The sequence below is a fragment of the Paralichthys olivaceus genome, chromosome 15, assembly GCF_024713975.1.
Source record: "Paralichthys olivaceus isolate ysfri-2021 chromosome 15, ASM2471397v2, whole genome shotgun sequence".
NCBI lineage: Eukaryota > Metazoa > Chordata > Actinopteri > Pleuronectiformes > Paralichthyidae > Paralichthys > Paralichthys olivaceus.
Genome location: NC_091107.1, coordinates 19,746,531 through 19,890,709, shown reverse-complemented (window position 1 = coordinate 19,890,709; position 144,179 = coordinate 19,746,531). Strand labels below are relative to the sequence as shown.

At 41.0% G+C, this 144,179-nt stretch overlaps 2 protein-coding genes across 3 annotated transcripts; both read right to left on the bottom strand.

Moving 5' to 3' along the window:
- Positions 1-41,805: 41,805 nt before the first annotated feature.
- uvrag (UV radiation resistance associated gene) lies at positions 41,806-127,370 on the bottom strand. 2 transcript variants are annotated; one of them, XM_020086091.2, is made up of 15 exons: positions 127,021-127,370; positions 123,111-123,228; positions 121,058-121,092; positions 119,930-120,091; positions 118,963-119,037; positions 118,752-118,837; positions 109,669-109,774; positions 104,233-104,359; positions 97,537-97,621; positions 93,665-93,752; positions 93,357-93,417; positions 90,247-90,412; positions 76,861-76,936; positions 52,226-52,317; positions 41,806-44,296 (listed from the first exon to the last, which is right to left on the bottom strand). In XM_020086091.2, exons 1-15 carry the CDS (start codon positions 127,123-127,125, stop codon positions 43,480-43,482), a joined length of 2,199 nt encoding a protein of 732 aa, XP_019941650.1. In that variant the 5' UTR covers positions 127,126-127,370; the 3' UTR covers positions 41,806-43,479. The 2 variants fall into 2 exon arrangements, with proteins under 2 accessions (XP_019941650.1, XP_069395651.1); XM_069539550.1 differs by lacking the exon at positions 41,806-44,296 and adding an exon at positions 50,588-52,029 and having other exon boundaries at positions 127,021-127,312.
- Positions 127,371-130,321: 2,951 nt separating this feature from the next.
- On the bottom strand, positions 130,322-141,717 carry dgat2 (diacylglycerol O-acyltransferase 2). Its single transcript, XM_020086047.2, has 8 exons — positions 141,535-141,717; positions 139,807-139,935; positions 139,466-139,573; positions 138,594-138,664; positions 135,370-135,574; positions 134,356-134,530; positions 132,000-132,202; positions 130,322-131,804 (listed from the first exon to the last, which is right to left on the bottom strand). The coding sequence occupies exons 1-8, from the start codon at positions 141,572-141,574 to the stop codon at positions 131,650-131,652; spliced, it is 1,086 nt and encodes a 361-aa protein (XP_019941606.1). The 5' UTR covers positions 141,575-141,717; the 3' UTR covers positions 130,322-131,649.
- Between the last annotated feature and the right edge of the window lie 2,462 nt (positions 141,718-144,179).

Here is a 144,179-nt window from a genome sequence, read left to right as displayed (position 1 = left end):
TATATATAACTTAAAACAGTGAAAGACAATTGTATCTGATTTACCTTTAGTGATTTAATTGTTTCAGGAAGTCACCTTAAAACACTTTATTTATTTGCTTCCAGAAATGAGTGTAATAAATTCATGTAAAGAATCCTGAATGCTATGACACTAAATTGCATATTATGGCTGTGTGTATACATTTTTACTTTTCCACATCACATTTCTATTTTTCATTTCCATGACAAACTTCCAAACTACCTGTGATGTAGAAAAATCGAGCTTGTGTGTAAAACTGAGGTAAACACAGAAATGTGTTTAGTTGAGGGCGACTTTAAATGATATTGATAGATTCAAAAGCAAATCCAGAAAAATGAGACCACCTCAGCACATTAGCAATGAGCTTTATATATCAGGTGATTAGTGAACATTAATAAATCACAAGGTTTAAAGATTTGGATTTCGTCATATCCACTATATAACCGGAACAATGAGCCTCTCTGCTTTGACCTGTGGATTAAATTCAAGTTTTTTTTCGGGGCCTGAAACTGAAGCTTTGAATTGATTCTCTGTACTTGTGCGTTGAAGTCGACTGCCATCTTAGATTCGGTGCTTCTCCTGAATGGAAACTGGCCTGAATAATGAGAAGTGGATGTTGAGACACTGCTCACTGACAGACAGACATTCAGAAAGATGTGTTTGTGTGCTCGACAAAACCCAAGAATGAAAACTCGGTCATCATCTCGGACAAGCATTATTAGCAGCCTCTGATAGCAGCCACGGTTATATACAGAGCTTCAGTTGTGGCTTTGATATTTTGTACTCTGTCATAAACATTTACACTTCAATTAGAACCATATTTCACTTCTCACACAAGCTGTTTATGAGTCATTACAAACTCCAGCCATGCAATCTTTTGCATCTCACCCTCTATTCGTAATGACAGCGAGAAACACACAAGGGGAAAGATGGATCAAATATTTATTCCGTCCATTGTTCTCATGGTGGCCTCTCCTGTCTCACATGCTGAGATGTCCAATAGATGTAAACAGATTCAACTGAAGAATCATTAACAAATGGGACTTGGCAGAGTTGAGGGCTATTTCCCTGCATTTTGACCGCTCTGATAACAGTCTAGCGTGGCATCGCCGGGCCAGTTCATGAGCGTGCTGATTGGTCTGTTTTCCAGGATAATAACAGTAATCATAAAAGTGATTTAGATATTCATTCAAACGTCCTTTCACAGCTGATTTAGTGGTCTGACATCCAGAGGATCATTACAGGATAGCACACGTTCCTCAGCATGAGAACAAATATCATAACTCATGCCGTCAAATCAAATTCCTCTCAAAGTTTTCAAATTGCTTCCAAAAGAGCAAAGTGCTAATTAGAAGGTTGTAGCATGTCGTCTCTCAAAGTATGCAGCTGATAAGGTCAGGCCTCTGGTATTCACCTATCGTCATGGCAGCAGAAACAAACAAACCACCACTTTGAAATTACCTTTCAGACAGAGAAGTCTCTGTAATCACAATCTCATACAGTGTGATGAAAGTGTATGATTACAAACTCTGCAAAAACCAGAGAACGGTGAAATGACAGTGTTGTTGATGTCGGGAATTTATAGTGAGTCAGCAGAGACTTGTTTTACAGCTCATCGAGAATGTTGATTGCACGAGAAGTGTAACATCCAGCAAATGTTCTTCCTCTCTGGATCTAGGTGAATATAAAATAAATCAGGTTTAACAATATTCATAACATAAGCCTGTACGGATTTCTTCAATTAGTCGCTTGAATGTTGAATGTTATTCCAAAATTGTATTTGTATTACATTTATATGTATATTATATATTTGATAAAATAACAAATAACTGAGATTGTTTAATGTTGTTTTGTCTTAAATCATTTCCATCTTTTTTAAGCCATATTATTTATGGATGTGATGTAATGCTAGTTTAGACTTCACTTTATGTGGAAGTCTAAATATTATAGTACCAGGACAATAACCACTGAGGGGTTATGAATTTTGAGTTTTAAAGTTTTTCTTTCGCCTTCTACAAAAGTGAGCTGATTATGGAACTTGTGAAAATTCATCAGGAAAATGTTCTTTTCTTAAATGTTATAAATCAAGTTATTGCAAGAATAAGATAAATTAATAATAAAAATGATAATCACAAGTCGTAAATATAAAGGATCTTTATGTAGTGAACGCCCAACAACAAAAACAAAAGATAGAATAATAAACGGTTTAAATTGAAAAGTAACTAAGTGTTTATTTTTTCTGTGCTTGAGATCATTAAAGTATCTCATTCAGCTCCGCTTTATTATTCTCGGTCAGAGTTCTGCAAACAATCCATGAAAACTACTCGCTCACTCTCCAGCCTCTTCGCTCCACTAACAAAGAGAGGAGGAAGGAGAAAGCAGCCACAGGGTATATTGTTTCTCTTGAAACTCCAAACTGGAGCGTTGATGAAGACCTGAGATGTAGTGCTCACTGGGGAACACAGAGATTTTACTGGAGTCCGACCCTGCAGGGAGTTTCTGGCGGCTGAGCTGCCCGTGCTGTCCCTGTTGCTCTGTGCTGTGGTGGGATTACGAGGTGAGGGTCCATCTTCCCTGATGGAGTGAGCTGTGGAGCTGCAGCAGAGCCAGGCTTCAGCCTGTCGGGCCCTGCTGAAAAACAATAATTCAACCAATATCCAGTGCATGAAAAGTTTAGCATTTGCTCTGGTGAACATGCCTGAGCAGTCTTCACCGGGAACAGTCCCGAGCTTCACAGGAAGTGATGTGTTTTACTTTTCCAGTCGCAGCTGCAACAGTGGTGCCTTTGTCGTAAATATTAGAGGAAATGTGTAGTAAGCATGAGCAGTAACACCCGAGGACAATGAAAAGAGCAGCACCTGCAGAAAACTTCCCTAAGATTTTTCTTTTTGACACTGGATGGAGGTGTGCACGTCCAAAGCTGACGTCACATGATCAAGACAATGTGCAGCCTCTGGCCTGATAATACACTTCCTCATAATAATTTAGTCTGGACTGTTCACGTTTGTTTTTACAGTGAAATCTTTTGCCTGTGCAGCTTTAACAACTCACTTTCAGTTCTGTATTAAACCCCTCCCGTGACTTTTCATTTGCTTTTTGAGTTATTAGCAGAAGAGTGTTGGTCCTTGTGAGCCAGAACACCCAGAACTGACATTTAGGGATGATTTGTTTAGCTTGTGCTAATCAGAGGGAAGGGTCACACGTCGGCAATCCTTCACTCAGCACACAGCGATGCAGCCAGACTGTAAGCATCTGCCACAGGCCTGAATCCAGCAGCAGGTGTTTAACTACGTGAGACAGAAAGTTCAAACATTTCAAGGATTTCTAATCTTATATTGTTCTTCATCTATGTGTTTGTGTTTTTTTCCCTCTGAAGCTGTGAGGTTGCCAAAGTGGTAGATCAAAAACCAGCCAATCCCACCTGGACCCAGTGTGTTTCTGAACACACACATGAACAAGGCCGCAGGAGATTCTCCAGACACATTTACAACAACACAAAATTCTTCGAAGCGTTCAGGTGAGGGGTGGTGCATCACGCAGAAACATGACGAAAAAGTACAATTTACCGTGTAAATCACGTGTTTTTTTATACAGCACATCGGCACTAGCGTCATATTTGATCACCAAACAAGTGTATGGCTTTGATTTTTCATCCTGAGAAAGTTGTATTCTTTATGTTCTTTTCATTTTCGCGTCTGTTGTGTGTTAGAAACCTCATCGACATGCCCACTCACTTGCATGAATCCTGCAGAGGATATCTATTCTCACACGGGCAGTTTCACGCTTTATCTGGAGGTTTTACTCTGGAGCTGGCAGAAGAAACTACGGAGAAAGTCTGGAGGTTCTCATTTGACATATGTGTTCTCACACGCAGTGCATGTATGAAAGTGGCTTCTGCTACAAGCTCAGCTCCGCTATCTGTACTGGATAAAATCCGTGTTTTGCTTGCTTCTTCCTCCTTGCTGTTTTCTTTCTCTCGGCCCATCTCTCTAATGTCTATAAGGTGCACTGAGAGTCTGGGAAAAACAGAGAAGGAGGCCTTGCTGGTCAGGAGAGACCACTAGAATTCAGCTTACATAAACTGTGGGAGTTTTTATGCGGAGCTTTACTGGTCCCTTGTGAACGAATATCACAGATGCTTGCAGACCAGTATGAACTGAAATCATAAAATCTAACACAGTAACATATGAGTAAGTGGTTTACCCATTATGGCAAAATCAAAACTTCACTAGTTCCGCTCGGCTGACGCTGCACCCCGTTGCGGACATTCCCTCAGTCTCCAAGTGTGACTCTTCCCTAGAGCTGTTGTGACTTGATCCTCCTAATGGTTGAAGCAGGAGGCCAACTTGCTGTTGTGGTATGATGTATTGTGTTCTTTTCAGTGGCTCTGTGGGGGATCTGCTGCTGTCAGCCTGAGGCTCGGTGTGTCACCAATCTGTGCAGAGATACAAGCACTCAGTGTATTCGGGGCAAATTTACGGGACTTAATTGTACCCTGCAAATGATGTGTCGTAAATCACATCGCAGGGAGAATGTCGGTCCGTGCATGATTCAGCAGTCTGTCAGAGCAGCGGAGGCTTTGAGAGGACTCCACTATGATTGTCATCAATTGCCTGCAAACATTTGTATTCTGGAGGGTTTTTTTTCTCTGTTTATTTTTCTAAGCAATGCTGCATTATAATCTCATCATGTTATTGCCACAGTGCCACAGTGTTGATTGACAAATGGGGTTTTCTGTGAAATAACAGCTGGTTGGGTTGAAGTTTGACATACCTCCATCAAGGCTGAATTTCCTCTACATTATTTATAGCTGATGTTTTGTTTTTTTAAACCTGCATCCAAATCAGCATTATAGTAATCTTAAATCTTATGGGAAGAATCTTAGACTATATATTTCCTCTCTGTCTCTACAGCCATGATGTGGTTAACATCTGTCAATAATACCTCTTTTAAATTATCGCATATATGCACGTTTTTTAAATTCAGGAAAACCAATTTACTATTTTCCCCTCACTGTTGCTTTTCCTTGTGCGTCATGTTCATTTGCCAATTTATATTTATATTCATCCCCCAGAACGGGGCATTGTAACATAAGATAGAAATGTGGACACCTTTGTATGCCCTGAAAATTTCAATAAACAAAACTGTGAAAAATCACTCCGGAGTCAAATGACTCCGGAGTGATTACTGATCAAATCCATTCTCATTGCAGACTCAAGGCAGATTAGTGGGTGTTCGTGGTTTTCACCAGTGGAAAAAGGACTAAAGAGTCTGAAACCATACTAGCAGCTCAGACTTTACTATTGGCACATATGACCTTTGATCTGGATGCTAATATCAACATGCTAACATGCTCATATTGATCAAGCTGATATTTAGGTGGGGAAATGTTCACCATCTTAGTTTAGTGGCTTAGCATGTTAATTAAAGTACAGCTGATGATGACAGCCGTGTTGTTAGTTTTTTAGGTGTTGGTTAAAAAACAGAGCATTGTATAAATTCAATGATGTGATAGTGGAGCGAGACAAGACGTTTAAGTATTATCAAACACTTCATCCTGAGGGGAAATGTCACAGTGATCAGTTAAATAATTGCGAGATATCTTATTTAACACCCATAATATCAATCTGCTGGTGGCACCAGATAAAAAGTCAGGGGATCACAAACGTCAGTAGAAATTATTCACAGGCGAACTATGTCTGCAGAAAATTTCATGGAGATCCAACCAAAATTGTAAATTTTAAATTGGTGCTTGGTACTCACAAAGGTTTTTCTGTATCCAGCACCAATGCCTCTCAGGTTTGGTGGATGTGTGCACTTCTAATTGATTCCATATTTCACTTTGAACCACAATGTCAACCTCATGGTGACGTCAAGGAAAAAGTCAAGAGATCACCAAAGACCCAAGTATTCAACTTCTGGACACTGAATGTCTGCATGAAATGTCACGGAAATCCATTCAATAGTTTAGAGATTTCAAAAGGGATGGAAATGGTGGACCCACTGACAGAAAGGTCATACGGCTAGTGTGGCTAAAACTTGCTAACCTGTGTATGAATTCATTCAAAGCTTGCTCACCTGTAGCGCAGCCTACGACCTAACTTTTGGTTAAATTAAATCTAGTATTTGAGAAATGTGGGACAAACAAGACACAGAACCAAAATAAAACCTCTTTAAATCCCCATACCTTATATTGCTTCTTCTAAAGGAATAACTTGGATGGAGGTTTTGTCTTTTTCATGATAGAATTTTCTTTAAAAATCTACACCCAACTTTCTTGGAAACATTTCTTTTAAATCATAATTTGTATGCTGTCAGCTTTCAGATTTTTTGCACGAAGGGACAGTAAATAATGTGTCTATTTTTAGTTTTCATTTATGTCAGTCTGGTATGTTGACTTTAAAGAGAGCAATAAATTATTCACTTTTATAAGGACAAAAAAATAAGGCAAGGCTTTCCTTCCCTGACTGTCATGGCAACTACCTAATGAGGTTAGTTACCACTTCATCACATTGTGCTATTTTCTCTGGTTTGTCAAAGTCAAGCCTTTTGTTTTTCTGTTTTTCTCTGTTCCAATCACATCATGTTTACTTTGTTGCAGAGGAGAAAGGTGCTAAACGAGAGCTGTACGTCATGCCCTGTGGGAGCCTGAATAAGAGAATGGATGCACTGTGAAAGGTGCCTAATGAAGACCTTTGGCCATCCAGGGACTTTGGTTTCAGGTCAGACTGTGGACGCATGCTGCCAGGAGGTGAATGGCACCCCACCCTCCTCTAGAGACACGGGTCAGGGGGCAGCTACATCAATATAGCCTCCTGACCTCCTCCTTGACCCCTGGAGCACCTCATGTCTCCTCTGTACGCTGGCCATCAGGGCCTCGTGACTCCAAAGAGATGTACCTGTATATGTTACAGGTGTCATTTGCAGAGAGATGGATGACCAGACACACTGGAAGTCAGACATCTTCTACGTTCAGCGGCTGTGACCCTCAGAAGGCCTGTCCTGGTTTAGGCTGACTTTTTCTTTGAAGCTTCGGGGAACCAGGCTGTAAGTTAGGCTTTATTGCAGGGAAATGGATGGGTCAGGTACCTGCTGTGGCCCGTCGTTAGCCCCAAGGCACTCTTATCAGCTTAGATTCAATCTGGGCTCTCAGCTACTGGATTACATTTGCAGCCACTCCTGTCTGCCTCTGTGCCCCCATGCTGCTGCAAAACATCCCCTGCTGTTCAGAGGCAGAGTCCAAAGAAGCATCCTAACAATAGCTCCCAATGGAGCAAAGTGAGAGAGCTGCATGGGATTATCGAGGCCAATTCAGGAGTTGTTTGTAAACTCTCAATGAGACATACCTTGTGTAAGAGTTATTCATCGCTATTCTTTACAGGAAACAGATTAACTGCAGATTAACTGCAGTAATTGATGCTTTGATTTGATGTTCTGTGAAAGTGGGACAAAGCAAAGCACTCCAACTGCTTTCATTGTGTCTTTGAAGATCACTTATATAGAGACACATTGAAATGTGTGACACATATTGTTGGCAAACGAATGCACTGACTCACACACTGGGTAGTCACAATAGAGCTTAAAAATCTGCGAACATGCCCACATTAGCCCATCTGGATTCTCATTTCATAACGTCTCTGATGGGCTTCATCTCTGTTTTTAAACAAAAAAGTTAAGCACAACAAGAGTTGCAATGTGCTAAATCAGAGCAAAACAATAAAAGTGTGGTAAAAATTAAAAGAAACAAATAAAACAATAAAAACAACATAAGTATTCTCAAGGATGTCAGAATGCATCCTGAATTCACATATTTCTCCAGTGGTGATAATGGGCTGAGTTGTCCCACAATGCAATGCAAAAGTGAGATGGAGAGGCTACTCACAGCTGGAAAACATTTAAACTAGCTGTGGACAATGGTGAGACAGCTCCAGGAACATCTCTGAAAAAATATTGTGCTCTCTCTTTACAAAGTTTCCACATTTGAATCTGTTCACACTCCAATAGTATCTCTCACAAGGATTAGAGCATACTTTGCACTTTATAGAATTAGTACAAATTATGCATTTAAGCAACATATTTTGAGTTAAACCCAAAATGGCCGTTAGCACATGGTGAACATTCTTTTCTGTTCCCTTCATTCTGACATTTCTGTGCACGACACAGCACAAATGCTTTGGTTCTGACATCTTCTCTTGGCCCCCCAAAAATGTAAGAGTCTGCTAATAATTTACAGAATGAAAAAAGTTGACATACCCAATATCCTAAAAGCTCAAAATCAGTGATGCATGTAACTGGGGTGCCTTCCTCTTTGAAGGAAGACAAAGAATCACATTTCAAACACTTTGGAAGTTTTTTTTTTGCCTTTCCAGACATTTAACAACTCCAAAGATTCCAATTTGGTGTCAATGCACAGTCAATTCACAAGGAACAAAGACAAATTGAGCCGACGTCTTGGGCTTTATACGTTCTGGTTCATTATCTTTGGCTAGACATCTCACACACTCATGACAACAAAGCTCCAGTGTGACCGTCATCTGGACAATCAACCCACAGTTCCAAAAAGAGAAGAGAACAGATTCATCTCAACAACAGATGTTCCTGTTGTCTGTTTATGTACATCTTCCATGTGCTGTCCTACAAGCTTTAATTTTCAGTTAATGCTGAGATTACCTGACTTATGTAAAAACTTAATAAAAAATGCCTGTGAGAGTGGCTGGTGTTGAGCAGCCGGATAATGGCCACCAAAGCTGCAGCTTCTGTTTTTCTTGTCTTGTCTGCACCTTTTCTTCTTCACTTATTGTCTGCACAGACAGGCTGCTGAAAACAACATCCAAGACAGATGGCAACAAACATTATATATCCAAAAGAAAGTCTGAATATATCAGGGAACAATGCGTGAAGAAAACAGGGGCTGTGATTAATAAAAAATAAGACTTAGTTATTGAGTCATTAAGACAAAAATGTCTTTGTTTTCATAGTTATTTTTCTCATAAGTTTGTGAGCTTTCTCTGAGCAGCTTATTACAGTTATTAAAACAGGCATCTTCTTAGAATCTTTTATTAGATTTAGAGGAACGATGATGCATGAATAAAACTTGCAGCTCATCCACAGAATGAAAACAACCTTGTCCTCATTTACTAGCAATTAAGCTGCCAGCTCTACTCTCATTAGCCCTGAATGCAGAAACGAGCTGTCAGCATACTGATGGATTGCTATTTAAACGACATCTTCCATAATTAGCGCGATCGAACCCACAAAACAATTGCGCCTCTTTGCTGAGAGCCAGTCATCTCATAGTACAGTTTGCATGTTATAAACAGCTGCCAATCAATTTTGCAACTAAAAGCACTTGAGGTAGACTTTTCTAAACATCTACAGCTCATCTCACGCTGAAAATAAACAGAAAAAAAAACACAGAGTCTTTGTCCACACAGGAATGTGGACACCATGTTAGCAAAACTGTGGCTCAGCTGCCTCCAACTATATATCATGTCCCTGATTATTCTCACCTCCGGTTGAGGGAACAGGTCATAGAGGACAGAGGTATCAATCAGCAGATCATGGAAAAACTGAATAAAGTAAGTTAGACATGCTTTCACTCCTCCATTTAACTTATTGAAGTGTTGCATGCTTGAAAGCAACACCAGGTAGTTTTAATACCTTCAAAATCATTTTGATAGAACTTATCACTGGCGGCTGGTGATGGGGGGGGCCCTTATTGTGACTGTGGCAACTCATGCCCACTGCATTTTTCAGAGAGATGTTTCAGGTCTCACAAAACAACAAACAGGGGAAGGAATAAATACTTTACTTACACCACATCTGGTTAGACCACTCCGTGTTTCTCATAACAAGAGTGGAAGAAGCCCGGGTGTAAGCTCGTCCTTTTTTCCTGTTGAGGCGTTTTTGTAAAGTATCATATAACTCAGTGACGGCATCGAGGGTCGACCAATCACATTAGATTAAAAAAGTTGCCAAAGATATCAGGACCCCCATTCACGTTCATTTGGACAGTGCCCCACACCAGGAAGTAAATGTATAACCAGCTGCCACTGGAACTTATAAAAGAGTGATTGTCATTAGTGTCACTGCCATAGCGCTCCCTGGACACCTGGAACTGCACTGTGCGATGCTGGTGAACCGTGATGGAACATTACAACCTACTTTATAGCAGATGTTACAGACCAACAGCCAGAGCCTGGCGGGAATTCATTAAATTAAATCTAATTGAAATAATCACAAACAGTTACATCTCTATACAGTATTATGAGTTAAAGATGACGGGGGTTGGTAAACCAATGTTATCAACACACATCTTTACTGCTAACCTTGTTTCCCTTTCCAAAGTCTGTCTGCTCGTGTTTCCTATTTTGTTAATTTCTCATTAACTACAAATGCAACCTACATGCTGTACCATTGTGGAATGTTTATATAAGACGAATCAAATGCCAATATTCCAGAGAACAAAGCAGCTATTAGAACAGGAAATGCAGACTATGCAGTGACCTGGTATGACACAGCGGCCAAACGGCTCGTTGTCCTGTGGTTATAAAGGGCCAATGTTTCCAAAATGCCTCCAGGCCTTCAGGGATACAGAGGAGTAATTGGATGTATGAACATAAATCTGCTTCTGATGTCTTACCATGGATCACAAGTCTTCTTTTACTTTCTGGCCATTTTATCCAAAAACAGAGTCCTGCTTTACTTAACTTCAGCAAACGTTGACCTGCAATGGCGAATTAAACTATCGGCTAGCAGGATGGCACAAGGATAACATTGTGCAGGTGTTTCATCTTCTTTCTTCCCGAGCATGAATCATCTCACCACACACACATGAGCGCAGACGTATGACGGAACCATGCGGCTCCTTCACTAAATGCTGCCACTGTGCTCTTTTGGAGGAAGGACTGAGGCAGTGTGGCTCAAGACTGAAATAAAAGTCAACTCTTTCTCCCCTGACCACCGGTGAAACCATGGGCCTTTTTGCATGCTGTATAAATGTTTTGACACAGGGAGGCCAACAGGCTTTCCTCCTCTTATGCTTATTAAATCTGTAATCGTCCGGCACTAAATATGTATAACGATGAGCACCTTGAGGCAAAAGGGATGAAATTATTTGTTTATTTGACTCGTAGCGCTGAATGTGCAGCGGAAAGCCATGTCACAGCTCAGGGGCTATTGAAATGGAGGTTGGACATTCAAAATATACTGACCTCATATTTGACTTGTGCCGACCATAAGCAGGCCTGAACTAAATCAACAAACGGATATCTGAGTTTATTTGCATCTCACTGTGCAGTGCACTCTAATACCTTTACTAGAGCTAATACCTTTTCTGCTTTATGGATATTTTGACCTCACAGTTATCTCGACCACTGACAGTTGGGTTGGAGAAAGCTAAGATGGATATAATCAGGAGCTGATTTGTATGGGTGAAATTTTGCCTGAACTCAGCTATGCTTTGGCCCTGGGCGCCCTGAGGGCATCTCTGCTCTTTGATGTCCCACACACCTTCTGTTTGCCTTGGTGGGTGGGAAAAACAAAACCAGAGCGGGCCCAGGGGTGGTTTGGAACAACAACACTAAGACGTTGTTAGTGTTCAAATTTCATGGGCGCTTTTTAGCAGTTATTTTTTGAAGCACACTTTTAAAATCACAGGATTCTGTATGATCATGCTGGCTGCCACAAATTCCTGCTAAAAAAAATCAAAACAAGCAAGTTCTTTATTAATATGTAATAACCTTTAACTGCTGTGGTTTGATATATTTAACTATATTCTAAGAGAGCTGTGTTCTAGTGAACTCTGGTGACCCTTTAAAGACAGCCCTTCTTCAGATTGAAATTAAATTGGAAGTTTTGGATTCAGTAAAAGTACTGCATGAAAATATTTTATTATGTGTAATGGAAAAATGATTAAAAATATGTTTCCATCCTCTGATGTAAGCATTTTATATTGTGATGGAAAAACATACAAGAGAAAACAACAAGTTCAAAACCAGGACAAGGACATTATTATTATTATTATTATTATTATTATTATTATTTTGTCCTGCATTTCATTTTCCTGTTACTCACCTATGAGTTGATTTTTAAGCAGAAATCACCAAAAAAAGAAAGCAATTAAGTGATATCCTTACAATTCAAATTCCTTAATTTTCACACCATTCCCCCAAACCCTGCCTGTTTTTCCGGTTAAAGTCAGTCTGTCAATTGATGTTTATTTATGGCGCCACCGGCCTGCATGCTGAATAATTAATAATAGTCTGATTCATCTCATTCCAAATGTACATGGTCTGTTCTGAAGGAGGACACAGCACAGCTCAGTCCAGAAAACCTCCAGTGATTAAAAGCTCCCTGAGTCTGAGGGCAGGCTGCCGCTCAGTGTGGACAGAGGCAGCAGGAACACAGGAGCTCACAGAGCTCCTCCTGCAATAATTACCACATCACATTTCACGCAGAGGTAGAAGGATCAGACATGGGCTACATGTCGTTATTTGAGAGAATGATGTGGACAAAAAGGTTGAGGGCAGCACATGCTAATATGTAGTGTTAAAGAAATGTAGTATTGCCATATTGGGCTGAAAACTGCTCAGTTTCAAGCACTGAACTCCTGAGATCCTCCGGACTTTCTCTGGAGGGGCTGTATGTGTGAAAGCAAAGTCAGAGTGAGCCTCCAGTTTCTGAGGACTTCACATTAGGGGGCTGGCAGGAGAAAGTCCAAAAGACCCAATCCAGAGCAGGAGATTCCCCTCAGGATTAAACATGAGATAATGGGATGTTGGTGACACTTCTAAAACGTGACAGATGCAAAAATGAAAACAACAACAAGGAAAGTATTATCTCAGACGAAGATGCCAAGAGAGTTTTTGGTGATAAGGACTGATGCTGGTCTCGATGTGCTGTAAACAAAAGCCTGTGATCTCTGCAGCAGAATTTTTTTATGTCCTGTATAGTACACCCTCGTCCTGCCTGAACGCTGTGCAGATTTCTGTGTTGTTGTGAATGCGTCTGACCGGAGAATCTCCTGCTGCGTTGTGCGTGTGAAAGACAAACTTGGGTTAAATGTCAGACCCATTTCTTGTCACCGTAGATTCAGGCCAGAGGGGATCTATTCATGTGGAAGAACATCTAAATATGTAATGTTGAAGAACAGAGATTAGGTTTAGGACTTTAATCAATGCCAGTCGAGCAACTTTAACTATCTGGGGAGGAACTTTAATAACTAAGGGGACATGAGGACAGATTTCAGCACTGCTTGAAAAATTCCAAACTTCTCCTGTCTCTCCAGAAACCACTGGGGGTTTCATAGAGAGGCACCACACCCCTCTCTAACTGTACAATGGCAGATCTGGTCTATCTCAGCCACTGCTGCAGGTCACATTCAGACATGACCCCTCTTCTCTTTCCTGTTGCTTGTCTCCCAAACACCGTGTCGGGCGTTAGGTGATACCCCTTTCTGCTGAAGAGGAAAAGACAAATTGAAGGAAAAAAGGTTGGAGGAACAGCTTCAGGGGGACCATATTAAAAAACAGTGATGCTCTGAGGTAAGTTAGAGGTAAGGCTTTTTTACAGATTGTAAAAGTGTTGCTACGGATAAGCCCTTTGAGGGGTGTTCTCATGTACCGTGAGCATTGGGACTAATAATGCTGCAGCTTGTAAATCATTCTCAAAAACAGTTTTGGGGGAAGGGATGATAGTTTTCATGTCTTGCATCACTCACTGCTTTCCTGAAAGATGTAAACCTGTTCCTGGTCTTTGTACATCCAGGTGCATCTTTTTTTTGCGACTGCATGCTCTTTGTCAGCATCACTTCCATACAGCTGCACATGTTCAGCTGCTGAGCAGGACTAGAGCAGTTTGGGTTAAATGCCTTGCTTAGAGGAACTATGTTCAGTGTGAAAAAAAAGAGTTCCCCTGACTGACTCAGAAAGACAGTTTAGGGCTCTGGAGGAGAGACCTTTCTGTCAAAAATCCATTTGTCAAACCCTAAAATAATACTGCCATAGAAATTGTTATTTTCCATGAAAAGTGCCATAATTCATCCCAAAATCTGAGCTCTCAACATAAAATCTAATACTCTGAAATTGATTCCTTTATAACACCCTTAAACTGACTGCAGCTCCAAAAACACATATGGTACCAATAGCTGTCATTTCCCGGTTCCAAGTTCAATTATTGTTGAAGGGTTGCCAGGTCTGTGTGACACAACCAGCAAAATGGCAGTGATGATTCTTTTGAACAGCTCGTTAGTATGAAAGAAGGGAAGCAAGTTACTTGACCAGCCACAAGAGTCAACCCTTATTCCCCCCAGTGAGTTCTCAAATTAAAATTATGAACCTAAATATCAATCAATCAAATTGCATTTTAATAGCCAGTATTCACAAAATACAATTTGTCTCATAGGGCTTCACAGGGCGTGATATCCCCTGTCCTAACCTTCAACAAGAGTAATATGTCTGCTTTAATATTATCCCTTAGTGGTGTAATATGCAAGCTATCCATTCATTCATTGTGAGTCCATGTCTCACGCAGAATGTTGATAGCCTGGATATTCTCTTTGGAAAAATGTCCCTTTTTCCTCTCTTAGACATAAAAGTATCATAATATATTGCTAAGCTCAGCACGCAGCACAAATCCTGAACAGGCCTCAGAGGCATCGAGCACTGTTAGGACTAAATACAAGACTGAGAAACTGTGAAAATAAGGAACAGGAAGGAGACTATAAAACATTGAGCCAATGGATGACCTGTTGAATAGGCATTCACATTTTATAAGCTTTGACACTTGAGGCCTTTGCTTGTCTGTGAGAGAAATATATACTCCCTGTAATGCTACTCACTGAGGAGATGTAATGAATGTGTATACACCGTGTGGTTTTGGAGCAGCTCTTACTAATCGGGCAGAGTTGTCTATTTGATATCTAAGTAAAGTACCCTATGTTTGAACTTGATCATCCCACAGACCAAAGCCTTTGCTCGCCCCCATGTTCAATTACACCAAGACAATGTGAAATAGCAAACTAGCAGATAGCCATTAAGGCATTTTCATCTCCCCAAACACTCCCTTTCATGAGAGCAAATGAAGTTGCATACTGACAGGAGGTTTTTACAGCATGCCACACTCATTACACTGTTGATCCTGTTTAGAAAGCCATTCGTTATGGCGAGGAGCTTACTTAATTTGCCGCCATTTCACAGCATTCTCCACATTCAGATTGCAGTGTCTGCTTTATTTTTGATCCCCCTCCTCTAGCTGCGACCCTGTGGCATGCCCTGTGCCAGCTGTCACTGGAGTGACCTCTAATTATCACTGGCCCCCAGGCTTTAATGTCCTGGGTGTGTGTTTGTGTGTGTTCCAACTCTCTCCATCACCAAGTAAATACCCTGCAGCATGAAGGAGCGATTATGATCAAGGCTGTGTGTTCGTTTGGGGTGGGGGGTGGGCGGTGGGGGGCATGTGAATACCTTATTTGCATGCCTGTAGATGAGTGAGTGTGAGTTACACGGTAACACCATCGGATCTTGTCTTCTTAGTTTAGTTCTTTAGTTATGACCATGTGATGTCCTGTATTCATGGAGAACTTGTATTCATACCTTTGTGAAGACCATTTTGAGCATAGACCTTTCAAAGTGAGGATATTTTGACCAGTCCACACCTTTTCAATAGACTGTTTGAGAGTTAAGGCTTGGTTTGAGGGTTAGGCATTTAGTTGTGATGGTTAAGCTTAGGGTAAGGGGCTAGGGAATGCATTATGCCAATGAGCAATGAGTGTCCTCACTAAGATAGAAGTACAAGAAAGTGTGTGTGTGTGTGTGTGTGTATATGTGTGTGTGTGTGTGTGTGCGCGTGTGTGTGTGCGTGTGCATGCGAGTTTGTGTGTGTGTGTGTGGCTCATAAAGCTTTATTGGTGTTTACAACAGAGCGGAAAGTTAAAAAGGTGCAACATTTTCCCATATGTTACCAGAAGAGAGGGAATACGGTTTTAATTGAGGATGGGATGTTGTGCCCCCCCGCACTCTGGCTGTAAATGGGCACACGCATGCAGATACACACACACACACACACACACACACACATGCCCTCCACTTGCTGACCTGCGGTGCCAGCCTGATCTCGTCTTTCTATCAGCCCATAAAGGGAGTCTGCAGTGTGGACAACCCCTTCACACTCAAGGGTCCTTCTCAGATCTCATTACACTGTATTACAGCTAAGCCCACCATGTGTTCCCACAGTGGAAAATCCTGCTGTTCTCAAGGTATGACTGAAAAACCATTAATTCCACCTCCCCCACCTCATGGACAATATCCCATTCTTGATGTTCATAAAACCAGTGCAAGCTCACTGGGACAGTGAGATACAAGCTGTGTGGATGTTTTTTTCTGTGTGTGTGTGTGTGTGTGTGTGTGTGTGTGTGTGTGTATGTGTGTCTCATAATGTTGAGAAATGGTTTTTAAAAAATTGAAAAAGGAATGTGAGATATTCCTTAGAATGAAATCTCACAGGATGTGTAAACCCAGCAGACGCTGGCAGCATTAAATCAAGACAGAGGGGGCTTCATTAATTTGCTTTTTTTTTTTGTTTTCCTCTCCATGTCAGCGCTGGTATTTTTAGAGTGAACGTGGAGCGTTTCCTTCAACAGCTGTGACCCACCTGGGATGAGTGTGCGCGCGTGTTTGCATGAGGGTGAATGCTGTTATTAGTTCATGGTCACCTTCCCAGCTTAGCAACCAGTGACGGCTGGGTGGGGTGTGAAAGCAAGCCAGGCCACACACACCTCATACGTGGCTTCAATGTTTATGTCCCACGGTTTCATCCTCGGCTGTATGGATTACAGTCAGAGGCACAGGAACAGTCTGGCTGGGATCTAGTGTTAGCGGTCAGATGTGTTGGCCTGTCCAGCACCACCTGGGAGGGATAAAGAGCTCAGATAGCTGATCCTCCTCACGCTGATACGTATGTATGATCTGATACTGTGTGTTTTCACTCGCTCTATGATTTGACACTAAGGTCCTTGAGGCCAAAACATTTCAAGATTGTGTGTACAACCCTAACCCAGTGCACAGAGGGATGAGGGATGGGGAGGCCCAGAACTCTGCGTCCACAAAAATAATAATAACATGCTTCTTTGCAGCTCCCTCCGCGTGGAAATCCCAGCCTGCTGCGATCACAGGGGCAAGAATGAATTCCTGTCTGGAGATGCCAGAAGCTGTTAGTCTGAGCAGCGGTGCTCACTCGCTCAGCTCGCTGCCGTCGAACAGGAGGGAGGGAGGATGAGGCCTCTTCTATACAAGGAGCTGCTCCGGCCAGACCAACAGTCAGTGGAGACAGACATGTCTGCAGGCTCTTAATTCACCCACAGGTGATTAAATGAACAGAGTTGAAAGAGCAGCAATACCTGCTTACTCAAAGAGGTTTACTTCCTTGCCCTCTGTCTGTCTTTTAATCATCCCCTTTTTCTACAACCTCTCTGTTATTCATTTCTTCTTCCCACACTTTACTACTTTTTTTCAATATTTGTTCAGCTTCTTTTTTTTTATCTCCACATCTTCCCTCCATTATATCCTTTCCTCACCTGGTTCTCTCACTTTTATTAAATCTTCATTTTCTTCTTCCTTTCCATCTTTTCCACCCTGTCCCTCTTCTTCGCTTCTTTTGCTCATACATTCTTTCCCTCATTCTTTTTCACTATTCATCTCCTTGCCTTTTCCCACTCTCTCCATTGCCTTTCATCCTCACCCACTTTCCTCCAATTCTTCTCCTACGCATTCTTCTGCCCCCCCTTCTTTCTCTTTCTTTTCTGTCTGTTTGTGCCATCATTCATCCATCTTCCCATTGTTTTCCCCTTTAGGCTGTGTTTCTTTCCACCGTCTCTTTTTTCTCTCACTCTTCCCAGCTATCTTCCTTTCAACTTTTGATGATGTCTTTATTTCCATCCACCTTCAGCCTCCCTCCATCATCGTCTCTTCCCACTTTCCCTGTGGACCTCGGACAGTTGAACTCACCCTGTGTCCTTGTACCAGTCTGTTAAAGTGACGGGCAGACAGTGAGAGGAGGGAGCTACAGTTGCACGCTGAGCTCTATATGTGCACATTATGACTGCCGCCTTTAAATGCTGCTGCCTCTGCAGTGACAGGCTGCTGAGCGCTGTTGTTGATGGGACACAGTTAAAGTTACAGCAGCAGATGGAAAAGCAGTATAGAGGCATTCGGGTCTACTTTACATGCCCCCTGTCTTTGTGCAGCAGCAGCAGCAACAGCAGCAACAGCAGCAGCATATATATGGCAAAGTATTAAAAGCAGAGGGTCACATATATCTTCCACTCAAACACATCCTGGGCAACCAGGGAAGGGAGACTCATAGCTAGGGGGGGGGGGGGGGGGGGGGGGGGGGCAGGTAGCGTGATGTTACACCACAGGCCCTTGCAGTTTTCATTGTTGTTTTGCTACACTGACGTCATTTGACATTCATACCCACCTCATACCCTGCAAAATGGCTGATCTCGTTACCATTCAGCAGGCGGAATGCAAGGAGAATAAATCCTCGGCTGTGTAAGAGTTTATAGGGCTCCCTGGATGTTATTTATCCTTGTAGCCAGAGGGAGATCCCATGTGAGTACAAGGCATTCAGGGGTTAATGTGAAATCCTCCTTATTCCCCTCATACAGGATGATTTATTCCTTTGACTTAAGTTGTAGCACATGTGTCTCGCATGGACAGAGCCGCACATCGGATATGACTGCTGCCCCTGATGCCTTGGGAGACATTTGTTAAGGGTCCAAAGGGGTCAGAAAGAATTTTTGACCCTACAATCAGCCAGGTCTGCCGGCCGTGCCGTACTTCTCAGTTGTCGAACATGCTGAACTTTCGGAGGGTCTTTGTGTTGCTTAACAAGCACGACAGTTCAATTCCAGTACCAACAGCTGGTGACCTGTCAAATAGCAACCATCCCGGCACCCGGGAAGAATATTTGCACCAACAACTGACAAACTACACAGAGGACAAGGAGCAAACAGCCTTTGTACAGTCACCAGATCTCTGTTATCCCCTTACATCATAAGAGAATCTGGATGTGACTGGAGGCTAACGTGTAAAAGCTATTGAGGTGAACAGCAAAGGTTAGCAATCAGGATGTCAAAGCCTTGTGGAGGCTTAAAATACACCATTGTCCCTATTGAGGGGGCATTTTCACCTCCTCCTTCACCATTATTCAACCCCATCTCCTGTATCCACTTGGCTTCTATTCTTAGCTCTATTGTAGCTCGGATTATTGTGACTTGTTTCTATTGTTGCAGACACAGCATCTGTTGCCACAGGACCGCCACAGGTCAATCAGTACAAGTTACAGTCGTGTTAACACACTGTGCTCCAGGGTGAGGTGACATGTTGGTTTGAAGAAGCTTCCTCACAATGGTGGATAGTGTTCAAGGGGAAGTTGCTGTCATTGGCTGAAAAGACACTTTTTAACAAATCAATACTATGCACATGCTTGTCGTCAAGTCATGGCACCATGACAAGAAAGAGTCAATACACTTGACCCCACCCATTCAGCCCACCACCTCTGTAAAATAGTTACTTCTGTTTTGTATGGATTAAACAAATGAGATATAAAATGTTTAGTGGTGAAGGTTTACTGAGGAGAAGACCGGGTTAGTTGTGCTAAGATAAGTTAATTGACTAGAGGTTATAATATATATAGAGAGAGAGTATAATATTGAGCTATTCCTTTAATGGTGTGTTCATGCTGAACGGTATTTTTGCATGTCAAGTTTTCATACAAAGTTAATGCAAAGACGCGTGGAGATGCGAAATTCGCGTCCCTCACCATAGGCATAGATTTTGGCATGGTGCGTTTGATGCAGATTCACATTACATGATCATACATTTAGCGCTGACAATAAAACTCACTGGAGTCAGACCTGGTACCGACCCGAGCTAGAGGGTGGTCAAACCGCTTACTGCTCAGCCTCAGGTGGCGCTTAAGTAATGAGAAATGATAAAGGACCTGTGTAGAGGATTTGTTGGCATCTAGTGATATGATTGCAAATTATAACTAAATGTTTACCCCCAATCCTCAACACTTTACCCTATACAATTGTGTAAGAGAAGCTATAGTGGTCTTCATGTGGTTAAAGATACTGAGAATGCAGGGAAATACTTAGTGTTGTAAACTGTAAACGTATGGATAGAAATAGAAAAGCTTTTACTCTTGCTCCGAGTTTATAATGACTGCAGTGAAATATGATGAACAAGGCTTAGCTCGAGTTTCACACTAAGTGTTTAAAACTCAAACTGCATGTCAGTTACAACCAAACTATATCACAGTTATGAGGGACAGTCATTAAACCCAGACACGTCACAGAAAGTTATTATGTACATACAGTGGTGGGATGTAACAAAGTACATTTCTTTGTTACTGTACATTTTTCATGTATCTGGTTTACTCCACTACATATGTCAGCAAATATCTAATCTTTCTATCAATACATATTGTTTTTTTTAATATTTTTAAAAGTGATATAGTTAGGAGAGGGGAACTGGTTCACTGATCCAATCAGAACGGGCAGGTAACATAACACCCTACCTCCTTCAATATGAGCAAAGCTGGGCCGAGCAAGTACTTTTACTTTTATCACTTTTAAGTATATTTAAAAGCAGATACTTACTTGCTTTTACTCACATGGAAAAGTTAACAGGGCACTTTTACTCTATACATTTTTTCTTTTCATTTGTACTTTTACTTCAGTAAAATGTTTGGGTCAGGTTTACTTCTTCCACTACTGTGTAAGTAACGATTTATTGTGTGAAATATTTGATGAAAATTTCAAATAGCTTTAGTGAAGCGGTTTTAGTGAATAGAGTGTCATTCTCTGATGACTTTGTTGACCACTTGAATCCCTCTGTGCTGGATTTTTATCACATCTGCCCCCCATCACACCCACCTCTCCGAATCACACATGGCAGGTTGATGTTTACTGAACAGATGAGGAGAAAACTGCAAACTGAACATTGGACATGTAAAGGAGGTAAGCACAAACATAACAGGAGCCAGTTTCAGGCCTGTCTGTCGATCACACAACGTTGCCTCATTGCCGTGATCCTCATCAAGTGGAATATTTTCATACTCCGGAGCAGTTTGACCTTTTGTCCTCTACTGCTCACCATCTGGGCTGTGTGTGTATTTGTTCACCTGTAATATAATCCTTCCATCCGACAAACAATGTGGGGCATTCAACTTAAAGAGCCTTGATTGTGTGGTAAATCAGAAACACACTTTAAGCACCAAACAACAAACAGAATTTCAATGATATAGTGACTATGACTATCTCTGCATGCAGTATTTATATTTATTCTTAAATGAGAAGTAAGAGCACATTAAAATGTGGATTAAAAGAGATACATCGAGGAAAAAGTTAATATGCATCTGAAATTAGTTTTTTCACCTCATTGTCTTGTAGCTGCCGTTACTTTTCAAATCTACGTTCACGCAGGCTGTGACCATATCTGTAATTCAGTATACACTGTATGCACAGTTCTTTTTTTCTTTAGAGGACAGTTGTGTGTACAAAAGGGAGGTGATTTTTTCCCTTTTATAGACCTGTGCTGACAGTGTTATCTATGAAGTGCTTTATCCATCCTCTCCACCAGGGAAGCCCTGTGTAACTAATGAGACTTCAACAATATCTGATGTTTTCTCAGATGTTATTCATGTTGTAGTTACACCAAAGAAATACAGGTAAAGGTTCTGCCTATTTAAAGTCCATTCAGAACAAAGTCCTGTGTCCTCATGTTAAATGAGTTAGCCTTCGACACAGAAAACAAGTGAAAAGGCTGCATAGTATGAGGGAGGACTACCAATTCTGATCATGTATCCACATATGCCTCTAATAAGAAGTGGTGGGAAATGGGGGTCAGAGTTGACATTGCTAAGGCCGACAAAACATCAGAAGACAGAGATATAAATCTGGCAAAGTGAATATTAGTCAGATAGGAGATATGAGGACTTTGAAGGAGACATCTCTAGATCAGTGCAACAGCCCTTGGGGCTTTTAAACAGGACCCTGCCACCCTGCCCCACCCTCATCCCCCCTCTTTAACTGGGCCTGCACTCCAGCCTCTATCTCATCCATCTCATCTGCAGCGGTGCTGTGAGGCTGCTCCCGCTCGCCCAGCTGTCTGCTCAGGAATCCAAATACCACCTTTTCTCCCCCAGCCCTGCCAAGCCCCATTCAGTCCACAAACAACAAATAGCTCAGCTGATGGATGACACGCCGTGAAACCTTAGATGGAAGCTTTCATCTTGTCTGCAGTGTTACTGACAGCTTAATGTCAATGCGGGCACGACAATGTTTGGATCATCATGGAAAAAATTGACAGTGCACATAGCATAAACATATATATATAGATCAAATGAACTGGTGATATGTGCTGGAGTAATCCAGGCTTTCTTCAAAGTCTGCCATGAAGTTAAAATGGATGCTCATAATGTAAAGAGAGCCATAAAAAGTCATACAGCTGATAAAAAGCTATTATATTGTAATGGAAACTGACCAACACCTTCACACATTGAGTCAGTGAAGTAATCGGACTTGATTTCATAAATCACATTATGACACAATGGACAAGCAATCTGCTCTCCAACAATTTTATGTGCAATAACAGCACTTGATGTAAAGTTTTGCAGCTGAAATTATTGACGCCCTGTGTGTCCGTTCCGTCTGTGGAATCCATTAAATCTACAGCCCCTAGCTCTTAGAAACACTCTTATTGACAGAGAAATTGGTTTCCTGGATAGAATACAATGGCGTAGCGCTTTCAGTTGTCAGTATGCATTATGTGTGAGGTGTAGATTACACATGTTTCTGTCTCAATTCCAAATGCACCTTACAAAGGCATTAAAAACTCATGGTAATGTTAAGGGCTGGGTGTAATGCAGGAGGGGCCAGACCACACAATGAACATTCCTATGGTCGATCTGCTCATTAGCCAACATTAGCAGCTAGTGTACATTACTGATCTTCATCAGCAATTAAAACCTGAGCAAACAGCTCATGAGACGTGGCCTTCTCTTTCTAGACAGATCAGTGACAATACAAAACAATAAAGTTGCAAGTTTATCTACAGAGACAGAACTGTTCTGCTGAGAAACAATTAAAGCCACCATTGTCAAACAGTTGCCTTGTGTGCAGGGATGGCAACGCCAAACCTTGTTCTTTGGAAGAATGCAGTGGCCAGGATGGAGCCTGTGTATTGATTAGATGGGTGCAGAGCCAGGAGTTGCCCTGTAGGCAAATATAAACATAAAGGACTTGAATGTGATTCTGTTGACAATGGGTAGCCTAAGGAGGCCAGATGAGCATAGACGCGAGAGATAACCATGGTCTGTACCAAGACCTGGGTTAATCAGAGTTTTCTTTTTCTCCTTTGTGGTTTCCCGAAAAATCATATAACCAATCTTCCCATATTCCAGAGCTCACTCCTAAACCAATCACAACCTCCAATTCCAATAAATGTACATGCTACCCACTACATTAACCATCATGATTGTTGTGTGTTTAAGACAAGTGGCATTCTGGATCTGAAATGAAAGCTGTAATAAAGCAAAAAACAACAACTAGAATGTCCCTCGGTAGAGAGCATACTTCTGCTAAGTCCCATTATATTAAATCAAGCTGCACCAAATTACACAAACTCTCAGTTCCCTAAATATGTCTTTTTTTGCCTCAAGATCCACACATAATTCTCTGAGAAATATTTCCTCAGAACCTCATTAAGATTTTATTGGTTCTCCTCTGACCCTTTTTGCATCCTTCCACCAGGTTTTGTGTGAATCCGTCTGGGAGTGTTTGCATATTGTTGCTTACAAACTAACACACAATCCTATCAACATACCATCAAAGAAACAGACGGGTGAAAACATAACCTCAGTGGAGGTAAAAACACAAAAAGAACAAGTATCTGTATAATCTTTGTTGAAATTCAAGCTGACTCCTTCAGCCTTTATCGTCCCGGCTATCATCACTACTTCATAGTCGAAGCAGCTGCCTGAGGCTCCCTGATGCACTTCCTGGTAGAAGTACATTTACTGTAACGACTCTGCCATCCACTGATGTCAGAGCATGTCAGTGACTGGTGGAAGTGAACTAGCAACAGCTGGTAACAGCGAACCACGGAAATCTGCAGGAACCTGATCCGTCTGAACAGTAACTGTGACATATGGAAATAAAGTTGCAAAAAAGTAGTCCTTTAATCTAGAATGAGTTACCTTCAGCAGCAGCAAATAAGCACATTTGCTGATGTTACTGCAGCCGGTGTCTATGGTACATTTGTCATGTAGCTACTAAAGCATGAACACTCAGTGACCTGTGCAGTAGACTGACTGTAGACTAATGGACAAGCAATCTACACTCCAACCACTTGAATTGCTCTCCTCATTAGACTCTAATCAGACTTTAATATGGCTCAGTGTTGTTTTACAGCGCATGTGTGACTTATGTGTGACTAGTCACTTAATCAGTGTACACTTACTTTAATGTACTCTTGATTGATTGAAATGATTTCGCCTCTTGCTTTGCCGCTTGCCCTTTCAGTGTCATTAGACATTATTGTTATGATAACCAGGACAAAATCCTTGGAATGGTAAAGGCCGAGGGAACATTTGATTAAATGTATCAATCTCTATTAAGAGGTCGGATGTGCAGTTCATTCATACAGACGATGAGACCTGGTGCACTGCTGGTACAAATTAAAGTGACGTTTATCCAACTTATCATCGGCACAGACCTTTGTGTCACTGAAATAAGATTCTTCGAATATTTATGGGGAATATGAGTGAATGTCAAATGTTATTCCTCTGCCAGCGATGTAACTACGTGTTACATGAACTCTGGTTTATCACCCCTGAATAAGAGCTTTGTAACAGCTGCATGGCACGCTGTGCACTATTTCTGATCTGGCCATTTATAACTGAAAAGTATACCTTTGGGTTAGCCACAGGCGATGCATGTTTTCTCAGTGCACTTTCTGACGTTGCATGCTGTCTGTTATATGTAGCTCTCGTTGACACATGCTGTCTGTACATATGCTGCTGGTTAAAGTGTAGTCTCATCTTTGCTTTTCCTGGGCTTAGTCTAATATTGTGTAGGAAATTCCTGATACAGAATTCAGCCCCACCAAAAGGTACAATATTGCCCGTTGGCATTTCCTTGCACAGCTTATCTGAACCTCCCCTCCCTGCTGCTGTGATAGGCAACATACCAGTCTACTCTGATCTGAATCATTTATCTGTGTGATATGGGTCATTATCGACTCACCTTCCTCACATCTGCAGTGCCACTGAAAGTGTAGCATGTAAGCTATTCACCAACAAGACTGAGGAGTCTGCAGCCATACCCACAGCAGTGTGAGGACGAACGTATGGTGCTCTTAGACTTCATATAAAGATTGATGACATAACAGTCCCCCACGAGAGAAGTCAAATCATCTGGATCGCCCCCTGGTGGCTATCTGCGGTACAGGTCTTCAACTCTGCCTCTTCCATGTTAGTTGACTGGACATGGGCCAAACTAAAAAGTCAAAGTACAGCTGGTTTCTGTTATTTTAGGTTGTTTGTCCAAGTGTTCATGTTACTGATAAGTTTTTTTATTTGTTTTTTTTAATCTTATATCTTATTTTATTTGTTATAAAACCTTATGGTGTACATTTGAGACAGACTTGTTATTGCGCAAGCATTATTATTGGCGTGACCTTCATACTGCGGCGCCACCAAGTTCACGAGTGCACAGACTCTGACTCCAAATGATGTTAAAGATGAAAGATGGCTCTGTCTGCATCCACGATATTTCAACTTCATCTCTGAACAATGGTAGGAAGTGGAGATGCATCGTCCTCGTCTTCATATACAGACTATCTCTGAGCTAAATACTTACAGGTTAGTGCTTAGCCGGTAATTTCCAACTACATCATCGTGCTGATTATGTTTAAGAATTCTGACATTCAAGATACAAATGTACTGTTAACTCAAAGCAGAACTAAGGCTGATGGGAATGTCCTTAATTCTGCAGGTATCCGGTCTTAATCCAAACTATTGGACAAACTAAGACTTTGTCCTGATGATGTCATTTAAGGGAAAATCAGAGGATCAGAATCATCATAACTCCTCCAGAGAATGATATGAATGTCTCAAGCAAACCTCAATGAGACAATTCAGCCAGAAACCATGAATGTGAGGCTTTTAACTGGTGTTTGAAGACGACTCAGGAGATGACTAAAGCACATAATACTGTCTTCTATCTCTGGTTTCAAGTCTTCTTCAATACAGCATGACGCTCATTTGGTAAATTAATGGAACATTCACAGTCAAATACAGGATAAAGTACGGTAGGAATTGGGCCATAGATACTGTGTGAATGACAGCTGGTACGAGGCGGGTGTGCAGTTTCATCAAGCTACACCCCCCCACTCCTGCAAATATGGTTCAAAACATCAAGATGGCGGTGGACATAATGCCAAAGTCAAGGCTTCAAAATCGCAGCTAAGAAACCAATGGGTGATGTGATAGCCACTTGGTTTCCAGTTTTCCTGTCAGGTGGAAACCAACCTCTTAAAAAACTATTCCTTAATATGTCAAAGCTTTGGATTAGGTGCCTAATTTATGTTGTCAAAGTATTTTTTTCACATGGACAGAGCCAACACTAACAAACACCACAGGGCAAATGCAGAAACATTTCCTGAACACAACAGTGTCCAAAAAACACAGTCATTTCCCCTGGCGGATCAGATGATTACACAGATTAAAGTAACATGATCAGACATCTTTAACGAAAGCTACAATAACATAATAACTCTGTATAAATGTGATTTCTTGAGCCTAGTCAAGATGCTTTCCATCTATCATTCCTCACATTACTAGAGACTTTGATAGTGTGTCTGATTTCAGTGTAAACCAGTAACAAGAGTTATGTAAATGGCGTAATACCACCATTTTATGATAGAGAGGTTGAGGATCCATTTCAAGGGACGCTAATGGACTAATGGTGTGACAGAAGAAGCTCTGGAATGTTCCAGGTCTCATTTTACAAACTAAAGACAGAAACGCGCGGACACTGAACAATGGATATACTGACCGCTGTGGTCTGCATGGTCGTAGAAAATAAAACATTTTTGTTCCACAGTAAAAGTGACTACACATGTAAAATTATCCTGGTCAGAACTGATAATCCTTGGAAAGTGGTTGAAGCTCTTTGTTGTGTCTCTTTGTGTCTGTGATGATGCTCTGCACTGCTTTCTTTCCTAACTTAGTTCATTCTCAGACGCACATTGTTCCTTATTTTCATACGGCACTGAGAACAATTTGTATGTTATGAGCCTCGGAAATAACTTCAACTTAATTACAATCCATCTGAAGCTATTACATGAGTTCAACCTTTATGTTTTATGAGATATCTTTGGCAAAGCAGCATCTAAACATTGTGCAGGTTGCCAGAAATGTGGGAGGTATTCTGATCCTTGTCAGGATTAGAAGAATCAAGTCCAACTTATTGTTGGACTCATGGTTGTAGATACCTCTGAGGACACTGAAGACTCGTCCTCTGAATTTTTTGTCGGGGAGGTTATAGTGAGAGTGAGCGGATGTTCTTTGGATAAAAACTTGGAGGGTCTTTTGTAGTCAGCTTCCAGTATTTTTAGACTTGGTGAATTAAAATGGTCACATTTAAAATAAACATATTAAAGTATCTAGTATTTCTCCAGCAGAATTTATTTCCTGGCCGGTTTGGCAGGTCTATAATTTCCTTAAAATTTACTGGAAATAAAATCTAGTGCTATGAAGGGAAAATGTATTAGAGTAATATAATAGTGCTCCTTATAGGGAAAATCCACCGTTTTGTAACAGCTACATTAGTTAGAGTTCAGGGGAATTTCCTGCTTCATTTAAATAGAATTAAATATAAATAACCAAAACGATTAAAAAAACAGAAACTTTTTTGGTGTCTTGACCTTAATATTTGAATAATCCTGTCTGGACCTGACACTTGTTTGAGCCAAATGAAAACTGTTGTCAAACATACTGTACAATACCAGCACATCTCTTTACTCTTCATGTTAGTTGGTCCTGTCCTGTTATTTCCCTGACGCGAACCGGCTTTTTCCTATTTATACCAGAATATTATTAGGCCTTGAATAACAACATTTGTTTGGGTTCCTCTCCAGGGGAAGTTGGTGGGGAAGGTCAGGCGTGGTTACGGCTGTTTGTCTGCCTGGCTGCCGAGCCAGAGCCCTGGAACAGATTTCTGAAGGGTCTTCAAAACAGAGGTCTGTCTTCCCTCCGTTGAAAAACTAGACCATGAGGCCCTCTAGAATAACAGGGATTGCCTGGAGCAAAAATAATCCTCCCCATATCACACAATAGGGGAGTATGTGGATTTTGTCTCCAGCGCAGCTCTGAAAAATGTGCAGATTGATAAGAGCGCTACCCTCTTTATCATAAAAAAACAAGGATACAGGTTCTAGCCAGCAGACGTACCAAGCTATCCATTTGACTTCCTGGCAGTTGTGGCTTTGGCTGCATTCATCACACACGTGAGGAGGTAAATGAAACCATACTCTGTGTTCTGTGTGGCAATTATCCGCACTAGTCTCAGGTTTTCCTGGTGGCTGATAACTGCATCAACAGTCTAATTGTAAACCATAACAGCATGACATAACACTGTGTTAGTTACAAGCAAACGTTTAAAGAAGCAGATGGGTCGTCCTCATGATATTTTCTGTTATTTTCAGCAATTTCTATTTTTCTTTAATCTTCTACTCTCTCAATGTATAACTTTAATTAATAAGCACATATAAATTATCATGAAAGAAGGACAACAATGAAAAACTACCTTTCAACACATTTACATCTTAACTCAACTTTTGTAACTTAGATTTTTTGTAGGGTTTTTTTGCCTCATTAAAAGGACACTTTATGTTATTTTACTTGCTTCTACATTTTGGGTCCACCTGTAAAACATTCTGACACAAGGGTCTGGCCCAGGGCATAAAGTTCCAAGAGCTGCTGTGACTTTAGTAACTTACTGTACATATCCAATAAAGGAGGCTTATTTTGTTCATGTTAACAAGTTTAACAAAGCGTGGTTCTTTGTACTCTTGGTCTGTGCACCATACACAGGGCTAACTGAAAACAGGCAAGAGGCCTGAGATATGAGACCTCAGAACATGCTCTGTGTACATGTCCATAGAATTCTCCTTAAAGCTTGTATATAGCATATACCCATATTTCTTAATCTGAAAATGCTAAAATAAGAATAAGGCCAGATTCTCAATATCTATAGTGGAATATGCTGTTTGCATGACCCGTATCAAATTTCGAATTGCGTCCTCTCAGGAATAATACTGGAATATTAGTGTGCATGTAAAAGCACGGCGAGTGTGGATCCATCTGTTTATTTGAACAGATTTTTCTCAGACTGCAGCCTGCATTATTTTCTGAGGGGAACGGTCCTGTTTCATACCCTATATTAATATGTAACACATGTGCGTAAGTGACCACTTACAGGGCTGCACAGGAAGCAGAACACTTGGACAGAGGTTGTTGTCAAAGTCATGGAATTATTAAAAACATGGAGTTTTGATTACTTTGATATCTTGAAAACATCACATGTTGGGTGCCTGATTGGGCGTGCACACACGCTTCGTGACCACGCCAGGTTCTCCACAGCTGAGTCTGGTTAAGGTGTGAGCCGGAGGGCAGCAGATGATCTCAAATCTCATCAAATTTATCAGAGTAATGGAACGATACTACACAATTTGATTAACTAAAACTGTTTGGGCCATCTCTGTGTGTTTGTGTGTGTGAGGTGTAGTGCACAGCGATTTCTGCTGTGTTGGTTGAACTGATGTGAAAGCAAAGAGAGAATAATGAGACGTATTCCATTATAAACCCAAATAGACAAACTTGTACAGTCATGAAACACAACATTCTGTTTTATTGTCTGCAAATCCTCATGATTTATTGTCATTCATTTCACCCAGAACTAAGTGATTCATCTGGAAAGCTGTGTGTAATATGTTTCCCCCTCTCTAACTATGTAAAATGAATAGTCTGTAGCCATTTTAGTGATGTCTTTATAGAATCCAAATTGGTTCCAAGATTTTTTATGGATTCATTAAAACCAAAGCTAAATTTTTAGAGGGAGAAAATAAGCAGACTGAGTCCACCTCTAACATGACAAATGGGGAGAGAGAGACATGCCAAGATGGATGTGATGCAGGCCAGCGAGAGGCTGAGCACAAAAGGAGTCGGCCAATGGCATCAATTAGCAGCATGTTTCTCTGGGTCGGCCAAAGTATGGATGCTCATGTTGGGGATTTATGTTATTCTTGTGCCACTATATGAACCCTAATCTCTCTTTGTTTCTGCAAACCATCATATAGCTCACTGGAATCTATAGATCATGACATTAGTGTAAGGATTAAAGGATTGTGGTTTTGCCCATTATTCCTCTTGGTGATGATAGCATTGACAACAGTAATATATGTCTGGAAATGATGCAACACAGCTTTAAAAAAGAGGTCAAACATGATCTGATTGGTTCTTAGGAAACCTTAAAATTGATAAAGTGATGTGTTTATTTTTAAGTGTGTTGGTGACAGAACTACAAACGTGGTGGCTGCTGTCATTAGCTGACATCTTGAGTAAAACTGGAACAAGTAGGCTAACTCTTTGTTCTTTCCATAGACTGTACATAAAAATGGACGACATTACAGTTCTCCAAAAGTGAAGCCAAAGCTCCCTGATCCAGCCTGGTGGCCATTTGCAGTATAGGTCATAAATAATGCCTCTTCCTCGTTCTCAGATTGGACATGGAAGTCAAAGACACTTTAAATATTTTTTTCTGAGATGATTTCCGTCATGTTTGGTCGTTTTTTTTTATCACACTTATGTATGTAAGTGTTAATTTTACATTAAGTTTTGTTTTGATTAGTTATTTGATTCTTTCAAATGGAGTGAATCTTCATTATTGACAGATGAGACTGACTCACAATTGGTCGATCAGCAGGACCTTGCTACTGCGGTTCCATCCCCTGATCCCTACCCAGGATATTCAGGCTTCGTGACTGTAGAGTTGGAGGAAGTGAAAACGAGTCTTTATACACAGTCTATGATTATTTAATATAAATTATGTTATTAGCTTTCTTGTTTTTTTTGTGAGGCCAGAGTATGACTGGCTCCACACAGGCCTAAAACAGACAAATATACTGTCGGTGCCATTTGGACTCGACCCAGCTGAGCCCATCTGGCACAGACTATGTTAGCTGCAAAAGATGAGCAGGTATATTTGATGGCTATAGCTGTTGGTAGACTTTGATGAAGCTGTTACAACCCGTAGGGGCGCTGTTTCACTCATTTGACAAACCTTGTTTAAACCTGGGGACCACATGGCCTCTATAAATGAGAAGCGTCTGCTAGCTGTCAAAAGAGTATTTAGTCTTTTTATGACAGTAGTATTTTTGGTTTCTGAGAGAAATCATCACTGTATATTATGTAACATGTGTAATACATTGTCACTGGTTCAAGTTAGAACGGATAAAGCATATTCTGATGGAAGATAAAAAGCTTTTGGTGCATGCACGTCTTTTTCTTCTGTATTTATAGTGTTTTGCGTAAGCTGTTGATCCTGATGTTGGTGTGTAATGACTGTGAAGAATCTTCTCTGCCGGATGCTTAATGAGAATGAATTCCCTCCTTGGGGCACAACAGAGAATAAAACAGCTTTGAGCTCAGGATAAAAAACTAAAGAGGCGTGAAAAGTGCTCACGGTGTCCAGCACATGAGCATGAGCCCCTAGCCAATGAGGCGTAAATAAACAGTGAAGCTCGTAGTAAACAGATCTAGAATGTGTTTGATCATTTAGGAGATGTGAAATGTTGAGGAGGGTTTTAAACGCTCAGTCCTGTTTATAAAGATTCATCAGCAGCAGGTTTTAATGTTCCCCACTGGTTCCTGGAGGAGTTTACAGGCCCAGGTGAAAAACAAGGAGCTCTCCCAGAATGACTGAAGACACTGAACTGTGTTTGAGCAAAAGATCTGAAATGATTTATCATTACCTGCCAGATACATATCTTAAATCAGCTCTCAGATTACATCAATTCAACTACATTTTAGTTTGAAAACGCATCAACTCTGCTGCAGATACGCCTGCTGTCCACACTACTCCAAAGATTTAGAGCCGCAAAAGATGAGAAGCTCGGAAATGCTGCTGACCCCGTATTAGCTTGGAAACTCTAGAGCTGCATGTCAGTCTGAGATGTTTGGAAACGATCACATAGACAGTCGCTGATTGGGTCCTTTTGGTGACGACGCAGACTTCGCTGATTCGTCAGCCTCCTATCACATGACCTCCTTCAGGTAGAAAACCACATTAGAGTTGGCTATCAGCGCAGAACACATGGATTATCATTTACAAGTGTTGCTGACCCTGTTGTCTTTACTAACAGATGTTGTGCAGTGATACAACCTGTGTTCACCACCACGCTCATGCCCCGTGCACGAGTGGTCACATGGTTTGGGTTTTCAGGTGCGTTAGTAAACACTCGTGTGAACAGAGATTGTGTGTTTGAAAGCGTAATAATTTAAACCTAGTAGTATAAATGTGGCCACAGATTTAGGAAGTGATTGCGGTCGTATTTGTCGGTCTGTGAACACGGAGCATAGAGATTGCATGTAATTTAGTGCAAAGCAGCCAGGCAGGAAGAAACAGATTTCAAAGACGCTGCTCTGGGCAAATCGGTCACAGTTTTCAGGTGTATCAAAGCTGTTGGTGGAGCCAGTAAGACATTCCTTCTCTCTCACAGGAGAAAGCTCTTATTCCCTGATGCACTGAGCCAGGTTTTAGTAAATCCTCAGGCAGCACTGTCCTACCTGCTCAGTAGAAAAGAACGCTTGGCCCCAAACCCCTCCCTGGGAAATCTCACCTCCACTACTTAGCACTCAAGTGGCTCTCCTTCACTCACACACACACACACATGCACACACACACACACACACACACACACACTTTTCATTCCTCTCCCCTAGTTCACTTCCTCTCGCTCCTTTGTGTAACTGTTCTCACCGGTAGACAATGAACATCAGATGTGTGTAACTGCTGCTGGGATTAAAGGCCTGGATGCACCTGTGATGTGTGAGATGGGAGAATTACACGCATGACAAGGTAATTAGCACGGAGAACATCGAGTCAATTTAACAACCTTGAAGATTTCCTCATAAAACACCAATCCAGCAGTGATTATCAGTGACAGTGGCCATGTGTGTCCCATTATCAGATGACGGAGTTTGCGCAGCTATGATGTGGTTTTGGTTTCGCTTTGAGTCAAAACAGAATCTTCTTTCCCAGGCCGCACATTCTGGATTTAACGGCACGCTTGGGATGGGATGAACTGAAAAAGTCCCAAATGAGTTTGTTAACATAAAAATAACAGTTTAATTGCTTAATAATATGGTTTCCATGAAGATTGTCACTTTGTTCGATCACATTTCCTGATGTGCCTCATTGTTATATAACTGTATCGTCTTTACATGCAGACCAATATCTTCCATAATTGGAAAACAACACACATTTGTGTTGCTTCTGGACATAACATATGTTGTTGATGCATTTTTACACAGCATATGTGGTTAATAGAGTTTCTAATGAAAAGTTACACAAGTGTGCAGTGTCCTAAAGAAGACACACAACAGTGATGCTGCGTATGACCTGTGTGTGACTGTCTGTAATGGTTCCTCTGGGAATAAAGTCTGTGGGCCCTCAGTTGCCCCTTTTGAACAGTAAACCAAACGCTATAAAAAAAATCAACAAAATTCAAAGTGTTCCAGTCAAAGGTAAATATTGTGCTCCTTGTGGCAGTGGTTCCTTTCTGGAATGTAACTTTACAGATTTTTTTCTAGACTGAACTGTCGGAGGATGAGTTGTGAGCAGTTCATCAAGTTATGACCTCTTTCTCTTTCATGTCAACAGCTTTAGAGGCTCAGGAGGTAAAATTCCTTCACAGGACAGTCCACAGTCATGTTAGCAGCCGCTCTACTCAGATACAGCCTGATGGTGTTAAGCAAAGGGAAACATTAGTGTGTTTCCAAACTTTCATTCAAATCCATCAGGTAGTTATCGAGATATATAACAAAACCACAAATCTCAACCTCACAGTGGATCGGGAGGGAAAACTGGAATGAGCAAGTCAGAGGGATTCATCCTCTGTGGACTGTGAATGTCTGTGCAGAAAGTCCAAACATGTTCATGAGGGTAGAGGTGAAGATGGGTAGTGTCTATTGAAGAGTTTGAGCATGTGCGTTGATAACATAAAAAAGGAAGGGGGTTTGTAAATTGAGAGTAAAGAGACAGGGAAGCAATATCTTAAAAATGTGGTAAGAACTGGAACGTGTTTCTGTTTTTACTTCACCCAATACACATAAGGTTGAAGACTAAATGTGTACAACACTTTTCTTATTGTGTAGGGAACTTAAATTTAGAAGAATGTCTGAGGATCCTGTTAAAGGACCTGAGTGCTAAAACATTACTGTGTCAATATCACGGTATTTAGTCCTCACCCTTATTTCAATACATTTCTTCAGTGACTTGACACCTGAACCCACACTTGAATAAAGTCTCATTCTGAAAAGATACAACCCTTGAGGCAAAGTCCGTTGCCACATGCACCATTTCACTTCACTTAGTTCTGTTTATACAAGCATTTCTCAAATAAACAAGGCAAAATGAAAATGCTGGGGTTCTTTTTCCGATAGAAAATCATGTAACTAAAAGTCTAAGTGTAAAAATGTGTTCTGTTCGCGAGTGACCTGGACACATACTGGGTGTTACATGTGGCAGTTTCCCAAACCTTTCAACCAACAACCCCCCGAAATTACTGTACCAGAGACAAGCGAGCCTCATCATCCCAAGAGATATTGATTATATCGTCTCAATCAATGAATCACATTTTATTTGTATTGCCCATATTCACAAATATCTATTTGTCTCATGGCTTAACAAGGTGCGACATCCTCCATCTTAACCCTAACAACAGTAAGGAAAAACTATCAAATACCTTATTAATGGAAAGTTGTGTGAATGTTTAAAGTATTTATACATAGAAAAATGTCTCATAGAAATGAAGGGAGCAGCTATGACAATTGAAATTGAGGAGTTATTGCCAGCAATAGTAGTATACTTACTTATACTAATAGTAGTACATCAAGCAACATGTGCACATGTTGCAGTATTTCCTGTGGTGCTGTAAATAACCTGCTGCAACTGATGCTGTCACCAATCAACAAAAAACCTTGGGGCTCACATGGAGACAAAGAAGATCAGAAGGCTGATTATTATTTTCTTTATTTACTAGTATCTTTTAGGTTTTTAACTAAGAGAATTATTTGAAATTGTATTTGATATCTGGAAATCATCTTGCAAACCTCCTTAAGTCTTGCGACCCCCCCCAGGGAGTCACAACCCCTAGTTTGGGAACCACTGACTGAAGAGACAGTGTAAATATGTCTGACAGGACTCAGCCAGAAGACGAGTAAAATGATGCCGAAAAAATAACAGTAGTGCAAACAAATGTACATCTTTATAATTTTCTCACCAGACACCATGCAGTGGTGTGTAATCCTTGTAGCAGCTCAGCAGGACACTGTTGTTGTTTGACTGATGCTCAGCTCACGCTTCAGTTACGAGATCAGGACCATGAATCAATGCACGGGTCTGCCTCACGGGCACAAACAGAAGGAATCCCTCCCAGAAATAAGAGAGCAGAAAACATGATGTTATCCATAAAAGTACCAGCTACTTCAAAACATGTACATCATATACAGCACGAGAGCTGCTGCACAAAAGCAAAATGATCATCCGGCAAAAATCTAATCTTCCCCTTGTTGCTGTGATATGCCTTTTCTTATTGTTTCCCATGGTTAGCTGCAGGGGGGATGTTGTTCAGGCCCATTGTGTGAGCAGGGAGTATATTCCCTCTTAGTCTGTATGTCAGGTGTCAATTACGTCATTCAACTTTCCAAAGGTAATCATAGAAAACCACAAAGTCCTCAGGCAGAAATTTACCATGAAATCCTCTTATGAGCTCGATGACATCAGTTTTCAGCAATTGGTTTTATTTTCACAAGGTCCATAATAAAACCTTCAGGGCCATTGTGATATTATTATTATTTTTTACACAGAATGCTGCACTCACAGCACTCCAATCCCAACATTCATATTGCGGCTATGAAATCAGGTGGACCCCACTGCGTTTCATGAGGCCATGCAACCGGAGCATGCGGAGAGAATATGTCAGCCCTGTAAAAGTCGGAGTTTGGTGAGCGGCTGGGAAAAGTTTAGACCCGCGTTGTAAAAACGAAAACACTAGGAATGACAGCAAAGAGCGAGGTTTCGCTGGCTGACAAACCGGAGAGGTGGATTTCACGCAGGCGAACAAGCTTGTTTCTGAGATGATTTAAACAGCTGAGCCAGGTCACAGAACAATGTTGACCAACCGAGTCCAGGACCAGGACAGGTCGAGGTGAGCGGATACACCAGGGCCCGGTCTGAGTTCTCAGACAGGACACCGGAGCTGATGCATCTCCCTCCACGCTTGTTACTCAGTCCCACAATCCCTGTATTGGGACTATACGATCCAGTAATAAAGAGTTATAGTTGCAGTATGAGGTCTCAGCTCACTAATGAATGAGAAAGTACTTTGTGTCTTCGGCTGACTTTTTTACCACAGAGCTGAGCACCGGCCAAGGCTGATACTTGAATCCTGGCCTCCTCTTGTCCTTTGTGTCTGGACTTAAATCAAATCTTTCTCTCTGAACCCACAGAGTGGAAAGCTAATAAGCAAACTTCCCAGATGAAACTACTCATCAGAGGAATTTTTATTGTAACAGTTATCTGCCTAAAATAACACACATCACTGGGTAAAAGGACTTAAAACAACATACAGCTTCTCCTAATACTCCTGTTGTTATTCTCATGATAGCTACTAATCTACTAAATATTATGCAATGCAGCTATAAAATAATCTTTTCTGACTTGCTCACAGATTTCCTCAAATAAAAGTACAGTAAGCTGCAGTGGCAGGATCACAGTGCATGAGCGATACTGACAAGGGATGTACTGTGTGTGGAGAGCAGGCAATGACAAGGGTATAGAGTATCGCTAAGAGCTGAGAGTGACAGGGATACAGTGAATGACTTGGACCCGGGACTGACGGGGTGTCAGATGATATGGTCGCTGTATAAATGAGGTGTTGATGGACTGCAGCTATTCTCCTCCCTGCGCACACTCTTTATCCTATTTATGATATCTGCTCTACACAGGATGGTCATAAGGATGTGATGGATTGGACAATTTGGCTTGTGACTATTCAAATCAAAAACCAGAGTTAATGAGGACGCTGCTGTTGGGGGAGACAGCGAGAGTTATTTCATTATTATACCCACATATACGCACACAGTGGTGTAAAGCCCAGAGGCCTGGGCTCAGACAGTCGGCACTGCTGCTCTGGCTGGTGTGTATTTTGTGAGGTGCCTGTGATGATAAACAGAGCAGCAGACTATACACTGAACTCTTTAAACTGAGCAATCAGCTCCAAAATATGAAGATGTCTTCGTGAGTAAGGAAATGAGGCCTGCACACTCTCACTCTCAATGCCTCGGTTCTTGTTCTCATAAACTTTAAACTACAATAACAACCTGCATACTATCACCGCCCTTAAAAACGTGCACCTGCGCATACAGAACACGGGCTGATGTGTAATTCTCCGTGCAGGTCTGCCTGCCGCGATGGCGCTAACGTCCCGTCTCGGCCCTGAAAGAAATGTCATTCCCAGAGGGCCGAGCGTTGAGGCCTTCAGACACCTGCGGGGGCTTAGTGGCGAGAGCAGACAGTCCGCAGAGTGACACACAGAGCTTATGGGAGCGAGGAAACTGCTTCATGTGAATGTGGAAACAAAAAGGACAATTCAGCCATCATCTGCATCATTGAAATTCCTATTGGTGAAGACTGTGAAATGTCAAACAGGTGGTTCTACAAGACAAAGCTTTATTTCTGTGTGTAATGGGCTGAAACATATTCTGGGTAACCGACCTAATCTGCCTGTAACAACCAGAGGGACATGTGAATTAGCAGCACGCAGCATTCTTCAAATGCTCTGAGTTACTGTTTTCCGGTTCTTCATGTGAACAAATTGACACGTTACTGGAGCTGTGTCAACAAAGTGACAGTGGAACCAGCAGAAAGGCTGGATTTGACTCATTTAAATAAAGGAATGCAGAGGGGCTTATTTCATTAGTAAAGAGCTCACATCAAGGAGCTGTACAACCACAGTCTGCGGTGCTCAGTGTCAATGTGAATTGTTCTGGCCAACTGATGAAGCTGCTCAAGTTATTCGAAGGAATAATAATGTTAGCAAAATAACAAATGGGGCTCAACTAAGCCAAATACAAAAGCCACAGCGGCCGCATTACAAATGACTGCAGAGACAGTCAATAGTAATGGGGCAGCAGCATCACAATGGCTGACAGGAGAAGACTGGACGGACTTATTAGAAGGGCCAGCTTGGTCCTGGGACGTCCCCTTGACACATGGAGGTGGTGCGCAGAGGAGAATGATGGCTAAGCTGTCATCTGTGATGGACTGCCAGTCCCACCCCCTGCAGGACACCATTAGAGCACTGGGCAGCTCCTTCAGCGACAGACTGTACAACCAGCTCTGCTCCCAGTACTGGGACTGTTCTCATTTAACTATACACATCACTGCCTGTGCAAGTCAATGAGTAATTCAGTTACACTGTGTATATTCTGCTTGTACTCTTATTTTTGTGTTTCCTTGTGTTTATATCAGGGGTTCTCAAAGTGGGGTCAGGGGACCCCCAAGGGTACCTTGAGGGGTTGCAGGGGGTCCCTGGCAAAAAGGGAAATCATTCATTTTTAACTATATTTTCCACACATTTTCAACACACTGACAGAATGTTTGACTATTTTGGTCCTGGATTTTATAGACTTCCTTTATGAAACAATGAAAAGCAAAAATCTTGTCAAATGGGGGTTTGTGGTCTAGGTGCGGTCAGTTACTGACACTAATGTGTCGCACATTAGTAATAAATAAGTAACAAATAGAATATCATTTATCCAAAAGTCTAGGTGTAAAAAGGATAAAGAAAAAATACCAAACACCCCCATGAACAGGGAGAAATACATAGAAACCCCAGAGAGCCACATGTGAGGGGTCCCTCTCCCAGGACAGACAGAAGATGCAAGAGATGCCACATGTAGCTGAACACATCAACACTGATGGACTGAAGGAAATAGTAATGTAACATGATGGAACTGTGTGTCAATGTATTATTATACATGATAACATGTGTGATAAGAGATGAAGGCAGCAGCTCTGACCATTGAAATGAAGGAGTTATTGCCAGTAGTGGTAGAATATATGAGTCGGCATATTGTATATTAAGTAATCTCTGATTTGCGATCACCGTCATGATCTATGCTCCACAATCCTCTCTGCTGCTGCTACAACACAGCAAATATCCCCATTGTAGGACTAATAAAGAATCTTCTTGACTTACCTGGAGACGTTAATAACAATGCTACTCTGGATGCCTTTTCTGCATTTCCATATTTTTAGATTTCTTCCCCCACAATAGTGGGCAGGAATTCAAGGTGCGGCATCTAAAACCTAAATAAAGAACCAGACAAGAATAAAACTTTCCATCTGACAAACTCAAATTGAGCGACAAGCAAACTATTTCAAATGAGATGTTCTCCAACCGAATGAAAAACACAAAGGAGCAGGAGGAGAAGGAGAGGATGTACCTGCCAGATGAATGTTTCAGGTGATTGGAAGGAGCGGCACTGGATTCTTTCCCCGATCCTCAAACCACTCAGATGAAATAGTGTTGTGACAGCTCATAAACATTTCATATCATGAAATGCAGTTAGGGGCCCTTGGTCCAACACTGCAGGTGCTCTCTATAATCTGTCCTGCTTAGACCTCTTGTCAGCACAGCCTTGACGGGAAAAGAACGCAGAACAATTACACCTTTATAGGAAATCTGACTCGACAAAGCAGAGGTGTAATTGATGATGATTTAATTAACAGTAAAAAATGGCTGCTTTCCCTGTCGGCGTGCCAGCACCAGGACCCTTGTGTTGTGCTGACCGGGACACCTACATGGAACAGAGCCACTGCTAATGTTATTAGTTACAGCTGGACTTTTCCTGGAAAGTCAATAATATGAGTGAAAAAGACCCTTTGTTTCAGTAGCACATGGGGCCGAGCCAAAACGTTCTGATTAATCAGGCAAAAACACAATATTAATCTGCTACTACTTGCCAACTTGTTAATCACTTATTTTAACTGTAAATATACCGAAGAGGTGAAGTGGAAATATCAAAGATTCTCTAGCTCCATGCTTTTCCACTTCTCTTTGTGTTGACAGTGGAGATCCTCAGGTTTTATAGTCTGTTATGTGAGGCCGTGTTGTTTCTCTCTGTGCTTCCCTCTCTTCCTCTCAGCCTGCCTGCATCTACAGGGTTTTGTTGTGTGACTTTGTTTGGTGCAGAGGTTATCGATAGTCTAGTTATTCGTCTTTTGTTTGTTTTAGGTTTTTCCTCCTTTAGTTCAGGTGCAGAGCGATGGCCTTTTGTGCGGCTGGCACAGTGTTTTCCGGTGTTTCGTCCTGTTCGGCTAGGGCCTCCAGACCTTTTTGTTCTTGGTTCGTTCAGAATTTTCTTTTTTTCGTCATCTTTTGGAGGCTGTAACAAAGACAAAACCGTCTCTACACACTGTGGGTCATTTTTACTCACTATGTCAAGGACATTACTTCAATTTTTACTGAAAAACAACTCAGTGGATTTCCACCGAACTTGGTTGAACCGTGTGGTATGGATCAGAGAAGAACCCATTAAACTGGTATAAATCTGGATCAGGCCTATCTGATTTTTTCATCTTTGTGAACATTTTCACATTTAAAAAAAAAAAAAAAAGTATGATATCTATGAGTTGGTGAAAATTGGGAACATTTGTACATTATGAAAACAAAGGATAATCAGTTCACTAAGAAACAGGAATCAGTAGTGACTACATGTACTTCTCTAACATGTATCTCCCCAGCCTCAACCTGAACAGAGGTCTGCAACGGTTGAGAACACCTGTTTGGGCGGGTTAGGGTTAATACCTCCTGTATATCACAGAGCTTAAAAGACAAGCCTCCTTTACTTCATAACATCTGCTGGTAAAACCTGCTGCAGATTTTTATTACAGTCTAATTAGAGACCTCACACACAAAGCAGCTGTTCAGAAGATTTGGCAAAGGAAGTAAATTAATCTAAAAAAAAAAAAAAAAAGGGTAATCTGATTACTCCTGTAAAACAATTAAAACAATCATTATTTTTCTCTCCATGTGTAGTCTCTGTTTTTGCCTTTATAATGTTTGTACAGTTTAGATCGATTCTCCCTTTGGTCAAAAGACTGAAATACCTCAACAACTGTCAGCCTGTGATATCCCACATGTGTAAATCATTTTAGTTTTGAGATCTTGTTTTCATGCTAGCATCTGCACTGTGCTCAAAGCATCGCCTCACAGGGCTGCTAACGTGGCTCCACACACGTTTTCATCACACTGTGCATATTCGTACTAGTTTGACTATTTTTCATATCCTTCATGGTTTATAATATCACTGCTACAACCAGTTCATGCTCGAACACTCAACCATGTGGATACGAACACAGACACACCACTCTTTTAGAGAGGCTACATATCCATGCCATTGGACTGCAAGTCTTTAATAACCCAAAAAAAGAAAGAACTCCATACAAAAGTATAAGTACATGGTCACTTACTGAACTGTATAGCAGTTTATGGAAATGCTCTAACATGGTTTTATCTATTAGTTTTAAATACAATATCTCTCAACAGTCAGCAACCACAGTACTGGATCTGACACACAAAGTGGGCAGAGAGTCCATCTTTGTCAGAGCAGGTGACGCAAAGCAGCTGTCCACATCAGGAGCCACGAACCGGTGATGATATCAGTGTGAAATGTGACACTATTAAAGAGTGACGTCCCATGTGACCTGGAAAAATAAAGCTAAACACTGATTTTCTTTGAATCAAAGCGCACGCGACTGTTTAGAGACATAAATAATGCATTATTTGAGTATCAGTGCAAGACAGCATTGGGGACAGTAGGACAGGGGACAAAATCACAAACAGAGAGATTGAGACACTTGTTACTAACATGTACAATAAAGCCTGAGTGAGGAATTCTAACAGACACAGGACGTAATTTTTGGTCGACTGAATATGAGAATCAGTGAACTTAACATCACAGTTCAAATAAATGGGGCGCATTAAGACTGAAAACAGGAGACGGACAGACAAAAAATTGCACCCTGTCCCTGCCATGTGCTGTGAGCTCCAACCTGCCACTCACTCTTGTTATCCTCATCTCTGAACCTGAGGGACAAACCCGACCCTGTGTGTAGAGTGACCACCGGGTCGAGCTGCTGATGAAGAGGAGGAGGAGGAGGAGGAGATGTTGGGGAGTCTCTGACCAGGCTACTGGTTCCAGTTCCCACCTCACTTTGTGGAAGCAAATTCCTGCCAAAGGTCATTAGTGAGATTGCTTGAAACCTTACTGTGATTGTGATTGCGGCTGCATGCGAACGTGGAGCAGACACGCCCTCCCTCCAGCACTCGCCCACTGCCGTGCGTGCTGAAATTTTGCTTGTACGGTCAAAGGTGTAAGCACTGGGACAGCAGGCTCTGTGACTGAACATGGTCCACTGTGATAAAACCTCCAGTTGCAAACCATACTCATTTTGTGCATTAGTCAGTGTTATTGATTCTTTGATAAAACCTCAAAACCAAAAACCTCAAACAACAAATTAAGACACAAGCAGTAGCGTCTCTTATTTATCGCTGCTGCACTCAAATATTTTGAAACCCTGGTGTTGTCATTCTGGACTTTATTGAGAAATGATAATGACCATGACGAAGATGAGGATGATGATGATTTGCACAAGAATTTCAGGGGTTTTGTAGCATTATGGCTTGAAATCAACATGTGAGTCATACACTAATGGTCCCTGGTGTTAACAACGCATCCCCCAGGGTGATTTCTAACACTGAGGCCAAATCATTCTGTGAAAAAAAAAAAGCCTGAATTATTGTTTTGTATCCAGTGTTTAAAATATATATTATTGTTAGCATCAAAAATAAAAGTTAAGCTTACTGTTCCAGCACTTCCACTTTTAACTATCCCATTCTAGAAGATCACAATGGAAATGTTTGGATTAAGTGCAAATTGGTCGTTTTTCCAGAAAAGCTCCTATGATTTTTGATGCTGCGATTAGGGAGTGAGCACCACAAACTCTGTCCTCTCATCACATGTCCCATCTTTAGGTCATCTGCCTCACTTATCAGAGTTCTTGCGTGGTCTGCGGAAGCTGGACATGTTCTCATTTAGTGCATAGATGCGCCTGGAGAACTCCTCAAAGCCGGCCGCATCCAGCTCCCCCAGCACTTGTTCGTCACTATCCACAGCTACTGCGTGGTCCACGGGGATGGAGCGGTAGTCTTCCAACCGGGCTTCGTCTACTAACCCTAAGCCCATACCTACACCCATCCCCAGGCCTAAGCCAGTGGCCTCTGTGCCCATGATTTCCTCAGCTTGCTCCACAGAGCAGCACAGCTCTGGGACCAGGCTGACGGGCGCCTGTCCTGGGACCAAAGAGCCGTTCATGGCGCCCGTGTGCTGATCGGTGGTGACTCTTTCCTTACCAGTTACCTGCACTGGAGAAGAGTTTGGCGCCACTGTACTGCTGGGCAGTTGTTTAGTCTCTTCTCCTTTATGTAGATCACTCTCTCCGTCAATGCCTTTGCGTTTCTCCACCTCCACTGCTTCGCCACCTTGCTCCTCCTCCTCCCCCTGCTCTCCCTCATCGTTGGCCTCTGTAGTTTTGGTCAGGTTAAGCGAGGCCATGCCAGCATCGAGGGAGGAGGACAGGTGTTTGGGTGAGGGCGGGGCCAGGCCACCCAGGGGCTGCTCTTCTTCCATGGCTGTGTTGTAGCTGGGCGGAGGTGTTGGCTTGTACTTATCTGCTTCCGAACTCGCCCTTTTCCTCAGGCCTCGGTCTGGGGAGCTGGTGTGGCCTATCTCACAGGAGGCAGACACGCCAAGCTGGGACTTAGGCGGCACCGGGATGGAGCTAGAGACATGGTGCCGGTCACTGAAAGGAAGAAAGAGAGGGACACCAGATGAGCAAGGACACAGGTAGTGACGACAAAACTACTTCTATGAAAAGTTTTCAATTTCAGATGGAACTTCTTGTTGCAGTTTTCCATTTATAACAGTTAACATTAATCTCTAAAGCTGACATGACCGGGTTGTCCTAAGGGGGTGAATGAGACACCCAGGTTTGGACTTGATTCTCCATTGAGGTCATCAGCAGCCCTCCACCCAAAGCATCCAGCTCCTTCCCCCTGATCCTGGACAAAGACAGCTGCAGCTCTTTGTAAATCACTCCACCTTACAACATTCACAAAACATTTGTGCAGCCTGTGAGACTCGCCTCACGTTCTGCTGAGTGGAGGAGCACAGCAGGCAGCCACCCAAGTATGTCAGACATTTTCTTCCATAACAGATAACAGACTCTGGATCTGGGACACCCCGCCCTGCCCCAGTACTGGAGCCATAAATTTACTTAAATGGGGGCCTCACCACCTCTTCTGATAGCCCAAGGCCATGTATAATTTACTGGACAACTTAGCAGTCTGCTTAATGTGAGCAGTCCACTATCTCAGGAGCTGAGGCTCTGTACTGTTGGGGTTAAAGGTGAAGCAGGGCCTCCTTGTGTTCTCCTGAGATTTACATCTGTTGGTTAAGGACTTAAGGACAAATCTCTGCTTGTTAAGTTGGACGTGCACGCATAATAGATGTCCTTGTAAATTTTATCCCGTCGCTTGGTTGTCTTTGCCACTGTTTTGAGTCTTTCTTAAAACGGTGGCACTTGCACACAAGTGTTGAGAGCACTGCTTGACATGTGTGTTTATTGTGTGCTAGTGTGCGTTCTGATTGACACCAACCACATGACGGCGTGTAGAAAAGGGCCCTAACCTTGACCCATGCAGACAGGCACCCTGGCGAAGCGGTCTTGACATGGTTCACAGGCGGGACAGCGCAGAGCCGAGAGCAGAAGCCTGTCTAGTTTTACGAAAAGCTTGTCAAACTTCAAAGTGCCTGGGATACAGTAAATGAGAACCATCCAAGGTCTGACGGTAGAGAATGTAAACGCTCACGGTAACAACCTGTAAATAATGCACCTCATGGCTAACATTTTCAGCTAATTGGAGGAACATGGATGTAAATGTCAGCTTGTCAATGGAGGTCAGGGTTAAGAAAATAAAGGCACAGGTAATGACTCAAGCCTGTGAGAGTGTTCGCCTTAAGTGGGCAGAACAGTAGATGGGCTGTGCTTTACTTGGCAGTGCATGTCTATCAAAACACATCATTTAATACAAATAGCTTCAGCCTGTCCTTTCTAACGAGCACATGGCTAATTCTGCAGCAAAGCATTTTCGGGAACAATGTGCTCTTTAACACTTAATTAGACAAAAAGGTAATAGAAGAAAATATGGAAGTTGAATGATCCAATCTCAAACATTTATCTGTGACTATTCAAATGAAACCATCATGGGCTCTTTGGAAGCCAATCAAAAAAATACAAAACCTGAGCTGGTGGAGAGGAATAAAGACAGATGTCATGAGAAGTCAATTATCATTTAAGTAAGTGGAAAATGTGGTTCAGTCCCTTTGAAACACAATACAGGTTGGGAAACCGGAGACAGCTGGTACTGAGTTAAGTTTAAGGTTTCAATGCATAATTTATAACAAGCTAATAAGTGACTACTACGTTTCTTTTTTTAAGCTTGACCGAGTGATGTCCTTACGGCAACGACTGATTACGACGGCTTTGATTTTAATCACCATCAACCATTTTCTTCCATTCCTCCCTCCAGCTGATCCGTTTGCTCTGATTTTAGGTGGACATCTGTGCAACAAACAAATGTATTACTGATACTGGCAAAAAAATCACATTGTCATCACAAAGTCTTCTGCTTTGTGAGGAACTTTGGACGTGGACCACCATATTTTTTTCCACTCTGTGCTTTGGTTGTGCCTACATTACTTCTGTTGTTTCTGTTAAATTGTGCTGCAGTGTATGAGTAACAGAGGAGAATGGGTGTGTCAAGCAAACTGCAGCCAAGCAAACCTCTGGGCAGCCATAACATTTTTTCTTGAAAGATTTTCATACTTATACCGATGACATGTTCTTTAATGCGAGCAATTAGTCTCAACGTGTATAGCCACTGTGAGTATATGTGCCATTGAAGGGTTGTGGGAATATAGAACTGTTGCAAAACCTTTTCCTAAAGTTGTTTGAAAAAGCTGGAAATCATTAAGTATCATTACAGAATAAGGCTAAATACTTCCATCACATGAGCTACCTATGTCTGTTGTTGACATTCTTGGTGCACTGTGCAATATGTTTTTTAATTCTTTATGAACACTACTCTGTTCACTTTCTGAAATGACTGACACAAGTAGTCCCAGTGCTCTGTGAGAAGAAATACAATTCTAAGGATGGCTGCTGGTTATTGGGCCCACCGCTTCAGTCCACACCAGATTATCTCTACTATTTTTAGACAAAATGCCTTTACATTAGGGACATGTGAGGCACACCTAGTTTAAACTAATGCAGTCTAATACAAGAGTCCAGCAGTAAACCACATCCTATGTTAAAGATCACCCAGTTGGATCAAGACCACTACAAAAGTTTCACCAATAACTGAACGTGAAGAGAGGATTTAACGTAGGACTCTTCTATCAGAATACATTAGTCTCAGCTAGTTGTTCTTGGTAAACTGCCATTGTGTATCTGTCATTCATGGTCCTCAGTGGATGAATCATAACGACTGGTGTCTTTTCCTCTTGAACCACCATGATGTTGAATATTGGTTGGTGGGCTACAAAATTTGATACGCACAAATATTTCATCTCATATATTTTTTTCTTTGTTTGGTTTAACATTATTTTGACTTTCAATAATACAAATGAGAAAATCATCATCATATACAAACATAAAATGTATAATATGAAGAAATCACATCCTCTGCACAGCTTGAACTTTGTCTACGGCATTTATGAGTGATGAGAAGAGCAAACCAAATTCATGATTGATTGCTCGACATACTGAAAAATGATCCACCTTCTGAAAATATTCAGATTTAACAGGGGCTCAGTCTCTGTTGCATTACTCTAACAACTTAACTGGACCCTGTGATTGCTACTAAGAGGCCTGTGTCTAAATCATCATGCAGTAAGGTTGACATGCCGAGACAGAAATAGCCCTCACTCCTCCAAAGATTTAGCCTGCTCTCTTCCTTTCCACTGCTTATGTCAAACCTGGCATATTTCAGGAATTCGGTAAGCCAGACCTTTCAGTCCAATCCCCCGACAGGCTTCAGAACACGCACCTCTCCTTATCCTGATCCTGCTATGAAGCTATTATTTCAGGCCAAAACAAACGGCAGATAAGATTAGCTTGTTTAATGTGGTTTAGGGAAAATCGTTGTGAAACTAAAATGCATTTCGAGAGGAAGTTATGATTTTATTTTGCTTTAACAGGGCGGGACTTACTGACTGTCTGGCTTTTGAAGACAGGGAATCACCACAGCATTAGATGAGCGACAAGATCAACAAGCAACAACACCTTCACTCTGCTCAATGGAGCATAATAGATTTATTACATCTATGACATATAACTGTTTAAAATATAAAAGTTATTGTTTTTACAGCTACAAAAAAACACTAGTATGAAGAGTAAATACATATGTAAATGATCATTAAAAAAAATATTTTATCAAAAAATATTAATATTTGCATCTGCTGTACAATTTTATTTATTCCTTTTACATTTAATCAGGACTGACGGTTTTCTGAAAGCCAACAGGGAACATGAAATAATGTATCTCTTTGTGTATTCCAGACAAAAAGCTAAAGTATAAAAACAACAACTCTTTCAAAAATCGAAACGTTAGCATTTGTAATACCTAACGCTGACCATACCTACATCTATTGACATAGGCATACAAAGAAACATTTTTACACCAAGATAGTGACTGAAAGGCTAAATCCACTGTTAAGTCACACGATCAGCAGCTAATTGGTGTAATATTTACAGACCGAAACAGGGGTGTTCTGCAGTAATCTTTGTTGCTGCATATGTTCCATTATAATATTCTGGATCAGATTAAGGCTTGTTTTCTCTTACTTCATTTAAGTGACACATTAGAGCATCCACACCAGTAAAAGGAGGACGTGGTGCTCACAAGCGCTGGGTGTCTGCTACTCGTCAGCACACTTCCTGATTGTCAGTCCGAAATAGTGGGCTTTTAAGGAGGCCTCTTAAGGTCTGAGCTAATTTTGCCGTTTTCATTTGAAAGCTCAACTGGGTAGCCACATGAACACTGTCTATGATGAACATTGCACTGACTTAACTTAAAATATCCATATTAGTTAGGTAAATAGGAAACATTGATACCACATAGTTTAAATATGTGAGATCCTGCCATGATATATTCATTCTACTATATTTTATTAACTATAAATAGTTACTGGGCTGTACTGTTCCATAGTCATTCTTTGAGGTTTCAGAGGATTTAAAGGCCTTATTTCAAAAAAAGAAAGCTATCATATGACAACTTCCTTGAAAAAATGAAATGCAAACAGGTGGTTGGTTAAAATAAAGGTTTATGAGGGAGAGGGAATTCAAAAGCATTAAAATTCTTGAGTGGAGTAAGTAGGAAATGGTGTTTGGAAAAACCAATGCGCCTTTGTACAATATAGCATGGTTAGGGAATAATTATTGATTCATTCTTGCAAATAATCATTAATTTTTACTGATATAACTTTTACATTATGTCCTTTTATCTGTTATGGACGAGACTGTAGCTGTCAAAATGTCACAACACGTTGTCTACATCATGCAACACATGGGACGACCATGGTTTCTCAAAATTTTCACGCACTATGGGATCTTTGGCGAGGTTTACATCCAGCAGCTGCAGTGTTGAATCTGCCTGGCCCGGCGCCCTGCCACACCTTGCCCCGCAACGTAGCCATGCTTCCAGGCACTGGAGTGGGATTAGGGCCCTGTGAACCTCTGCCAGGCCCTCAGCGGATGTGGAGCGGCAAATGGGAGCATGTTGAATGCATTTGCTTTGATCTCAGCAGACTGCAGTTTAAAAAGAATTGGTTTCTGGGACCGTCTCTGTCTTCTTCTCGGTAATTCACCATTTTTCTGCGGCTTCTCATCCTTGAGTAAGATTAAATTTTTTTTATTTTTTTTAAAGAACATAGCGCGCATTTTTCTTCAGAGTTTGACTGTATATATTACGACATGTTATGATGTGTTTCTGCGACAGGACTGTTCGCTTGACAGATGAGCATCAAATGCAAACTGAACAAAATGGCCATATATTTGAATTGTTACACACACACACACTCTCCTGTTTCTCAGTTTTTCCACCCGTTCTACATCAAGTGATTCTTCAATGCTCCCATAGAGTGGACTTGAAAACTCTCCCTGCTCCCTGGATCTATGCTGAATTAATTCTATATGGAGGGAGGAACCGTTTCCAAATCTGCTCTGGAAACAGTTCCCTCAGCCATATCCTTCATCACATCATCCGTGTTTGGATGCGTTAAAGTACGAGAGAGGTGGCAGGGAGGGATAGAGGAAGTAGATTAGGTTCTCTCACACAGTTTCCGTACGATAATTACCTGCAGCTGCCATGCAGCATATTTCATAAGCTGTGTCTAACTGCTGGAAATTGTATCTGAATTTAGGCTTTTTCAAACTGGGAAAGAAGACTGGAACTGATATGTGGAGGAAATGGTTTAACAGTATCAGAGAAAAAAAATCTGTGCATATCCTTCAAATTACAGGACATTGTGAAACAGTAACCTCTTCATCCTCACTGAAGACTTTAACTTAGTATGAATTATCATGTGAGAAGGGCAAGTTTAAAAAATACGACTCTGCTGAAATGATCAAACTTTCTGATATACACTTTAACTTTTGTAAAAACGTTTTTCTCAGTTTTCCACAGAATTTATTGAACCTATAGTGGTAAAGTTACTCACATGCAACACATTCCGAGTGGCAGGTACAAAAACTAAAGTGACAGACAGCTGCATTGCATGCCACTTGTGGGTACGTGTCTGTTACAGCTTTATGGATGATAACACGAGTGGACTTGCGAGCATGTGACAAATAGCGCCGCAAATCATGCTGCACACAGCCATACAATGCAGCAACGGAGCAAATCACCAAGTTAAAAATCTCTAAAGTTATTATGAGAAATGTAGAATGTCTTTGGGGTTCCTTATGAAACTGGCAGGACAAATTAAAATATGGCAGACCATAGTCCAAAAAGAAATGAATGAGAAACATTGGTTTTTCTTTCTTCAGAATCAGAATCTGGGTTTATTGCCAAGTAGGTTTAAACATACAAGGAATTTGCTGTGGTGTGTTTGTGCAAGTATAAATATAAAAATAGGAAAACAAATTGAATATACAAATATTATATGCACTAGAGATTGGATTGTGCAAAGTACAGCAAGTTATTGGCCATGGGAAGTTTAATAAAGGTTGTCATTTTCCCTTCAAACTCTATTTTTGAATTAATTATACCATTTTACAAATAGATATATACTATTATCTTTTTATGCATTAATATACAATGTGCTTAGAGTATAGCATGTCTTGCTCTTCTGATTATATGAAGCAGCCAATTAGATTAGTTTAGCAGAAAGAAAGAGTAGGGAAACTGTTTACCTCGAAACAGCCACCTACTGGCAACTTGAAGCTACCGAAGACACTTAAAAATATCCTCAGTTTGTTTATTCTCTCTGTTCACAGCTGACTTATCACCATGTCTATATATTAAAGTTCCAGCCTGACGAGACAGCCAGTGTTTTGAAACTGTCGGCACAGAACAGTTTTTGTTCCAGTCCCTGTGGTCTCTTTGTCACACAAGAGTGTGGTTGTGGCGAGCCACTGTGGAACAGTTACACTTCCACCTCCACTTCTTAAAAAACTTCCATGCACATGTACACACATATACACAGCCACATAGCTTAAGGGTTAGCGGGCCCATGCTTTCATCTCATCTATCTTTGGGCCCTTCCACTTCCCATTAAGGAGCAGGGGGCGATGGAGGGCTGATTTGAGAGTTCAGGCTTTTCATGGCTTCTCTCCTTTCAAAACAAAGATTATTCAATTAATGTGTGTAATACAAATTTTCCCCTTTGCTGACCCTGGGAGAGGAGTGGAGATCAAAGAGAGCCCTCTCTTTTATAGGACAGTGGAGCTGAGGCCTGGTGCAGACTCACTCCTAGGATTTAGTGAAGGGTAACTTACAGGCCATAAGACTGTAGAAGGAGCGAGGCAGGGATCTGAGCATTCATGAAAAAGTGGGGTGATGATGTGTAGTGGTGGTGCATTATTACAAAGGCGAGGTATAATCTGATTAATATGATGTATAAATATGATTTTAGTAAATACTTTGCTGTGTCAGACCATCTGTTATCAAAACAACTGGTAAATGGTGTGTACTTCTATAGAGCTTTTTTAGTCTTGATGACCACTCCAAGAACTTTATAGTAAAGCTTTGCCATTCACCCATTCACACACATTCATACAATGCATCAATGTGCAGCCCTTTCTCTATGATGTTTGCACACCCATCAGGGGCAATTAAGGGTTCAATATCTTGCCCCAGGACACTTGGTATGAGGGAGACTGGGATTGGACCTCTGACGTTCTGCGTATTGGACCAACCGCTCTACCTTCTTAGCCTAGCCCAGCCTCCAGACAGCCGCCCAAAAACACCAGGTCTTATTGAAAAAAAAAAAAACACTTTTGATAATAATCTATGCAAACAATCTGAGAGAGATTGCAGTATAATATTCTACAATATAACATAAATCCTACCATGTGTTGCAAATGTAGACACATGTTTTTTATAGAACATCTCTCAGGCTTCCATGACCTGATGAAATACTCATGGTGTAAAGTATCTCTGATTCTTACCATCGCACCAGCAGGCCATGTTCCAGGAAGTTCTTCAGGTTGGGTAGTGTCTGCTGCAGGTCCGGGGTGGTCAAGCCATGTTGATATCTCAGCTGCAAGAAAAGGGAACACAAAGGGCCTCATTAACCTCAAACAACCTACAACATAGGACTGACCACAGCATATCACTAAGACACGTGTTCACATTCTCCATGTTTGGATGTAGTTTAGAGAAGACAGAAATATACCTACAGGAGAGCTCTGAAGTCTACATAGTTTCAGCATGACACATTTCTACTCTCTCCATTAGACTATTATTCATCTGGACACAAAATGGGCATCTCTCCCTGATAGCAGGCTTGTGCGCTAATATGTAAGGTGTGTGGAAAGACAGGGGATGAGATGCGGGAGGCAAGAAAAACCTAACTGGCTGTTAGAACACATGGACGAAATGGGGCAAAGAGAGCACATAGAAACATTCTCCCATGATTTCCCCCCTCTATCTTCACTAGACTTCTAATTTTGGCCTTCAGTTTTCCCTCGCTTGTACCACATTGCATTATTTCATGAGGATAGGATCAAATCTGTTTCTTTTTTATTTAATTCGACAAGTCCACCTTGGACCCTGAGATCTGGTGCCAGAAATATCTCATCCAACAGTTGAGCAATGTCACAGCAAGCCAGCACTTGTCCTGGAGAGTTTATTTAAGCTATATTACTGAACAGCAGAGGAGCATCATGCCGCACGTCCAGTGTACAGCTCCAAGGCCCTGCTGTCATGCATGCTGCCTGCACCAGTTGACATCTGTTTTGTTTCCGCATGGGTGCCACGGCAACCCCTCTACTTTCTACACGCACACACACACAGACACACACACACACACAGGGATGAAGTGCACATGACTCTGACACACAGCCCTGGATAAGATGCTCTTCATTCACATGTAACCCCATAATGGATGAGTGCCTGGATAATGAAGGATTTACCGAGAAGAACATGTTTTATCATATTAGGACATAGGTCACATTTCTTTGTTATTAGTCAGTCAAAGTTTGGTTTCACGGTTTAGAAGAAGACAAATTGCTATTAGGGTATCAGCCTCCCTCCTAACACATCCATACCAGTTTACTTGTGGCAAATGCTGTTATATTCAGTCAGGGCACTACAGTAGTGCATAGTGGCTCTTGTAAAGCTTGATTAATGGCTAGAGGAGTGGCATAGAAGCTTTAACAAGAAAGGTCATGCTGACAGAGTACACACAGGCCACATGTGCATGTGTGTCAAATTTCTACTCAACATAACATGGCTAAATCCCACTCTGAATGGCTGCCAGAATCATGTGAAAACTGTTTAGTATGAACGATACGGTATGTGTAGGACATGTACCAATGTGTCTGCATCAGTGCTCCAGTGTGTCGAGTGTGATGTGGTCTCAAATGGTCCGTGTCTGTCAGGCGAGCTAAAGAAACGACAGTTCTGACAATATCAGAGGAGGGTTTTATCAAAAGCAGCCACGACCGAGGGAGTCGGACAAGGGGAGGGTGTTGCCTTGAAACCCAGCTGGTGACGGACTGGTCCAAAGCCTACGGGAACAACACTGAGATCCATTCATGGCTCTGAATTTAACCTCAGGGTCTGACCAAATGACGGCACTGCGCTGTCCACAGGGCCGGCTGAACGGAATTGGGTTTGAAACAGTAGGCCAAGATCAATAACGCCACCAGTTTAAAAACAGAAGGAGCATAGCAACATCGGGCAGGGGGGCTTGCTTGTTCTGTGGCCAGATGCTAAAAAAAGGAAAAGCCCAATCTCATGGAAATCTCAAAGTCATGGTCTAGAAAGTATGAGGTAGAAATCAGATATGAGAAAAGAATATGTGATATGAGAAAAGGGTAAATATTATGGCTTCAGCGAAGGCAAACAGCATTTGTCGGAGATATTTCATGCTTTCTTTGATAGTTAGAGGGCGTAACAAAATGCTTTAAATCCCATTGCTTGGCCTGAGCTCTGGGTGTGTGCAATAACCACACTGTGTGTCTGACAGGAGCCCTAAGTCAAATTACATGCCTGTATGTCTGAGTGTGTGGGAGACAGAAAGAGCATGAGCGTGCATTTGTATGTGTAGCTGCTATTGTTTTCCTAACATGGGGAGATCTTGCCAAGTGTGCAGCATAAAGAAACTAGATACGGGTGAAGACAAGAGCGTGATGGGTGACATCACTGCCGAGGGTACTTCATTACTATCAAGCTCGTTGTGGAGGATTAAATTATGGGAGGATGTTACTGGAAGCACATGTGTATGTGCTTTATGTTTCTGTGAGGAATGTGCTCGTCCTTCTTTATGATGTATGCCTCAAATAAAACCAACACAGGAGACGATGGATGCATGTTCTTTTGTCAAATGTCTGCCAGTGGGCACCAGCAACACTTGAGCTAAGTGTCTGGTTGGCAACAGAGCAGAGCCACCAGCACCAGGCAACTGCTGTTTCACACTGTCTCTGTAATGAGGTGTGTTTAACACATTCAGACAGGTTAGAAGACAGAATACTGCAACCCTACAGCTGACCCAGTGCTCAGCCAGCCAGGATCTATCAATATTCATAAACCGCTTTGGCCCTCCCTGGTGGAAACTGCATTAGGTTTCTCCTTAGAGTGCACTGTATGCCAATGTATGTGTGTTCCTTATGAACTTAGTCCTGGGAAGGCATATATCCTGGACGCTGGCTGTCGAATATGCGAACATCAGCACCCCTCCCATCTTCTCTGCTTCGCCAGAGATATACAGAAAAACATCAGTGACCCAACTGCGTCATATGGAGGAGAAGAAAATAGAAAGTCTTCGAAACGAAGGAGGCAGCTTAATAGCATGAAGCTGTGTGTCATTTTCAATTGTTGCATCACGAAAGCTCTGACTGTAGTGTGGAAACAAACAGCTGAGAGTGAAGGTTTAGATTCTGGTCTATAAACCTAAACTGTTCTTGGGAATGTGTTGTAACTGATATGAAGCAATGTGTTGTAGCTAACATGAGGTTAAAAAACCCCATAACAGATTGATGTCTGCAGCAAACAACAGGAATGAAAATGTATGCACAATTTCCAAGCCCAAAAGCCAATAAAATGAGTGTCTTGGAGAATTTCTGTACAAGTTCAGCATCGAGTACCAATCTCTTGAGTGTTTCTATGTCAACAACTCCAGACCAGATCAGACAAATTGCTTCGAATCAGTCCACTTGAGACAGCTTGTCATTTCCAGTTTCCCTTTCATACATCCCTTTGATGAATGCTGGTGGAGTTCTTAGCGTGCATGTGTGTGAATGTGAATGTACTTTTCACGCTTGCCACAGGGTTCTTTGTAATGGGGCTAACCAGATCGTGGTGAGAAACTCTCAGGGCCCATTGAGAACATCTGAAAGGTGAGAGGACCTATGTGTGGAGGGGGTGGACTGGGGGCACCCACTGGGGCTCATTCACATGATGACATATTGAAACAGATCCGGTCAGGTCTCCTCGTCACTGTTGACACCTTTGTGTCTGGACATTCCCTTCCCCGTTTACCTCTTCTTTTTTTTTTTTTAACAAACCCACTGGAGGCTCTGCAGCATGTGTAGCAGTTGCCATACCCAAAGTGTTTGGTATGAGTGTGTGTTAGAGTTAAGTGGATGAGCACAACTGAGCACATCTAAACATTTTGGGACTCATCGTTATCCATCATAAAGTAATAGTAACAACCCAAAGAAAGCAGCGGTGTATACAACCCCAATCTGCCAATCGACTGGGGCCACGACCACACAGAACACACGTTGGCGGGAAGCATACAGTTTACCGTACATTCCACCCATCGTTTGGCAAAACCGGCCTATTTGCCCAGAGCTCTGTACAGCAGCTAAACAAATAGCCCGGCTTATGCCACATATTACCGCTTCCCTGAATTTGTCAGTAACAATCACCTTCAGATCAGACCTAGAATGTGGGCGGGCTGCAGAGAATTTTGAAGGTGATTGCTGATGATGTGGTGTAGGAGGGTGACCGAGGTTACAGAGCACACCTTCCCCCCTCCACATCGTCCATGAGGTCACCATAGAAGCTGCTTGTCAGAGCAGACATCACTGCGGTTCCACTGGTGCACATTATTAGCATCAATTGACAAGAGGTTTTCCATCGTCAGAGGAGACGGGAAGGAAATCTGGGAAGAGGGTATTTTCATCAAGAGAGTTGCATTTCATGTGTCAAGAGGTTAAAAGTCAAATCAAACTGCATCATGCGCAATTACTGTGATTTATATTTAGCATGCTTTTGTCCACTGGGGTAAAAATAGAATTTTTTTTACATAGTACATAGGTTTAACATTCTCCCCAGGGAAGATAATCAAGGAGCTCATTAGGTTATATGACAGCTAACCAGGTGTTCTTCCATCCACCATCCCTCTGGTCAATCTGTGGACTGGATACCTCAGCCGAGACCGTGAGGTGAACACACACATCAGTCTTCATACATAGAGTTTGTATGTAGAGAAGTGGCGCTATGGGAGATAACCTACCCCTGACAATATTTCAGGGCTGTGTCTCCTCTGGTTAACATGACTAATTCATGAGGAGCTGACCGGTGAGTAAAAAGAATAACACAAGATGAAAAACAAATATTATAAGCGCTGAATGATACTGTGGCATGGCAAGATATCCTGCAACAAATTAGAAACATGTGTTGACTAATTTGTTATGGTGTAATGAAACACTTCCTGTCACCTCTACCTTTATTTCTACTTATCCTGCCAGGAAATGCAATAAAGTGCACATTCTGTGCTGTTAATTATTAAGCCAAAGCTAACAGTGCTTCAGTGACCTGTATGCCAAACAAGTGGTCACTTCTTCTTGAAGCAGTTACTGTAGTCAAAAGAAAAGTGTCACTTACTTACTGTTGAAATCTGGAAATGTATTCTTATATGTCCAATTAAATGGTGAAAACTGGTTTAATACTCTAAAGCTGTTTCCAGACATGAACTCCACAGAATGAGTTTGCCTTTCACACATGCAGTAGGTGATTCTCCGCTCAGACGCATTCACAAAAACACTGAAATCTCTGAAGCATTCAGGGTTAGAGGCAGGGTGTAACATATCAATTCTGCTGTGGAGATCACATGTTTTTGCTTATTGCATTTTAACTCCAGTGTCGGCCTCTATCACTAAAAGCTCTCTCTTCATCATTGTTGGCACCTTCTATATGTATGAGATATCATGAGATATTTGTTTTCTTTTTTCAATTTTGCATCTGTCAAGTGTTAGAAACATCATCAACACGCTCACTCGTTCTCACTCGCTTGTGGTGAATCATGCTGTTCAGACATGCATGTTCTCACATCGGCTCATTCGGACATCCTCAGGAGTTTTTACTAGCAGGAGAAATTCTGGAGAATGTCCAGAGCGTCTCACATTTGCGTTCTCAAATAATGCTCACCAGATAATGTCAAGAGATTATCTGGAGTTCACTGCATGTATGAAAGCAGCTAAATGTGCTGTACATTTACATCATGTGATAGTTATGTCTGTGCCCTCCTTAAAATGTTTTAATATATGAAATTTCAAGAAAAACAAGCAATAAAATGGCCAATACCCAACTGCTTCTTGGCTTGTGAGAGAGGCTTTGGGGCATCTATAGTGTCCGCTGGAGTTGTTTGGCTAGAGCCTGTGAATCACATGGCCCACACAAGGTGTTTTGTTCATGATTAAGCTCTCAACTCTTGCCAGGACTTTGCCTGCAGATGATTCCTTCACACTGCAATGAAAGTGCCGACTTCCAAATGCCAGCAAGTGAAGTTTTATTCCGCTCATTACAGATGTCATTAAATTTGTGTACGCCTGTTTTAATCCTCTCAATACGACTCTCAGTTTCCGAACGAGCAGCTCACACAGTGGCATGTCGATCTAATTATTTTTTGTTTGTGTTTCCAGCTCTGTGAGCCACACATACAGATCAGGATGTTTTAAACAACATCTTTTTTTGGATTGCCAACAGATCTCTTGTTTGCCAGCTATTGGAAGGCTGAGTCCAGCTTAGAGGAAGTAAACATTCACCTCAGCAGGCTGATATGGCGCAAAACGCTAGGACACTGTATTTACATACTCAGAGATTCCTGTTAGATCTATTGTTTAGATTTTTTGATAAACAGTTTGACTCGCCCAGTAAAATTACAACACTCACTTTGTATTTTTTCTGTCCAAGTTCTAAAGCCAGACCTCATACATTTCAGTGTCATACAATATATTTACAATCCAATATAACAAAATTATAACTGACCGTCAATTTGAATGTGGGGAAGGAAAAACTAAATTATTTTTGATTTCTCACCTTGCAGTTACCAGGGTTATTGCTCTACTACATCTCACATGGAATGTGCTTTCCCTCTTGCAGCGAATTAAAATGAAATAAAAATTGCTAACGGATTATGAAGATTGAGAACTTGGATCTTGGATGGGGTAAGATGAGAATTTAAGGTTAAGAAACCGCTAAATAGGCTCACACCATAGAAATATCGTGTTATGTATCATCTGGTCTTTCTTCAGTGTATTTTGACTTTTTATTTTTTTACCACTTTTTTTTTTTATTTATATCAAACATATCCCCCCTTCTAAGAAGCTGTTTCTAGCTCACTGGTGGATTTGAAATGGTTGATTATGTTTGCTGCAGTGTGACGCTTCTATGATTCTGCCCATCTGGCTTATCCCGTGCACATAATGAAACTCACTCTGTACAGCCTTCACTCTTCCACTAAATAAATTACACTGGAATGCAGGGCAGGATGGAAACAAAATAGCTACAGATGGGAGAATGAAAACATGAGTATAATATAGATAATGTTAGTATTTTTTACTGTTTATATTTGATGTGTATTTACAGTTATCCTCTGCCCTAATTCGCTGCTTTCTGATTTCACATTTGCAGCTTTGTTTTGGACAATGGTAGGTTAACCCTCACATGAGGTTAAAAACCTCAACAATCATGTGGTAGAGCCTGGAATATGAAATCCAGCTTGATTAATCACTACTGCCTTTCATGTGTCTCAAAAAATATACAGAGAGTGGCTCAAGAGTTGTTTAAGTCTGGCTGGATTGATATGATTCATGCACAGCAGAAATTCACTTCCCCTAAACCAAAAGGCCTTGAATACATGCCACAGTCATCATCAACCAGTCCTCAAGCCAAACTAGGAATCAGGATTCATAAATGCCACAGCTTCTTTCTTACCACAGAAAAAATCTTCCCAAATATTCAGTGTGAAGAATCCCTGCTGTACCATACTTGACTCGTCTGGGGATTTCAATAAAATGTCTTTCAAATTTAAAGTTGAGATTGAAATTATGATTACATTTCCACTAAATTGCATTAGATGTACACTGTGAATGGGCAAACTGAAATGATGAAAGTCTAATGTAATGGGTAGGGGAGTGTCATAATGGTTAAAAGAATTGAGTGAAAATTTACTCATACACATGGCCTGGCTTTTCCTAAGGGAAAACTGTAAGAGAGAAAAAGAACCAAATAAGGATCACATTCTTCTGTGACTAGAGTTTATTTTCATAAAAATAAGTTTCCAAGAAAGTATAACTGACAAAAACCAGCTACATGTAAATGCTCAGAGAAATAAAACAAATAGAAATTATGCTGTAAAGTACACTGTGATACAAATTTCTACTGCCAGAAACTTGTATTTTGCACTCATTGGTGAAAAATTGAATTAAACCAAACTCAATATCAGATTTGAATTTTAACGAATGTTACACTCACACTAATTTAATCAACCATCGTAATAATACAACAAGCTGCCCAAGTTTGTTTATGACGGATTCAAATTCTACAAGTAAGACTATTTTTAGATTTCAGATTCACAACAGCAGTCAGAGTTGATTCTTGTTCCGACCAGCTCACAGTGTAAACAAGGGTGTGTATGAGCAACAGAGCAACTAAGGGCAGGGTTAGACTAGAAAAGAAGTGGTTTGTATGAGGTGTTGTTCGGCCACGTCAGAGTTCAAAAGGGCTGTGGTGTAGTTGCACTTCAAATGAAAAAAGAAAAAAACATTGGCGAGATAAGTGTGATCCAAAGTTCTTTTCTCACATCCATACAGCTGGTCAATCACTGTCAAAAATGGTCCAACACGACTCCCCCAATCCAATATTAGAAAGGTTGGGGGGTAGGGGGATTCCAAAGGTATTAAACCACCCAACAACCACTTTTGAGTTGTATACTGGCCCTTTAACACAAGTGAAATATAGCAAACAGCTATTTAAAGAGATGAAACAGGACTGTTTCAGTGTCAAGTGAAAGTCATGGGTTAATAATTCATGACTTATTTCATCCTTTTCTCATTTACTTCTGGTGCTTACAGTGGTCTGTAACTGATTTACCACACATTAAGTTTAATATTCACAAACACAAGAATGTGAGCATGATAATTACAGCAACAATTAAACGTCTAGTTAATAGATATATTTGGTTTGTGTTCCAAGTTAGAGTTTGAGAGACTAAGGCTGCGGAAACATACAACTGGTGTTCACACTACAGCAGAGTTTAGAGTCACTAAAATGGAGTTTGTAAATATTGCTGGTGTTGCGTTTTAGTCTGGAAGGGCAGAAAATGAGATGTTTGGAAACTTTGACAAGAGCCTCAGCAACCCATGGCTTATACTACTGTGTTACTTTCAGTAACAGCTACAACCAAATGCTTCCTGGGTACACCAGCACATGTATGTCCAGTGTACTCCAGTGGTCATGTGATATATGTTTTCGCAGAAACACTTCTGTAGAGAGAAATGGTTTTAGATAGATGTATTTAGCTTAAAAACTTAGTCATATGGATGTAAAAAGATAAACCACTAAACTGAACAGACCTCTGTACCTCATTCAGCTAGCAAAAGACACCTGAATCTCTGAAGGGTCAAGTCACATTGTGGGTAAGGTAGGGGTCATATTTGACAAGAAAAATAATAACTTTTTGACTGTTAAAACTCTTTATTCTGAGTTAGAATGTTGAGGAGTGGAGTAATCTTAATTGTCTTATACACCTCTCAATACAAGGCCTAAAGCCTTTCACTTTCATAAACATTTCCACATCTCGAAAAGATGAGATAGTATGTGGTGAAGTATGTTCAAGATTAAGGTCTTTTACTAAGTTAATGACTTTAGCAGCGACCTTATCACCAAAGCAAACCCAACACTCTATTGTTCATGTGAATTGCTTGACTGCATAGTTCATACTTTACGTTAAAGAACTTCCTCAACAGGTGAAATGTAATATACTTTGTACTTCCTGACTCTGTTGCTATTTCAAAAGGCGTGTAATAAAACAGTTTTTAATATTGCACACTCAAAGTTCTTCCACTTCATTTAACATCCTTTAACTTTGCCAGCGTTCTCCTTTTACTTTCCCTGCTCTCCCCTCCTTTCTGTCTCCTCCACACTGTGGTAATGTAATACAGGTGTGGTGTACTCACTGCGCCCGGGTCTGATTCTAAAGCAGCCCTAATTCAAACCAGATTCTTCCGTCGTATTACTTGTTGTTACACTTTACTGAGTATCGTGTTGCCGCCAAATTCAGTCAACAGATTTACATAATTACGGGAAAGGATGTGTGAGATGAAGAGGAAATTCAGTTAGAGAGACCACCGGTGACAAGAGACCAATGTAAGTCTCCTCTGACCCCAATCACTGCAGGGTGGGTCGGAGGTGGGTACTGCCATGCCCACAGTCTAAATGAGGTCCCTTCATGGTGTGGTTATTTAGTCTGTGTATGTGCTAGTCACTGAGGAGGCCAATGAGTGTGAGTAGTGTGCTACAGTGACATCTATTAGAAGAGCCACCGTCCTTGATGTCGCTCTGCTCCTCCGGGCTAATGACCCTCGTGACTGTAACACTGGAGCCGAGCTAAGAAACCCAACACCAACAAAGGCTGACCCTGTTTGTAAAGTCCTAACACTGAGGTCAACTTCCTGTTAGTAGTATTGACATGCAGGCCCATCATCAATCCTCCTTGGCAGCTCTCACATGATCTCCTGGTTCCTGGATGAGGCACACCTTGGAGAATATGTTAATTCACCGCTTTGTAGGTTCAAATCTAAAGCATACGGAGGTTGCGCTTGAGTGAAGCCACAAATGTTTGTGGTCTAAATGGTGAAAGGTTCCAAAAAGTGAAGGGCACAAAAAGTGTGATGGATGACTGGAGGGAAAATGGAGGAGAGCCTTAGTTCCGCACAAATCTAATATCTTATATTTTACTATGGAAAGATACATTAATGGAGGAACCCCCCCCCCACAGCAAACATTGTCCTAGTTGTAGGATGTCTTTTAAATAAAAGTGTCAAATAAATCATTAAAACATGGTATTAATTTCAGCCAGAGTCTGATCACACTCATTTTATTATTTGGAAATAAAGTGTTGTGGTATTTTATGAGGGAAATCTTTTTTATATGTGTGTGTTTTGTTTCCACATGGCCTCAAGGAAAACAGCAGTGCAGAGAGCGGAGCATGAATATATGGTTTGTGGGCAGGTGTCTATCCTGGCCTCGTGTTGCCCGCAATTTCTGTCAGACCCGCTTCTTGTGAATGAGCATATTATTTTCTTTTTCTCTTTACGACTGAGATTTTCTATTAACATTACCACTGGATTGGAAGTCCCAGGGAGAGCCGAGGCTGGTTAACTAAGCACATTCTTCCTCATCTGTCTGTATGACCAGCGCTCAGTTGTATTGCTTTCAAAGTGATTGTTGCTGAGTGCTACTTATCCAAATGTCTGCTTATTATTACTGTCTGTTTTAATAACTTGAATGTATGAGTAACCTGCATCAAAAAGTGAAGAATGATTAATAATTGATGTGGGACTCAGCTGGTTGTTTCTTGCTATTCCTCACGACACAAAAATGGCAAACTTTTGTATCTGGCTAATAACAGTATAAACCTCTCTCAGCATACTTCGTACACACCATTTGTCAAGTATGAATTCAACCTCTATGACAGTAAAATGACCCTGTCTGGCCAACAGCACAACTACATGCCCTATCAAAACAGGAAGCAAAGAGTCCCAGATTAAAGCTCAGACTTCCAATATTTCACAGAGTTCAAAGGGATTGTCAGGCAGATCCTGCTGCTGTTCTAGCAGCATAAAATATAAAGCATCAAACTGCTACACAAAGGAATTTGGGTTGGTGAAGATTAAGGTATAAATTGGAGAGCGTGAGGTCTTTCATATACCCACACAGAGAAGGATTTGCTAGAAGTATTACATCAATATAAGTGTTTTCATTGACTGTACATACAGATTTGTACGATTTTTGTTTTAGTGTGTATCCATGTAAATGTTTGTGTGTGAGCCATCAGGAGAGGGTTATAACATATTAAGTATTAGCAGGGATCGTAGCCGTAAGCCAAAAGATCAACCATTTCTAAACTCTTGCGGAATAGAGCTGAGATTGCGGTCAGCTTTCTAAAGACAAAGTCCACATTATGTTTCAGAAACAACTCTTATATGAGAATATTAGAAAGAAAACATACAACATATAAGAAACATGTTTAAAAAGGTAAGCACCGTTTCCCATCCATTCTAGACACACTTGAATGTACATCTGCCCATCCCGCAGTTTGAGAACTGCTGCAGTGCATGAAAATGATTTTTTTTTTTATAGGGAAGCATTAAAATTCAAACGTAGCATGGAGGTACAATAAACAAAAGAAAGGGAAAAAGCCATGGCTTTCTTTTTCATTGGCTCATAGTATCAAATCAAAGCCTGTCACGTTAAGTGTACGGTACAGACTGTCCAGTTTACTTTGGACAGCCTGAAGCATTCCCTGGTCTTCTGGGTTTGTTCATAGACCCTGCACAGTGTTAAGGATGTTAAAACGTTTTTGCACTGCCAATGGGCTGCAGTGTTTGGAATCTAAACACTCATTGAAAATTGTAGAAAGATTTTCTATTTATAATTGGCAAATTAAAATCAGGGCATGGTTATTCCAATTCATGGAGGACTGGAAAGACACCATCTACTGAATGAAGCAAAGTTGTACTCATGGCCAAAACCCATCTGAGGTTTTTGCATTATTAGTGTAAAAAGGGGGTGTAATCTGAAGTTTGATTGGCTGACTCAACATCATAATATCTTCAGATTGAGTGTTGCCCAGAGTTCAATATCCCTCAACAGTCAAAGGGTCACAGCCCATAACATAGTTTTGCCCTAACATGGACGTATTTTATTTGAAGTAACCTCTCAGTCAAAAAATGACCACAGAGGTTTCCATGACAAACAAACGCATCGATGTCTACAAGGACTAATTCTCTAGGAACCTAATTCAATTTGGACTTGAAGTCGGAGACAGAACCATAAACAAGAAACAAATAGCTATTGTGTGGTCAGGTTTTTTCCCCCAACAAACTTTTGATGGCTTACATTGTGATCGGGTCCATTAATCTCGGCATGGGGGGGTAGTGTGAGGTTGGATGTGAAGTTTCTAATGAGCTGGAAGAGGGTCACCTCTGAATTGAACTTAAGACTTAAGTGAAATATGGGTCAATCAGGCTCTCCTATAGACGCCAATTCATAAAAGCCAGCCTGTAAACTGCTGTACTACATCATCTGTCCTCGCCACAATAACTTAATACGTAAGACTGAAAGAATCTATCTGCTGCATTAATGAAATATGACTAAATACAACTAAAGTGAAATAACAAATGGCCAATAATCCAAACAATTGCTCAGAGAGCATTTCTCATCAGCTGGATTTATTGATCATAACTATGACGTCTACAAACTACCAATTGTTGTGGACTGTCTGAGGTTGTCAAGAGAACCCTGTTCAACAAGAATGGAGGAGATGAATTACGATGCGGCTGCTGCCAGGTGAACTCCTCTGGCTGCTTGCTTCTCAGAGCCAAAGGATAGAGCAATGCTCTCCACCTCTCTACAACAATGCTGTGCTGCTTCACCCCGACTGTTGTAATGGTTGTGAGGCTGAAGCTCCAAACACATAAAAGCCGAACACATGTGCTGACATAAATAATTACAGCATGTGCATTCGTGTTTATATTTGCAGTTAGATGCATACTTAGGCAGGGTGCAGTTTCTGTGGACAGCATCATAATTGCTGTGAAAAGTACAAGCCAGCGACTTGGCTGAGACATGTTTAAAGTTTAAAAAAGGGTCTGTTTCCATGGGCACAACAACAGTATTGGCAATAACTTGTCCACTAAAACTTTAGAGATGGCTGCTTGGCGTCATCATGGGTAAGTAACAACCTGGGGTGCAACAACAAACAAAACAGTTGAGAAGCAGTCAAACTGAATCTAAATATACTGTATGATATCAGCTTATGTATGACCAGATTTAACCTTTTAGCGCAAGCTTTAACACACTAAGCAATGATTTTGCTTTAAAATTTAATGACTATCTCATTAAAACTAAACGAAGGACACAATTCTTGAAGCTGCTTTCGATTCTTAAGTTGATACTGAACAAGTATGTTGAAAATGTATCTACTTTTGCTCAATGTAATAGATCTTCTATGTCTGATATTCATCATATTCTGTAGACATCTGTAAATGCAGTTAATTGTATTACTTGTCCCAAGACCACAAGGTGAAAGTAACCTTCTTCATGCAGCAAATATCATGGACAATGAAAAGCTATTTAGCTTCAAAGTAAACAGCTGACCCTTATTATTTTTAAAGGAGAAAAAGAAAAAAGAAACTACCTCACTGGCTCCTTTTTTAAATTGAGCTGGTATTTATTTAACAGCCGCTTTCATTAGCCACTTAGCCCCTTTTCTCCAATAACCGTAAAGCGATTATGTGTCCTCTAGGGCAACAGGCCTGAGTTCATCAGAGACGCTTCATTAATAATAAGAAAGGTGTTGTGGGACGGCTGAGACGAAGACATGGCGGTGAGGACACTCCACCAATATCATCTCCTCCTGGCAGACAAATAGAGGCTGACATCAGAGAGTGATGTAGAGACTCTTCCCTAATGAGGTGAGGCTTTTTCTGATAGAGAGAGGTGTCGGAGTAACTGACATTCAAAGAGCAAGACTAATGCTGAGATTAACTCGTCAAAACAAAACTAGAAATAGACTCTGAGAGATGCTACACCTGCACTTCATGCAGTCTTAAATGTTCACTGTAGTGCTATGTTGTAAAAATGTTAAACTATCAACATTTCAAGTTTTATAATGTATTATTATTGTAATATACATATATATTCATATATTATCAAAGTATATTATATTTAATTTGACAGTTATAAGAGAGATGCAGGGAAATATTATGAGACTATTTTGCATATGTGCGGTGTAACTAATAATGTCAATGCTGTAGAAAAGCATGTGTAAATATTTATTCATAAAATCAGTGACTGAATTAAAGACTACACTTATATATACAGATGTACATGTGCTTTATGGTATATACTTTATATTCATATACTACATATAAGAATACTTCTTTTGGCATACCGCTTTTATCGTAACTCAGCGGATACAGAGGAACCACCCTCGACTAACATGAAACAAGTTTTCATTTCCATAATCATTCCTATGGGTTTTGAGACAGTTTCCTTAGATTTTTAAATTAAATTAATATTGCAAACACATTGCCACTTATTTTCTGAATTTACTCTCAAAAACTCAGTTATTCTATAAATATAAGAAGATGTTTGCAATGGTTTCCTAAAACCCAAATTGATGTCATAAAATTTTTCCATTTAACACAATATAAATATATACATTTTCTATCACATAAGAAATAGGAAAAAATGCTAATCTTAATAATTGATGGGGCGGACAGACAAATGGCACCGATCACAATACCATGTGTATTTAGGAGGAATATGACTAGGACCACTGAGAGAACTCTGTGGTCCTGAGCCGCTGTGTTAATTCAGATAAAAAGCTGCCGATTGGCCGGAGTCAAAGGGCTGTAATGAAATCCACATGGAAGCAGGAGCGGCACTGGATACAGGGACTAAGAGAGAGCCAGCATGGCTGATATTCTTTCAAATACTGACCAGATGGGGCCAGCATTGTTTTATCCTAAGAGCTGTTTAATGTCATTGAGCCGCAATAAGCCCTGAGCTCATGATGGAATACCTCTACTCCCAAACACCCATATGACAGCACACAGGGTTTGATGAATTAACAAAAAAAACAAGTTTTTCTAAACTTGCTGACATAAAATATACTTGGTCTCTGCCCTCTCCATTCTTATGACAAGGTCTGGAGGGGTGGGGATGTTGGCCAGCAGAAAAAGGCCCAAAATTCTTTTGTTTGTGTGCTTTGGGCCAGTTTCCCTCGACTTCAACAAGAGAAATACAGAATGGACCTTTAAAACTACAGAATTTTGCGACTTGATTTTTACTCATTATGACATAACTATGAACTAATGAAGAGATAGGATCTCTGAAAAATGTACTTAACTTGCAATGTGCTGTCTAGCAGGAGCTTTCCCTTCCCTTTTATCTACTGAGCAGTTAGTTTCCTCTTAACCAAAGCCATTCTTCGATATTATCACAGACACGTGACTGTTGGACTGGAGTTGAGAGAGAGGAGTTATCTGTGAGTAAAGGGACTTTAGAGAGTACATGGTGCTGAAGCAGAGTGGTATATTACAGTAACACAACAGGAGAACAAACTCTAAACAAACAGTTATAAATTCCAACCAGCTGGAAACTGCAGACGAACTATTAAGTAAATGACGGAGGAGAGCAGCCAAAACTTTCCAAACACCCAGAATTACAGCAAACCCCTCGTTTTAGGAACAAATCCACATCTGAGCTGTGAGACTAAAGCTGCTTTCAGCCATGCACTGAACTCTGGATAATCTCTTGACATTCTCCAGAGGGGTTGTATGTGAGAACACAAATGTCAAAAGTGGACTCCGGACTTTCTGCGGGTAAGGGTTCACCGTGAGCTTTGGTTTTTGGGCTTGTTGGTGATGTTTATAACACAAGACTGATGTCAAAATGAAAGAAAAAAAAAGAATCCAAGTATATCTCAGGATTAAAAATCAGTGCCATAGACGATAGTGATAAAGATGTCAAGAGAGCTTCTGGTAATGAGGTCTGATGCAGATGTTGATGTGATGTAAACATGTGATCTCAGCAGCATCAGTTTTATGTTATGTCCTGTGTTCTGCCTGCTGCGCCACCTCTCTTACCAGACTTTATTATTTGGACATCTGCCATAGTTCATGTCTGAAAACGGCTTAAGATATTCTAAAATGCTGATTATATCGCTAGGGAGCACAATTCATTCCAGTGTTATGAAATTTACTGAAAGGTACAGTGTGTAGAATTTAGTGATATCTAGTGTTGAAATTGCATGTTGCAGCTGAACACCCGTCACCTCACCCTCTCCTTCCAAACATGAAAAAGAACCTGTGGTAGCCTTTAATTGTCATAAAAACTCAAAAGGTGTTTAGTTTGTCCAGTCTGGACTAAAGTAAAAAACATGGCGGCCTCCGTAGAGAGGGTCCCCTCAATGTAAATATAAAGTATTTAAATATAAAGGGCCTTTTCTGGGGTAAAGAAAACTACAATTCATACAATTTAGATGAAATGAACTAGTGAAAACATCATGAGGATTATTCTACATTAAATTAAATGTAAATAGATCCTTTAACCAAATCTTACACACTGGACGTTTAATTACCAGTATTGGTCTTTACCTCATCATCAATTTCTGAAAATATCTTTGGTCAAGGCTTTAATAACCGAAAACAACCAAAACCGTTTTTGTATATAATGTTGTCCTCTCTCTCTCTCTCTCTCTCACACACACACACTCACACACTCTCACACACACGATTAACGTTTACTTTCACCCTAGCTCCTATGGTGCCTCTTTGCGGTGATGCACAAACCTGGAACTACCAACTACTATATGTGGAAATTCAATTAGACGAATTTAAGTGTTTCATAAAGTTATAGGTGGCTGTCCTGAGGAATTCCCATAAAACCCTGGAGCTCAGGCGTAATCGCAGTGCACCAGTGGCCTCACTATGTACACAAGCCTGAAACTAGAAACTACAGAACAGTGACATACACTTAAAACGGCTGCTTATGAATCACAGCAAGTGGAGAGCTGATTCTTATTGTACTGGTCTGAAGCATCCATTAATTCCACCATGCGTTCTTATTAAAAACAGAACCTGCAGCATGGTTAGGCACGCTTAAGCTTTGGAGGTTGGAATCAAACTGATAGATTGGTCAGCCCAAATGTATTTATTGTGTAAATTAAACAGAACCTCTTAAATATTTTTGTGTCATTCCATCAGGATGCAGTAATGATCTGGTTCACACTTCATCATTGTAGATAATTAACAGTTATTTTTTGGTTCCCCTGTGCGAAGCAAAACTTTCTCTCATGGGTATGGGGGAGGTGCATCATAGAAACAGCTTTAATAGGTGCAGTGCCCCCTCCCCTCTTTCTCATTCACCATCTATTCGCTGGGAATTAAGGATAAAACTTTTATTTAAAACCACAAAAAATGAATAGCATGCAGACTAAGAAACAGAGTTTCTTTCTGTCCGTTGGGATCTCCTCCTCTTAGTATATTAGTGGTGCACCTACAGACAAATGGAGTAGTTAATGGGAAAGCTATTATCTTCAAGACACCCTCGACACCATTGTCTGTGGTATTTTGAGTGTAATTAATTAGCCACAGATAAGCCAAATCACATAACGAAGGCAAAGATGAAGTTGGTTGATGGCACCTATATTATTATTATTTTAACCAACAATAAATATTATATTAATGGTGTCATTGTGAATTATTTGGCCATAATCATTCTAAAATTAACACAATCTGCTGATATATCAATAGCAGAATTTTCAGCTTCACCAACCATCAGACAGGCTCTATTTCAAGCACAGCACCACAGACGCACTTATTTCCACACTGTCCTTGATACAACAGTATATAGTAAATATCCATTTGTGGAAAAACTTGCTCCTGGATGTGGTAGCACAAAGAGTACCACCAACAACTCTCCCTGACCAGAAAGTGGCACTGGATGCAAGCTGTAGCTAACAACAAAATGGTGTGATGGAAAACTGGGACCACACAGTAAGGCCATGAACACCAATAGGCATACAGATGTGTAGGTTAAGGCCTGGGTTTGGTTAATAGATAGCTTGAACAAGAGGTTTCTGGGAACCACAGGGCGACTAAACCACTGGGTGCTTTCTTTTTCCAGCAGGCTTTTTTCTTCTTCACAAAAACTCTGTTCTTGTCTCAACACAAATTCTCAGCTTCAATCCCTCTCCTGCAACTGTTCAGTGATGTGGACAGGTTTCTCCTGTCAGCTAAAAAAATTCAATACTGTAGTTCTGTCTTGTTATGTCAAATTGTAGATAATTGACAGATAATCTACATCACTAAAAACAGCATTCACACCTATTATCATATAATTCAGATGGTGTGTGTCCAATATAGAATGTACACATCCATATCAAACAGTACTGTAAGCTTTAGAATATAAACCTTTGACATATCAAATCACAGGTCTATCACTATAAGAACAGCAGCTTACTTCTTCTCGCCTTCCTCTTTGCATCAATCATCAGGGACGGCCATCGGCCTACTGTCACTACTCATGTCAGGCTGTTAACAATCTCACTATACAGCCCACAGTAATTTCTGTTTAACCCACTTACAAACTGCCAAAAATAATTTCTTGCTTGAAATGTGATAAATTAAGTAGACTAATTAAGTGCTTTTTTACTGTCAACAGAGAACAGAGACCTTGTTAGAAGTGGCACCTTAATGCACCAAAAATACAAAACACATTGTCAGCCACAGGCTCTTTAACTTATCCTCTATTAGAGGTAAGGGTTGATTATCCAACATTTGTACAGCATGTGGCCCTGTGGGAAATGACGCCCTGAGTGTAAAGACTCAGGCTATTCTTGCAGTCTAAAGCAAAAACAGACACATCTATGGCTTAGCCTAAAAGAGAACTTCACTTGGTAACTCGTTTCTTCTTCCCTCTTTCATATTAAGGGCGAAAGAGAGGTGCATTATGCTGACATGGTGCTGCATTTTCTGGTGCCTATCCCGGTCGTTATGTGTTTTATCATATCAATCCCTGTGAAATAGAAAACGGATGTGGCTGTTATGGAAGGATGAAGACCATGAGTGGCAGCAGGCGGTTGAAATGGCCTGATTACTTCCAGGCCCTGTCTGTCTTAGGGAAAAGATGGTGGCAGAGCCTGGGGAACCGTGGTCCAGGGTTCAGGTAAACAAACAGCGTACAGTGGGCTGCATTATTATTTCTGAACATTGAATAGTTTGTTTGTCGAGATGAGGTTTCGGCAGAGGCGGCTCGACAGAAGAATGACTGCTGTTGTTCGAGGGGGATAGTGGAGACGTAATCGCCTGTTTTTCTTCCTTTTTGTTTTCTGGAACGGTCTCTGGAACGCACTGAGAATTGAGTCACGAACCGCAAGATTCAGCTGGACAAGGAGAGACAGAGACCAACAGGCTTCTGGGGGAAAACCTGGAATAGTTTCTGTCTAAAAGTGTTAAAATTCTAAGAAAGATCCTGCTGAGAAATAGGCTGACGATCCAGTTTCTGCTCTCATGTGAGGGAAGTCAAATACTGTACACACAACCCCATAGAGCAGAGCAATTCTCCCAGTAGCAATGGCTTGGAGATCAGACAATGAATCCTTGTCAGCTCCTTTCCCCCCATGAAAGTCTGTTGAGTAGGTTAAGAATTTAGGCCCAGTGGTACCACGTTATCTAACTAAATCCTGTTTTATAAATACATAAGAAAGGTTTGCACAACATGTGACTGAAGAAATCTCGATTAGAGTGCTGTGCATCTACGGTTCACCGAATGGTATATCACAGTAGGGAGAAGGAGGCACATATTTTGATTACACAATCACTCATTGTACACAGCCATTTCTGATTCCCTGCCATGTGGACTTACAAGAGAGTAAACATACAACTGCTTACAGGAATGTCAACTGTGGAAAAAGTGAGTTCATGTGCAAATTTAGAACGCCCTTTGTTTCACTGTAGGGAGGTTTTTTTTTACAAAACCCAGTTGCAGCTCCTGTACCATCTCCAACAACTGAATTAACGGAAATAAGGTAATAGCTGGAGATAGCTAGCTGTTGGGAATTTCAACAGTCTTAACTCGGTCTCAGGTGGAGGGGAGTTATGATGTGGAAGGGAGCTGTGCAATGTTCAAGTTTTTGAATGATTTCGCTTGGGGCATATGGTTTTTATCGAAGCACAGTCACATGAGCTAATAGTCATAAAGGACTATGCCAAGACTGATGTATCTCTGTTGACTGGGGTTATGAGATTCATCACTGAGGTGAAAAGAGTCTACAGGTTTGAAATACACTGTGTGGACTTTAAGTGACAAAGCAGCAAGAGGGGAAAAGAAGAGGAGGAAAGGTGAATGAGTTTGCTTCCAGTGTCCCTCACCAACCCATTGAATGACACGTTCAGCATATTTCATTTTTTTAAAGAGAGCAAACAGAGACTGCTCCTCTCCAGCCAGCTCACATTTTATTTGTAGATCACAACAGTGGTGGAAAAAAATATTTTTCTTGTTGAATTGTGTCCAAACCAACAAGGTCACCTTGTAAGTGTGGGATTAGTGAAAGCAAGATTTTTACTATTTGGTCAAATTGAAATAGTTTACAATGAACTTCATCGGAGTTATATGATCTGGCTGCAGGTAAGAATGAGTAACTCATCTAGAATGCAAAATATGTGATGAAATTAATTTGCAACATTTTTAACAGTCTGCATGTATTGACCTAAAACATGTAAATACACATCTAAAAATCCATACTATATCAACCATTTGCACAAGTAAATCAACACCCTTTTGAAAACACTATATTCTGTCCAATCATTGAAAGTATTGAGCAAAAATGTATTTTTGCTTAAGTACATACAGGCTTTTCCAAGTAACTTTACCAAGACTGCTTCCAGCCAACCAGCTCCTGTTCCGCTTGCTGCCACCTCCACTAACCACTAAACACGGTAGGTTCCCCCATGAGTCATAGCCGTGTTTTATGGAGCCACAGTTGCCACCCTTAATGGCAATAGACGCTGTGACGCATGCTCCAGACCACCAGTATGGCGCTCTGCCTGCAGCTCATGGTGTGAAAGGTTCCCAGAGACCTGGAAGGCAAGAGACTGCCGGCTACTTTCCCCCCCAGCATAAAGAAGTAAAGGTGAACCCAGAGGTGACCCGACTGGGCCACAACAGATTTACTGTGTTTTAATTCCCAATACTTGGTTTCCTGTGCCTGAGAACCACAAAATATGATACACCGAGCTTAGTGACTGAGAACTAATTGTTATTCCTCCCCACTCTTTTGTGTAGCATCAGCTGTCATGTAATCAGCTCCACATGCGTGTTTCACAACAATGTAGTATAGTGGATAAAACTGAGTAGGTAGAAAGCAGCACAAGGCCTGCTTCCAGACAAAGGGCTGCTGGTTTTCCTTTGGAGTCAGCCACACTAACTTGGATAATTTGTCTCCGTGAGTGGAGCAATGGCAGGTTTAACATTTATGTCTCCCTGTGGGAGGGCACTTCAGACCCAGACCCAGTAACAAACCTGTGGCCAGCTACTTCAAAGAAAAGCAACAGCCAGAAGACATTGAGCTGAGAAACTCTGATAACATTTAATTTAAATCACATTCATGTTCTACTGGGACCAAATATGCATATTTACAAAAATGGAAATATCAACATAGGATGCGAGTGACTGAGGGTATTGCTAATTTTGCAAAATTCTCTGACATAAGGAGTTGGACAATCTCTGGGCTGCAGCCCAGACATTCCTTAAAGCCTTTCTTAACTTCTCTTTGTCAAACAAATTAACCTGTACTGGCAACATGGGAGTGGGTTACCACCTGACATCCAGGGTGCTCCGAGCACACTCCCAATCCTTACCTTTGGCCCCATGACATGTGGCCTAATAAAAGCAAACCTCTCCCTCTGCCACATCAAAGTGGGGTGACCTGCTGTGGCCCTGATTCTTTGCCAGCGTTCCTGTCTCACTTTCAAACACAGCCACACGGGGAAATTTAATAAGAGATGGGCAGCTAATGTCTTCCACATAGGCTCCAGTCAGTCAGCAAACCAGCCAATCAGCGCATCTGCGAGGGTCTGCTGTGAAACCAGACCTCTGCTTTGTATCATGGAGCCAGACATTGGACAAACTGTGCAATGGCTGTATAACATGCATGGGTAAACCAAAGGAGGCTATTACAGACATGAAGAAGAACGATTCAAAAACCACAAAAAATAATCTGTCTGCGAAATCCTGTCTGTTGGGAAATCATATCAGCAGCACAAAGTCCATGCTCAGTGTGTAGCAGTCCATAAATCAGCCATTTTTCCCCAATAACTGCTTCAATAAACAAACAAGAAACAGCAGAGTGAAACAAAGCCTCAGTAAAAAATGGGCTGAGAATGACAAGATTAGTGATTAAAATTTAATTCAAAGGAAAAATTACAAGATGCATCCACGGGACCTTCCGACTGACACTTTTCCCAGTTTTTCCTCCATAAATGTTGACGTGTGTGATGTAATATCCAAGAAACTGAAAGATCACACTGACAGGAGTACACAGTTTAATGAGGGGAGCAGATATCAACCAAACTAGGATGGGGAAGCTTTGTTTGTGGGTTCTAGTTTATCGACTGTGACATGTTTACCACTTCTTCAGTTCTGAAACAATGGTCCTTTATCACAATCATATGGAGCGGGAATACTCATGTGGCACGTTTATATAGTTTTGGAGTCAACCTGATAACTCATCCTTAACATGGACACATTTAGGAACAGATGGAATGCATAAGACATGGCTTTGAATAGAAGCTGAAATTTCATCCTGCAAAAATACTGTTGCTTTACTAAGCCGTTGCCATAGCTTTAATAAAAATAAGGATAAGAGGTGTTTTCTTTTAGGTGACCTTCAAGCGTAGGCCACCAATTCCCTGGTGTTGGATTTAGATTGTTGTGCACACTGTCCGTCACTGGGAAACAAGCACCCATGAAAGTTACACGCTGACAAACTGAAAGAAGAATGCTGTGATTATTTATCTGTTATTCCACCGACTGCCTTTAAAAAGCCCACCTGTGCGACAGCTGGTTTCTGTGCCTCAAATTTGAATCTTTCTGCCCTGATTTAATGTGTACAGGTAAAAAGGTCCTGCTGTCTGGATCTCATTTTCCCTCTGCAGTGGACCAGATTCCTTTGAAGCACCACACAGTTTTTTTTTTGTGGCAGCCATTTTGATAATGAGTTACAATGTGTCCACTCTACAAAGTCTCTCTCAGTGCATTAAGGCACCGTTTTAACCTCTAAATTCAGCCATATTATTCCTGACTTTATTCTCTTAAAGCTGACTCAGGTGCAGAATACTGCTCCTCAAGCCACATACATGTGTCTTCCATCAGTTGTCAAATTAAACTTCAGTAAGAGTGAGCATACAGTGTTACATCTGATGACAACACGTGGTGAAGATTTATAAAAGAGAAATCTCAGAAAGCTTAGATCATGATGTGTGGCTTTGATCAAAAAGAATAGGGGTGGGACTTTTGTGAGTTGATGAGTAGGAAGAAGAACAGGGGTTGCAGACTGCTTGTTACATTTGCACATTTGCAGTATATAGAACAGGATATACAAGCAGTCACAAGGATGAAAATGCACCCCCCCCATGCATATGTGATTAGTAAATTCAATCAAATGATATCAAGCTCAGCTATTCAGTCCAACTATTTCTTCTCTCTGTTGAGAACGCTTGGATTGACAAGCAGTGATGAAAAGGAGCGTTGGATAATAAAAACATCCAGAAAACGAACAAGTCACATTACAATACCAGCCTTTCATAATGGCTCCATTACAAAATGATCAAAATTATTATATAGAAATAGGTCTAACTATATCGAGTGAGTCAAAGTACAACAGGCTGATAAGTTGTTTCCTTTGGTGGTTTCAGACTGCCTCATTTCTATTTGTTGACTTTCTAACTCTTGGTCAGATGACAGACTTGGACACTGGCTAGCAGCTTTTGGTCTATTAGAACTCAAACCTCCCAAAGTGCAGTGGTTTGAACTCAGTCACCTGGTAGCACTAATTGCCCGGTCCTATTCAGTGGAGAGGCCCTTCATTCCTACGTGGACTAGGAGGAAAACAGGGAATGGAATGCAAATTGGTAAAACTCAGTGCTACATGTCTGAGGGGAGAATGGAAGGAGTCACCCAGGTCAACACGTTGGGTATACTTTAATAAGCATGGTCAGTTCAAGAGCTCAGCCCTCCCATGAAGTGTATGTGTTTGCAAGAGATGAAGAGAGAAAGAGAAACTAATTTCAAAGCATCAATTCAAATGGTTTGTTTAAAGTGACCACCATAAATGTATCTTAAGGGCTGAGTTATACTAAGTGGTTTTGTATATTGTAATTTTATTTGATCCTGTTTGAACATTTTTTATTTTGCCTTAATCATTTTTTGACACCAGAGAATAAACCAAATGCATAAATATACCATATATTAAATGGTAAATATATTTACCTTCTTCCTTTAACACATTTAACACATTAGTGGAAGACATTTGTGTGCTGGATGTGTGTTCATATATTACCTGGGCAATGTTTTTGTTGAGTAAGTAGACCCCATATTCAAAATGAAACCGCTCTCCTCTTGGGTACAAGGGGAATCTGTGAGAGATGGGGGAAAAGAAAAACTTAGCATTCAACAGGAACAGGTGATTTACTCCATTTGATACATAACCAACAGAGTCTGAAAACAATCGTGTTTAGACTCTTCAAACAAACACTCCAAAGCCAACTAAGCACAGTCAATTCTACCACAGCATTACACCCATATCACATGCATAACACAATATACTGTAGATCTAGGCATGTGGAAAAGTCAATACATGATGGTTAAATTAAATAGGTGGTTCATTGTTTGTTAATTCTTCTTTGAAGGATTCAAACAACTGTTGCTTTTTGGCTCTGCAACAGGCAATGAATTCATCCTGTTCCTGAAAGTCCTCATTCATGTAGCCACTGGCGTTTACATAGGGTAAAACTTGCAGATGGTTGAAGAAGCTGGGTACGCGTCTCTGATCCCATCCCACAGACGCCACCTCCGTATCTTGTTAAACTGAAATATCAAACAGGGCAGAGGCGTCCAAACAGCCTGTCCATCTGCCTCTCAGTAAGAACAAAGACAACTTTTCCTTTCAGCATGGTGGGAAAGTCCCATCGGTGCCAGTCAGATGTCTTAGTTAGGACTGCACAGGGAGTGCTCAGGAAGGATGGGGGGGAATAGCCCTGGGTGCAGGGGTAGGATAGAGAGGGGAGCATGCTGACTTTTAGAATGGGAAAGTTCTCTTTGCTACCAGGAACATAAGACTGGACTCATCCCTTCCTGTCATTATGTGCTTACGTCCGCTGCTCTCCCACTGAGGAGGATACAGAATATTGGGAAAGCAGCTCCACAGACTGAGCAGGGCTTTTGTCTGACAACACACACACACACACACACACACACACACACACACACACACACACACACACACACACACACACACACACACACACACACACACACACACACACACACACACACACACACACACACACACACACACACACACCTGTTTGCATACAAAGGGTAGGAATCCAAAGGTAACTCACAATGAATCCCATATGATACACGATACATGGCCCACGATATCACAATACAGCGATAAAACACTGCAAGACAATCATTTAACAAAAAGATAAAGTGCATGACTTGTTTATTCACTGCAATTTGGTATCAGTTCTATAGACTGAGATGAAACAATAAACAAATAAGTGTCTTTTGTATAAATAGTGTCATGTAAATAAATAAATACACACATATATGTATAAATACACATGACTAAATATCAATATTGCTTATCAATAATCCCATCTCACAAGTTAGGACAGCGATATTCTGCCTTATCAATATACCTTAGCTCTATTCAATCTCTATATGTGTCACCTTAAAGGTATAGTCAGCATTTCATTTTTATCCAATTAACTTACTTGCTTGCTTGTCTTGATGTATGGTGGCTATATATATTTGTACAATTGCTAAATGGCTAACTAGCTGGGAACAGCCAGGCTGGCCCATCTTGTCACTTTCAACAGTGGGTCATTGTAGCACACAATCAGTAATGAAAAAGTAACACTGCTCAGAGTACATATATAACCTCTTGTAAAGGAAAGATGGCTGAAACTCTTGGCAAGCAACCATCACAACCACCCGCCAGCATTAAACTAAATTCAGTGGCAGTGAAAACTTACATAAAGCACCTTTGCCCTCTCATTAAAACACTGAAATAGTGGTTTTGAAAATGTCTTTTTAATAAGAGTTTCACAGCTCAGTTCTACAGATGAAGTTGACATCTGGTGTTTATAAAAATCCAATGCAAAAATCCAACAATATACATGCAAGATGCTACCAAGGTCAAGTACTGTCACAGGCGTACATACACACACTGTAGACAGAGCATTCTCGCAGTTAGTCAAATAAACAGATGTTGCTTCTTTTTGTTGCAACAGTTGTTGCTGCCAAAAGGGCATGTCAAATGGAAACAACGAGCAGAGAAAATATTATTATAAAAATAAGTCTTTCCATCTGAAAGCTGATTAATAAAGCTTGTGTTTCTATATATGCCAAAACAGCAAAGAGTTGTGTTTGGAGTAGCACCTTGATGCGTCTGTTTTATTGCAACTTCCATAAATATTTTTTTATTTGCATAATTTTTCATTAGACAGAAATTTCATTACTACTGGTGTTAGTTCGGTAAACAAGGGTTTTTTGTTCTGCTACTTTCTCATACAGACATGAGTGGAAAAACTGAAGGAGGAGGACTTCAGGAAGAGACTCAATCTCTGTAATGACACAGAATCCCATTTATAAGAAAAGAGAAAAGCTTTATCCTTAGTGTGACCAATTGCATAAGACACTCCCATGCCACTGTTATAATAAGAAAGTGCAGCCAGAAGATGTGTTCTGATGTGTATTCTGCACAGAATGTGCACACGTTGAATGCTTTGCATGTGTGTGTGTGTGTGTGTGTGTTTGTGTGTGTGTGTGTGTGTGTGTGTGTGTGTGTGTGTGTGTGTGTGTGTGTGTATTGCCGCGTATGTGCATCCGGCATGCCTCCATCCTGTGTGTGTGTGCCCCCTGGGAACTGAGTCTTCATCCCTCTTACTATGACCTATAGGTGCCTGAGGCAGTGGGAGAATCCAGCAGAAAATACACTTAGTGTTGGTACTTACCTGGACTTGACCATGAACAGAGATCATGTTAGGAACAGCACTATAACCCTGCATGTTAATGTAGATGTGATGTAGATGCGCTTGTGTACAACATTGCTCTTGAACTTATTACAGACATGACACATTAACAGAAGGACTGTCTTTCTGTTTTTTTTTGGAAGGTTTTAATCCATCTTTTGCCATTTTAGTTTTGCCCTACTTTTTATGAGCCTGTCTGTAGATCTCCGACAACATTGTGACCCAGCGCTCACTGTAAACACCTCCTCACTCACACATCACACTGCAACTCTGAAGTAAACTCCTAACAGATGGAGATCATTCTAGCCCTAGAATGAATTCTAACAGGATGTTGCTGCAAAGTTGGCAAACAAAAAGTGAGACTCAGTGGCCCGAGGGCCACACACCCAGCCACTTGTTGGTCCTTCATATCCCCGACATGAAGCCAGGGCCCCATGGAGAAAGCAATATGCCATAGGTCATATCTCAGCACCAGGAAATAACTAACAGAGAAAGGAAGAACAACACAATAAGCATACTCCTCACGCCGCTGGCATTCCCTATATCACCTCTCTGCGAACAGATAGGATTTGTTTGATGATGAACACGCATGAAAAGGAAAACAGAACCACTTCCAACACACACACACACACACGCAAACACATGAGTACACACACACCGGCTCCGTCACAGCAAAGTGATTAATGACCGCTGTCCACTGTGTCTGAAATCACACTGGAGAGACTCCGGTTCACCAAACACCAGGAATTCCTCCTGGGGACGTCCAGTAAAGTCAAATATATTATTACACAGCAGTGGGGAAGATTGAGGGAGGAACTCTGATGATGGAGGGAAGAGAGAACATTCAGAGGGAGTACGTGAATCACATTTTGTTGATTCATATATTATCTAACATGTCCAATTTTACCCCAGTGAGATTAGGACACTTTCAATCAAAACATATGTTAAAACTCATAATGAAGCCCAAAGTACTTTTAAAACTCCTTATGTTTCTTTTTCTGTTTTCACCTAACTCAGCTCTGGGCAGCTCTGGGATCAATATTGGGGAACAATAGCCATAACTAAAACTTTACAGTGGTGCGTGCATGGGAGAGACCTAAGAAGGCAGAGTGAGAGGAGGCAGAACACCATCTTTTATCACTCAGCCAGAGGCACAAACACTAAACAGGATGAAATAAATTACAGGCCTGAAGTATGTGCCGGCCCAAATCAGACTGCTGTCAGTCCATCAGGATGGAGGGTCCAGTATAAACAGGCACGGACCAGAAAGACTCACACAAAGACTGAAGAAGTACTGTTTGTGGCACTGTCTGCTTTCCCACTGGCTGAACACAACTTGTTTTTGTGATGTTTTTAGATGAGGTCATGCTTACTTCACTTCCTTGCACCTTGTCACGATACTGTTCGGGTTTTTTGTTAAATTTTGTTGTACATTCAAATCACATCAAATCATCTCTTTCCCAGCAGTCCTCCTCCTGTTTCCTCACTTTCCTTAATCAAACCCTTTCTTCTGTAAGCACATCCTTCTCCTGCTCGGCTCAGTGGCAGCTCCGCTGACGGGTCATGTCTGCACAGCTAACACAGCAAACTGGATATGACAAGCAACCACAATCAACACACCCACTCACTTTAGTGTCCATCTAAAGAACTGATTACTTAAACATGAAAGCTGTTTTCATTTAGCTAATATTAAACTCTGCGTGCAATGGACAAAAAGATGAAAAAGAATTGACAGTGAGTTTAGAGCAGAAGTAAATCTGTCACTTTTTTTTCTGTCATAAAAAAAAATCACTCTTCTCTTTTTTTTCTACCCTAAAAAGGTAGGATAGTTAACATGTAAGTGCTGGCTCAGTCTATAGACACAAAATATGTAATTAATAAGTGTGGAGGCATGAAACTGTAAAAAGACAAAAGCTACATCTCACAGGAAAGTCCCCTGTCTTTACGAGTGAGAATATATACACTCCTGGCCTGCCAGCTCTTTTACTGCAGCGTCTAGACACCCATTCTCTACACAGGCAACCTTCAAATATATAGCAGGTACTCTTGTTAAAAGGAGGAAACAAGCATTAAACATACAATGATAAGAACTAGTAATAGTTTGTTGCACTTTCTTCCTGTCCAGCTCTTAAAATAAAAACACACTCCTTGCTCCACTTTTTCTCCTGTTGAGTTATATTTCTTTCATCTGTAGATGATACTGTGTCGACACTGTGCCACTGGACTGCACTACAGGGGCCTCTGAGGATCTTTCAGACTCACTATGCTATTTGTGCAAACAGAAAAGGTGACAGATACGGTGCCTCTCTCGTCTCACCTTGTATATGTATTTCTCTTTGTACACACGGGCTATTTGACACTGGTGGTGCTCTCGGATCGCGTAAAATACAATAACAGAGCCAAAATGGAGGGTGCTGAGTCCACCTCAGCCCTGTTTCTTTAAATTGTAACGGCCATCGTCTCTTCAGGCAGCCCTGTTAAAACCATTGTATAAGAAAAACAAGGCCACAGGGTCCGTGGGTGCTTCTTGTGCAAACTAGCGAGCATGTATGTTTACGCATGCTCAAGTACATCCGACTCCCCTCTCTCACCTTGTGGGTCCATTGTATTAAAAGGAGTATAAAGTAGGACACAGACCTGCAGGTGGGTGGTCGTCCTCAGCTATTCTGAGGTCCATGAGAATACGGTGGGAAGAGACCTAGTGACTGGCTGACCTGCTGTAATGTATACACATGCTGAAGTCTCCACATGTGTTGGCTTGCCTGTTTAGACATCCTAATTAATACTCCAAAAATGTGCAAAACAACAGTTCTGCACATGGTGGAGACCAGGACTGGCCAGTACACGTCTTTTTTTAATGGTAGTGGTGGTGGAGGTATGGAGGGAGGGGGTGGGGGGGTTCACAATCTCTTTAATGTGCAATTTCAAACAGCACAGGCTCATAAATCATTTTGGTCTGCTTTTTAAAAAAAAACACCTGCCTTGCAACTGTCAAGGCTCTAATGGCAGTGGTTACTATATAAATCACAGTGAGCTGTAATTTTCAATATCTGAGAAATGATTACAATGAGCATCTGTCAGTGAATGCTATTTTAATGACCACTGCTGCACTTAAGACCCCAGTATAACTGTTTCGCCATCTTGGTCTATGCCGTTAAAGTGTCTCCTGAGTGATGTGGCGGTTGCTTGCTCTGTCACACTGGGTTTTCATCACGGCTCTTAAGAATATCCAGGGTTCCGCTGACCCCCGGTTCCCAAACCCCAAACTCTAATTTTCTCAATCCTTTTCTTTTGTTTTCTGCCATTGTTTTAATGACAAGCAGAGCTGGAGATGAGCAGTCTGACCAGGACCATTCACTGTATTCCCTTTCACCAAAAACTTAGTCAATGAGGAACATCAGTTCAATGACAGTTTCTAAAAAATGGTATGTGATCCGACACTAAAGCAAACAATTAGAACACCTATATATAGGATCACTAATCCAACTTCACAGTAGTCTCACGAACGTGACATAGCTGCATTACAAAGGCTAAGACTCTACTGTGATGTCCTCAGGCACAGAAGTGCCTGAGTGAAGTGCCTTGGTGAAGTGGCCGCTGAGGAGGATTACCCAAGTAAACACAAAATGCCATTTTTAAATAATGATTTCATCTATTGAAGGTGGAAAGCTATGCAAACCTACCGTGAGCAATGCATAATACTAATTAGTTTCTAAATCAACCAATTAACCACATTTCATTTATATTTGGGTTCAATATCACACACCGGCATGATTAATGCCAGAACTGTTCAATCTAAACATCACTAAACTAGAACCTGTCTGGCAACACGAGGAAGACTGAAAGGAAAGCAACACACGATGCCACAAACTAAAGACCTGTTACAAAGCCAATGCTAACGCTCTGAGGCTCCAACAAACCATGGCGTGAGCCATATCTACAAATGTTAACACTTGAGCAGTGCTGAACCCTCCCAGGAGTGGTTAGCCAACCAAAATTCACCCAAGAGCATTTCTAGAATTGATCAAGGAGGTCAAAAAAGATCACAGATAAACATGGAAAGAACTGCAGCTCTCCCTTGCCCCACAATAAAAAAGACACTAGCTGTAAGGCGCAAACCACTGCCGACCAAAAAGAACACAAAGGCTTGTCTCACATTTGCCAAGGTTTTGAAGTGGTCTAGTCAAAGAGCTGACTTGAATCCAATTGGGATGCTGTGGCATGACCTTAAACAGGCCGTTCATGCTCTAAAAACCATCCAATGTGGTTCAATTAAACAAATTGAGTAAAGAAGTGTGGGCCAAAATTTCAACACGGTGAAAAACATCATAAGTTAAAGCAAATAGCAGAGGAAGGCAAAACCAGCTATTAGGTTTTACTGTCATCTCTGATATTGACACAAAGACTGTGGCATGTACATCCATTTCTCAGTCTATGAGCAAGTATACAATACTATTGAATGCTCACAGCTGGCTGAGTCTTTCCTTTCAACCTATAGCATCCTTCAGAAAGCCATCCAGCACACATGCTTCTTGTTATCTTTTTAATGAAGTATGGACAAAGACTGAACAGAGATAAATATACCATTCCTGCCATTGTCCTTGAGTGATTTGGTAGAAAACCTCAAAAGGCAAGTAAACATGCTGTCTGGTCCCGTGCTGTATTTGCAGTTGACATACAGAGCCCAATAATGAGCTATTTGCTGATTCTCAAGTTGATTGCCCATGTCTTCAATGAAGAGTGCAGTAACTATGTAACCAAACCACTACCAAACATGTGCATATGACACTGCTTGAATAGCAGGATTTATTTTACAGTGCAAGACAATAGGCAGTCTCTGATAAAAAACACAATTGTGTCATTCAAATGTTCATGTTCTACAGGAGATTGACATTGCACCAAACCCGAAACTATTAATTTCAGTTAATTGTAGCACATACTGTGAGGAAATAATGAATTTGGTACATCTAAAGATGGTGAATGTTATCAGGTGAAAATAATAAAATGCCATTCATACCCACTGTACAGTACTAGCAGAAAATATCTCAGAAGAGATATATTTAACGTCTGTAGATGAGATCGAACCTGTCATACCAAAGGGGATGAGACAGAAAGTATACCCTCTGATATTACTGACAAATCTATATTTTTGTGTGTGTCCCTATGATATAGATTGAGCGTGATCATGCCCTGCAGGCTTACAGTGCTATTCTCTGTCTGCTGTGCAACCTAGGGCAGGGTAATTTGGGGGCAATCCCCTCACTCCTATGCACATGCTCCATGAAACCACTGAATCCCCGGAACAATAACCTCTTTTCTTTTGGCTCACAGGTTCCTCTGGTCTTAAGCTAGCCTTCCTCCCCTGCCCTTCATGTTCAGTCCCTCCACCAGCAGTTTCTTTTGTGACTGAACCAAGCAGTGATGTGTAAATCCCACTTACATCCGATTTGCTTTCAGCCAATGATAAAGACAGTCAATTTTACAAAAACTGATTCGCCTCAATTTAGGGTGAAAGTCTATATGACGCAGCGCTCACTTTTTAATGGCTGGGTTCTGGTCTCAATCAAACACTGGACATCTGGATCGCATCGCCCGACTTCTCCCCTAGGCAATCAGAAACACTGGAACTGTGCTCTCCACTGGACAAAATGTGGGATGCTGTTAGAGTCCACTGATTTCAGAGAACATCTCTGACAGGGAGGAGGAGGATTTGGAGACCCTAAAAAAGCCACATCCTACGGACAGCCAAACAGAGAGGTTATCTTCCACACCTAACTGTTAAACACTCTAGCAGGGCCAGACCCTGGTCTGTGTCCAAGTGCTGAAGGGTAACACGGTTCAGACCAGCACAGGCCTCTTTTTGTGGCAAAATACCAAGCTATATGAAATAAGGCAACCATTATTCTAACAGGTGGAAATAAATAAAGTGATATTGGCCAAAGTCAAATATATTAATATTTGTTCACACCACACTGAATGTCCTGTGCTTGTAACACTCTAATTAACTGGCTAGGACTAACACATTTTCTTTCTCAAATGTCAACAGTGATATTTTAGATTAACAAAAGGGACTCTTATGTTGGATCATAATTGGGTCAGATATTTTAGCTACTGAAACTTGTATCCACAGGTTCTGCAGTGAAACCACAGAATAGGAGAGAACACTGAGCCTTACATTAAAAGATGTGTGATTCTAAAAAAAGCTAAAGGATTCATCGCATTGCAAAAGAGGGGTTAGGACAATTACCGTACAACAGGGGCCTACAGTGCAACACACAACTAAAATAACACAACATTCCTGGGTGCGTACCATTATAATTGACTGACTGCTTGGTAATCCTGCCACACTTTGAGAAACTGATCCCAAGCCACCTCACTTATCACCACCGGCTGCCTCTTTCCGACACTTTAATCACCCCTTTTCTGTACACTTTTAAAGCTCCGCTTGTTGCTTTCCGTCTCGCCACACATCATTTTGCTGTGTGTCTGCAGCCCGCTGGGGCCTCAGGGGTCATAAACATGTGGAGGGGGGGGGTTTAAGTTTGCTGGAGTGTTTTGCCCCACTCCGTGACACCTAAGGGTGCTGCTGGATTGTCGTGTCTGTTCAACAGCCTGCGGGTTTATTTTTTGTTGCTAGATGCTAATGTAAATATCCTGCATTTTAGGACTGGAAATGTGTAAAGTGACTCCCAGGGAGCCTCTCCAGCTGTTGCCATGACATAATCACCCACACAGAGAGATGGCCACTCATTCACTGTGTTGTCTGATAGTGTCTCTTTTTCTCACACACTTTCTCCCAGCTGTTTGTCTGCTTAGTATGACAAATAGATGGGAAATTATCTGGGGTTATTTGCACATCATTCATATGTGCCTTAATTGAGGATAAGCAGTGACTTGTTTTGGACTGGGAGTGCAGCACAAAGTGGCACTGGTGAGCAAAATAGTTATTAACCCCTATAGCATTGCACGCAGGGTTGGCTACACAATAAGCATATAAACACAGAATAAGATGAGGATAGAAGTGAAGTACTTGATTTCAGACTTGTTAACCAATTTGACATAAATGAGGCTTTCACGTGTAAATTCACTATACTGAGCCTCCTCCAAGTTTCAAATGACCCCCAAGTCTTTTAGAGCATTCAGAAACACATAGCAGATAGCTCAGCACTTCATAGAAAATGTTTGGCATTTTTATTCAATAAATAATCTTTCAAAATTGATTCCCAAATATACAAATTACTAAAATATGCAGTTGATATCGACAAGCAGCACAGTGGTGGGTATTTAGCGCTGTTGCCTAAGGTCAAGATTCAGGTTAGATTAATTGGACACTCTAAATTAACCGTAGGTGTCAATGTGAGTGGGAATAGTTTTAAGCTCTATATGTTGTCCCTGCGATACACTAGTGACCTGTCAAGGGTGTATGCTGCCTCTCGCCCAATGGTAGCTGGGATTGGCTGAGTCAACCCCAACAGGATAAGCGGTATAAATGATTGATTGACTCATAGAATGATGAATGAGTGGATGGATAGATGGATGGTATCGACAAGGCCTAACTACCATTCCATTCTGATAGTGGATTCAGCACAGTTTCCACAATAGCTGCAGCCATCTTGGTTATTAACGAAAATGCCTCAGCTTCTCTCTCATTGGCCGCTCCTCTGTCACTCATTGAATCAAACCCGCCCCATTTAAGATAAACAGCTGTGATTTCAGGACAGATGAAAATTGGTCTGAATGGGAGCGGGAGTCGGACTCTTCTGTGTAGACGTGAGCTCGCTGACTGGTCACGTTTCCAGGCTAAACAAAGCCATGATGTGAATAGCTGTCGAGTGCAAGCATGACTGGGGAATTTCTTCTTTCTCTACCTCCTCCATTTGCTTTGAACCTACTGCATTACCTCTTGACACTAGGGGGGCAATCATATTCAACCATGACTATTAGCAACACAGCTGATTAGAACATAATCTTCCTCATGACTCATCCTCTCCCACTTATTGAAGGGGGTCTTGCACGTGTGGAATGCTGAGATCCATGTTAGGTGCATACTTGAGCATGTGTGCCCCAAGCATGCAATTATCGTAACGCAGCAGGGTTTTAATTCTGACTTGATGCATAGTTACAAAACCATAACACGTACAAATAATAATTTCATTACATTGGCCTGTGCTGTAATTACAGAACCGGTACACTCCATGACTTACACAAACTGCCCCTAGAGACCTCAGGAGAGGTTTGATCCTCAGTTTATCATACACTGCTCTGTATGTCTACATGGGATTTTTCATTCGTTAATACGTTTGATTCATCAAAAATGATATCATGCTGTGAAGATAGGAATCCAAGTGGTTACAGCTTTCAGGTGTGATAGAGACACAGGCACATAATGGGCACTGTGATTTACAGTCTCAGCAGCACTTCATGATTCACTCACTAAATACCTGAGTAAATTCAAGTTGTTACCATGGGCAAAACAAAACAGCTTGAAGAAGAAGACAGCACATCCTGTCCAAGCTATGTTTGTCTCTAGGTGCAAAAACAAGCTTCTGTACTGAGGTCTCTTTGCAACGTGGTTGGTACGCTCAGTCTAAACACCTAATGTCTGGCTCTGCCTCTGAATCCAGAAGTTAAGCCCAAGACAAACTACTGCCGTCTGTGTTGGTGAGAGTGTGTTGTGTATAGATGCACTGGTGTGAAGCTCCGAAAACCGAGTGCCAGCAAGGAACATTAACAGGACGACAATAAGAAAATGTAATCTGAACTATTTAAATAACAGTAAATAAGAAAAAGCATGGCCATCACACACTGCTGTTAAAGATGCATAGTTGGATGAATGAAACAAATGATTCAAAATTAAAAACACAACAGGAAGTTTCAAATTAAAAGCTGACAATGCACTGTCAACACTACTGTTCTAGTTATGTGTTGAAAAACAAAGCTTCATGAGGACTGTAGTGCTGTACAGAAGGAATAATTTCAAGTTCAGTGACTCTGCACGTTCATAGAGTTTCCACTTTTGAGTCTTAAAAGAAACATGAGGTATCAATTATCTCAGTAATCGAGTATTCTATCTATCATTCCATCGATTGTTCAAGTAATCGAATAAAAAAATACTTTTGCCAGCAACAGCAACCCGGTGGACATTACACACACAGACGAAGTAAAACATACAAAATTAAGTTGTTTCAATATGGACATGCTATGCCTTCTTAGGACTGGTAGAAGCTCAGCTAAACACACATGACAACCATTCAAACACTTAAATCAGTTTGTCAAACAAACAAACTGTACACGTCCACAAAGCCGGTACCGAAGATCGCACTACCTCACGCTAACAACAAAACAGTTACATGAATTTAACCAAATTTACTAGAAATTTAAATCCTTATTTGAAATAAGGATTTTTTTGTAATCTAATTATTCAAATAACTTGAGAATGCTGAAGTGCATCTAGACAGCAATCATGTTTATGGACAATAGATACAATAATAATAGATTAAAGATGCATGGTGTAAATTGAGTTTCTAAGAATGTAGAATGTATTTTAAAGGTATGGGCACATGAGAGGCCCAATTTGCTGTATTTTATCCCATCCAATCCAAATCCTCTTAAAATGTATCTGGTTTTATTTATGGAAACAAAACAGAAGCTACCACGAGCTGAAGGCAGGAAAATGTATTGGGCTGCAGCTGAGGGGTGTGATGAAGACAAATATCATCCCTCTTCTACTCTACACTGCACAGGAAGCTAACTACTGTTACTGTGATCTAGTTTACCCAAAACGACTGCCAGCCTGGCCAACACAAGTACAGCAAAAAAATGCATCAATGGACGGACAGACAAGAACTGCATCATGTCACACTTCCCAGTTACTGTCTCTAAACCACATGTACAGTCGAGAACCCACACAGGGAAATCCATTTCGATTTTTCTTTTGCTGGCTATAAGGGAAAAGCTGGAAACAAGAGAAATGTGTTGCAAAAAAATGTTTTCTCGTGCATCTGCTGAGCCAAAGACTGGTTTCCCAAAACCTACGAGACATTGAGACGTTGTAATTTTTCTAAATTTAATAAAGTTAAAGTAATTTCCAAAGCAAGCATTGCAGAACGTTAGTGCCAATGTAAAAAATTATGTATTTTATCCAACAATTGAAACGATTATAATATACCTTGATGAAAATCCTGTGGTCACAGTGAGATAAATGAAGTTATCGTCACATAGAAACTAAGATTGTGTAACAGACAGAAGAAGAAAGTGCAACATCTAAAGGCCAAACTGGCTGTTACATTGTTGACTACAGTGTTGCAAGTCTTTGCCAGCAGAAATCAGTGTGTAACTAAGAGACACACACATGCATGCACATACACGTGCACACAACAATTCTGTAACATCGTCCAGTAAAAGTAATAGAGCCCCTAATCTGAACATCAGTACATATGATCCAAATATTTTGGGAAAGGGAAACTTGTGCAGTCCATACAAGGCTGACCAAGAGCTATAGTAAACCCTAACATCGTCCACAAGAGAGTATCCTCTTTCATTAATTGGCAGAAATAACAACACTACACTTTAGTTGTCATTGAGCATCGTGCAGCAAAGAAGCTAGACTTCGTCAGTGTTTTTGACCAAAGAATATATTCAGATTAGACGGTCGGTGTTCCCATTCAAATATTCAGCTGACTTACTCTCTCTCCTTCTCCGTGAGTCTGTCGGTGATGGTGTCCTTGATGGAGGAGCGTGAACCTTTGTGGATCACGGGATATCTTAGAGGGATCTGCAGGAAGCACGAGATCATCAGGACCAGGTGCGCTGTGTAACCCAAGGCGACTGCCACGCTCCCATCATCCTTTGCTGCAGGACACAAAGTCAAACAAAAGGCCCCAGTAAGTCACATTAGGTAGAGCAGGAGAGAAACTTTAAGATAACCTACATGAATGAAAATCAATCAATGTTAATCAGTCACTTTTTTATTATTTCTAAAACTTCAGAGCATGTTTTTGTTTGGAATGTACTTTCATAAATTATGTTTCCATAAACCATGTGCACATCATGTGGTTCCAAACAAAAATGGATAAACTTTGAAGATTTCTGGGTAGCCAAGTATTCACAGGAGGATGAGCAGACTTTCATTCATGTGGGAAAGTGTTTTGAAAGTGATACAGAATGTGGCATAGCACACATAGCATAAAACACACACAAACATACAAAACATTGGCTGCAGTGGGATCATTTCTACGAGATGTGCACTCAGGAAGCAAAAGCATCACATGGAACGATCCCCTCTGAGCCCAAGTAACTTTGAGGGAGGACGACTGGATGCCTCTGAGATGTTCTGACAGGGAAACAAAACAGCAAACCATCTCACTTTAAGCAAAAAAAATGGTTCCAAGACTACACGCTAAGTGGTTTCACATTCTCCAACAGCAGCAGGACACTGCTTCAGGCAAAGACCTAAACACAGTGGTTTTTATCTTAATGCTTTGAAATAATAGACTATGACAATATTGAGTGGTGAACTCCTTGGCTCATACTGTGTGTTTTTCAATTTAACACAAAAAGCCTGCTTTGTATCACTCGTCTTCCTGCATTTTTTCACTCAATGGCAGCTAAAGTACCTGAAGTAAACAGCTTCCTGGCCTCTGGTGCTTTCGGATGATGCGTCACTCTAACAGGAATATTAGGTCAAGTAAAGGACATGCTACTAAAAGAGACACCTTAGGGTGCAACTGGAGACTGTTGGTACCTGGTCAGGCTGAGCTGACAAGGTAGGCTTAGTCAAATGTAAAGCGCAGATGAACTTCAGTGCCATCCTGTTCCACTTTGACCCCCACAGGGATTAGGACTCCAGCTAACTCTGACCCTGGTCTCTTAATGCGGAACATCCTCCCCTGTAGGCCTTTTCAACCCAACTTAAACACCCATTCAGGCGGTTCTGGACTTGAACAATCTCTCTCAGGGACAGACCTCACGCAAATGAGAGCAGGGGTCAGCAAGTTTACTACCTCCCTAATATAAGACTCTACATGTAGTGAGATATATAATGTCTGGGCCACACTGCATGCGTTGTGAATGTTCTTCGTGGAACATCTTGCTTGTCACTTTGGTGCCCATGTTACCAGCAGCCACACTGCCTGCGTGAGTCTGGGTCTCAACTATTTTCTCCACCTACCACAGTTGAGAGCAAAACAGCCAGTGAAAATTATCTTTCACCACAGTCAATGTCTATCTGTTGAATATGTCATAAGCACAAATGTTTGTAACCCTTCCTGTACCTGTTTCAAAGGGTTTTAACAAGGTTTTTATTGTGAAATATTTGCAGGACAGGAAGATGCAGGGCTTTAATACCATAGAGTCCTGGCATTTAGTTGAGTACATAGCCCTATTTTTATTCAAGTAAATACAGTAGTGATACGAGAATCCTAACATAGCAGCTCCACAGCAGACATGCTCTCTGTGTAAAGATGGCCTGGTCATAGTGGTCACGGCAGTTGGAGTTTGAATATAAATTATAATTGCATTTCTCAACCCACAAGTCACCTGACCAGGTTGAATAGCATGTTGAAAAAGCTAGTTTGCACTAAGTGCATTATGCTCTCCGTTAGCCAATTTTATCTGCTACAGCACATGCTGAGTAGTTTACTCAGTGCTCCACCTGTGCAGGGCTCGCAGGCAGAAGAAACATGGGAACAAGCACTGCCAGCACAAAAGGGCTGACTGTAACTACTGTCACTTCTGCACGTCTGTGCTCTTAAAGGAATTGTAACAGGTGGAGTGTGACAGCAGGGAGCGGAGGAGACTGGGACAGCCCTTTTTGAGTTATAGCTTCAGAGGCCCACTTGGTCTCACCAGCTGTGAGGAAGTGGAGTGAGAGACTGTTGAATGGACAGTGACCAGTGTGTTCTCAGTGTCAGACAAGTGCTGCAGACCAAAGCGAACCATTCACCACCCATTCAGTCAGGCCCCCCTGTTCATCTGCGAAGTCATGAAGTCATCAAGTTTCCCCTCGCTGTGACAGCAAATCCCATTTATCACAACATATTCAGCGTGACCCCTTCGCTAACCTGCACCACCAAAAATGATAACAAGAGCTTTGTGGCTGTACCTGCCTGCTGACTGCACTTTATGTCCCGCTGTGTTTTTAATATGAAAACATGAGGGTTTTGTGGATCTCACAGGGGGTTGGGAACCACATACAAAACTGTGATAGTGCTCCATCAGCAGTAAGCAAGAGATCAGAAAGGCTGTTCACACACAAGCTACCCAGCATTCAAACACCAAACCCCTGACATTTAACATAATAATTAGAGAAGCAAAAATACACCTAGCAAGGTTTGTCTGTCTCGTAATTAACATTACAATACTGTCTTTGCCGAAGGAAAGTCATTTAATTGGTGTTCAGCTATTTCTGTATGAGGGCAAACATGTTGTCATGAGTGGGTGAATTGTGATTTTGATTGCACTAGCCAGAGTGAAGAAGGTTGTCAATCTTTCCTGGCAGGTAAAAATAATGGCTCATGACTGATGAGTCAATTATGTCATTATGTATTTTAGCCATTAAAATAACACACTTGTTATTCATGCACATAATACCCTAATTACCATGTTGAGAAGCCAAAAATGATGATATCATAGATACTGTATCTATGATATCAGCTGCCTTCAAATTTAAACTGTTCTGCTTTGACAAACATCTCCATAAGCATTAAAGCTAAGACATAACATTTATTCTGCACGCCTTATCACACCTTATCCTCCTGTAACCCTGAAACACACAAGCAGGCACATAATGAATTACCTTGAAAGTCTTCAGAGTTTGGCAGCTTCACTCCGCAGATGACATAATCTGACTGATTAGCCTGGGAATTTAAATAAGAGGTTTCATATTAAAGATGATCAGACAGCAGAAACAGACCCAGACAAGATGAAAATCTTCATGGGAAAAAACACCAGCTGTGCCGGCACTCACACTTGTTTTAAATCATTAAGTCATTGTCAGCATTTAAAAGCTTTAGTTGCATTTCAGAGCAGCAGGTTTAAAAGATGGGTGATGACTGTGCAGCAGTGTACCATCTACTAACTACTACTACTACTAACCCAACTCACCGAATCAATGGGGTAGATGTAGGAAAGTTCAGAGAGGAGCTGACGACAGCGGAAGGTGAGCTGGGCGTTGGACTTGAGGAACTGCTCCCTGGAGAGACAAAACCAGACACAAGGACAACACAATGAGATGAAAGCTGCAGTTAAAGAGAGGTGGACAAAGGAGAGACTAGAGAAAGTGCAGAAATGAGATTATCATGAGAAGAAGCGTAGCTGGAGGAGACGGGAAGAAGTGGAAATAAGGAGTAGAAATCATCCAGGCTGCTTATTGCTCCACTGGGACCCACTGGTAATGGAAAATACGATGAACGGGGAGACAGAATGCGGCGTAGGGATGTGATAGCAGGTCAATGTCAATCTGAGGCCAGTCTGCTTTCTGTCTGGGCCACGCTTGGGAGGGTGCTAACTGAGTCAGCACTGAGTTATATTAAGTTTGACTGTTAAAAAAACTCAAGTAAAATAACACAACTGCCAAATTACTGGCCATTCTATATCCATAACAGGACAGCCCCAATTAGCTTTGCTGGGTCCATCAACCCCAGCTTGTCACATTATCAAAACAGGCTGGAAGACGTTCAGCAATTATGACCAATGGAAAGTGGAAAATTCTCTGTTTGCCCCAGTAGCTGTCAGTGTCAGCTGTGGTTTGGCCTGAGTTATGTAACACATAGTGAGAACGAGTATATGGTGATATTCTCTTTGTGCAAGGCACACAACCATATGATTCAGTCAAGTATTAAAGATGAAGAAAATACATTTATAACTTATAATCAGATCAATGGGCAAAACAAGTTGTGAACTATCAGCCTACACAGTGGGATTGTTTTATTCTGGGGTTTATTTTTTCTAATCCTCAAAATTACATTGTGTTCCAGAAATTTAATGTAGAAACTTTATCTGCTGTATTACAATTATGTAATGGATGTTAATAGCTGTTTGGGACCTATAAAATAAAGCTAGGGCTGTGCTAATGACTACAGGGAAAGTACAGTATATGGAATACGGGAATAAAAAGGACACATAGCACAGATCTGTTGAACTATTAAATTAATCACGATTCAAATAACTTTCTGAATTTAAACTTATTTCTTTAATAATACAATGTTATAAAAACGTATTAACTTATTTACAGGTAAATGTTGCTAAAATAAGCTTTTGAATATTTGAACAATAAATAAAAAGAACACATAAGTTCCTGTGACTTCTTATGTCTTTGTTTGGATGGCGTGTGTGTGTGTGTGTGTGTGTGTGTGTGCGTGTGAGCGAGTGAGTGAGTGATTCTCTCCCTTGGGTGTCCTGTCCAACACTTACACCACCACTTGTGGGTAAGAGTCCATCATTAAATGCAGATGAAAAGAGATTTTGGGGGAAAAATTGTTATTGAATGTGATGCATCCTCCCATTCACGCTCCTCGCCTTTCACATGAATTTCCTATTTGGCTTTGCCTGTGGTTAGCAGTCTCTTATCATTACCCTTTTCCGTGTGTGCGGCTGCTTTGTGTATCTAAGAGAGGAGACAGATTGGTGTGTAATGATAGTCTGACCTGAAATAACACATCTGTCCAGCAGGACCTGCCACTTCCAATTGGCTAAACCACGATGCAAAGCCTTTACAAACCCTTTTCCTAAAACATGCAAACTAAAGTTTCCCACCACTGTCCTTCTTAATGTATGCCAGTCATAAACAAAATACTTTGTGGTAATCGACATATTACCTGCCAGAAGTAAGCAAATACACACAACCTGCTAGTGTCCAACAGTTTTGGAAAAAGTTTTCACATTCAAGTACAAACCAAACAATTGATTTTCTCCCCATTTGACACAGTTTTTATATTAAGTTAACCGCCTGGCCACAGCCTCATACTTAATGGAGAGATATAAATGTGGTGTAGATGGTCTCATCTTACCCTCTGCTGAAAAGTAAATATGTGCATTTCCCAATTTGTCAAACTACAGTGAACTGTCAAACTCATTTTGCATTAACGAGTCGGAGCTGCTTTCAAATATCCTCTATGAGCTGTGTCTCAATTAAGGGGCTGCATCCTTCAAAGGCTGCATTTGAAGTGAGATTGCGTAACAGTGGCGCGCCCATTTCGAAGGCTCCTCCAAACGCAGCTGACAAATGCCTCCTTCTATCCTGCGAGAAACACCAGTGGATATTTCTCAGGCCAAACTTTCCTGGGATTTATTGCGCTTCAGTGATTTTTCATTTCATCTCATCCATTTTTCAAGGAAATAAATGGCAAGCGATGAGACATCTCATGCTTCAGCATCACACTTCAACTGAACCAAATAGCTAATGGTGTTTAAAAACAAAGGGGCATTAAAACTTTCCTGTCGTGTCCAACTGGAGCTCTGTTGATAGACAGCAGTGAAGGTGGGACAAGCTGGTGAAACAGATCATGGAAATCCTATGTAGACCAGAAGATTTAATTTCGGACTTTCCGGTTTACACATCCCATGAAGAAGGTGGCCTTTGAACTGAGACACAGCTATGTTAGTATTTAGGGATCAGGCCCTTTTAAAGTACTAACTTAGTATGGTACCAAAACTTCTGCACTGGCTAGATATCACGAAAGGCTAATTTCGTCAGTTACCTGTAAGGACTGCCTGAGAAAGTTGTGATGATTAGTGGGAAAAGAAATGAGAAACATATGAAGAGAAATCAGACTCAAACTGGATGCAAATCTGTATAACATGATCTTCAAATAAAGAAATTATATTTACAAATGTTTACAACAATTTGAGGGCAATTTTGCTTACTCACGTCACAGGCAAATACCTCAATTAAACTTGGCATTAACATGGGATTTGTGTCATCAGAGTGCAGTTTGATAGAGCTTGACCACGTTTACATTTCTAAATGCACCCAAAATGCACTGAGGACGGATAGTGATTCAACCAAACCACCTCCGGAGGTGGTCAGGGATGTATTGTGACCACAATGAACACAAGAGTAAATGCAATTGTGTTGTCAGTCAACATATACCAAGTATGTGGGTGAAAATAAGCTAGGCAGCTAGCAGCCCTTAGCCAGTCAACACAGGAATCACTCTTTTCCCGAGGCATCACGTAAACTTAATGAGGTTAAAATCATATTTAGATCTAAAGCTGGATGGAGATCACAGATTCACAGATACAGTTGTAAATGGAGTTCAGAAAGTACTTTTAAAAAGAGTAATCACATCAATTTATGTCTACTACAGTAAATCAGTAATAATTAATTCATAATATGACTGATTTCTGTCCCTGTCACTGTTTTGAGTTAAGTTGTTCGATTAAATTGACCTGATAAACAGGAATGGTGAAAGGCCTTGAAAAGAGGTGCATGTGTCAACACAACCTTTCCCTTAAAAATAGTAAAACAAATTGATAAAAATTAAAAAGAGATTATTCTATGACAAACCCAAAACACCGATATTTCTTAGGAATGAATATCGAACAGATGTACAACTTTCTGTATTCATTTCCTGTTTGCGGGGGTCTGTGGGGCCCGTCAGCCTCACTGGGGCTCTGGTTTATTCTCTGTGACTGCCAGGCTCTCCCCTGACAAACAAAGCTGTATCCAGAGTCGGCACCATCCGCACACATCTCCCCGAGGGCCAAGACAAACACAGGCTGATAGGGGTTTTAGCACAACGTGCAAACTCTGAGGACACATAAATAGGCAGGGCCAGCCACAAAAACATCCCCTTGTTTTGAAAGAGCAAGGTGGGAGGCAGAGTGCAGGATGTAATCTCATCACAATTCAATACCATTGAGCAACACACTGGATCACATCATTCGATGGGCCCCCGGCAACGAGATAAATGCAATTGAAAAATGTGTTTTCGATGCAGAAATAAAGCAATAGCTAATTACAGGTTTATGCATACCTCTTGGCAGTGCATTCTTTCTGCAGCTTGGTTAGGGATTCTTTCTCCTCCTTCAGACTCTCGTGCTGAGCAGCGAACGCATCCTCTGACAGAGACAGAAAGGAAAAAGGAGTAAATTATCAGGTGTGTGTTCTCTTCCACTACATCTAAACAGCCAGGTGGGCTTGGGTTTCGTTGGCAGCCATCCACTGTTAAAACTTGAGCTGCATAAAACACCTTTGATAAGGCCAAAAGCATTTCCTTTTGACAGCACATATAAATAAACAACACATGTATGCAAATTACAGGATTTGTCAGACTCTAAATACAGAGCCAGGCAAATAAATAAAATCAGGCAGATAAGGGACAGCAATGAAACATCTTGTAGAAGTTGTGTAACCGCAGTATTGGCAAGCACACAATAACTCAGTGTAGCATGAAACCATATAGAAGCAAAGTATAATTTAGGGTTGTAACAGAGCATTTATCTAATCTATGTTCATGTAGAATCACACAGCGTGGGATGGTGGGCGAATAAAAACAAAATCTGACTTTCAAGAGTTGTCACTATTTAATGCACAAAGGACCTGGTAACAATGCAGCTGTTATTACATATGATCCACATTTTTATCAATCTTATACATTTCCCCAACACTGTGGAAAAAACTGAAAAATGTGATTGCCTTTTAGAGATAGAAAGATAGCATGTAACTTGTGAGGATTATTAAAAAGATTGCATTGCCCTCCAAAATGAAGAGAGAACAGGGCCACAAAGCAAAGCTGCTCATGCCAGAAGTCACACCTGCTTTATGTTCAGACTATGAATGTAAACATCAATAATGAGGTTTCTCCCAAAGGTGGCTGGCCCTAACTCTGTGGGACATGGGGAAGAGTGCAGCCATGTAGGAAGACCTTGGGATCATGTCACTGCCGCTCCACAGTTCTACGGTGACATAATGATCTAGATGTTTTTAAATGCCACCTTTTAAAATGCACTGATAACTTAAAGTGAAAGGCATACAGATCCCCAGGAAGAGTAGGAGGAAGTTGGTAAAAACCCAGATGTATAATTGCATCATCAAATATGGTTCTATCGATTCCTGTCTACCTTTCTTTTTACATATGAAAAAAACAACAACAATAAGCATCATAACCGACAAGGTATTCTGTGATTCTTCAGAGAGATGAATGACAGCTCCAAACTTCACTTCATTTATTTCCTCAGGATTCCCACTTTCTTTAAAATGCAAGTTCAGTTCTAATTTTAAAATCTCACCATGTGTTCACCTGAGTTTCTGTTAAGCTCCGAGCAACAGTGAGCTCCACCCTCACTCGAGTGGGCCGACGGGTGCTGGCAGGAAAGTGTGTCCTGAGCAATTAGACTGTCAAATCACATGTGTGATCAGATGGATCACGGCACCTGCTTTTTATCACATATTTCCCCTCTCACATCCCGGCCGCTCTAACAAGCATGGGAAGGATGAAAGGAGATGGTGAGTACCGCAGATGGAGAGAAGGAGAAAATAGAGGTACTCAGATGTATCTCCATCAGATTAACTCAGAAGACAGTGTCAGACAGAGATCAGACAGACCCTCTGCTGTGAGCGATGACATAAAAACCCATTTTAACACTGACTGCGCAGGCCTCTACAGCAGGCTTGCTTTCATGTAATGCCCAGCTATGTCCTATCTGTTTTATCCATGCTTTTTTTCCCTCTCTAGAAATCCTTCTAACCTGTTCCAGTTTGCATGATGAAAAGATGGAACAGCGTATAACAACAGCATGAAACATGGCAGCATTCAGGAGGTACTCATGTCATTTCCGTGTTGACACACGATCTTCAATACTAAAAATGAGATATTAACTCAGGATCCAAAAAGGGGAGGAGGCATTATAATCCTACAAAGGTATTAAATCTCATTAAATCTCATTATAGTTTCTTCTTTCAGACAGAAGACAGCAAGGTCCCCTGACAGCTGACTGTGGACTGTGTGGGAGTCAGAGAGAAATGCAGCTGCGACAGCCACTCTGCTGACAGGACATTACAAGTTTTACAGTGCAAAAGCTCAAGAGCGATAAGTCAGGTTATCCATGTCAGGACATGTAATCCACGCAGCATCCACGAGGGTAACATGATGGAAATGAAGGTAGGTGTGATGCTGAGTGCATTCCATCAAGTCAAATTAAAATCACAATCAATGAAACAACCTAGAGATCTACTCAGCGGCTATGAAAATGCTTAGGAGGCCATATTGAATGTGAACATCTGTGCAGAACATATCTAGAAATCTATCTTTGCCTTGTTTTCACAAGTCTCTTCATATAATATAATAAAAAGGTACTAAATAGCGATTACTGCTGAATGGAATTTCATTGTGTTTAAATATACAGAAATAAGAAATTATCTATCTTACAATATCAATAATTATGGCAATATAATTTTCATCAATATCAATATAACAAAGGCTCAATATATATGGATGTCTTACTTAGGCATTGTGCAAACACAGTGAGGAGGTATAACACATCATTCTTTGTAATGTCAACAGGAGTTTAAAACCACAACTTTCACTCAGGAGCAAAACATAGTTTTTGAATGATCAATATTGACTGATATTAACATTGTTATCGTGATGTTATTTTTTGGGCCATATTGCCGAGCCGTAATCCAACTATCTAAAAGAAAAAGGTTCAATTGTGAGATAGAGACAGAGTAGAATGTCAGGGGAGTTAACAAAAAGGACAGGAAATAGGTAGACCGACATCCTCATGCGTGATTAGAGTGTTAGACTTCAGTAACTGTCAACCCCGTATTCTGAGCCAAGATGGCAGCCAGCTGAAGGATGTAGACGTGTAAAGCTGCAGCTAAAAGAGCCCTAATGATGATAGTTTCAATATGAGACCTTTTCTCTGAGGTGACAAATACATCCACACACACACACACCTTACCTTCACACAACTGTGTTCCTCACACTTGAGAAACCCAACCACTGACATTTATTGCTCGGGAGCCTTGGCTGTGTTACAGATTGCGAGAATAACTACCGTTAAGCACGATAAACGCTGCTAACGGACCTGATTTATGTCGCTGCTTAAGGTGGAAAAAGGAAAATCGGAGTGGAGGAAATTGTCACAAGAGTGCGACCCCCACAAAAACCAAACCCATTTTTTCTGGAGGCAGGAAGGACAGACTTTATTTCACATTCACAGCTGTTTATATAAAAAAATAAAATAAAAAGTCAGTCATGCTCACATGTCCTATGTTATGCTTTGTGTGAAAGACATTTGGTGGGCTTGCGTGAGTATGTGTGCGTGTGAAGAGGAGAACAACATTTTTCTACACTCCAGCTATGATTTCACTGTCCTTGCTGTAAATCAGCGGGCGTCGAAGAGCCAGTCGTAAACCTGTCATCGTGATGATACCGAACGCTGATGTTTTTCAGGGCTTACCATGATAACACTGCCCAGGATGGGTAAGACGGCAGCACATGTCTATGACAAACAATGTATAGGCATCAGCAAGTTCACAGCGACACGCTACATCACTTTACCAAAAGTGGACAGGCAACATTTATCTGATCTTTATCTTCTGAACCACATGTCCATGCACACACCTGCAGATTCTCCACTGTATGTTTGGGTTTCCAGGGCCATTTGTTTTGAGGAGGCTGCTTTTGTGGGAAATAACATGCTGTTAAGATAAATTTGCTAATGGGCTTGAATACTGCTTGAAGGATGGGAAGACCACACGGCCAGGTAGAGAAGACGTCCTAAACAGCGTGACTAGGATATGAGATTAGGTCCATGCCAGATGCCCTGTGGGGATGTACTGCATAGCATTGTTCTTACACAAACTGTCAATAAAACTTCCAAAGAAACCTGTGTCTAATAAGCACTGGAATGTGTGAAAATTCTGCAAATTAAACACTAATTGAATCAACATTGACAGTAAATGGGGATATAAATCATTGGTCCTTAGCCACTAGTTTGCCTGTTGAGCAATCTGTATTAAATCTTCTCGTTTATGTGGGAAAGGAAAGGTTTGGAATGAAATTTAAGCCACGATTGATAAAATCACATGTGTCTCCAAAATGAAAGATGAAGCACAGATCAGATGAAACAAACATGTTGTGGTGCCAATGTAAATATAATCAGACACAAAATCAGCTGCTGTATGGAATACTATAAACACCTGTCTTCAGGAGTATCCTAACTAATTAATGTGGGGGTGTTCTGATTGTGAAACAAATGAATGTGCAGGCTGATTGGAGAAGTTAAACAACAAGCTGAAGCAGAGCAAAGCCCAACAGCATATGGTTTTTGGCTTTTGAGTTATGAGTCTGGGAAGAACCCCAAAAACATTTCAGCATAGCCCTATTCAGCTACGATTTTTCAATCTATCCTAAAATACCATTTTCCTCTTGAAACCAGCTGAAGGATTTTTTTCCCCTTCTCTTTCTTAATAAGCACCTGTCCAGTCTGGTAAAAAGCCATGAAAGAGCTGCAGAGTAGGAGGGCAGCCACGTCTTTTGTTTTGGCTGTAGACAGAGTGGTGACAGGTAAAGCAGCAGAGGATTAACAGCCAGTTTTTAGAAATGCACCACAAAGGAAAACGTCTCCCTTCGACCCTCTTAGTGCTGTGTCTCTGAGTGAGGGTGATCGCCGCATTCATGTGCAGACTTCATGCTAATCATTGACAATCCCCACCTCAGGTTGGAGACTCAGAGAGGTGCCCTGCCCTTTGGCCAAACAGCAGGCTGATCTTACAGACAAAGGTTTCTGAAAGAGAGCATCTGGCCTGCTTCAAGACAAACTCCACTGATGATGGCAGGAGGACCAAAATATGAGTCAGTTTAAACTGCACAAAAACAGACAAACTCTACAGTAGAGCCATTTTCAGACATGAACTCCCGGGAATGTCTGCACAATTGGGTCCGGACTTTCACGCATGAACAGCGCAGCAGGAGATTGTCCAGTTCATAACAGTCAAGTGTAAACAATCTCCTTCTGTGTTCTCACACTGGCTCACTCGGACATTACCCAGAGTTTTATCTAGGGGGCTGACAGGAGAAACTCCAGAGAATGTCCGTAGCCACTGACTCTGTAATTCTCATTTACCCCTCTGGATAATTTCAGGAGATTATCCGGAGGTCAGCGCAGGTTTGCTGCTCAGCTCAGCTCATCATGAGCTTTTCCCTCAAATTAACCTGCATTTTCACAAGCACCGTGAGAAGCACAAAACCAAATTGGCAATAGAGGTGACTTAAGTTAAAAGCATTACCACATACACCTGCATATGTGTTAGTGATTTATATGTGCGTGCATATATTTACCAGCCAAATCACATTACCTTTTCATAGGCCCTTTATTTCCCTATGAACAGTAACAGGCACTAATAAAACTCTCCTCAGCTCTCAGACTTCACAGGGTTGATGAAATGACACCACTGCACAAACACTGTTCTTTTGTATGTATGTGCGTGTGTGTGTGTGTGTGTGTGTGTGTGTGTGTGTGTGTGTGTGTGTGTGTGTGTGTGTGTGTTGAGTGACTGCAATCCTCTGACCAGGAGTGTGACTGAGGTTTCCTGTATGTGACAACACTCTCTACTGTACTCTGGTGTACTCCACATTGAGCAGGTAATACAAGGCACACATAGTTCTACCTGCTGCTGTCAGGCAGCCCTGAAGTCTTCACCGAGCCGTTTAAAATTGGAGTTTCCTGAATAAAAATCACACGTAGAAATTAACAGGGCAGTGTTTATGTCCTGTAAACTGACTCTAACGCATGATGAACATCTTTTACATTTGTAATGAACGTATCTATAACTTACTCTTTTGTATCACTGGTCACACAATACCATGGAAAATTACAAGTCAAGGAAATGCATTTTGGGTGGGGGAGGGTTGTTGATTGAATTGTACACAGAGCTACTGAGCAATTTTACTGAGGGTATAATAAGGGAATGAGGTAAATCAACGTATTATAATAAGTAATAACCAAGGGAATTTAGTGTATTATTCTAAATAAAAATGAAAAAGATCCTGGTTATCCTCGATTGCCAAGTACGTCAAAAGAAAATTCCCTATTCTCTTGAAAATGAGCAGCTGAAACAGCATTTTGTGGTTAATTATTAAAGGACTGGGGATTTTTGTGAGATTGTATTAAGTCTTAAGATCTTACAAACTGGATTTGAGTTATGCAGAAACACATGAGACAACAAAATGAGTTGCAGAATGTTCAGTGCCTTTTATTTTTATTACCAGCAGTAAAATCATGTTAGCTCTGGTTAAACACTGATTTACTGCACTGACGACATAGAGCAATGATTGCTTTTATGTGTATACAGCATTCACATTATTATCTAATGACATTGGGCATTATTTCAATTTGAGAGAGAAGGTCACTGTTCTCTCCTCAAGGCAGTAAAATTATGTGTGGGGTGGAAACGACAGATTGTTTTACTTTTGAACTTGGAATCACCATTCACTGGACCATACTATTTCAAATATACTTATAAACTGTCATTGGGTCATCTTGAAAACTACAACTAGAGAAATTATTAACTAGAGAGTGTGCTGCAGAAGTTGAACACAAAAAAGTCTGTGACCTACATTCCATTAACTGGGAAAGCTTACAACATATATACGTGTGTAGTGTTGTGTTAACAGGCACATGAGTCCACATGTACATGTTGTATGAGATTCCATCAGCTTTACCTTTCTTCTGAAGCTGTGCCCTCTCCTTCTGTCGCAGGTCTATCTCCCTGCCGAGTGCCTTCCTCTGCCGCTGTAGCTCGCTGCGCAGCACGGCTATTCTGAGCTGCATGCACTCCCGCTCTTTCTTCTGCAAACAGAGGACGAGACAGATATGGAGAGAAAACACAGAGAGAGAGAGAGGATGCATGTGGTCACAGTGATTTTGATGTTTATTACCTTTTATAAAGATCCCAAAAGTCCTACTAGCTCCCTCGAAAACAAGCCATGTTTTCGCAGGTTGATCCCAAGTCCCACTGATTTAATTCTTATCTCCTGAGCTAATATTCACCGTCACTAATCTAGAATCCACTATCAACAACTAATGACAAGAAAGGTGGAGAATTATTTAACTATTGAAAACATCTGGCTGAGCTCTGAGATCAGTGTTGATGGCGAAAAGGTTTTGTTAACTTGGTGTGGAGGTCTGGCTGTCAGCATGCGAGCAGCTGTTTTAATAACATGTGAGGAGATGAGCCTCACATGTACGTGGACCCAGAACCTGGACTTACAGGAGGGTATGTTTTTTGTCAGGGGCAACAGAGTGAAAGGATATGTTTACACCATCATCACAAACATTTATATTGCAATGTTTAAAAAAATGTGTTTTATTTAGCCACTTATTTCACACTGCTTATTATTAATAATGTAGTATATTCACAATTATTACTAAATAATGTTTTTTTTTAATAATTGCTAAATAATATGAATTTCCTTTTTTGACAGGTCAGAACAAGAAGGAAATCACTGCAGGGGTGGTTCCAGGGGCAGGGGAGCACTGGCCCCAGCTGAAATCTGACTGGCCCCTGAAGTGGCCCTGTCCTGTGAGTAGTATTTAAAAATCTTGTCACTTACCAACAAATGTGAATGTTTATGTTCTAAGCTTTTTTGAAGTACACAATGGAATATACAGTAAAAAAGGAATAACTTATATGGTCACCTTACTGCATCAGGAATTGTTCCTGGATGTTGGATATGTAATTGGCCCCTTTGTGTGAATTGTGGCCCCTTAATGGCCCCCGATTTAGAAAAATTCTAGACCCACAACTGTAATCCACATCATGCATTTGAGCTGCATTACATTCAGCTTTAACAGCAACAGTTCACTGGTATGGACATTTATTATATGTTACTGGTTACAACTAATAAAGATGGGATGGTAGGTTCTGTCAAGAATCTGTCAAATACTGTTTCTGCCATAAGTGAAAACAAGTGGTAATATGTTCTTTTGCCTTTACTTTTATAAAAACAGGTAACTTAACATGTTTTTCATTTGTTCCATTTCTTTAATATTTCTGCTGATGCCACGACCTCATGGTTATATTAAAAGCCCCAGGTCTGCCCACACAGGTGATTCCACTTATTATGCCTGATTCAACTCGTCTCTCAGGACGGTGGGCGTGTACCGGCAGTATTTGACTGACAGTTCCCTCCTTCAACATTTAACATTTCACTGCAGACATGTTGACTTATCACATCACTGAAAGTAAATGGTTTACAGGGTCATCTACATGGTACACAGTCATAATGAATGTTACTGAACGCTACATTCTAGCCAACAGTTCTCATAATTGTGTGTTAAACGGGAAGCTGAAGTAAGGAGGCCATTTAACAGAGCTGTGGTAACTGTTTCCACCTGTTTGTATGATTTTGCTATGACCTATAAGAGGACTTTGGCAAACAATCTTTTCCTACAGCGGATTTCCATTATGCGTCCCCAGCTTGTCTCACCATTACTGTTGCATCGTCAGCTACTTTGAGTCACTGTACTTACAGCAAATAGATTGCTCACAGTGCTAGCTTGTTAGCTTTGTCACCACCACAATTAATCATGGGATTTGTTAGCCTGAGAAGGATCCACCCATTGCACCCTCTGTTGTTTGGGAGGGGAAGGAGGAATTTCTGCATTTGAAGAAGCCTTTGAATTGGGACGGCCTAGATGCACCAATGTTAAGCCACGGGTTTTTTGATCTCAGAAATCATGCCACAGTCTCTCAGCTTCAACCTGAGCAGAAATCTAATCAGGCAGTTGTCAACACAAGTCGTTTTGAGCTGCTACAGACAGTGACATGTACTGAGTGTGAGGTAGCAGCAGTGAGGTCAAATATATATAGAACAGGACACATGCCGGCAGTGCAAAGTGGTTTGATTCTGTTGCAGCTGTGAATGAGCATTTATACACAACTGTATAGAGAAGGATGTAGCTGCCAAAGACAAAGTCGCCTTTCTCTAAATAAAACTAGAAAATCATGGCACATGCAGACGTGTGGACACACACAAACTCAAACACTGACCCTGGTGAGAAACCGCAGAAAAAAAGGCCATCAACTCCAGATGAGCATCTGTTTTTATCTCCATGTAACCCAACTTTCAACAGGCGTCTCTCTCACCACATGCTCCCTGACCAGCAGCAGCATCAGAGTGCAGGTCATTAGTCAACCTCTTCACCTCTCTATGGGATGTCCCTTTATCAGGCTTCATGTCTCTATTTGGTTGAGGGGGAGCCTGCTAATGAGGAACAGCACAAGGGATCCATGGACTGATGGAAGTGAATGTGGTGCACAGTAGATGAAGGAGAGAGTTTGGAGGTTAACAGAACCATACGATGAAAACATGCAAAGGCAGATTTAAGAGCTGACATTTAAGGACTGTGCAGAATTATGACTAAGAACTGAATGAGCTGGAACAGTTGGAAGAGAAAAACACAGAGAGAAAGACATGGATAATAGAGAGATGGGAGAGAGGCGAAACTTGTACACAGGAAAACAGAGACACGGTCTTGTTATTTATCCTGTAGCCTCTAAGCAAGGACTGTGGCATCCCTCACACGCACACAATTTGATAGTGATCATGGCCAGGATCTGAGGAAAGACACAGATATGCTTCTTCATGAAGACTTCTGAGGGTTCTGTGGCAAAAACAGAGTGTGGTATCAGTCGCGGCAAGAACACTGATAGAGCCTCCATCTCTCCGATGTGTCGCACCCTGATGCTTGCATGTTAACCACCACTGGCTTTGGCACGAACCATGAGCCGCCTACACTTTCACTGGGCTGCATAGTTGACAAGTGGGTCACAACCATGTGAGTCTGTGTGCGAGAGTGAGACTGTAAACCACCACCAAGGCCCGTCTGACTCCTACCGAACATCAAACAGCAGTGGGTCAGCTGAGTAAATAAGCAGCAGGCGTAGGGGGAGCATGTTATATCCCAGCAGATTAATGGCAGAGTGTGGGTGAGAGGGTGAAAGGGCCATGCGCTAGGGTTGGTGGCCTCCACTCTGTCCTACTTTGATCCACGCTCACTATGACACACACAGAAGGATCGTACAGAGCTCTCCAAAGGCAATGAGGGAAACCCTTAGAAGAGCCACACAATGCTCCACTCACTTATAGCTCCCAGGTTTTTACAGAAAGGTAGAGGACGAGGATTATGTGATTTATTGGCTGATGTGAGCTCTGAAAAGGGGTTTTAATGAATATTTCACTGAGGGGGAAATATCAGAGACAAGTTTTTGAAAGAGATCCTTTGTGGCTAAAGAATGGAGCCTCAATGTTTTTGTGGGGAGGCTAAAGGAGGCTATAGTGAAGCTGGTTCAATAGGTGGGGGGAAGTCTCGGGAGAGGAACTGAAAGAGCCATATCAAAAGCCAGTGGAGCGCAAAATGGAGAGCAACAGCTGCAACAGCTGTATAAAGATGCACTATAAACCTTTACATTTGGTATATGTGTAATAACACAAACAGCACAACTTGGCATGACATGAGATCTGATACTTCGATAACTTCAATACTGAGGGTAGCACAGGTCCTATAGATGTTGTAGGAGATGTGATTCCTCCAAGACTGACAATCACAGAATAACAACCATGGAGGCATTTAAGTCTGACTTCAAACTTGAAGAGAAGAAGGCATCAGGCACGGTAAACCATAAGAACACATGGAATGGTGGCAGGAAATGTGGGGGCGCAACAACAGGTCCACCATATCGTGAGCTGGGTGCTCAACATTAGTGGAAGACCATCATTACCATTGTCTCTGTGTTGATAATATAACAGTGACTTTTTTTCATAAATCCTACCTCCTCCATGTTATTGGAGGGGACATGGACCAAAATAAAAAGTCAAATAACACTAGGTTCATTAGGTAGTTCTTATCGGACTGACATACATCCATGTGTTGACTTGATCGGTAAATTTGTTTTTTATTAGTTATTTAATGCAAATAAAAACCAGGGGAAATGAAATGATTGACAGCTGAGACAGACCGATGATTGGTCCAGCCCATGTATCGGCCGGACCTCGCGGATGCACAGATTGGTTAGTATGTGTATATTTTGACTTTATTTCTGGATAGTGGAAGGAAATGTGTTGTGCATCTTTATATAAACTCTATGATTTAAACTACAAACTGACTATTCAAAAGGGTGTTTGTATGCGAGCACACTATATATGCAGCAGCTGCCATTATTTTACATTTTTGCAGCAGTTTTGAATTTGCTGGAATTCAACAGTACTGGTAAATACAGAATATCTGGTATCATGACATCCACACATGACACACACACTCACAGACTATGTGAACACAAAAACATCCCAGCTGCCAAAAAGGAATTTCGGCATATAGAGGTATATAATCCTATGTGAGTAGGAATAATGCCTTTTTTAAAAAGACAAGTCTACCTGGAGGATGAAAACACCAAAGTGTCACAGCCCCGGGGCTTTTCCAGCAGAGGAGACAGGGGCCGCTTTTGAAGTGACTGTTTACAATAAACACAACGTCAAACCCGGGATCAGTGCTCCGTTTTCACAGCTGTGTCGGTGCCTATTCCAAATATGTTAAATATGCTTTCTTGCTTTTGCTTTGGATCACAGTGTAAGAGGTGGAAACACAAACTGTGGATTTTGGTGTAAGTGTTATCATTGAGGCAGCGGGATGATGATCTTTCTCTACTTTCCAGTTGAGCCATCAAAACAAAAAGATACAATGGCAGCCCAAAGGGTATAATTGCATCTCACATTGCTTTACATTACAATTACATCTGGGGATTTGAGTGATACAAGTTCTTAAATCCTGTTAAGTATTTAGTACACTACAGCATGCTAATGCTTATTATTAGAGTAGAAGCCTTATAGGCCTGCTTTTGCTGATCCCAGCAATAACTGCTCACTGGTGTAAATGAATGTTCCTCGAAAACATCGAATCTCAGATTGCACCTCATCTTTGTGTATTTTTAAATACATGAAATCCATATCATCTTTATATCGTTTCTCTATCACTTAATCTGATGAATCAACAGAGCCTGCTACAGAGGATAAGGAGATAAGCTGACTAAACACTGATGATGACTTAAAGGCAAGTTGCTGATGAGTTGAAATTCGGTACTGATGGGTGTGTGTGCTCACCCGCTCTGTGCAGGCTGTTGTCGTCCTCAGCTTCTCCTCGATCTCCTTCCCAATCTTCTGCACCGTCACTTGCGTCTGCTTGATTGCTCTCTGGGCTGTGTGAAGCCTGCAGGAGGAGAAGAGCACAAAGTCATTATCCATCATTATCATTGTGTGTCGCCACACACTGGACCACAAGAACAAACCTCATGGTGTTTCAAGACGCAACTAAAGTTACTGGCTGAATAGAAATTGAGCATCAGCGACTACACCAGCCATTCGTTTCAATTTAACTTGGATGATTAAAGTGACAGTTTGGAGGAGATCTGAGATCTTTTCTGATTTACTAGGGTCTGTCTTCTTTGTTCCGGCCCTGAAGGCTGAGTTTCCAAAAAGTGTAAAAGTTTATGACGAGTTTTGGCACAAAACAAAGGACACAAACAAGATTGAAGACATTTCCAACTTGTAAAAGCCTACAGTTAATTAGACTAGACACATCAAATTATGAAATGCCACAAGCCACATCGTAAATAACACAAAACACAACTATCACAACAAAAGCTTAACTTCTATTATTTTTTGACAACCTAATCACAGGATGAGATCAAAAGCTGTCCGAGAGTGAAGACAACTCAAAGCTTCAACTAATTAACTGAGGTCACAGAGGCGGAGGCCTAGTTTCCAAACACTGTGGCACCGTCAAGATTGGGATGGGAACATGGGTAAACAAAGGACAAGCTAGCGCATTATTTTAACCATCAATCACTGGGGCTGTGAATGATTTCTCTTTCTCTGATGTCCACAGCTTGAATGGATTTTTTTTTTGGTATGTAACTCGGGTAGGTCACTCTCTGGTCACTTACTGTAAGCATCAGTTCATTGTTTAGCTCTGGTATGGCTGTGAAGACACAGCTGCCAAATCCCCATTGGTAGTTGCCATGGCGATCGAGATCATGAAACAGACCCTCAAAATTAGGAGAGAGACAGAGCCTCGGGAGGTGGAGGTAGCAGCCATAACAAACACACAGTGTTTAGGGGTCAATTAGTTACACAGGTCTCTCCAAAGTAGGAGATATATACAATGTGAATTAAATTAAACACGGTTTAATGTTTAGGATTAAGTATAAAATAAATTCTACACACATGTACGGATTTGATATGGTTCCATGAGGATAAACCTGATCCAGACAAGTATGATGTAGTAGGGTTTACACACGATTTTACCAGGAAGGGATCTTTCAGAGCTGGGTGGCATTACAACTCACACTGAACTCTCTATCCTCCTTGGCCAGGCTTCAATCAATGCTTCTGCTTAAGACAGTTGGGCTTGTAAAAAACTTCTTCCATCAGCTAACAAGACTCCAATCACACACAGACAACCCCTGCCTCAACCAACCCAAGGGACGCCAACGGCTCACCAACAAACAACAATCCTGCAGGCGAGAATGAGTTACAGGGGACAGACGAAAAGGGGGAATTATCAATTAACAGTCAAGCTGTCAGATCGGGATTAGATCATCCAGTTGTTGCTAAATGTCTCAATGTCCTCCATATGTCACGCGAGTTGGTTTGCACAGTAATAGTTTCTATCCAGATGAACACAGAATGGCTTGACTGCCAGAGAAAATGTGATTAGCTCCTCATGTCAGCGTGTTTTTTTTCTCCCCCTCACTTCCATCTACATTCTTAACATGTCACCAAATCAGCCTGATTATTCCATAACCTTAAAATGTGACAACAGTGTTGAGTGCTGATGCCTTAATGTCATTTAAAAACAACTGTAAAGATTTGTGGTTTCTTTGTATAGTGATGAACTTTTACATTTCTACAAGAATCCAACAGAATGAGCTGCTTGGATGACAGATATAAACTGAGAGTGGTGTTTGCAAGACACATGGAAAGCTCAAATTAAGAACGCTTCATTAAGCATTGAGATAAGACTTAATGCTTTGATTCTTACAATTTATGGATTACATTTTTGACTCACAAGTTTGTGACACAACAGCTGAACTACTTCAAGTTGAGTTCACAAGTTACAAGCACAAACTGGAGACAGGGATTATGGCAGACATAAAGAAGATATTGTGGTTTGGGTCATGAGGGTGACATGATAGGGTTTTCCTTACATATGTGCTTGCTTTGAGTCTTTGAAGAAAGACCTCTTGAGTGGGTTTAGTGGAGAGTCTCTTTCATTTTCATCATTTCACAAATCCTAGGGGGCTTTTCAGTTATGAAAGTCGCATATTTATATTTGGATATTACAGCCTCTTTCTAGCAACCCACCAAAAAATGTTTCCATGACTTTAAATAGATCTTTGGAGAGGAGTCCCACTGGAAAATCATTTCATGTTTGCTGCCCACAGTTTTAATCTGTCTGAGGTGACAGCGATAGCATTTGGAGATAGTTCTTCAGAACATCAGGGCAAATCTGTTTTGACAGCTTCCTCTGTTTAGGTGATTGCAGTGGGAGAATCTGATATGGCCCTTTTCCCCCAGGTGAGAATAGTTATCTCCTCTCTTCTTTTCACGCATGTCTGCCCCCTTATCATTCCCAGAGTCTGCCCATCAAGCTCCATCACAACCTATGGTCCGGCAGGGGTTAGGAGGGAGGCTCCCACAGTACACCCACAGTTAACTCGCTGGGCAACTGTCCAGAGAACGCCTTCTCAAGAGCCATGACAACTTTCCTTTTTCAAGGAATGGGAGGTACTAACAACTCAGCCACAAGGGATTTGCAGGAAGTTATGACTGAGGCTGTGCACTCAACCCCCAATGGTGATAAACATCATAAAAACAATAACATTTTCCTCCTTTGACTGAGGCACTAGATCCTGCAGGGGTGTCAGATGAAACTTGTGCTTTTCAAACCTCCAGATATTTTGATAAAAAGAGGGCATCTTATGGAAAATCTTGAATAGGGGCTGTCAGGTACAGGATAATGAGAACATGTTAAAGGTTTTTTAGATTCACAAACAAGTAAATAACAAAACAAAAAGTTGGTCAACTGTAAACTAGAGAGCCTCTTCAACACAGGTTTCTTATTTTCTGTTCATTTACCTTTTCTGATTTTCTGAAAATAAATATTTGCCATAGTTAGGATGTTGTTTTGTTCTCCAGAGTCTGCACTTGTGCAATCAGAGCAGGACTCAGCAAATGCAGATGTGTCATCTGGTTAACAAAGATAATCAAGAGAAACTGAGGATGACACCTTAGAATAAACTGTTTCTTCTGAGACAAAATAAGAATGAAAGAAGTAAACATCAAGTTTATTACTTCACAACATCTGAAATTACTTTCCCCATATCTGGAAAAATGCTCAAATTACAAAAGGTTGGTGCTTTACAGAGAAAATGAAATACAGGAAACAATAGGTCGGAAATCCGTGATCGAATTGGAAAATTATCAAGTGGTTCAAATTCAGTCGACATGCAAGGGCCTTTCCAAAGCAATATTCTGAATGTATTAAACATCATATGGCCATGTTCCTCCAGCCGTTCATCACATGTGCCCAACACACTTGTCAAACAAAACCTGGGTCAGAGGAAACAAGCCCAACGACTAATGACCGTACTGAATTCATTTCCAGCAACCATTTTTCAACCATTGCTGGGTGAACAGGTCAGCCAGTTAACCGATTCAAAACAAGCGCTGAGACATTCTGTGACAACAAATTGAGGATAATGTTCCTCTATCACACCTCCGCAGAGGACAAAACAGACAGCCCCGCAGAGGGAAACAAATCACAACAAACAACTCTCGTAAATTCTCTCTGTACCTCATTGCCAAAGAATGTCAACACATTTCACCACTTCACCATCGTCTCCATCTGTGCTACCAGTCAAAAGCTTTAGGACAACTCAATTTTTCCAGTTTTTATTGAAATCTCAGCTCGAGGTTGTTAAAAAATGGTGCAAATGTAAGCAGAGGTTAGAAAAGCTGAAAAATAACATACATTAGATATAAAAAGAACTTTTTCAGGGACCAAACAATGAGTTGACTTTTCTGCAGGAATGAAAAGAAGCAATAACAGCGTTGATGATTAATGCAAACACTTCCTGCAGATGTTGATTACTTAACCCTCTGTCTGTACGGAGGCAGACTTACAACAAAATATGTTACTACGCTTTATGATAATATATTGTTTATGTGCAGAATTTGAAGGACAAGGCCAGTAACAAAGAAAGACAGGCTGGTTGGTTTATCCTACAGCAAAAACATTATGACCTAAAGTTATTGAAATAAAGAAGAAAGCAACAAGTGCAACACATTAGTGGTACATGAGACGAAAACTTTGATTTAATTCATTTAAACATTAGGTTTCCATGATTGCTTGTTTATAAAAATCTCAAATTGATAATTTTTTCTGCGCTTTACTTAAAAAAACACTGCACTATAATAACAGCAAAAAAAGTATGAGATGTACTAAACCTTCTGAATGGTAGTCAACATGGAATGGGGGATAAGATTACTGGAGAGAAGTGTCTTTGAGGAGTCTGCATATGCACTCCTCCACGCAAATGTTTTGTGGGGCCCTGCTAAGTTGCTATAAGCCATGTTTACACGACAACTTCAACAGAGAAAAAGATCTTGAGAAAAGATATTTTAATTCTCCATTGGATCAAGACGGGGTCCCACACCTTTGTAGATAATTATAGAAGTTTGAGACCTCCAGTGTCAGCTCCTAGTCCTCATTCTTGCTCTAAAGTTAATAAGCTATGACAGTCTATGAATAAACTCAAATAGTGTCTTGTGCACGATGATTATACATTTACATTAGTCAATTCTATTAGCCTACTGCTTTTTCTGTTTGAGAAGCCACAAAACATAAAGCTAGGCTAAGGCTTGAAATCGTAGTTTTAAGTAGAAGTGTAATTTTAGAGGGGGCCGAATGTGACATTTACATCTGTGATAACATCAGACAGCACCAAAGAGGCTGTACTGATGGAAACAGAGAGTAAGACCCCGTTCAGACCTGGTGTTTACATCCGTCCTGGGTGATTGGATCACAAAAGGACAGAACTAAGTACAAGACTGAACGCACCCAAAAGCGTCCTCAATGGGTCCTGAGATCCAATCAAAAGTGGCCACATTCTTCTCGCTGTGTGTTTCCCCGGCCACATATGAAGGACCTCCTACTCAGCTGACATCCTCCGACCCACTACAGCTTCACTATGATCAGAAGGAAACTTGTTTTCATGCCTCTCATTCTCTATATGATGATTTGTTCGTGGCCTACGCTACAATATCAACACTGACCAACACATAATGACTGATAATTTAAATGTCTTTACAGCCCTACCTAACTCGTCTCTCTGTCTTTAACTTTCTTTCTCTCTCTCGCTTGCTCACTCGTGCCAATACACACGCACACACAAACACACACACGATCAAAAACTCAGATTGGGTGAAAACAACACCATTGCTCTTAACGAGCGAGGTTATTTCCATATATGGCGGAAAAATGAGATCTGATCACAAGTGGTCACAGAAGACACATTCAGGACACATTTCAAATGGCAGGTGTGAACAGACGAAGTTAGAGCTGTCCACTTATGATCGGATCTCTAAGGACGGATGTTATTACCACGTCTGAGCGAGCTGGAAAAAGACAGAACATGCCGGAGGTCTCAACCTTGAGAGAATGTAATTCCAGATTGAAACATTATGTGTTAAAAATAAAATACCTTTTCACAGACAGGACAAGGGCAAAAAAAAACAAAAAAACAGAAGTGTTGTAAGCCTACTGCCTATATTGAAAAAAACAAGTGAAGACCACGTTTACAGTTATATATCACTGTGGGTGGTTAACACAGGATTACAACAACTACCTGAGGTAGAGAGCAGCGTCTAACCAGGAGTAGAACTCAGGGGCCTGGGAGAAAGTTTTACCACCTCAACAGCCTGGAGGGCATGAGAGAGACCCCCCCCCAGAGCTTCAGAGTGCACTGCTTCTGTTGACACATACTGTACATACACGCATGCTCCACATAACAGCGTAGACGAGCAAATCAGGAAACATAGGCAACATATGGCTCTGATCATAGAGGGGAAAAAGAAAGTTTCCCCTTTAGGCTCCAGGAGCTTGAGCCAGGTTTAATCTGCAATGTCACAGCGCTGAACTGTGAAAGTTGTGCCGCAAGAATGATGTTTAACATGTGTCACATAAGTCACTGGTACAATAGACCTGAATGTTCAACGATCAGCATCCACAATACCTCTGTTGTCATTACAAACACTTAAGTCTCAAAGTGATTACATGACTGTTTGGTGGGAGAAAGTGGTAAATAAGGCCTGAGGGGCCGCTCAAGTACTTGCACTTACCCACCACTTCAATGTGATATTCAAAAACACACTGGGCCATGAAGAATGGCCTGTAACCATTGTGAAGTGGAAGAGGAGCCCACTCTGCCTCTTCTTTTTGTTAACGTCCACTAGGACTAACATGTTGAGAGGAAGTCATTTTTTCCACCGCTCCTATCACATCTTCCTTCCTCTTTTTCTGCTCACATCCAGACTTCCCCTGATAAGACAGAGAAGTGTATCGGGGAGGCTGGGGCACATCTGAATCTGTGTTAGTCTCGACAAAAGGGGAAAAAAATACTTCTGCTGAGTCATCTTCCACTGTCTTCTTAGCTTTCTTTCTGCTCAGACAGGGGTCCAGTTCTTTGAAAGATGTGGCTCAACCTCTATCTCAGCCGCTCTGGAAGAGACAGGAGTTAGCTGATTGATGATCTGTACGCTGCCTCTTCATCTCTCCATCTGGGACGGGCTGTGTTTGCTAGCCCACACCACCATGTTAGTGAGGGGTGTTGTCAGTTGGAGCCTGGCAGAAAGGCAGACTGTGAATCTGCTGACAAATTGCCGCCATTAATCAAAATCAGGGCATTCTAAGTGAAGCAGCTCTCATCCTTTTCCAAAGGAGAAAGACGCTGTACACCGGGCCAAACCGAAGTGGGAGAAAGAGGGGTGAGAATACTTGACACTGTGGCTGTCCCTTGTGGACATGGATTGTTGGAAAAAATATGGAAAGATGTACTCCAAAATATAGACGAGGCTTAATAAGATTAGGCCTAGTGGCATATTATCAAAAATGTATTAAGTACAAGTACAAAATAGTTTTTACATGCAAAACAGTTCTGGGAGCAAAAGTCCAGCTTAATCCTTCATCCATTCTTGAACATTTTTGTTAGAAAAGAGCATTTTCCAACAAACGATCTCTGTCCACATGAGCATTTTGGCTCTGCATCAGTTTTAATCCATGTTCATACCAACACACCTAAGTATGCATATCACATGACCACTCACGAACTCTGGGTGCACGCGTGCCAGTGTGAACAGGAAGAGACAGGAAATTGCTAACATAATAGCTTCTCTCCAACAATTATAAGCAGTTGTATCATTGTAAAATACAGAATTAATCAGCACAACAGTGTTCCCAAAAACAACAGGGTCAGCAACGCTTGTAATAGATTAACCGTGTTGTGTTCTGCACTGATAGCCGAGGTTGATGCTGGTTGTTTTCTACCTGAAGGGAGTCACGTGATAGAAGACTGATGAATCAGCGAAGTCTACGTCGTGATCACTACCCAGTCAGCAAGTGATTGTGAGTGTCTATGTCATTGTTTGTCTGTTTCTGCCCATCCACACTAAAATGCTGTTATAGCGACTCTAGAAGCGGTAAGGACGCAATGTGTACCTGTGGCAGAGTTGATGTGTTTTCAAACAGAGGTAGTTGTTTGGATGTAGCCTCAGAAGGTGGATGTGCTATATAAAAAAAAGAGCTCAGAGATGTGCAGCTCAGAACGTGAGTGGAATATGTACCGTCGGAGGAAAATCCCTGTCGAAGTGTACAATATCTGATGAATCATTCTACAGTATATTATCATAAAACATGAGCATATGAGTTCACTAAACCGAGGAAAAAAGTGACAGGGGTGAGGAGCAGCAGGAAGAGCTGTGAGAGGGAAGACGGGGGATCAGCGCTAAGTGTGTTAAACTCCACAGAGTCCCACTGGGTGTGGACAGAAGAAGAGGACGTGGAGGGAGGCTGCAATAAGAGAAGTAAGAGCAGGGGCCATAAAAGTTAGGATTCAAACTGGGTTTTTTTTCTTCAAGCTGCGGGGGGAGGTGAAAGTCTCCTCTCATATAAACATGACCACTTCTAGATGAGGGAGTACTGTTAAAGTTCAGCCGGCTTTGGCATAACTCTTTTATTCTCGACACTGCACAGGCCTGTGACACATTTATATCCCTCTACTTATTCCTTATGGAAGGAAAACGTTAGTTGAAGGCTTCCTCCAAATTAAAGGATCCTTATCTTATTTTGGAAGTGTCTAACTCGAACCTTCCAGATATACATTTATTTAGACAAAACCGGGTGTAATTACGTTGTTATGTGAACAGGCTTCGGTTAACAGTGGGTTTCCCTCGGGGGAAGCCCTGGTGATCCTAAAATTAGTGCTTGCATCCTACCACATTCAAATATAGACATGAACATCAAGTGTATGTTTGTCAACAGACGCCAGCACTGCCCCGTTGTCTCAAACTCTTAATTATTTTAGCAGGATTCCCCTGCTAACAAGCAATCTCTGTCTCCTCCTTGTGATGTAGATTTGTATTGCACCCAATACAATTTAATCATAAAGAGTAATTCAAATGAAAATCTCAGTCCTGAGTATGACGTTGGCCTGCAGATTAAGGGCCTCCTTAAAATGTTTCATACATATAATTTCTCTGTCCCCTTGTGTCCAACAAATACAGTGAAGACTACAGGCTGTGCAGCTTTAAATAAAGTCAGAGGCCAACAGGGTTCACTGTCCAAATATTGGCTTTCCTGTGGCGCCATCTGCTGGACAACAAATGCTCAATACTAAAATGCCACACACATGAACACATCTCAATACATGGTCTTTTATGCACAGAAGTAAATAAAAGATCTGAAAAAAAAAACATGAGATGTGGCTTGAAATCAAATAGACTGTAAATATTCATTCATTCATAGACATCCATCACACATGCCAGAAAAGACTCAAGGAAATAGATGAAAACTGAGATCTGCTGAAATGATGATATGATGTAATAGTGCGGCGTGGCATGAATCTTACCTGAGCAAAGAGAAAACGCTGTAGGAGTTCCGGACTGAACTCAGGTCGACCTGAAGCAGACTGTTTTTCTTCCGCTCCGACTGATCCTGCAACAGCAACATGTCAGTGTTTCAGTGCAGAAGCCAAACACCGTCCAAATAAAGCTAATGAGATTAAGACTGGGTATTCCATTATGATGTGGGAGCTCTGGAAAATGGACAAAAGTCTGTACCTTGTGATCAAAGTCAGCTGCATAGTAGCCATCATTCAATCCAAATATGATCTCATTTGGATTCCTGGATCGAATCTGTGGACAAAGCGAGACAGCAGCGGCTTATTGTGCGGACGAGTCGAAGAGAACAAAGGACAGCGAGCATCTGGATGTGAATAAGAGACGCTGCTCTGCATTTACAGGCTTTGAAAATACTCTCGCTGAGAAGGAACGGCAGTAACACTAACTTCTTTTACTGTATCTGTTGATGTGCTTTGGCTCAGTTCTCACAGCATAGTTTCAGTTTGGAAAAACATTACAGCTAAGAGCCAAGTCGACCTCAGTCCCCAGAATAAAGAGACATCATATTAGCACAAGTTTCTAAGTTTATTACCGAGCAGTTGCATCAACTCTCATTCAAACATGGGGTCTCTGGGGAACAGCAGTGCAACTAAACTGCCAGTTACTTCACCATCACTTCAATATATTTTATATAGAAAAGAAGAAATCCAAATGTGGTGATGTTTTGAGTCTGTAACAGCAGCAGCAAGACTAACTAGTGTGAAGTAAGACTCTAGACTACATCATAGTACAATAAACCAAATATTCAATTATTAATTCTTTAATTATTTTAAATATTTACTCCTGCATAGATTGCATTTGTCTCTTTTTCTCATTTCTATTTGTTATATCTTCAGGAAACAAATTTCAGACTCTGTTTTGAGTTTCAAGTTTGATTTTAAACTTACTCTGATAAACTTACTGTGCAATGTATGAGCTAACTGGTTTAATGTTGTGAGTGCAATATTACATTGAGAGTATACTATTGTCGGTTTCATGTTTTGCAAACTGAAAGTGAAAAATGAGCCTGAAAAGCAGAACATGTTTACACTTGTCAACTGTATTCACACATTTCGCTCTAGTCTGCACACACTTGCTACCACACAGAAGCCCTTGTGACGAACGTGCGCCTAGTGTGGTTGCTGACCTGCTGCCCAGTGTATCTGAGGCCGTCCAGATTGACCTTCCATTCTATGAGGAGCTGGTACTGTTCCTCTTGTCCGCCCCAGATCCTCACCACGAAGCAAGACACAGACGTGTCCAGAAGGTCCGGCAGCATGCCAAAGTCCAGGCTGCGCCAAGTGGGATTCTGAAAATCACACACACATACACATGATGAGTAGCAGTAAGATGTGACATCAAATGATTTAGTCTGAATCAACAATTCTAAACTCTTCCAAAGACAATACACTTAAAACACAGCTACTTGTTATGTCACACAAGTCAAGGCAATTCAAGCAGAGGTTTTTTTGTGTGTGTACAAAAACTCTAGATCAAAATATGAACTGTGTGGTGCCTCTGAATGATTTGATGCCATAATGTGCCTTCCATCCATTCTTCAGTAATTGAATCATCCTGTTCTAAATTAAGAGTTAAAGTCTGATCCCCTCTACAGTTTGTTCTCTGCTCGTGAACTTCCAGACAGGCAGCACTGAGGACTGTTCCTCCAAAGCAATCTAGCCTTTTACATCATTCAATTATGTAGCATTTCCCTCCATTACAGAGAAAATCTCGAGCTTTTTGGGTCACTGTCAAGGGCAGTTTGGAGAGGAATGTCAAAAGCAGAAGTACAAACCACAGGAGGTTACAGAACTAGAGAGAGTCAGTAACAGAAGCAAAGCTTGTAGCTGCTCTAATGAAAACAGGAAGACTGTTTCCCCTGAACGTACGATGACAGGAAGGAGACGAAATACAAGACTTTGAAAGTCAGCAAGGATGTGAAATTCACCGAGAGGAAGTTTGGATGAAGGATGACAAAGGTCCAGGCTCCTGCAGTGCATCATACAGTTTGTTTGCACTCAGCACTGTGCCTGGAAAGCTGCTTAGGTCAGCTCATGACTAGGCAGCACGCCTGATAGGAATATCCTGCCATTACTACTGCGGCCACACAAACAGCAGTAAGAGCAGCCAAAAACCATGTAGTAATATAGAGTGATGTCATCTATGCATGACACAGCAGCAGGTATACATGTCAGCCTTGGCATCAGGAAAATACAGGATGGCACTGCGCTAACCCAAACAGACATGAAGAGTTTGAATGTTTAAGTATACTCACCAGTGAGTCTCGAATGACTTCACTCTTGTAGAATCCTAAAAAAGACATTAAAGAGAAATGATTGAAAGAGGGAACATGTAGTGATGCACAGGCTACTGGATTAAATCTCACTGAGCCCCAGGAGAGTCACAGCCAGAATTTCTGAGGATAACTTTTGCGTTACCTTGCAATATGGTTTGTGTTCTCTACCTTACATTACTATTCTTCTTCTATTTCCTCTGAGACGTATATAGCATGGCTCAGCTTGGGCATAATTTTTAAACAGGTCTTGAACAGGCATTCTGTTAAACCTGACCCGAGCCTGATATAGTTTATCTATGCTGCACTGTTTCCCTGTCTCTGACACACAGACGTGTTTTACTTATTTTTCCTAATAAATCATGACATGTGCAATGAAAATTTAAAAAAAAGAGGCCAAGCAAATGAGATCACCCGAGTCGATCTAGAATCTGACAACATTTTTCTCGGAACCCAGCCTGGCCCATTGGGTTTTGACGTGCTCAGTTCACACTCTTTTATGTAGCCCATTTACACTCATCTTCACCCATCCGACCCGGATGCAGATGACTGCAATAATAATGTTCTGACGATGTTGCATGATTGGAACGGGAAACTGATGCAAGATGAAACAGATTTCCAGGGAACACAAAAGTAATCATCAAAAGAATTCTCGCTCCAAAAACTCCCCTACATTTTTTTTTAAAAATCTGTAATTTGTACATTTAACTGGACTTCTGATACGAATACAAATATCAGCATACGTTGACTGCACCTTCTATGTTGACTTGACATTTTATCTTAATGTATGTATGTCTTTTATTAGGCAAAGGCTAGAGGGTTAATGAATAGAGGTCCTTATCAGATCTGGCGTCGCAGCGTGGTTCTCTGTGCAGCTAAGGTTCAAACTGAACCGAACATTATAGAGGCAAAACAGCACATGTCTTTGCAGCCTATTTACAAACAAGTTACGCTGCAGCAAGCCAATCGGAGTGACTGTAAGTGACCCATCCCATGTTCTGCACACTGAGTACCAGCTACTGCCCTCTGGTAAGAGGTCCAGAGTCCCCCTTAGAAGATTAAATAGTTGAAAACAATTGATTATCCCAGTGTCAATAAAACCTTTTTTTAACGTTTTAAAGGCTAGAATGGGCACTCGATGGAGTTTCCTTGATAGAAAGGGTTTTTTTTTTTTGACTTGGTAATTTTTCAATAAGATCAGTAAAATCTTCATTAATGCTTGTGGATTTTTTCTTTGTGGGTTATATGGTTAACATGCTGTCAGAACCTTGTTCATTATCTAGTGACACCTCTGTGTGATTTTGAAACATGTTTCACAAGCCAAAGACACATTTCTCCCTCTGTTGGACAATAAAGGTTCTTGAAGCTTTGGTCTTCCAGTAGACTTGTCATAAAGACCTGAAGATGACTTTAGTGACAATCTCACAGAGACACTGACTGGTTCCAGATTTTGTTGTCAACTTAATATTTTGTGTCCAAAATCAGGGCAACAGTACATCATTAATATTTTAGTGTGGGTTTGCCTTGAAGAGACAGTCGCACTTTTGTTTGAGATACAGGCTGAATTACTCATCAAGAACAACATAAGGGCAATTTAAGCTATTTGGATTTCCATACTGGTCATAACCACCTCAGCTAGCACACTGTGTTGTAGCTATATTCATAATGAGATAGATAGATAGATAGATAGATAGATAGATAGATAGACAGATAGACAGATAGATAGATAGATAGATAGATAGATAGATAGATAGATAGATAGATAGATAGATAGATAGATAAGACTTTATTGTCATTGTCACTTTGAAAGTTACAATGAAATTAAAAGGTGCTTGACTCATTTAAAGTTAGAACACTCGAGTGGAACAGATTTGTATGTATAATAAAAGTTTACATTTGTGATTGTAGATAACAGGCCAAGCTATTTTCCCATTTTCAACCCTGATAGGGAAGTGAGAGTGTGTGTGTGTGTGTGTGTGTGCGTGTGTGTGTGCGTGCGTGCGTGCGCGTGTGCGTGTGTGTTGTTCACACTGACCTCGAGAAATGCATTCTCCTATACAAAGGTGGAGAGTGAAGTACGTGTCTAGAAGCGGGGAACCATTCTTGTTGACAATGTTTCGGGCAGCAATGCTCCGAAGATGACGCAGTCGTCTCTGTTTAGCAGGGTGAAATATAGAAAGAGACAGGAAGTGAGGGCAACACTTAAAATGCATTCATTCATTTTTACAAATAATATAACATAACATATAAACAGACATCAGAGATGTTTGTTTTTTTGTTCTGATCATGTGATAATCACATTTCCTACACTGCTCTGAAGACACAGATCCTTGACTGGGTCCCAGGACAGAAGTGAAAAGAGAGACCTCCACGGATCAATGAATTATCACGTTGTCCGGCCCATCCATAATCAACCACAACAAGCGGTTATTTCTCATGCACAGAGGCCCAACCAGCTTTGACACTGAGTCACGGTGTTGTGTGACATCAGAACTTCATATAATAGATGCATGACATTTTTATGGTAAAGTGAGGTGGTCTCTTAACTCGGCAGGCATGGTCAGTCATTACAGTCACATGGGAATCTATCTCATGTATTAACATACTTAGCTCTAAAATGATTAAACCCACAGTGGACAAATCACAAAGACACATTTATAACCACTGACTTTCCACATAGAGGAAAAATCAGTAGAGCTGTTCATCTTAAAATGTCCTGGAAGGCACATTTCAGACAATCCACCAACACTTCACAACTACCTTATTTGAATAGCAAGTCAAAGACCTGCAAAAAAAAAAAGCCCTGCATGCAGAATGTGGTGCCTACGTCAGCAAAAGTCAAACATTTAATAGGTGGCGTTGACATAAAATAAATGATGCCTGTATAGGAGCAGTGAGTGTTTGGACACACAAGACCCACAAAGCTGGCATCTGGTGAGTTCCCGCTTCAGGCGAACACGTCTCCACAGCACAAATTCTCCCTTGACCAGGAGGCGAGACTAAATCTAAGTCATGGGATTCCCTGTAAGATTAAGGGCCCCAGAAACAAAAACACTGATTGTTCCAAAGGGGATATTTAACGCCCCCTTACTCCACCCTCCTTGAAATGTCAGTGTACATGTGGGGGTATGAAACCACTGTGGTGGGTCTCTACAAGAACTACTCTCACATCAGAGCCCTGATTATAAACTACACATTCAGACAAGATCAAAGTGAGGTTCAAAGTCAGTCAGCCATGTGTCATTAATGATCTAAAACGTGTGTGATTAGCGGCTCACAAGACTTGATGAATTTCTGTAATTCAGGAACATACACACGTCTCATTTCTTTAGAAACTAGAATAGGCTGACCACATCCAGTCTGGTTTAAAGTAGTTAGGGAAACAGAGCTGCTGTTAAGGGATCCCCAGAAAACGACACCTTGCAATAGAGTTCATGTCAATGCAGTGCATTCATTCTCACTCAAGGTTTCTTTAAGTCCATTGTCAGGACATTAAGGGAAATATTTATTAACAACCTTTCCAATTTATTGAAAAAGGCCATTTTGTTATCTCAGGAGCAACGACAAATAAGTATATCCTCAATTAAAGTCTGTCCTTCAACTTATTCTCAAAAGGTATTTGCTTAGGCTTATGGTACTGATTAATTATTCCACTGTGTGATCAAAATTACAACTAACCTGACCAATCTTTACTTTTTTGTTCAGTATTTAAAATTGAACCTTAGCGTTTATATCCCACATACCACCAATTGAGCTTTAAATCTATCTTTTAGAATTAAAAAAATCCACAGAGCACTACCCTTATTTTTAGATTGCATCTATAACTGTGGATTTTTCAGTAATAATTGGCTGTTCTGGAGGTTAAGACCAGTGAATCACAGGGAGCTCAAAACCAACACTTGGGATAATATTAATATATAATTATTAGGCACAATAAATGAATTGGAGACACATTTATTGTGATGTCTGAAAGCACCAACACATCCAAAAATATTGTTACCCTGATGGATATTCCAACTGCTTTAAGAAACATATTTACATGAGCATTTGGCCAACAATACGAGATATGTATTGTAGTATTAGATTGTGTCAAGTGTTACAGATTAGAAGGTATAGCCTCTTTCTTTAATGAAACTATCCCAGGTCTGATAACATGTTTATGAACAAATATTCACTTCCTAAATAAAAACTCCCAACATATGTCATCTCTCCTGGGTGTATCTCTCAGTGTTTGTGGTATGTTTAGCCAGTGGGACAGTAGCGGCTGGGGCAATGGTATATCATGGAGCTACAGATATTCTATTGAATGATGTGCAGGATAATATACAATCGTGACAATGCATCTCTGTTTATTGGGGAAACTCCTGAAGTCTCAGAAACATGCATCTTATCTTGAGACCTTAACACATACAACTGAAGTTATGTTCATGGCCAGACATCACTAGGAGCATGATAGATTTGGGCAAATTGATCCTTTAAGGAGCAAGAGCAGTTGGAATGTTAACGGCAATTATAGCCTGAAGCATGTGAGCACAATAAATACAGCATGTCAGATAGGCATACATTACATTTTCTACTTTTAATCTGAAAAAGAATGGAATGTGTTTACTGAACTGCTGATACAGTTTGAACACACACACACACACACACACACACACACACACACACACTATCTAAAAGTCCATCTAATTGATCACACCTATACGAAAGACAAGGGTCAAAGAGTTAGGCTTAGTGCTACAAGGAGGAATTCAATTATAGTCCCAATATAATTTTTCATTTTCTCTCCATCGATATGTCCCATAAATAGAGTCAGTCAAAGCGGAGGAGGGTATTGAAAGATGAATTCATGTGAGGTCTGGGTGATAAAACAATATCAATAATTATCGCAGTGTAATTTTCATTAATACCAATATAACGAAAGTCCAATATATATCAATATGGCGTTTGTGAAAGCACAGTGAGGAGGTATAGCACATAACTGATCCATCTCAAGTTTGGAAGATGTTTTAGACATGTGTTTTCTGTTCATGAAGATTTTAAAGAGATTAAAAGCACAACCTTCACTGAAGAGCAAGAATCAGACTTTAAACCTAAGGATCGATGATGTGACTTTTATCACGATGATCATCGATATTGACTGATATGATCTTGATATCATTATTAGCTCAGATGCATGTTGTGACACTCACATTATCCAACAGCAGACACAAACCCAGCAGGGCAGCTCCATGACAGGAGTTTTAATCTGGGGAATTTAAGGAGCTGCTTTGACTGTTCACTGAAGTCAACTTGCTTTCACAGCGCTGCAGTGAGCATGGAGCAACAAGGTGTCCTGGTTCACTGCTGCACACACTTTGTTTCCTCAAGTGGATATATGTACATGTAGTGCTCCAATGAATGAATGAATGGATTATTAAATATTCACGTTTCCACAGAACACACCATCACAACAGAGCATGAATTCAATCTGATGCAGTGTGTGATCCAGAGTGTTTTACTTGTTTCACACATCACTAAACAATATACACGCAGTGACACTACCGTGTCCTTTCTCCAGGGCTGTCACCTGGCTGTCACACGAGCAACTTAGGTCACCGTTAGCAGTAGCATGCTAGCTTCGTGCAATAGGTGAAGAACTAAAAGGTTAAAAAGGTTTAATACGTCAACACGCAGAGCATCTGGGGCTCAGAGGTGTCTGACATCAGTCTGACTGATTCCACCGTGTCTGTGTTGACAGTGCGGTTAGCTGCGTCCACGTCCAGCTAGCTAACTGTAACTTAGCAGGCTGGGAGCTAACTAGCTAGCCAGACAGGCCCGCCGTGTGTCTCCGGGCAGCAGTTGTTTTAACTCACGTAACAAACCGGTGCTTCACACGTCCACGTCCGCCTGAGTTCACCTACAACCGGTCTGTGCGACCGTGAGCTCGCAGGATGTGTGTTTACCTGCTGGGATGTGAGATCTACGTGTAAGGCTCGGGAGGATGAAGCTCCAGAGTTGGTGACAGAGGCGGCGGGGATGGCGAGAACCCGACCGGTGATGGAGTTCATCCTCCTGGCGGCATCGAACGGTTCCCCCTCATTCAACAAAACATCCCATCCGCGACCTCCAGGACGTCAAAGTAAGCGGAGCTCCGGACACAGGAAGCGGGGGACCCGCGCACACTGTGGGGCAGGCGCTACAACAGCTGTCAGCTAAACGGGACGTAAACAAAGTGCAGGCTAGTTGCTACTCTCTGCTCACAAATCCGTCTCCGGTGAGGAGCCGCGTCAGTGAGCTCGGGGATTGGCTCAAATCAGCGTCCGTCACACAAAGGCGGTCCCCAGCGAGGGAAGGCCGCGTTCCTATTGGTGCTCGCGTCTGTTTATCTTCCAGGACTGGGCGGGTGCTCGGTGAAATCTGTCAAAGCTGCGAAATATGAGGAAGTTGCAGAGCGCGGCGTGACATGCAGCTGACGGCCCCGCGTTAACGTCCTGCCCGGTTCTCACGCTCGATCTGCACCAGAGCAACTGTGGAAGAAGAGGAAGAAACATTCTGAGAGGACAAGCTGCTTTCACTGATTCTGAGTACATCGGATTGATCATTTCTCAATTGTGTTCTCTGTTTTTCTAATATTTCTTGTGCAGGAGACCCAGTAACATTAAATCATTTCAGGGATGTATGAAAGTGAAAGTACTGTCAGGGTAAAATCCCCAATTTAATTGTGTTATATTACAAAAACAATAAAATTAAGTAATGGGACTTTTCAAGGAAACTCAAACACAATTTGAGATTAGAGGATAATTATAGTATATTTATGTATAACGAGCTATATCATATTGTTAGATTATTATTCATGATGCATGATCTTATCAAATGCAGCATTAATGCAGTGGTGGAGATTATTATGCTAAACTAAGTAACCCACATTAAAATATAACAGATATAAACCAAACGCATAAATAAGTGGTTAAAATGTGCATACTCGATTCAATGAGAGTGATTAAAACTGTTGACATTAATTTAATAGGACCACTTAAAAGTGGGTTCATGGCACAAAGCAGATGAATGAATGAGTGAATGTTGCTTTAAAGCCTCGTTGGTGATTTATTCATTCAGCACAAGAGCTTGAAAATGTATGCGCGTCTATTTGTGGTGTTACGGTGAAAAAACAGACGTCTACTTATTGTGGATGTTTAATGGAATAACTAAAAACGATTTTTGCGTAAATTTTATAGAAGATTTTATAGAAGTGTGTGTGTGTGCGTGTTTTAAAATAAAATTAAAGGTAAAATTGGCTCAAATCTCATTTTGCTGTGGAAAGTTTGAGAAAAAATTAGGTAAAACCATCTGAAGTCAATCTAATTAAAAATGTATTTCAAAAATCCTTAAGAGGTGAAAAATAATTTTCACGTCACTGTTGTTCATGGGGACACCTACTGTCTGCACGTGAAGTTTCAGAAAATTTTAATATGGACATTTTGAGAAAATTAAACTGAAAATCAGTTAAATTTCAATATGAAACTCCTTACATCCATAGCAATGTAAAATGTGTAAAAGTATTAACAATGCCTATATAATGATGCATTTTCTGGTGAAATGCTTTCTGAGGCTAATCCTTTCTAAGTTACTTAGTTATTTACAGATTCAGTTTGACAGCTGTGGTTCCATACATAGCGTAGAGATGGACCCAGCACAGCTCTAACATGCCAAAACTGCAGAACTGCTGTTTGTGTAAACTTGTGTCAAACAATTGTTCTTTTCTTTTCTCTTCCACTGATTTTGTTTGTGGATGATTTTGTAGCATCGATCTAGGAATGTTTCAAATTTATTTGATTTTCTGCAATTGTAGGACAAGAGCATTGGCCAGTGCCAGGACTCTATTGTTTTTTTTAGTTATTGTTCTTCATGAATATATTTATGCTTGCTCCTTTTTGTTTGTTTTTTCAACCTAAAAGTAACAAGGGAAAAATTTAAAAATATTGTGCTCAATAAAGTCAGTGTGTCTGATTGTAAGAATGATCTTTTCAGTAGAAAATAAAGAGTGGGGTGAGAATTCTAATTCACCTCTTATGGATTTTGTTTTATAATATCTTAGCTAATAAGACCAAATGCCATGACCTTTTGACCTGCTCAACTTTATCCCATTACCCCAATCCAGTACAACTCATGCAGCTTAAATATTGTGTGTTGGTGAAACAAGTGCTAGAACTACACACTGTTTAATCTGTAAAAATGTAGGCGGTTGTGTTTTGTTAGCTGATTATTCTGTATGGAAAATGTTATATCAGATAAGTGTGAAGTGAAAGTCAAATGTTTCCAGAGAGGAAGTATTTAGTAGTATCCTACAATGTGACAATACCCAAGTAAAGGTACTTCAACATTTTACACAAGGGCTGTATTGGAGTAAATGTACTTTATTCTTTGACACTGTTGAATGCTGTGCTTACTCTACTAAATGAATGATTAATGAATGAAGCATTGACATATGAAGCCATCACGCTGACTGAATTGACTGTTTCATGCTCTCTCACGTATTTAAAACAGGCTCTGTCTGTTCATCTACTGGCCTACAATACAAAACAAATTTAAAAAATATATGTTTAGGGGTGTGTAGAACTTTGGTGCAGATCCAAATAAAAATCCAGATCTAGTGAATTTAAATGTGTTTTCAAAATGGGACTTTGAACGCCATTCTGCACAATGCAAAATGATTTATAAGATTTTATTGTAATATTGTTTTTACATTCAGGTATTATTACTATAACATGAGAAAAAATGAGTAATTTTTTCCACTACAGCCAGTTTTAGTATTGTTTAGGTCAAACCTTACCGACCATCTCATGGTGTGCCGCTGAGAGTCTACAATCCCAAATGTGATATTAAGTAAGGATTGAAAAGTTTCAATAGATACCATATATTATTTTAAAAGTATATAATACTATCTAAAATCACCTGGAATATTTTATATTTGATGGAATGATGTAGTCATAAAACCACTGATTCATTAGATTTCATATCAGATTGAGTAAATGTAAAATATTGTAGTAACAAAATACTATACAGTGTATAATACTGTCAGTGTGGTAGATTATTTACCGTCCTACTAAAGGTACATTTATACATGAATATTGACACTGCAGGAATACATATTGTACAATAAGGAAGCCCTAATTGTTTTGTTCTACAGTGAACTCACACTATCAAAGTTCAATGACGTCCTCTGAAGTAAATATGTGGAAAAAGACAAGACAAGACACACACATGTCCTTCTGAAAACATAAAAAAGTTTAATTTAAATATCGGCAGACAGATGATGCCACTCATCACATAGACAGGTCTCACTGTTTATTGCTCGCAAAATTACAGCATAAGGATTACACTGCTCTTTACAAGGCACATTGGTGAGAACAGGGGATATTGCTCTTCAAAAAGACAACCCTATAATTTACTGCCCAACATTCCCAGGATAGATCCTCTAGTCTTATAATTGTATTTGACACAAGTACAAGTGACACCCTCAAATATAACTTACTCCCAGCAATAAGGCATTCTCCAGTGTAATCCCTTCCTCTTTAGTCATCACCCATGGAATGATTACAAAGGGATGTGTTCAACACGGGAATCACTTTCACCCACAAAACTCTTTTACCTTCTTCAACGGCAGCTCACCAAAGCCAAGTTTGCCATCAACACCTGAGCATATACAGACAGCACCTACCCATCCTCACCTGCACCCCAGTGGGACAAGAAAGGGAAATCAAGCCAACAAGCACAATGACCATCTTGGAAATGATTCTCAAATCAATAGCTTCTTGTCTTGAGACCAAAAACCTCACAAGGTAATCACAAATACAAAAAGTGCATCAGAAATATTCATTTAAAGAGGCTTTGCCCCCCTCTATAGAATAAAATTAATACTATATGGCACTGTAAAATCATGGGCACTTGTGTATTGTGCATTAACAATATGGATCAGCCATGTAGAGTTCCTCCACACAGTAGAAATTCACATGTATGTGTGGGGGGGTCAACATAGGTCTTTGGCTCGATTAACCTTTGGGCTCATTGTCCCAAAAATAAAGTGGTACCCTCCTTTTGCATTGCTTGTGCATTTAGCATGTTACAGGGTTTTTATGAGTTTAGGGGAAATTATATGAATGCATGAGTGAAACAACACATCGGCACCTCTTATAAATTCTCCAGCTCCATCTACTGGAATTTCCCTGCCTCTGCACCCAGAAAACACAAGGCCTTCGCTGAGAAAATAGAAAGAAAAAAAAAACAAGGCACACTTTGTGTAACTTTAACCAACTAAGGTAGTTTAAACTGGTGACAGCAGCAGGGACAGATGACGATTCTTCAAACCTTTCCTGAGACAAAATTGTGCTTATGTGTGTGCGTGTGAGAGAGAATGCAGAGAGCAAAGGCCTCTGTGACAAACATGCTCATGTGTAGAGTTTGCATTCCAGAGATGATCCAACCTGAGCATCAAGATTGGATGGGGAGGTGCAGGGAAAGGGAGCAGAGGGGGTCTGATGATACAAAAGTTCAGAGCTTCAACAGGAGACCCCCCTCCCTCTCACTCCATCCATTTATTGGATGTACAGGACATCACTCTCTTTCAGGCCGAAGCGGGTCTTGTACTTGTCAAAAAGGCACTGCAGAGACTTGATGTACATCGCATGGTAGAGATCCACGATCTCTTCGGTTGGATCCTCAATCTTTGGCACTGTGATTGGCTCCCCAACTGTAAAAAACCCACAAAACATAAAGAAGTGAATGAAACAAATCCAACAAAAAGGCTGAAAATGTTAGAACAAGCGTTAACCATTAATGCACCCTTGTGGCAGGAAGAAGCAAATATTGACATTAGCTGTTCAGTTCATCTGTGTAGTTTAAATCTGACCAAACACTCAAACCAAACAGTAGCAGACAAACTTACCGATGGTGGTGATCGGGTTGCAATAAGGCACGATGCCCCAGGAGTTTCCAAAGAAGAGGCCACATCCATGGAAAAGACACGGGGCAAAGCCTATGATTTTCTGTAATCTCTTCTGGAGATATTTCCAGTAGGTTCCCTCCTCAAAGATCACCTGCTTGTAGGCATCATTCTCTCCGAAGGAATACACTGGAACCAGGTCAGACCTGAGGGGATGGTTAATGGAATGCATTTATATAGTGCATTGAGACAATAACACACACATTCACACAGCGCTTCTATGCACAGGTCTTTTTCCATTTTACTATTTACTACTATTCATTTTATTAATTACTGATTTATCATACTTTCTTCATTTACTGCTTTTACTTATTCTTACTGTATCTCTTTAATCTCAACTTTTATTTAACTCTATTTTATTATTTTTTATCCTTATTTTCCTTTCTTCTAGTTTACAAATTAATTCATCTTTTTATCTAAATTCTACTGCGTGCCTCAGTCTCAAATTGTTTTTAATTGTTTTTAATTGTTTCTGTACTTTGCTCGTGCTGTTTTTTTTCCTTTGAACTGCGCTAACCTGCATGATAGGGGCCATATAAACAAAGGTTGATTGAGTTTGATTGATTGACCTCAGAACGAGGGAACCAGGTTGAACCACCGACCGCCTGGTTAGCGGACGACCCGCTCTACCTCCTGAGCAAGTTGGTCTCAGCAAATGTTCAGCTATGAAAGCATTGCTGACAATGCCAAAAGATACTTTGGTGTGCAGAGCATCATTTCAAGAAATCTCTCAAAACAGCATCAATATAATGAAATATGTCAGTGAAATATTTTATATGAATATCATCTATAATCTAAACTGACTTTTATAAATGATAACAGACTTGTTATGTGGGGTTTTTTGTGAATGCAACGTGCCAATCATCATGAATGACTTGAGGTTACTGGTCACATAGGCAGGCAGTGGAAGTCCCCATGGAATTTGTGAAAGCAAAAAAAACTGTGGTTTTATATTCAACGTCACTTATTGTGTAATCAGGAATCTCTCTGGATTGTTATCACCCTGCATCTGCAGGCAATTCATGAAAAACAACATTTTCACAGAAAGTTGTTTTGGAAGTCTGTTTTGTTACTGCATTTCCAGGTAAATGTTTTTCATATCTTTTTAACTGCAGCACAATTTTCAACACTAGTACTTCAAAGATAGCATCAGACAACCCTCATCACAAAGGTTATATCGTTTTTCTGCCCCAAGAGCTAAAACTGTCCAATATTTTTAAAAAACAAACACATGAATTATGAAATCATGAAGCTTAAACATTTTTTTGTTTCGTCTCTCCTTGTGGGATGCAAGTCAGGAGTTCCGTCCTATTTGCCGTCTGAAACATGGATTTAAAGACAGAAACCTTCTTATGACTGGTTTCAAAACCACATAGCATTAAAACTAAAGCTGTAAAAGCTCCAGAAAGTTAACATAAAGTGACCTCAATTCACAGTCTGGGCTTATTTCAGCTGAAATGCTAACGTGGTTGTTATGAGTGAAGCTCTGCATAACTGCATGTCTTTTCTAGCAAACTCTAAGCTTCTTGGGACAAGGTGTACCCAGTAATAATCCTCAGCAATATCTGAGAGGGAATCTGGCTTGTTTGGGTTAGCAAGACAAACCCAGGGCCATGTAACCATTAAAGGGATAGTTCACCCAAAAATTAAAATTTAGTCTAAGTAAATTGGTCACCACTATGCCGCTGTGATTTATGTGTAAGAAGGTGGCACCAGAGGAGGATATCAGAGACATTTAGGATAAAAACATGGTGTAAAGGATGCGATTACGAGTTGAATTTGAATGTTGGGGCTTATGGACACCTGGAAACTGCAGGAGCAGTATGGATTTCATGTTTTTCTCTGTTGTTTTATTTTACGTACGAATGAATGGTCGAATCTGGCTGCAACATAGTTTACCCCTGAAACTCCAAAAGAGTTCTGTGGTCTCAAACACTTCATCCACCCCTCCATCGACATAGTGGTGATTAGATAATGAGTGAATTTTCATTTTTGCCTTTAGGTATCCCTAACGTACTTGAATGTACTGTTGTGCCCAGCCTGGCACACACAGTCAGACCCTTCCAAATGTCACAAGGAGCTCAAGGTTTCATGAGGGACAACACTGCACATTCACAAAAATGTGTTAGTGTTCTCTGTGAGGTAACTTCAACCTTTCTGGGTGTAATAATCTGGGGTTTTAATCATTCCAATGCCATGGGAACGACATTTATGTGATCAGAACAGATTTGGTTGTGGCCATGTCTAATCGCTGTGTCTGCACGTGTCCTTGTGTTTGCATGTTGTGCAGCCAGCTCACCCTTTCTGCAGGGCCAGCCTCACAAAGCCTTTACGGTTCTTCAGGGTGACAGTGTTCATGCCTGGTGTACAGTGCAGAGACTCTGCTGCGCCTCCGACAACGATGATCACAGCGTTTCCTGTCCCGTTATGCGACAGCAGGTAGTCGATGGAGTTCCTGTTCACTGGACAGATACCTGAGAGGGACAAACAAGGAGATTATTGAAACTGCAGTAAATATGCTCAAAAGGCAAATTTATTATGATCGGTTCTCTTTTATACAATAGCATATATGGGCCATTGTAGGTTTATAACCATATATGCTATAGCTGGTGGAGTTATGCAGTATTCTAATAAACAAAAGTAAAGATTTTCCAAAATTGAAGTCATAAATATCACAAAATATCCAAGAGAAAAGTGTGAGATATTCCCTGAGATTTAGGTTTTAAAATCTATGAGGAAAATCTCATGTCTTCCCTGAATTTGCAGAAGAAAAAGTCAAGGGAACCACATGGCATCACTTTGCCAGGTTTATCACCCTGATCACACAGCAGATGCACATTTGTAAAACTGTGCAAGTGCTAGTGGTCTTTTTATTAGGCTGTCATTATTATATTATATTATAAGTGTTGTTGGACTTTATTTAGTGTCTTTCATCTGAGCAGAATTTAACCAACCCATTCATAAGAACTAACTGCAGCCCAAAACATTTTTTTTCTTAAAACAGCAGAGGTTTTGTTGATAAGATGACTTATTACCACAAAAGGATTACAGAGGAGAGTTATCTACCAGTCAAGCCTTTTGAAGCAACCTGGGCAATGGCCTACAGTAACCTAGGAGAGGATGTACAGTACATGGCAAACAGCTTCTTAGAACAGAAAACTATCAATCAGTAAAATCAGCACATCCAAGTAAACAGAAGCCATATCAACTGTGCAACAGGACAAAGGTCAGCTCTGTATCAGATACAGTTATCATTTTTACCAGACATTTCAAAAGTCCAAAGGGGACCCCACAGCTTCCAAAAGCATCTCACCTCCAGACATCAGGTAGTCTCGAAGCACGGGCAGGCGGAAATTCCCCGCCAGCGTAGCCAGGGAGGGCTTGATGCCCGGGAATTTGTTGGAGAAGCCGGTGGCCTCCGTCCCAAAGTTGCAGAAAGCCCCAAAACACAGGATGCCATGGGGGTGGTAGCCAAATATGTAGTTCCGGCTGGGCAGCAGGTTGTGGGTTTTAATGAGCTGAAAGACAATGGCACAAGACGGCCAAGTGAGAGGCTGATCTCAATATGAGGCCCACAGAGGCTTCTGAGGAAGCGGGTAGAAGACTAGAGGGCAGAGGCAGTGCAGTTTGCAGAATGTATACTTATCCTAAAGTGCATTGGTTCCTGCCTCATTCAAATTTATTTCTGCATTTTTGGTGGTACCCTCCATGTGTCTGACTGATGGTCAAAGAACCCAAAATATTAAATTTTCTATTAATAATAAGGACAAAAGCAGAAACTGTTTACATCTAGTAGATCATTATTGACTAGATCAATATAGCAACCGAAAACTTATTTTTTTAAAACTTATTATCTAAGCTCTGATGAATGCACTGTGGAAAGACAATAAATCTGTAAAAAAAAAACTAAGTTATGTTTGGCTTCCTTAGTTGTTCCTAGATCTGATTCACCACCATCAAAATTAGATTTTTTTAGGTATAGGTTTTCTGTCTGGAAAGAAAAGGCATTATCAGCTAAAACCTGACTCAACTCCTCTGCCTATTCAAGTCCAGTCATAAAACATCCAGTGTACGCGATGTTCACCTGTTCCGAGTAAAGTACATCTCTCATCCCTCAGTATTAGTTCAACTCTTGGTTTCACATTAAGGCTGTGAACCTGCAGAAAGTCATAAGAAACGTTTTAACCGTGCTCTGACCCGCACACTGTAGATTTAGATCCATCACGGTGTGTACACAAAGCTGCCTTGGTAGCTGGTCAAACAACAGTTGCATAAACACATTAGCAAAGGAGCTCACATTTAAGATCCCCATTAGTGCCAGAGGACACCACCTGTATGTCTGCCATGATAGTGGTGAAGGATCACAGTGGGATCAGGGAGACCAGTGGATTTAACACCTCATCTACAGGAGACAGTAAAGAGTCGGAGGCTACACCCACAGAGATTGGTTGCTGCAGAAACGACAGAAGAGTCTTTGTTTTCTGGAGATGAAGTGGACTTGCACACATGTTCACTTAAGAGTCACACTCCAGATTTCCTGCGGTCCTCACTTTGATTTTAAGGCTGAGTTTGAGCAGTTGGCTTCTAACTCACAAATACCAGTCAGAGGTTCACGATAGAAAAATAACTCTACTGATGCCCTGTAGATTCAGTGCCATGCAAAGGTTGGGTTGAAACTTTCTGTTGCTGTGAGAAGTTTCTGTGGGTGGAGATGATGAAGTGATCTCCAAAAGCATAAAGTGAAAGATGAAATTTCCAACATTTTGAGCAAGATTATTAATTTTATATATACGCAAAAGAGATTTTAGGTCTTAGGTTTCCTCAGTTCGAAATATAATTATCAAATGGCAACTAAGAGGAATGGCAGAGGTCAAATAGAAATCTGGCACACCAAGACAACTTTTTGTGAAAAAAAAAACGCTCGGGGCAAATCCAAACCCACAAAGACTTCATGGAGGAGTCTTAAATTTTCTTTTACTGCGTCACAGACTTCAGCATCAGAACTTCATCTAAACAAGCCTGATGCATTCTGGAAACAAGTCCTTAGGATTGATTAAGTTCAAATGTGTGTTTGAAGAAAAAGGGTTCAGGATTTCATGAAAACATGACTCCATCATACAACAGATCCAAACAAATCCATGATGAACAAGCTGACGGTTTTACCATGGCCCTCACAGTCCCCCGACCTAAACATTATCGATCTGTAGATGGACCTCAAAAGAGCAGTAGGGACAAGACGGCCTAAGAGTCTCAGAAGAATTATCCTTTTTCTAAGATGAATGGGCAAAAGAACTGTAAGACTCTCAGCTGCTACAGAAAGTGTTTACAAACTGTGATACCTGCCAAAGGCAGTGTTACTAATACTGGCCATGCCTGTTGGAGATCAAGTCATTCTACCTCACTTCACTTTGACAGCTGTACACTCAGATTAAGTTTAATCTGCTCACATCAGAACATGTGAGCAGATAAAAACATTTCCCCTTTTTCAGAGAGCAGGTATCAAGCTTCTGAGTGACAAAAGAATGATCTCATCAACCCAGCGAGACAAACAGCTACATGGTAAACACAGTGCAGATCAATGTGATGGACAAAGTTCAGCTGCAGAGAGTAGGTCCTATTCTCAGTATGGCACATAAACTCATCAGTGCCTGAGCACTGAAGGGATTTTCATCATCTCAACACAGTGAGTGATTCAGATTTTCAAGAGGAGAAGTGAGAAGTGTTAAGCAGTCTGAGGAGAGGCGAACAAACGTGTGACCAACTACCAGAGGAATGCTCATTAGATCAAATAAATGATTTGACATAGGTTAACGCTAATGTACTACACTCACAGGGGTGAGCTGTTGTGTCAGCATTATCTGTTACAGACACTAAGGAGCTTATGTTTTCACCCCGTTCCTTTGTTTGATTGTAAGCAAGATTATGCAGACTTGGTTGAAGGATGTGGATCACAAAAATTCAGTTTATAATTATATTTTTTTTAAAAAGTAAAGCAACAAAATCTTCTTAGTGGAGAAGCTGGAACCATAAAACATTTAACGGTCCAACTGATTAGTTGTTGGTGATCCAGTAATTGATTTATAAGTCACTGCAGCCTTTGTCTGTACAAGAGTGATGAGTCAATAAGATCCTATAAAGACTGAATCATGCAGAATATGTCAGAGGACACAGATCCTCCCTTTGCACACACACACACACACGTACAGACGTTCAGGGGCAAAATAAGCTCAGCACGGCTCCTCAGCATGTCAGGAGGGACAAAGTTTAAAAGTCACAACCAACATCAGGCCCTCGTCTTAATCAACACGAGACAAGGAGCAGCATGGAGCAGACAGCTGATACCTGATCAAGCCCTGATAACGTTATGTAATGTTCAAGCTGTATACTGGAAATTGATGAGCTTGCTTTAATGACACACATCACACGCATGATTCAAGCACATTTTCATGGTTTGTTAACGACAGCTATCCTGACGCCTCTGTTCTGCTCATGCAGACTGGGGCTGGATAATTAGCCAAGAAACTGACAGCAACTTACCCTGATTGGGAAGTAGTCTCGGAAATATGTCCACACTGTCCAGCTCCTCACCCAGGAGGACCTCCTTCCACCTGAGGAAGAACAGAAGAGATTAAAAATCACAATTCATTCAAACTAGAGCTGTAATCTTCATATTTCCTCATCTACGGTGTACGGATACAGTGTTTAGCCACTGTTAGCCACATTATATCATCAGAAACTGATGTGTGGTTGTTCCTGTTCTCTAAACTGGCGTCAAAGAGATACCATCCTTATTTTTTTGTTTTTGTTAATGTGAGAAAATGACCTTCTTCAATGGTTGTCTTCATTTTGTTCCTTTTATTGCCTCAAGAAAGGTGTTTTACCATTTAACAGTATAGAGAAGAGTTTTTAATCATAAAGTATTTTATCATTTTCTGTTTGACAAACTACATGAACAATCGATCTGTGACCTAAATTCATTTTTAATAGATCAACTAAGTGTTTTCAGCTCTGAGTGTGACACAGCCTGCTTCCTTTGCATTCAACCCACAAAATGTAAAACGCTCCAAACATAATGTCGTCCTTGTTGGTGTGAACCATTACAAAATACATTACACAATTCAGATAAAAGTTCAGATATAGGCTCGTCTCTGTGCGTTTATTCATATGGTGTCGCGCCAATATCCTGTCTGTGCATTTATCTCTGTACCGTCACACTCAATGTACATTAACAGACTCAAAAAGTACATTATCCAACTGACGCTGTCGGAAAAATCTGACCGCCAGCTTCTCCTGCATCGTGCCTGTACATTTTCACAGAACTGTTGTCATCAGTGCATCAGTTTCCCCCTCACACAGGGGGGGGGGGGGATTTGAAAAATGTTGTTATTTCTGATCTATAAATGCCTCACCTTGCTTTGGGGTGTTCCAGTCAAAGATGAGCCAGGCCGTGTAAATTGCAGCGATAAGCCAGCAATCAGTGCAGAACGTGTAAATCAGCAGCAAAGTGCAGGCAGCACCTGGGCAGAGGGGGGAGAAGAGAAGAAACATTTAGCTAAATGTTTTGAAATGGCTAAATTATTCAGTTAAAGACCAGAAGCTTTATCAAGGCCCAGAGGTCAAGTGTGAGCCCCTTAGTGTTTTGACCTACTTCCTACGAGCCTAATGAGACAACAAGCTCACTCGACAGGTCTCTGTCTCTCTTATAGCTCAAGTGAAATGCATAGAGGCGCCCACACACAAACACATTTACCCATGGCTAGGAAGCTGATGACCCACTGCAGCACAGAGAGGACCTGCAGATGTTTTTCCATCTTGGATCTGCAGGGCCAGGAGGCCACTGGCAGGACCTGCAGGGCAGAGAGGATACTGGAGCCGGTCCCTGCAGAAACACACGTGTGAGAGGAGACACAGGAGCAGCAGAGGGTTAGTTTCTGAGGTACACACACACACACACACACACACACACACACACACACACACACACACACACACACACACACACACACACACACACACACACACACACACACACACACACACACACACACACACGGTGAGAGCTTCTGCTACTCACCAGCTCTTTTCAGTCATAAAACAACGCAGCTACATGTGAGGACGAAGTAACGGACACATTAAGAGCGGCTCAAGCTACGGTCAAGCTCGCACCACCAAGGGAGCCGTTAAGAAGAAGAAGAAGATCCCCCACCACCCACCCTCCAGGAAAACACTCTTCTAATCCCATCTGTGCTCACTGAAAATAACCCAGCAGTGATCTGATGCTGGTAATACCTGCTAACTATCAAGCTGTGACTCCTTAACTCTAGCACCGCTCACTTACGTCCCAAAGCAAGCACATAGAGAGTAACCAGTTCAATCCCTCAATCTGCCGACAGACAGTATGTGTACGAGTCCTGTACAAACACCACCAGGTCCCGCAGATGGAGCAGCCAGGTAAAAGCATAAATCCACCTCAGTGAGTCTGTAACTGCACAGCCACATCATCTACAGCTGCAGAGTCCACTTGTTTTCTCCACCCTAAGTCTATCAGCTCTCATATTTACAATCTCATATTCTCAAATTAAGTGTAAGCAGCAGCAGAGTGTTAAAGAAACTGAGGGTTTTAGCAGCAAAGCAGACCTTCAAGGGTCTAGACTGCTTTAGAAAACAAAGGCCTTTCCAGTGAAATATGTTAAATATTAAAATGAGAAAAATCTGGTATAAATATTATGGACAATCAAATATAAAGCTTCAATTTGCCTGTTAAACATTAAAAGTGGAGAACAATGCAGAGACTAGAGGATGGCACAAACTGTCAGACTACAAATCCAGCTAGTGAATATATCTAGGTAGCACATTTTGGTCTTTACCTTACAGTTCTTATTTAAATATCAGAGACATTGGTATAAACATTTATATTGATAAAACCTTTAGATTTGACGTCATGTAAAAAAAAGTGCCTTCCACTTAATACAACACAGCATGACAGAAGGAAACTGCTGTCAACTTTTTTCTATGATATTTCTGCAGTAATCCTCTAAAGATAACACTAATATAATATATACATATTGGGATAAAAATATTAATAATGCATTTTAATTTGAGGTCATTGTGTAAAAAGTGCCCTACACAGAACAAGTGAGCAGCAAACTGGCAGTAACTTTTTTAATCTTTTCGATAAAACTTCTGCCGCAGTCCTCTACAATATCACAAATGTAAATTTGACTCAAAGGTATAATAATAATAAAAGCACATGTAGTTTTGATATCATCGTGTAAAAGGTGGATTCCACAGAATACCACGGCATGACAGAAGCAAACAGGCGTCAAGTTTAGAAACTGGTTTTAGTCACTGGTGTAAAAATGTAGAACGATACATTTGAAATTGAAATGAGTGAAGAGGCTCTCAGCACAGAGTGACAGAAGCAAACTGACGTCGGGTGATTTAACCCTGCTCAGCTCGTTGTGGACGCGTCTCTCACCTTTCAGGACGCCTGAGTACGCAGCCAGAATGGTTTTCATGTCGGTTCCTTGGAGGATGAGGGAGCCGGAGAGGAGAGAGCACACTCAGATGTTAGCTCGCAGCCAGGATGTTGATGATGATGATGATGGTGGTGGTGGTGACAGAGGTCCTGTTTAACGCTCCACAGTCATGACTGCCTTCTTCTGCAGCTGACCCAGGAGCAGAGCTGGCATTTAATGAGCGCGGGGAGGAGCCAGGAGGAGAGCGGGGCAGTGAGGAGCAGTGAGGAGGGAGAGGCGTGGAGGTGAGGACGTCTCTCTGTTCTCATGCAGCACTCACTCCGACAGTCTGCTGCTCCTCCTCTGTTTGTGCGCAGGGACTCCCTCAGCTCAAAGGTGAACACCGCCGACCACGCATCGCCTAGGCCCGGGCACATGTGTGGAGGAGGAAGAGGAGGAGGAAGAGGAGGAGGAGACCCTGTCAGTCCAATCATCAGACCCCCACCCACCGACTCACCTGTCCCCAGCCCCTCATCAGCTCCCTGCAGGGGCTGCTCCACCTGCTCCACCTGCCACCTGCTGTCTGAGCTTTGCTTTCTCCCTTTGTCAAGATTCCTGACTCGGGGAAGTTTAACTCTGACAGTTGTGCAGGATTTCTCTTTTCAACACCAGCTTCAATATTACTCGTCATTGCAATATTATCTTTCTAGTTTTAGTATAATGTGCAGTATATAACCACCATCATGTGTATTTGTGCTTTTGTGCAATATTACTTATCATTACAGTATCACTTTTCATTAACATGGGCAATGCTATCTATAAGTTCAATGTCATGCTTTTCATGTGCAAATCCCACCACCATCATGTGCAGTTGTACTTTCATCACCATGGAGAACGTTATTCTTCATTATTATAATCATGTACATTTTATCTTTATGAGGCTTTATTTTCACATTCATTCAAGTTACTTGTGATGTTATTCTATTAGACACTTCAATATTTCACTTTTTAAAGTGCTTTGTCATTGTGGGAACTATGATTTGAACTATAATGCGTTACATATTTAACAGTCAGCGACAGTACAGTATTATTTATTTAGTGCTCAATTTATTGTTGGCATTGGCAGCATTTGTAATCTTGCACAATACAGCCTACAGTCCCCCAACACACACACACGCACACACACACACACACAGATGCTCCTGATGGACTCATGAGCCTTGTGTCACATTTGATGTTTTATACTTGACGTTTAGTTCAGTTGCAACACCATGCTCGGTCAGTGTACTGGTCTGAGGACCAGTTACAGGGATGCATCTTGGGTCAGTGGTTGTTGCCATTGTGTGGTAGCAGCGGACCTCCTCTCTGGCTTTCTCTGGGGCAGACACATGCGACTCCTTGCCAGCGGATTACTGAATGCTGTGTGTTGCTTATATCACATATTAAATAGTATCGGCATCTGTGGGTTGCATCATGTAAATCTCCTGCAGGTAGTGTCTGCCCTGCTGTCTGTGGCCTCTGACAGTGACTGAGTCTGCCAGCTGGCACTGCACACACACTCAATAAACCAGGCAGAGGCAGACATGTGCAGCTGCAGACTATGTTACAGTAAGTTACATTGGCAGAGATAACTTTGTATACGTTTTACTGCATAACACCACAATTAACCTGTTTACACACCGTGGTTCAGCCTGTCTCATATATAACCCACTTTATCTATAGAGCAGATAGTCAATCATACTGTAAAGATACAACTTTGTTATCATGTTTCCTTTGTTATTTTTCTACTCAAAGAATTGAAAATGAATCATGTTTTTTTTCCTGTACAGCTTTTCATTTGTTTTAATTTATTGATAATGCTCAGGCTACTGTTGCTAATATATATACAGCATATTTTTGCACTAACCCAGAGGATGGGAACTCTATTTACAATTTGTTTTCATTTAGGAAAAAGCCAAGATAAGATATGAACAGAAGGATCCAGCGAATACATCTGTTGTACTTTGACCACTTTCTTGAAAAATAAGTCAATAATGTTGTTTCCCTGACCTCACTCTAACCTGAGTCCAGTTACAGTTATAACCTGTAAGCAGATTAGTCCAAACAACACAAATATACTTCCAGTCAATGAGTTCTCTGTTTCATGTTACAATTGCAGCGTTGCTCCTTATGAAAAATGAAGAAACTGTGGAAGGGAGTGTGAACACATCATCACACTCATTGATTTATAGGTGACTGGTTTCAGATGGTGATGGTCTGCTTAGATTTTTTATTCTTACAATACTTTCACAATCGTTTCTGTCTTTTGCTTCATAGTTCAGCTATGAACTGTTCCCTTAGTGGGCAGTTTTCTGAGCACACACATACGCACACACGCACACTTCTTGTCCAGACTGTGTTGAAAGCCAGCCATTTCATTTTGAAATATCAAAGTTTGCTATGTGATATAAAGAGTCTCTGCCAAAGTTCAGTCTCATCATGAGGGAACCTGATCTGACACCAGTCTGATTAGTTTAGAGCTAATAAATCAATAAATAACACATGATTTCATATGTGGGTGATCTACATATGATAAAAACCATCTTTAATCATAATTTATGCCAAGCAACATTTCACATGAATAGATAAATATAAAGCTGAAATAATACATTATCTACGTATGTTT

Coding starts and splice junctions, on each gene's coding strand:
- uvrag (XM_020086091.2), bottom strand. CDS start 127,125: ATGAACTCCATCACCGGTCGGGTTCTCGCCATCCCCGCCGCCTCTGTC. Junction 121,093..123,110: donor AGGAGAATGCATTTCTCGAG/GTCAGTGTGAAC, acceptor TGTCTTTTTTAG/GATTCTACAAGAGTGAAGTC. Junction 52,318..76,860: donor TCAACAAAAACATTGCCCAG/GTAATATATGAA, acceptor CTTTTCTTGCAG/CTGAGATATCAACATGGCTT.
- dgat2 (XM_020086047.2), bottom strand. CDS start 141,574: ATGAAAACCATTCTGGCTGCGTACTCAGGCGTCCTGAAAG. Junction 138,665..139,465: donor CTGGAACACCCCAAAGCAAG/GTGAGGCATTTA, acceptor GTTCTTCCTCAG/GTGGAAGGAGGTCCTCCTGG. Junction 134,531..135,369: donor AGACTACCTGATGTCTGGAG/GTGAGATGCTTT, acceptor TGTCCCTCTCAG/GTATCTGTCCAGTGAACAGG.